The sequence below is a fragment of the Microcebus murinus genome, chromosome 16 (assembly GCF_040939455.1).
Source record: "Microcebus murinus isolate Inina chromosome 16, M.murinus_Inina_mat1.0, whole genome shotgun sequence".
Lineage (NCBI taxonomy): Eukaryota > Metazoa > Chordata > Mammalia > Primates > Cheirogaleidae > Microcebus > Microcebus murinus.
The window spans coordinates 17,792,145-17,926,464 of NC_134119.1; the positions used below are offsets into that span (position 1 = coordinate 17,792,145).

Genomic DNA, 134,320 nt, shown 5'->3' on the forward strand with positions numbered 1-134,320 from the left:
CGCCAGGTGACAGGGGAGCACGCCGGCGAACAGCTACCTCAGGGACCGAGGATGAGCAAGTGAAAGGAGACCGTGCGTCCACACGAATTGTCCGTACTCGCTCTAACTGCCCGTTTGGGCGTATTTTACCTGATAATCTGAAGCTTTCTTCTTGATGGGCAGATAAATTAGACCAAAAGAAGTGAAAGTATTGAGAAGTTGTTCCAGACCATATGCAAGCGACTTCTCAACCTTATAAAAAATACAAATTTCATTGGCATTCCGTGCTGCTCAAGAGATTTTAGAACCAGGAAGTTGTGGGCAACCAAAATGTTATATTGGAAACAGAAGTCTTACATCAAAGCAAATCCAAATAGATGCTAAATTTATTGCATTTCTAAATATCAGCCCATCTACAAGGCTGACTTAGTGGATATGGTAAATCCACATTTATTTAGCAATTCAGGTGCTGTATTATATATATTGGGCAAATAATTATATGGAACACATTTTTTATGTATGTATGTATTTTTTGAGGCAAGGTCTCACTCTGTTGCCCTGGCTAGAGTGCAGTGGCATCATCATAGCCCACTGCAACCTCCAACTCATGGGCTCAGTGATCCTCCTGCCTCAGCCTCTGGAGTAAGTGTAACTGAAGGTGCCCACCACCACCTGGCTAATTTTTCTATTTCTGTAGAGAGGAGGTCGCAAGGTCTTGCTATAATTGCTCAGGCTGGTGTGGAACTCCTGGAAGTCCTGGCCTCAAGTGACCCTGCCTAGCCAAAGTGCTAGGGTTACAAGTGTGAGCCACTGTGCCTGGCCTAGAACACATTTCTTTAGAATAATAAAAGGGAAAAGGAAGAAGAGGGGGAGGCCCACTAAGGATTGTAAAGAATGGAATGTTTTGAGTAATAGGACACTTTCATAAGGATGATCCATAACATAGTAAGATAATTTTCATTATTATCTCTGCTTTCTTTCCTTTAGTTCTGTGAGATATGTAAAAGTTTATTTAGCTGGGAGAAAGAGACAAGGCTTCAAGAAGTGTCATTTGAGCTAGTAATAAAAATATGCACTCATTTATTGGCAATGGAAATAGAAGGAGGGCTTTGATTCAAGAGACATTATCAAGATAAAATCAATAAAAATTGGTAATGGAATAGATTTTGGGAGAAAAGTGAGGAAGAAATGAGGGTTTTGTGGGATGGTTAAGGAGGAGAATAGCAATATTAATAATATTAGACAATACAGGAGCAGTTGCAGATTATGTGGGAAAGATACTGAGTTCTGATTTAGAAATACTAAATGCAGGGTGTCTGCAGGAAAGTGCAGCATACTGGGCACCTTCCTTCAACAGGGAAGCTGTTTACACTCAAGTCTAGCACCAGTCCTTTCACCTGTGCTTTCTTTGGAACATTACAGTATTGATTATACCTTTTATCATGTCAACTCAAAGAACTGGAACTATTGTTGTGTTAAGGCACTGGTACTTAGATGACATTTGTTTCAGCATTTAGTATTAATCACTGATGAAATACAATAATCATTCAAAAGTGTTAAACATTTAATGTCTCAAAGGTACCTGAAATGTACCATCTACCAAACTGAGCTCATGATCCTACCCCCACACTTGGTATCTTCTAGTTTCCCTATTTCTTTGAATGGCTCCATCACTCATTCAGTTGGTGTCAATCTAGACACCTAAGCACCGTCCCTAGTATCACTTATAACTTCACTCTCATATCAAATGAATTACTATCCGGTTTAGTTTTATCTCCTGTATAAGTCTGGAATTGCTTTACATCCCAAGAGCACCGCAGTGAACTCAGTCTGAATTTAACTGAACTACTGCAAAAACTTCTTAACTGTCCTTCATGCCCACTTTTGTATCTCTTCTGTCCATTCTCTAGAGTTATCTTGAGTTATCTTGTCAAATGTGATCATGTCATCTCACTGCTGTAAATCATTTCATGACTTTTCAGGTGATCTTTTAATGGACTGAATTGTGTCCCCCCCCAAAAAAAAATAAAAATTCATATGTTGAAGGCTTAACCTCCAACATGACTAAATCTGGAAATAAGTTCTTTAGAAGGTAATTAAGGTTAAATGAGATCATAAGGGTGGGACTAGTAGGACTGTGACTTCATTAGAAGAGGGCAATCCCTCTCTCCCCCCACCTTTCCCTGCCAAGTTAGGACATGGAGAGAAAGCAGCCCTGTGCAACACAGAAAGAAAGCCCTCACCAGAATCTGACTATGCTGGCACCCTCATCTCAGATCCAGCCTCCAGAACTGTGAGAAATTTTCTGTTGTTTAAGCCATCCAGTATATAGTATTCTGTTATTAGTGAGCCTAAGCTCACTAATACTGTCTTCTTACAACAATTAAGTCATTAAGAATGGAGTTTTGTCTTATACCATGCTCTACCCCACCATCACCCCCCAATCTCTGGTTCCAGCTTTATCAAACCATAGAGCTTTGCATTTCCTTAAGCACACCCTATTCTCACCATTTGGCCTTTTAACATGTTTGTTGCTATACCTGGGAATTTTCTCATTCTTCAGATTTCAGTTTAAACATCAATCCCTGGAAAACCCTTCCTTGACTCTGACCCCCCTGACCTTTACCCTCAGTTTCACCTTATGTCCCTCAGTGTTCATTTTTATATAAAGTACTTTTACCGTTTATAATTATACATTTCTTTTTGTGATTATTAATATCTACTTTCACTCTGACTTATAAACTCCCCAAGGACAGGAAATATACTTTTTTGTTCACCATCCCCAGCAAATGATATAACACCTAGCACATAGTAGGCTCTCCATAAATATTTATTGACTGAATAAAAAAATATAAATTAATGTTAAGCAGCCATATAAAAATGTTGCCAAATTAAGGAGAAACACATGTGAACAGAAGGAATTACCTTGTGGAAGCCCTAATTTTAATGTGAAGACTAAAAAAGGAACTAACAAATGAAATTAGTGACTGTTTCACAGAGAGTTATGATTCATCTTTAGCATATAGTAGCTATTCAATATGTGAACGAATAGAGAGTGATAGAAGAATAAGAAGTTTAAGAGGGCAAAAATGATCATAATTCAATTTTCAGAAAAACCAGTGATATATTTTCAAGAAAGCGATTGTAGTGCAAAATGACAGATGTCTCACAGAAATCAATTAAGATGAAAACTGATAAAAGGTAATTGGATTTACAGTCTATATAAATTAGTGAAAATAAAAACAAGCAGTTGACGAATCAGTTGGAGACAACAAGCCAGAAGCAACAATTGTGGACTATTCTTTTGAGCTGTTTAGGGGCTAAAGGAAGAATAGAGGGAATAATAGTTGAAAGGATGCCAGAGTCAAGGGAAGGTTTTTCTAGGAGAGGTGAATTGAGTGTTTAAATTATGGAGAAGAATAGTGACCAAAAAGATTGACACCAAAATAAAAATTAAAAATCAGGGGAAAAGAAAGGTATGTTAGATAGGCTGAAATACTAGAGAAAGCACTAGTGGATAGCATCAAAAGTGAGAGAAGACTTGGGCTTAGAATACAGGAAGAGCATTTCATCTTTTGGGATAAATTAGAAAAAGAATGAACAGGTGGAGATTCAAAGAAATTTTTAAATAAAAAGGAAGAAAGTCAAAGGGCCTCAACTTCAGTGAAAGCAGAAGGCAAGAATATGTGCTGAAAACTGCTGATAATTCTGGATCCAAGTGGGGACTGAGAAAAAGATTATTAGGGGAATGTTTAATGCATGATATTTGAAACAGTTTAAATAAATTCTATTTAGGCAATTTTAAGAAGCACAGAAGTTAGGAACGTTCCATTTTGAAATGCCTTGGTGAAAGTAAAAGACATTAGAGACTGTGGTAGACTGAATAATGGTCCTCAAAATACCCAGATCCTAATCCCTGGAGCCTGTGAATGTTACTTTATATGGCAAAGGGGACTTTGCAGATGAGATTAGGAATTTTGAGAAGGGGAAATTATCCTGGATTACGTTGGTGGGCCCTAAATGTAATCATAAGTGTCCTTGTAAGAGGGAGACAGAAGAAGATTAAACTACAGAGGAGGAGATGGGAAGTGATGACTGAGCAGAGATTTGAATAATGGGATCACAAGTCAAGGGATGTTGGCAACTACTAGAAGCTAGAAAATTTCAGGCAAAGGATAGATTCCTACCCAGAGCCTCCAGAAGGAATTAACCCCGTCCTTGATTTTAGCCTTGTAAGGATCACTTTGGATTTCTGATCTCCAGAACGGTAAAAAAAATAAATTTCTGTTGTTTTAACCCTAAATTCATGGTAATTTGTTACCATAGCAATGGGAAGCTAATAAAGAGACTAAACCTATAAATTCAGGACCATAAAATTCTATTTCTGAAGTAATTACCTGGACGTACTATAAAAGTTGGATATATTTTAGGCATGATTTCTCAGCTAGCTTTATTCTTTGGATATTCTTAATATTTCCAGGCTTTTTCCTAAATACTCATTTTGATTTCTGGAAGCTATGAGGGTACTCACTTGTGAAATGCTCATATTGTTTGAAGTGGTAAAGAAGGTGTTTCAAACAATCTTTTTTGCCTTTGTCCTAGTAAATCCTCAGCAGTTCCTAAATAGAACAGAGGATAAAGAATTTCATCCAGATTGGGAACAAAGTAGCCTTGGACCATATGTTTTTTGTCCTTCATAGCTTAGAGATGTTAGATTAAGGGATGATGTCAGGTCAGCTAATGTACCTAATTGTCTTTTTATGTAAGTATAGCTTGTACCTCTAGAGGTAACATAAAATTAAGAACTTCCAGCAACTATGAACACAGTTACACATTAGTGTGGACATATACAAGTTGAAGTTCTAGTCTCTTCCTTTTGAATCAGAGAGCAACCCCTGCCTATTTCAAGCCCACTTCTTATCTCTAGCCGGAGGAACAGCAGACTAGATACAGTTCCTTCCCACAGCCTGCTCTCTCCTACTGCTGCCTTCATTCCAGCTTGAAAGGAACTTCCTGGCAGCTCATTGGCCCAAGAATAAGGAAATGGTTGCTTAGCAACTGACTCTTGACCCCCCACAGACCTGAGAAGAGGAAGCTCTTGGGCCAGCCACCTAGTTCTGCCTGTGTTACAGTAAAGAGGAGCTGCTTAGAAGATGAAGCCCTTGTCCCTGTTGATAGAGATACTGATAATTCTTGGGGTCACAATTAAAAGTAAGTTTTTCTGTCCTTATGGTTCTTTATAAGGGTCTTTTCTCTTTGCTCTAACAACATTAAGGGCAGAGACTAATTAGAAAATCAGAAGTAACTTCACTATATTTCCAATTAGCACCATTTTTATACAAGTATATATCCAATAAGGATAGATAGTAATGATACTCTCACTTGGAACAATGCTTGGGAAGGATGTGTAGGTGTGTGTGTGTGTGTGTGTGTGTGTGTGTGTGTGTGTGTGTGTGTGTCAGAGAGAGAGAACAAATCTATGAGGAAAGCACTACAGTAATTTTTTATAAAATAGGGATATTCGGGACAGGTTGTTAAGTGTTGTTAAATCTAGAATATTATGAAGGTCTAGTTCCAGGACTTTAAAGGAAAAGTATAAGATTCAAAGAGTGGGAAAGTGCTATAAACTTATATTCTTTTAAAATCTTTACATAATAACAATTCTACTTTCAAAGTTTCAATGTTTCTTTAGTAGTTGGTATCTAAAAGTGGAAATTATTTTTCAATTTTGCTTCTTTTGCCTTTTCTTGAGTTAATCTTTATCCAATCCTCATATAATTTGCTAAAAATTCAATTCAAGAAATATTCATTTGGATTTAACCCAGGAATGTAAGGTTGCTTTATCATCTAAAAATTAATCAATGTAATACATCACATCAATAGAATAAAAGACAAAGACCGCATGATCTTCCCAATCAATGCAGAAAAAGGCATTTGACAAAATTCAACATCCTTTGTGATAAAAAAAAAAATGCAGTGAACTAGGAATAGAAGGAAACTTCCTTAACTAATAAAAAGTATTCTCAAAAAACCCACAGCTACTGTATTTAATGATAAGAAGACTGAATGTTGTCACCATAACATCAAGAATAAGACAAGGATGTCCATTGTTGTCATATCAATTTAACATTATGCTAGAAGGTCTAGTCATGGCAATTAGACAAGAAAAAGAAATAGAAGAAATCAAGATTGGAAAGGAAGAAGTAAAACTATTTCTGTTCACAGATGATATGATCTTGTATACAGAAAATCCTAAGGAATCCACTACAAAACTATTAGAACTAATAAAAGAACTCAACAAGGCTGTAAGATAAAATATTAATATACAAAAATCAATTCTATCTCTATACAGTAGCAATGAGCAAACTAAAAATGAAATGAAGAAAGCAATTTTATTTATAATTAGATCAGAAAATAAAGTACATAGGAATGCATTTTACAAAAGAAGTACAAAACTCATGCTCTGAAAACTATAAAAATTATTGAAAGAAGCTAAAGAAGATTTCAATAAATGAAAATATTTCCCATTTTCATGGTTTGGAAAACTTAATATTGGTAAGATGGCAATATTCTCCAAATTGATCTACAGATTCAACACAATCTCTCTCAAAACCCCAGCTGACTTCTTTTTAGAAATTGGCAAACTGATACTAAAATTTACACAGAAATAAATGTTCTTCTTGGGAAAAAAAAAACAAAACCAAATTGTAGGACTCACATTTCACAATTTCAAAACTTATTCAAAAGCTACAGTAATCAAGACAGTGTGGTATTGGTTTGAGGATAGACATATAGATCAATGAAATACAACTGAGAATTTACAAATAAATGCTCACACTTATGGTTGATTGATCTTTGGCAAGGGTGTCATGACAACTCAATGGGAGGGGGAATAATCTTTTAAACAAATCGTGCTGGGACAACTGGATAGCCATATGCAAAAGAATGAATTTGGACCCCTACCTCATGCAATATACACAAATTAATTGAAAATCAAAATTCTAAATATAGTAGCTAAAACTTAAAAACTCGTATAAGAAAATATAGGCATAAATCTTCCTGACCTTGGATTAGGCAATGATTTCTTAGATATGCCACCAAAAGCACTAGCAAAAAAAAAAGATAAAATGGATATCAAAATTAAAAACTCCTGTGCTTCAAAGGACATCATCAAAAAATGGAAAAGACAACCTAAAGAATGGGAGAAAATTTTTGCAACTCATATATCCAATGAGAATTTAGTATTCAGAAAATATGAAGAACTCTTACAAGTCATCAACAGAGTGACAAACAACTCTATTTAAAAAATGGGCAAAGGAACTGAATAGACATTTCTCCAAAGAAAATGAACAAATGGCCAAGCACGTGAAAATTTTCAACATCATTGGTCATTAAGGAAATGCAAACAAAAACATCGATGAGATATCACATCACACCCATTAGGATGGTTATAATAAAAACATGGAAAATTATCAAATTTTAGCAAGGATGTAGAGAAATAGAAATTGTCATACACTGCTGGTGAGAATATATTATAAAATGATATAGTCACTGTGGAAAATAGTATGGCAGTTCCTCAAAAAACTAAATATAGTCTTACAATATAACCCATTAATCCCACTACTAGGTATATACCCAAGAGAAATGAAAACATACATTTACACAAAAATGTGCATGCAAATGTTTATAGAAACATTATTCATTATAGATTAAAGGTGGAAACAACCCAAATGTCAATCAACAAATGAGTATATAAATACAGTGGAATATTACTTAGCCATAAAGAAAGAATGAAGTACTGATACATGCTAAAACTTGAACAAACCTCAAAAACATTATGCAATGTGAAAGAACCAGACAAAAGACTGTATGTGGCATGATTTCTATTGTATGAAATATCCAAAACAACAAATCCATAGAGACAAAAAGCAGATTAGCAGTTGCCAGGGGGTGGTGAAGGAAAGAATGGGGAGTTACTATTTAATGGGTGTGGAGTGTACTTCTAGAGTGATGGAGAAGTTATGAAACTAGAGAGAGGTGGTGATTGCACAACATTGTGAATGTACTAAATGTTACTTAATTATACATTTTAAAATGGGAAATTTTATGAATTTCACCTTGATGTTTTAAAAATTATGCAACATTTTGAAAAAAAGTCTGGTGATTCCTCACAAAGTTAAACACAGAGTTACTATATGATCCAACAGTTCCACTCCTAGTATATACCCAAGAGAATTGAAAACATATTTCCATATAAAAACTTATACACAAGTGGCAGCATTATTCATATTAACCAAAAAGTGGAAATAACCCAAATGTCCATCAACTGATCTACAGATAAATAAAATGTAGTATATCCATACAATGGAATATTATTTGGCCAAAAAAGAAAAAAAAGAAAGAAACAAAGTACAATATGGATGGACCTTGAAAATGCTATGCTAAGCAAAAGCAGGTAGACACAAAAGGACACATATTATGTGATTCCATATACATGTAATGTCCAAAATACACAAATACATAGAGACAGAAAGTACATTACTGGTTGCCTAAAGCTGGGTAGTATGAGGAAATCAGAGAGATGATAGCTAAGGAGTAAAGGATTTCTTTCAGGGTAATGAAATGTTCTAAAATTAATTGCAGTGATGCTTTCACAAATTTTTGAATATCCTAAAGGCCACTGCATAGTAGGGATAAAAAGAAAATTTTATGAAAGCTATGTGCTAGGAGTGTTGGGATACAAGAATATCTAAGACACATTCCTAGGCCGGGTATGGTGGCTCACCCCTGTAATTCTAGCACTTTGGGAGGCCGAAGCGGGCGGATCGCTCAAGGTCAGGAGTTCGAAACCAGCCTGAGCGAGACCCCGTCTCTACCAAAAATAGAAATAAATTAATTGACCAACTAAAAATATATATACAAAAAATTAGCCGGGCATGGTGGTGCATGCCTGTAGTCCCAGCTACTCAGGAGGCTGAGGCAGTAGGATCGCTGAGCCCCGGAGATTGAGGTTGCTGTGAGCCAGGCTGACGCCACGGCACTCACTCTAGCCTGGGCAACAAAGTGAGACTCTGTCTCAAAAAAAAAAAAAAAAAAAAAAAGACACACTCCTTATCCCTGAGCAGCTTAGAGTCTCTAAGAGAAAAGCAAAAGTGAATAAATGGTAAAGTGTCATAGACATTACAATAGAAGTATTTTCAGGGTACTATAGTACACAAATGAGGGACAGGCCAATTCTACCAGTGTGTGGAGTGGTCAGAGAGGCTTCATAAAGGAAATGGCATAAATTGAATCTTGAAAGATTAGCGAGTGTTCACCAAGCAGGCAAGGGAGGACAAGAACATTTCAGACCAGATAAAGGGAACAAAGACCCAGAGGAATATAAGAGCATGATCTATAAATAAACATATCAGTTTGCTGTGGTGTCAGATATAAGAAAGAATACAGCAACTGATGAGACTGGAGTGATAGGCAGAGACTTTGTGTGACAGTCTATGAAGTTTGAGCTCTATCCCGCAAGCAGTGGGGAGTCATTTAAGGGTTTACTCATTGAAGAACATGAATAGAATTATGCCTTAGAAAAATGACTTTGAGAATATAATAGTGGTTACTAGAGGTGGAGAAGGGTCAGGGGTTAGGGGAATTGCCAAAGGTTGGTTAACAAATACAAGTACAGCTAAATAGGAGGAATAAGTTCTTGTGTTCTATAGCACTATAGGATGACTATAATGAAAAATTTACTATATATTTTCAAATAGCTAGAAAAGCAGATTTTGAATGTTCCCAACAAAAAGAAATGATGAGTATTTGAGGTGATGGTTATGCTAATTACCCTGATTTGATCATTACACATTGTTTATACCTATCAAAATATCACATCCTGTCCCATAAATGCATATATTATTGTGTCAATTAAAAATAATAAAGCAATAAAAGATTTAATAGCAAAAAAAAAAATAGGTTCAAGAGGTCCCATGTCCTGTAGCCAAAAAAAACTAACAACAAAGAAAGAAAAATTATTTTGGCAGTAGAGTGGTGGATGGATTTTAGCTATATAACTCTGGTGACAATGTAACCGGTAGAAGTCTATTAAATTGGTTAAACCAGAAACAATGAGGACTTAAACTATAGCAGTGGGTACTGAGAGGAATAGATGGGTAACAAAGCTAGAGAGAATAGTGTCACCAAAGTCCAGTGTGAGAGAGTTCTGAGAAGATGAGAAAAGCCAGTAGTGCAAAATGCCAGAGAGAATGGGAAAGAAAGGAAAGGGTCAACAAGTGACCACTGAATTTAATAGCTGAGAAGTCTTTGTGTTTCCAAGATAGTTTTACTAGAGAATCAAGACAGAAAACTGATTTCAATTGGTGAAAGTGAACAAAAAGAGAGAAAGTAGGGACAGTGATGATGATTACAGAGCTCTTCCTGGATTATGGCACTTTACAGAGTCAGACTTGAGTTTTCAATGGATCATTTATTGATCGCATGTGTACAGAGACCCAGAAAAGTAATAAGTGGGGGAGAAGACATCACTTTACAATCTAAAGCTTATAAAGTACAAGCTAAAGTACTAAAAGACCTAAGATTCATACTTAAAATCAGCTCTTAAACTCACTTTTTTATTTCTCTCCCTGTTCCTCTACTCTAGTTCTCACAGCAAAACGACAGGTCTACCCTTTTTCACCCATGTACACCTTGCAAGCTTGCATATTGCCTTTTTATGCATTTTTTCACCTGACGTGTATTGTACTTTGATTTTACCTATATAAAAATATTGAGGGGAGCCATAACTATCTGACTGTTCCTCACTTTATATTTACCTAAGTAAAATTCTAAAAGAAGTTACTAAGATTATTTTTCCCTTTTGGTAAGTCCTCAGAATAGAATAGTTGAAGATGGTGGAAAGAATGACCAGCCTACCCAAAGTGTATGGCTTAGAAAAATGAGAGGAAAACTAATAACATGTTTTTTTCTCTAACCACCATACCAATCCAGCTGCTGATTTAAGGTAGTATAAGACATACAAGGGCTATCTAGAAAGTATCCAGACATTGTTAGTATTTAATATAATGAGGACAGTTTGTGCAACATCATTGTAACTTAGCAGCCAATGAGAGTGGACTGGGATGTGCGTGCCTGAACAACGACAATTTCACGGTACTAATCAGTGGGGCACTAGACGCCATTGAGTGAGCGTGTGTACTGTGTGGCCATTGCATTCAAAATGACCGACTGAGCAAGTAGAGCAACAAATCTGCATCAAATTTTGCATTAAGCTTGAACATTCTTCTGCGGAAACCATTCAGATGATTCAGAAGGCTTTCGGGGGTGATGCAGTGAGTGCAGCACAAACAAAAGTGTGGCACAAATGCTTCAAAGATGGTCGAGAATCTGTTGAAAGGGATCCACATTCTGGAAGGCCTGCAACAAGTAAAACACCTGAGAATGTTGAACATGTAGGAGTTAGGTTAAGAGATGCTGGGAGAACTGTGTGAGGTCCCAAGGTGCCTACTTTGAAGGGGACTGAGGTGTCATTGTCCTATGTACAACATTTCCTGTATATTGTATCTTCTCCAATAAACATCTCTATTTTTCATATTACATAGCTGGATACTTTCCGGACAGACCTCATACAGCTGAGGCAGAGAAAAGGCATTACCAAGAGTTCTGGCTCTAGATCACCCAGGATCCGAGGATTCCTCTATCCTGTCTATCTCTTTCTAGTAGTAACTACTCACTATCACATACTTCTACAATTAGAAAGACAAAATAACAGAAAGTTCATAGCAACTATTTCTTCTGACACTCACCCATCCAGCAACTCTCTATCCCAGTGGAAAAGGGCAAGTATCTCATCAATCTCACACTTATCAGAGGCCAGAAAGCAGCTGTGTGGCAATCACACCTAAGTCCCTTTCTGGTCCAAAAAGGGAGTACACAAAGCCCAAGTCCTGGACATGTTGCAGAGGAGGCTGAACCTAAGCAGTATAAGCAGGCAATATCCTACTGCTTGGGAAATGTTCTTGCTATTACCCATGCTGTTTTGAATAACTGATGGAATTGAGGAGTTCTAAATTACCTTTGCTTTCATTAAGTTCTTTTACATTACATCCCTAACGAGGGAAAGTATCTGGAGCACCTTTAAGAAAAGCAGAAGAGAACAGATGTTTTGATAGGACCTGTGAATGCTAGAGAAAAGTTTGACTGCTGTATTATGTTAGGGATCAGTAAAACAACACATTTCTGTTTTGTGAATTTCCTGAATGATATAAGACTTTTTATTGTGTTCATATCTTAAATTCATCTGAATGGTTTCTAATTTTTTATTTTATTTTTAATTGATAAATAATAATTATATATTTATGGGGTACAATGTGATGTTTTGATATCTTTATATATTGTGGAATGATTAAATCAGACTCGTTAACATATCCATAACCTCATATACTTACCATTTTTTTCTGGTGAGAACATATTTAAATCTACTATGTTAGCAATTTTGAAATATATGATACATTATTAACTATAAGCACCATGCTGTGTAATAGATATCTAAAACTTATTCCTTCTGTCTTACTGAAACTTTGTATCCTTTGACCAACATATCTCCATTTTCCATCCTACCTCCCCAGCCTGTGGTAACCATCTTCCTACTCCCTACTTCTATGAGTTTGACATTTTAGAGTCCACTTATGAGATCATGAAGTATTTATCTTTCTGTGCCTGGCTTATTGCACTTAGCATAATGTCCTCCAAGTTCATCGATGTTGTCACAAATAACAGAATTTTCTTTTTTTGTTAAGGCTCAATGGTATTCCATTGTGGATCTAAACCACATTTTCTTTACTCATTCATCCATTGATGGGCACTTAGGTTACTTCCTTATCTTGGCTCTTGGTAATAATATGGCAATGAACATGGAGTTTAGAAATCTCTTCCACCTACCAATTTCAATTCCTCAGGATATACACCTGGAAGGACTATTGCTGGATCATGTGGTAATTCTATTTTTAGCTTTTTTTTTTTTTGAGACAGAGTCTCACTCTGTTGCCTAGGGTAGAGTGTCGTGGCGTCAGCCTAGCTCACAACAACTTCAAACTCCTGAGCTCAAATCATCCACCTGCCTTGGCCTCCCAGAGTGCTAGGATTATGGGCATGAGCCACTAGGCCCAGCCTATTTTTAGCTTTTTGACTAATCTCCCTACTGTTTTCCATAATGGCTATACTAACTTACATTTCCACCCACAGCATACAGGGTTTCCCTTTTCTCCACATCCTTGCCAACATTTGTTATCTTTTATCTTTTTGGTAATAGGCATTCTAACAGGTGTAAGGTGATATTTCATTGTTTTAATTTTCATTTTCCTGATAATTAGTAATACTGAATATTCTCTCATATATCCATTGGCCATTTGTATGTCTTCTTTTGAGAAATGTCTTCAGGTCTTTTGCCCATTTTAAAATCAGATTATTAGTTTTCTTGCTATTTATTGAGTTTCTTATATATTTTGGATATTAGCCCTTTATCAGATGTACGGTTTGCAAATATGTTCTACAAATTCATGGGTTGATGGGTTGTCTATTCACTCTGTTAATTGTTTCCTTTTCAGTTTGATGTAATCTCATTTGTCTATTTCACTTTTGTTTCCCATGCTTTTGGGGTCATAGTCAAGAAATTGTTACCCAGATCAATATTGTGAAGCTTTTCCTGTTTTCTTCTAGTAGTTTTTACAGTTTTTTGGAAAGGACCAAATTTGTAAATAACTAGATTAAATTTTCTTCCATTGTGCCAAAATGTGGCCCAACATAGTAATTAAGTACCAATTTCAGAAAAGTAAGATTATATTTTTGTTCATAGCCTTGAATATATGTCCTCTGGATAATTTTTTTTCCTTTTTTAAGCTGACACATAATAATTGTACATATTTATGAGATGCAGAGTGATATTTTGACACATATATACAATGTGTAATGATCAAATCAGGGTAATTAGCATATCCATCATCTCAAACATTTATCATTTCTTTGTGTTGTAAACATTCAAAATCCCATCTTCTAGTTTTTTGAAAATATGCTATAAATAATTGTTAACCATATTTATCCTACAATGCTATAGAATACTAAAACATATTTCTCCTATATAGCTGTAATTTTGTATCCATTAACCAACCTCTCCCTATTCTCCCGTCCCATTACCCTTCCCAGCTTCTAATAAACACAATTCTACTCTCTCCTTCTATGAGCTCAATTCTTTTAGCTCCCGCATATGGGTAAAAATATGCAGTATTTGTCTTTCTATGCCTGACTTATTTTACTTAACCTAATGTCCTCCAGGTTCATCCATGATGCCACAAATGACAGAATTTCACTTTTTACTTTTTTTATGGCTGAACAGTATACTGTGCTACTGTTTTTCTTTATCCATTTATCTGTTAACAGACATTTAAATTGATCTTATATCTTGGCTATTGTGAATAGTGCTGCAATAAACATGGGAGTGCGGGTATCTCTTCAATATACTGATTTCCTATTCTCTGGATAATACCCAACAGTGGGATTGCTGAATCATATGACCATTCTTTTCTTAGTTTTTTAAGAAACTTCCATACTGTTTTCCATAATTGCTATACTAACTTGCATTCCTACAACAGTCTATAAAAGTTTCCTTTCCTCTGCATCCTTGCCAGCGATTGTTATTTTTTGTCTTTTAATAATTTTGTGTTTGTCTTGAATGCATTTTGAATTTATTTTTGTATGTGTTGTGAAATAGTGGTTCCATTTCATTCTTTTGCATGGGGGTACTCAGTTTTCCCAACACCATTTATTGAAGATACTGTCCTTTCCCCTGTGTATGTTATTGGCATCTTTGTCAAAAATCAATTGACCATAAATGTATAGGTTTATTTCTGGGCTCTCTATCCTGTTCCATTGGTCAATGTGTCTGATTTTAGGTCATTACCATGCTGTTTTGATTAATACAGGTTTGTAATATGTTTTCAAATCAGGTAGTGTGATGTCTCCAACTTTGTTCTTTTTGCTCTAGATTGTTTTGTCTATACAGGGTCTTTTGTGGTTCCATACAAAATTTAGGACTGTTTTTTTCTATTTCTGTGAAAAATGACATTGGAATTTTGATAGAGATTACATTGAATTTGTAGATTGCTTTGGGTAGCATGGACATTTTGATAATATTTAATTTTTACAATACATGAACACAGGATATCTTTCCATTTATTTGTGTCATCTTCAATTTCTTTCAGCAATGTTTTATGGTTTTTAATATACAGGTCTGAAAGGTTTCTATATTAAGCAATTACTTCTACCCTTTGGGTCTATCCAGTAATATGGCACTCAGTGGAGACAGAACAGCCCTCAGCCTGGGGAGAGCTGGGGGAACAGATCCCCCTTCTGAACCCATAAATACCCATGCATCAGCTTCATCTGAGCTGCACTGAGGAACTGCCTTTCCAGACATGTCCTTTTTATCTGCCAGGAATCACTCTTCTCAATTCTTGTGTCTGCACAAAAGGACTGCTATGTCTCTTTCATCATATATATACCCCAAGAATTTTCTCTGCCAGTGATTGCCTGCTGCCTGCTCCTGGTGGATCCTAAGACTTACTGTCTGTCAGTAGAAACTGTTTTCTCAAAGAATGCCAATAGCTAATTGATTACCAACCCAGTGGCCTCTCACTGTTCTTTCTACTTGACTTCTGTGTGCCATTTGACACTATTCACCATCTCCTTTTTCCCTCTTCCTCTGTAGAATATTCTTAGGTTCTTTCACTCGCTTTCACAGTTCTCTCTTTAAATGCTGGGCCCAAAGTTCAGTGCTTAGCTCTCTTGCTCTTCATATTCTATGTCTCTGGTGCTTTGTCCCAAGCCCCACAGCTTCATTTACATGGTTGTCTAGATCTCAGACCTTCCTCCTCATCTCTACACCTGCATGTCCAGCTACATGATAATCATGAACAGTGTATGCAAGTGTCTTAAATTCGACGTATCTTCTCAAAGTTATATCCCCTCTTGTGTTCTTTCTCTTTTTAATGACATCAATTATCTTTCCCTGCTCCTCTACTTCTCAAGTACAAACCCTCAAAATTGTGTGACCATGCAGTTCTAATTCCTTAAGTATCATCTAATTCAATGTTTTTACAGATAATAAGACTAAGGCCAAGCACAGTAAAATTGCTTCTCAAGTGTCATTCTGCAAAGCCACATCTGGACACAGAGTTTCCTAATCTTTTACATTTATTCATTCCTTTATTCCTTCACCAAATCCTGTCAATTCTACATCCTCAGTGCTTCTCCTATCCATGCATTTTTACTGTCAATTTAAAATCTCATTTTAGTATCTTTAACTATACTATTATACTTCCAACTCTCTCTTATCTATAATACACTACTGACAGAAATAATATTCCTATACTCCAGATATAATTATGGTTTTCACCTGTTCAAACAACCACTTTAGACAGAATAAACTTCTTTTTTTTCTTTTTACAATATACTATAATTCAATATGATTTTCCAATGGGATTTTTTTTGTTCTTCAGACACAGTCTTACTCTATTGCCCAGGCTAGAGTAGCACAATTATAACTCACTGCAACCTCAAAGCCCTGGGCTCAAGCGATTCTCCCACCTCAGTCTCCTGAGTATCTGGGACTACAGTCATATACCACCATGCCCTGCTAATTTTTCTTTCATGATTTTTTTTTTTTTAGTAGAGATGAGGTCTCACTATGTTGCCCAGGCTGGTCTCCAACTCCTGGGCTCAACCTGTCCTCCAGCCTCAGCCTCCAAAAATGCTGGGATTACAGGTGTGAGCCACCACTCCTGGCCTCAGAATAAAGTTCGAATATCCTATCCAATATTCAACATCCTATGGAATTAGATCCCAGCTTCCTTTCTGTTTTGTCTTAGCTACACACATACTTTATTTCAACCCATTCAAACTGTTAGCACTCAGCATACCTAGCTAATTCTCCCCTCCATATCTTTCTCAATCTGTTCTACAGATGGTCTGTCTGCAGGGATGCACTATTATCCCCTCTTCTACTCCATCACCACTGTAAATCTCTACATAACATTCTGTTCATCTTTTAAGGTCCTTCTCAAGATCTACTTCATCAAAAAATGATAAAAACAATCAAAGTTTCCCAACCTCTTCCTTAGAGCCATTATGCCTTTCTCATCCTATGCATCACAATCTCATAATTGAGTTAGTTTTCAACTCCCTCACCAGATTGTCAACTACCTGAATACAGAGATTGTGCCTTACTTGCCTCTTATATTAATACCTCCTATAGCTCATTGCAGAACTTGACACTTAGGAGATGCTCAAAACACTTGTAAAATTCAATAATAATTAATATTCATGTAACACTAAAATTTGTAAAATAGAATCATGTAAACATTTTTATTATTATAAATTTATAGGTTTTTAAAAACCATGAAGTAGACAGTATGTTAAGACTTGAATCCTCTAATGGGAATCTAGTGTCTTCCCTCCATATTATCTCTTTGTTCTCCTTGGTCTGTATTCTCCAAAGGACTGCTCTGGGTATTTGCTTCATATTTCTTTACCTCAGGCAGTTTCTACATACTACCAAAAAGCCAGAGGAAAGCTAGAAAATTCAATCAACCATCTAAATATTTTTAAATGTAGTATACATATGTTTTCCTTCATATAGAACAAAGAGCAGGTGATTGATTAAATTGTTTGCTTTTCAACCAGTTGTTTTTGCAGTATGATGATTATATAAACTCCAACAGTAGAATTTTATCAGTTTTTTGTTGATTTTATAATTTTGCTAGATTATTCCCTTTATTAACTGTCATCACCTAGACTTATTTATATAGTTTATCAGCCAATGAGATAAGAAGGCAAGAAAAAGGTAGGCAAGAAAAATAGGTTCTTAAGACTTATTTAAGCCTGTCTCCATGGACTTGGAACCACAGTGCTGGTATTGAAGAGAATATTCCAAGATGGATAAAGTGATGTATACCCTGCAGCTTCCCTGATTGAGAAATTAAAAAAACAAAATGCAAAAACCTCATCCATTCTGGAAACAAGTAAGATTTGTTGTAATGAAAAGTAAATCATTAGGAATAACTAAAAGACAGAATAAGAGATGGAAATGAATTGAAAGAAGAAACTTATGCCCAAAATGTACAAAAGAGAATACTGCTATAAAAGAGATGTACTAGTGGGTTCAGGAACAAAGAGAAGGTGCACTGGGGCAAAAGGGAAGGGTGATTGATTAGAATCCACAGTAGGACCAGGCTAGCCTAGCAGCCCTAACCACCCCCCCATTCCCCTCACCACCACCACTGCCACCACCAGGTGCAAAGGAAAAGAGAGGACTTTTATTTGTAGTACTGAAAGGTTAGATTACTAGACTATTGGGCCAACTTTCCCACTGAAATTAAATGATATGTAAAATATGCAAGTTTCTTAAATGCATCAAAGAGTTGTGAAGACAGTAGAGATCTACCAGATAAAAATCTAAGGAAAAACTAGAAGCCACAGAAGTAAGCACAGAGAACCTGAGCAAGGCTAGAACTTGCCTCACTCTCATCCCAGCCCAGCACGTGAACATCAAAGCAGCTTTTGCCCTGGGCCAGACAAGCATAGGCTTTGTTTTAATGGCCTCACAGGCAAGGAGGATAGACTCCAATGCTCAAGATCTGTCCAAGTTGAGGAGTTGAATATGAAATCTTTTCAACATTAACCTAGAACCATAAAGTGCTATAATCTCAGAATAAGGGCAAAGCAGGAGTAAACCCACTCCTTTCCAAGTCCAAGGATCTGTAGACTTGATATTTCACACAGTAGAGAGAAAAGGAAAAAGAAACACCTATCTCTGAGAAGCTGTGGTCATTGGCCAGCCCTTCTGGAGACTTTTAGTCTGGGTTTACATCGCCTGGGTATTCCTAGGCACCCCAAGCCTAGAACTATTAATACTTCTAAGGTTAGATCTAGGCAGCTAGGTTAGGCCTCAGGTACCTGGGAAAAGTAAATTCATGTTTTCTCCATGGGAAGACAACTTCATCATAAGTCTCAAAGAATCTACTCAGATAAAGTTTGCAGTACACAGTTAAAAATAAGTAAGTACACAAGGAGACGAAGAGTCATTAAGTGGAAGCATTTGGGCTAGAGATGTAGGCTATTGCCGCAAATGTCTAGTCATAATCATGGAGTCTCTATTCTAGAAGAATAGCTCCTGTTACACCCTGATAGCACATCATGCAATACCCACAGTCACTGGTAGAAAGCTGAGGTAGTTAGTTATAGCATTCACAGACAGGTTAACAAGGGAAATCCAAGTCCAACATGAATACATTAAGATGCAGCAAATCTCTGAGGAAAACTTCACACCATAAAAAAAAAGCATCAGCCCACACACGCACACACACACACACACACACACACACACACACACACACACACATCAGTAACACTTGATGAAACAGAGGAGAGCAAATGGTTGAAGACTTTAAAACATAAACTGATTACCATAATAAGTATTTAAAGAAGTTATTGTATCCATGAAACAAGAGCAGACTTTAATGAAAGAAAAAAAGATATTCTAGAAATGAAATATCTGATAGCAAAAATTAAAACTTCAAGGCTGAATAATAGTAAAATTGACATAGCTGATGAGCAACCTGGAGGCCCAAAGATCAAACCGAGCAATTCTCTCAGATTATAATGCAAATGCACAGGGAGATAAGCAGAATGAAATAAAGGTTGAGAGATTTGGAGGACCCCTCCAAAAGTTACAATACACATAATACATAATAAGTTTTCCAGGGAGAGAAAATAGAACTCAGAGGACAAGTAAAGAAATCAAATAAAATTCCCCAGGTATGAAAATAGTCAAGATTTTACATTAAGTTCCACTGAGTGCCAAGCAAGAAGACTGAGAAAAGATCCACTCTAGAAAATAGTGGTAAAATGTTAGTACTTCATGGATAATGGGAAAATCCTAAAAGCTTCTAAGGAGAGAAGATGTTATTAAAAACAAAAAATACCATCTTGCCTTCAAATTCATTAACAACATTGAGTATAAGAAGACACTGGAGAGGCCGGGTGTGGTGGCTCACGCCTGTAATCCTAGCACTCTGGGAGGCTGAGGCTGGTGGATTGCTCGAGGTCAGGAGTTCGAAACCAGCCTGAGCAAGAGTGAGACCCCCGTCTCTACTATAAATAGAAAGAAATTAATTGGCCAACTAATATATATAGAAAAAAAATTAGTCAGGCATGGTGGTGCACGCCTGCAGTCTCAGCTACTCGGGAGGCTGAGGCAGCAGGATTGCTTGAGCCCAGGAGTTTGAGGGTACTGTGAGCTAGACTGACGCCATGGCACTCACTCTAGCCTGGGCACAAAGTGAGACTCTGCCTCAAAAAAAAAGAAGACGACACTGGAGAAATAGTTTCTAAAATGCTAAGGTGAAGGTGATTTTAAACTGAGAATTCTATAATCTGACAAACTATCAGAAAAGTGTAATGACATTTTCAGACATGAAATATTTTCAGACATGAATGGATTTGAAAATTCATCACCCACAACCCCCAGCTGAAATAATAACTAGGAGACATGCTCCAGCAAAATGAAAAATGAATCCAAGAGGAAGACCAAAAGTCAATGGTAAGCAAAGTAACCTTTAAGACTTCTGATAAATGTAAATAAATGTTCATTTTAATTTTTAAAAATAAAACAATCACAAAAATTCATTTTTAAAAAATCCCTTTTAAAGTAGCAACAGATATTATAAAATAGGAATAAATTTAATGAAGGTAAAATAAAACATATGAGGAATAAAAAATGAAATTTTTCTAAAGAAACATGAATATAAACATAAAACATGAATAAATGAAAACTATTCACCTGAATGAATTTCAATGTTATAAATATGCCAGGTTTTTATAATTAACATGTAAATCCAATGCAATCCCAAGTCAAAATATCAACAGACTTCTAAGTGAATCTGACAAGCTTATTCCAAAATTTATTTAGAAAAGAAATTATGCTAGAATTCCCAAGGTAAGTTTTAAAAAGAGGAACACTGAGGGGGTGCATGTGTGTGTCCCTGCACAGAGAAGTTCTTGCTCAGCCAGATAGTAAAATATGCAATTCCAAATCTACAGTAATTGGGGCAGAATAGACAAATAGATCAAGAAAGTAGAACAGAGAAGTAAAAAAATGGACCAAAGTATACATTCAAGAATTTAGTACATGAAAGGAGATTTTTCAATTCAAAAGGAAAGAGGTGGAATATAGTGAATACTATTGACAAATTGTCTATTCATTTAGGCAAAAAATGTTAGATCCTACTTCATATCAATCACCAAAAAAAAAAATGATTCCAGATGGATTAAAAATGCCAATTGTAAAAGCGAAAACCATAAAAATAGTTTAAGAAAATATAAAAGAACATAGATTCAAATGCTTGGTAAGAAAGCCTTCTTGAACAAAACACACACAAAAATGTTGTGAGGAAAAGATTCATAATTTTTTACTGCATCAGAATTTAAGACCTCTACTGAAAAGGACACTGTAACAGTTAAATAGCTGAAAACAGACTGAAGAATACATTTACAACATATGAACCAATCAAATAATATTCAGAATATATAATGAGCTCCTAAAGATAATTTTTATAAAAGAACCTACCAGAAAGATGGGAAAATGATCTAACATTTGGTACTTTGGAGAGGAAATACAAATGTCCCCAAATGTAAAAAGATGGTTAACTATACCAATAATCATGCAAGTGAAAATTAACAATGAGACACCAGTGTTGTCACAATACATTGGCAAAAATTGTTGATTAAGGTGAGGAAAAATTAATATTCTAATATGTGTAATATATACTATGTGTGAAAGTATTACATATATTATAAAATGTATATAAAATATACTGTGTGTGGAAGTATAAATCAGAGTAGTTTTCTGGAAATGTCAATTTACATTATCTATTAATATTTAAAATGAGCATACTACCTCTCAAATGAGCTAATTCATTTCTCATTGTCTACTCTAGAAAATCCTCATATTTCACAGGAAACATTTTCAAAGTTATCCATTGCCATATTGTTTGTAATAACAAAATAATTGAAAACACCGTAAATGTCTGTCCATGTCTAGCAATTAAATGGCAACACAACTGTAAAGACAACTCTCTTCCAACCCTGAGATTCTGGATTTTATTTTACAGTGTGTCAGAAGTCCTCAAGAACAAGATGATTTACAAAGAATTTCTATACATAAATATTAACACAAACTAATTTCTTATCTGCATGTTGAATGTATGTTGAACATTACCTAAAGTGCTTATATCAATAGTATTAATATCAAGGTTACTATATATTTCCAAAATCATGTATGTAAGTTTATATTTTATATATCTTTATTACAATATATCAAAATATTAAAAAACACAAACGTGGCTGGGTACAGTGGCTCACACCTGTAACACTAGCACTCTGGGAGGCCAAGGCAAGAGGATTGCTTGAGGCCAGGAGTTCAAGACCAGCCTAAGCAAAAGTGAGATCTGTCTCTATAAAACATAGAAAAATTAGTCAGCCATGGTGGTGCATGCTTGTGGTCCCAGCTACTCCGGAGGGTGAGGCAGGAGGATTGCGTGAGCCCAGAAGTTCGAGATTGCAGTGTGTTATGAGGATGCCACTGCACTCTAGCCTGGGTGACAGAGCAAGACTCTGTCTCAAAAAAAAAAAAAAAAAAAAGCAAAACTTTAGGAGTTTTCCTTTTACTCTTTTGCCTTAAAGGCATTTATCCAAAGAAAATAATTACAAGATGCCCATCCCATGGCTCCCTTCTCTTCCTGCTCCTGCTGCTCCTCAGGCCCCCAAGATTGAGCCCTGGCTGGGGCTGGATAGCAGGACAGTCCCTCTCAGATAAAGTTAGCAACACTGAGGGACATGTCCTCAATGGAAGTGTTGTAGAAGGTCTCTACGAGTCCACTTGTGTTCTGTTACCATGTTAACAGCCACAACCTTACAGCCAAACCATCCACCATGACCAGTTCTGTGGATACAGATTTCCCTGTTGGTAGGAAGGTCATAGTTGATGACTAAAAAAACCCACTGCACATCAGTGCCTCTAGCCAACAGGTCAGTGGTAATCAACACTCTGATAGAGCCAGAATGGAATTCTCTCATGATCACATCTCATTCCTTTTGGTTTATATCTCCATGCATGGCAGAGACCATGAAGTCCTGAGCATGCACATCTTCTCAGTCTGCCAATCAACCTTCTTTCAGGTATTTATGAAGATGACTACCTGGGTGATGGTCAGGGTTTCATACAAGTTACACAGTATGTATAGTTTCCACTCCTCTTATTCCATGTTGATGTAGAATTGACGGATACCCTCCAGGGTCAACAGTTCCTTCTTGACAAGAATTTGAATGGGGTCCCACATGAACTTCTTGGTCACCTCAAGCACATCAGAAGGCATAGTAGCTGACAGAAAAACTGCCTGGAAGTTGCTGTTGATCTTGTTCTTGAATCCACAGCTTAACATTTCATCAGCTTCATGTACTATGAACATCTTGATGTATCTGGAAGATAGCTATCTCCAGTTAAGCCTGTCAAACACTTGCCCAGGGGTACCAACAATGATATGGGGAGATTTCATATGCAACTTCTGCACCTTAGCATGCATGTTGGTGTCCCCAATGCAGGCATGACATGAGGTACCCATGTAGTCTCCTAATGCCATGACCACTTGCTGTATCTGCTGAGCCAATTCTTGAGTGGGTGCTAGAACCAAAGCCTGGGTGGCTTTTAGAGCCAGTTCAATCTGCTGCAGAATCGATATGACAGCTGTGACCATTTTCCCAATCCCAGATTGGGCTTGAGAGATCACATAACTCTTGAAAGAAGGAAGAATGGCTTGCTGCTGGATGGTAAAGGGCTTCTCAAAATTAGCAGCATAAATGTCACAAAGTAGGGACTCCAAGAAGTTTATGCCATCAGAGCTGTCAACAACCTCATTCCAGTTACTCTCAATGACACCTTTGGGCTCCATCTCATGGGAGCCATTGTCTTTGGATCTATTGGTCCAAAGCACAAGTTTTGACCCTATCAGACTGAAGCATTCAAAATCCTGACAACTGGGCTCTTTCTGTCAGCAACTGGCCCTGCATGATGCCATCAACCTTCACTCCCAGGTACAACCCCTGCCAGTTCCCAGAAGATACTCAGAGGAGTTATTAATACTTTAAAACTGAGCCAGGCCTTTGCCCCATTGTGGGAGCAGCTCAGGCCAGGCCCCCCTGGGCACAGTGAGGTAACCCTCCCTGAAGACCCAGAAGCTGGAAGGCCCACCACCATGCTCACAGTGCCTGGATGCGGTGCTTGCTGCCACGCTGATGTGTGCTGGGCCTAACCTAGCTCAAAGCCAAAGAATATGCATCTGGAATTTTCTACTTAGTTATTCCCTGTGTTGGCTAATGTAGTAGTACCAAGTAAAACATCTATCTTTAAACCTCTGTCAGTTTTAATTCTCATTGTGTGAATTATTTAAAGAACACTTTTAATTATTCCAAACTATACTGTAATGTCAGGTGATACTATGTCATTCCTGCAGTATTTAGATCGCTGGAGAAAACAAGACATGGCAAGCATTAGTGCCCTGCCCAAGATCATTTAGAACATCCATTTACAGAGGAAACTTTCATTCTAAGACTAGAATTAAAGACTTCTGAATCTCATTACCTGCTCTACTGATAATCTACATTTCTTTATCCCTAAAGAGACACACATTGATAATGAAAGCACAGAACACCTAAGAGCTCCAAGAGTTCTAAACCTGCTTTGAAACTGGTTCTTATAATACCCAGAGCAAATCATCTACATCAAGTTGCCTAAAGTACCGGTCAATTACTTCTCTTGGTTCAATCCATCAATCACACATACATAAATACATATAAACTTAAAAGCCCTCTAAACCAAGTCAGCCTGTGCTCAAATTTATAATGTTCTAATCATGTGAAGCAGTGTGGCTAAAAAGTCCATTAGATCAACAAGGGGAAAAAAAGAATAATAATGTTGCACTCATGTGTCATCTTTGTTTTTGAAAAATAGCATATTATATAAAGAGTAAAACCTAATATAACTACTTAACTCAAGATTGTTGCAGTGATGAAGCATAACAACATTAAAAATATTCTTTTGAAGAGGAAAACCATTATCATTATGTAAAAAAATTATCTTTGTTTCTATGGAATTTAATTTGACAGTTCCAAATCTGAGATTCTTTGATTCTAAGTTTTTCACAGTAACTTGAAAAGTGGTTTGGTGGAATTTTAGATTCAGGAATAAAATTATACACTGTGTTATAATATAACCAATTTTAATTAAGACATTTAATTACTTACCCATAGGGTGCTATGGGTAAACCTAAAACAAAAGAAAGAGAGAGAGAGATGGAAGCTGTCCTCAGAGATCTTATAATCCATAGAATAAAATTCAATATATGATTGGGTACAAAACATAAGTGACACAGAACATAAGTCCTGAAGAAGTACCAAATATGGAAGATCATCAAAGGCTGTAATATACAGGGAGACCTATGGGTAGGAGGGTAAATGTATTTAGTCATTTAACAAATATGTATGAAGACTCTATTATAGGACAGGAACTTTGGTAAGTACCTGGACCCAATGTTAAAACAGGACAGACATATCCTGGAAGTATGAGTAAAATTTGGATATTAGGAAAAGAAAGTAAAGGATTCCAAATTAGAAGATATACATAAATAAAGTAAAGGGCATGATGAAAGAATGGATGGAGTGTATATATGGGATAGGAGATACCATTACTTCAATAAGACCAGAGTATAGTGGGAAATAAATTGGTTAAGAAAAATAAGGTTAGATTATTAAAAAGCTTAAATTGCTAGACAGAAGAAATGAAAAGAAACATTACTGAGTGCCTAGCACATTTCAAGTGCTTTCATGTCCATGATCTCATTTAGTTTTCAGAACAATTCCTCCTACTCCCCACCCACAATTGTACAATTTCAAAGAAAAACAAAACACAACAAAATCTTGCCTGGTCATGGGGATGCTGGCATGGAAGGAGCAAAACATGATGCAAGATTTTGAACTTGGGAGAATGATGGTCCCCTTGACAGGGACAGAACGTTAGAGAAGGGAAACCGACTTCGAGAGGGGGCACGTGAAAAATAATGATTTAGTTTGGGGACATTGGGACTTAGACATAATAAGACATAATAAGAATATATCCAGGCCAGATCACCTTAATGCCTATGTAATCATATTTTAGCCATTTCAGTTGGTGACACAAAACAAGTAATCTAAGTGTTTCCACTCTTCATTAAAACCCTAACAGGAAACTTTCTATCAATTGCAAATTTTCAGTCTTTCAACTAAAGCTGCTCCATGTGTCTCTAAGCTTAAAATCTTTACTGCCCTATTTCTAGAGGACAGATCACACTTCCACTCACCATTATCAAACACTTCACACTTTGTATGCATATAATTAACTAAATAGTTAATTATAAATTTTAGTTCATAAACTTGAGTGTACAAGTAATATAACTTAATTTTTCAATAATGGAATTAATTGCTGTTTAATTTCTATTTCAAGCTATTATAGTATAAACTTCTCTTTGCTGCCCCTCCAGCTCTCTCCCTACTCCCAGTCCAGGGAATGTTTTCTCATTTTGGGAAGAGAGCACAGAAAGCCCTGCAATTGCCTTGATGTTATATGCCACATATTCTACATCTATTCTACTGTCCAGGTTGTAAGTCCTATCTTTTCCCCTTAACAGCCAAGAAAAGACTTCTTCCTTCCTACCACATCATTCTTTTTTCTGAAGAAATGAGCAACTCACTGACTTAACTGGGACAAGGCCACAGGTACAAGGAAACACCCAGAAAAACCATCAGTTAACACTACTAAATATGTGCCACCATATTTTCCCACTTGTAATTTGCATTCCTCCCAAATTATTTCTCATCAAAAATTAATAATAAAAATAACATTAAGCACTTTCTATGTGCTAGGCACTATGCCGGGCACATTGCATACATAAATTATTCAACTATCCTTCAAGGTTGCTGTTAAGCCCTTTACCTGCACCTACAGGAGATAATTAGGCTTCTGGAAGGAACACGCTCAGAGTGCTGAGAGTTATTCAGCCTTCTCTGTCCACTTAAAACACATAAAAATAAATAAAAAACTATTCAAGAAAAGAATGAATAAAAGCCTGGTGCCCCAGGCTTTTGCTATCTTTGCACTTAAAGAAGAAAGTTGATGAGGAGGAGAGAACAGAAGGTTATAAGATACTGACCTTTTTAAGACACTGACACTAAATTATAGACTGTTTTAAGTATCTACTATAATACTATATTAATTTATATAACTAAGTGACTAGTCTATTACCAAACATATAGTAATACATCAAAATGTACTTATTACTAAAATATATTAACATCTTCATCATTTACTATAGTCCTTCAGTGTAATCTTACTATCTTTTGTATCTCTATTTAGAGACTTTGATAATATCCAACTCTGGTCTAATTATATGGAAATAATGATTACAAATTATTTCTGTTGAGAAAAGAATGGAATAGCTCCCTTCTATATGTGCAGCTCTTGCTGTATGGATTTTATAATTATTGTATGGCTGAGATGGGTCTCCAGGGGACTGAACTGCACTCAGTACATAGAGGATTTTGGAGTCCATACAGAATAGATGATAATCCTGTCAGGGACTTGGGGAAAAAGAGAACCATGTCCGTCAGAATGGGAAGAACTTAGGTGAGTGGCCAAGTTAGAATTTGTATTCTTGCCCTTAGTACCAAAGAGAACCAGGTGTTAAGGAGAAGCACCCCCATGTGGTAGAAAGGAAGATGACACTTACTCCCACCAGAGAGGTGGAAAGGTTCTTGTGAAATCTACCAGGAAAAGGGATGAACTGGGATGAGAGAGAAGGCAGTTGAAATATTGTAACAAGAGATCTATTGTTGTATGCTGGACTGTGTCTATGCCTTTTATATACTTTTGTTCTTCCTTGGATTATTAAATTTATTTTGAAAATGCCAGTTGGTTTTAGATGTGGTAAGAGTAACCAAGGAAAGGGATTTCAAGGGAAAGTTGGTAATGGCAGGGATGCAGGGGTCCTCAAACTTTTTAAACAGGAGGCCAGTTCACTGTCCCTCCAACCGTTGGAGGGCCTGCCTATAGTTAAAAAAAAAAAAAAAAAAAAAAAAAAAAAACTATGAACAAATTCCTATGCACACCGCACATATCTTATTTTGAAGTAAAAAAACAAACGGGCAAAAACACCCGCATGTGGCCCGCAGGCCGTAGTTTGAGGACACTTGAATTAGAATGAGAAAAACCCAAAAAGAAAGTAAAATTCAGCAGGGCTTCTTCTTCCAGTATTGACATAATGTAGCTTCTCCATTTTATTTCAAGTAGGGAAGTGCTTTTCTCACAAGTGCTAATGCTACTTGTCTTTTTTTTTTTTTTTTTTGAGACAGAGTCTCACTTTGTTGTCTAGGCTAGAGTGAGTGCCGTGGTGTCAGCCTAGCTCACAGCAACCTCAAACTTCTGAGCTCAAGCAATCCTCCTGCCTCAGCCTCCTGAGTAGCTGGGACTACAGGCACGCGCCACCATGCCTGGCTAATTTTTTTCTATATATATTAGTTGGCCAATTAATTTCTTTCTATTTATAGTAGAGACGGGGTCTCGCTCTTGCTCAGGCTGGTTTTGAACTCCTGAGCTCAAGCAATCCTCCCACCTCAGCCTCCCAGAGTGCTAGGATTACAGGCGTGAGTCACCGCACCTGCCTGCTACTTGTCTTTAAAAGATAGGTCTTTGTGGCTCATGCCTGTAATCCTAGCTCTTGGGAGGCCGAGGCGGGCGGATTGCTCAAGGTCAGGAGTTCAAAACCAGCCTGAGCAAGAGCGAGACCCCGTCTCTACTATAAATAGAAAGAAATTAATTGGCCAACTGATATATATATAAAAAATTAGCCGGGCATGGTGGCGCATGCCTGTAGTCCCAGCTACTCGGGAGGCTGAGGCAGAAGGATCACTCAAGCCCAGGAGTTTGAGGTTGCTGTGAGCTAGGCTGACGCCACGGCACTCACTCTAGCCTGGACAACAAAGTGAGACTCTGTCGCAAAAAAAAAAAAAAAGATAGGTCTTTGAGAAGGAGGAAGGGGGGAACTGACATTTCTTATTTAGCCACCATGTATTTAACAAAACACCGAACAGTTTACACTTTAATTCTATCTTACTTTCACATGTACTCTAAAAGGTGGGTATAGTATTGCTATTCCCATTTTATAGAAAACCTAGGCTCAGAGAGGCTAAATAACATACCAAAGTTCACATGAGTAAATAAGGAAATATAGAATGTTATTTCTAAATATAATTTTTGGTTATGTCCAAAGCTAAACATCTCACAAATCAAACTAATTAAGGACTTGGAATTATATAGACACACCTTATTTTTTTGCCCTTCACTTTACTGTGCTTCATAGATATTACATTTTTTATAAAATGAAGGTTTGTGACAATCCTGTGTCAAGCAAGTATATTGGCACCATTTTTTTCAATAGCCTGTGCTCACTTTATGTCTCCATGTCACATTTTGGTGATTCTTGCAATAGTTCAAACTTATTCATTATTATTATACCTCTTATTGTGATCCGTGGTCAGTGATCTTTGATATTACTATTGTAATTGTTTTGGGGTACCATGAATTACACCCATGTAAGAACGTGAAGTTAATCAATAAAAAACATGTGTGTTCTGACTCTTCCACTGACCTGGCTGTTTCCCTCTCTTCCTCTCCTTGGGCCTCCCTATTCCCTGAGACACACCAATATTGAAATCAGACCAGTTAATGACATCACAATGGCCTCTAAAGTGTTCAAGTGAAAGAAAGACTCGCACATGTCTCACTTTAAATTAAAAGCTAGAAATGAGTAAGCTTACTGAGGAAAGCATGTCAAAATCCAAGATAGGTCAAAAGCTAGGCCTCCTGCACCAAACCATTAGCCAAGTTGTGAATGCAAAGAAAAAGTTCTTAAAGGAAATTAAAAGTGCTATTCCAGTGAACACACAAATGATAAGAAAGTGAAATAGCCTTATTGCTGATATGGAGGTAATTTGAGTGGTCTGGATAGATCAAATCAGCCATAACATTCCCTTAAGCCAAAGCCTAATCCAGAACAAGGCCCTAACTCTCTTCAATTCTATGACAGCTAAGAGAGGTGAGGACGCATAGAAAAAAGTTGGAAGCTAACAGAAGTTTGTTCATGAGGTTTAAGGAAAGAAGCCATCTCTATAACGTAAAAGTAGAAAGTGAAACAGCAAGTGCTGATGTAGAAGCTGCAGTAAGCTATCCAGAAGATCTAGCTAAGATCATTGACGGTGGCTACAATAAGAGACTTTCAATGCAGACAAAATAGCCTTCTATTGGAAGAAGATAATATCTAGGATTTTCATTGCTAGAGAGAAGTCAACGCCTAGCTTCAAAGTACAGGCTGACTCTCTTGTAGAGGCTAATGCAGCTGGTGACTTTAAGTTGAAGTCATAATTCTGTGGGTTGAGTGCGTGGTTTTTCTGCAGGTCTCAGCTAGACTCACTCATGCAGCTTCATTCAACTGGTGGTCAGCAGATGCAACTGGGATGCCTAGGCCTCTCTCTCCACATGGTTTATTATCCCTGGGTTCTTCAGGGCACGGTGGTCTCTGAGCATTTCTCCAAGGGGGTAAAAGAGGCACAAAGCTTAAGGACTAGCCTTGGAAGTTGAACAGTGTCATCTGCCACATTTCTGTTGGTCAAAATAAGTTATAAAGGCAACCCAGATTCAAGGAGTGGGGAAAATAATCTCTATCCCTTGATGCAAAGATTAGGCAAAGTCGTCTTGCAGAGGGATGTGAAACCAGGCGTTGTGACTCCTTGGGGGCCATTATACCAATCTACAATAGTCCACCCTTAGGCCTCAATGATTCATGTGTCTCTCACATGATTCTCACCCTCCCAAGATTGCCAAGTTCTCATCCTGTCATAGCATCAGGCTCGAAATCCATGATCTCATGATGTGCATCAGGTCAAGATGTTGATGCAGTTTCCTTAGACACAGTTCTTCGATTCGGACAACTGTGAACTAAAAAGACAAGTTATTCCCCTGTTCCTTCACAAACCCAACATATACTGGAGAGATAGAAAAACCACATTAGACACTGCTGTCCAAAAAGAAGGAAGGAGAGACATATTAGTCACTGATTCATAACAATTTGGAAATCCAGCCAGGAGTATGTTGGTAGATTCCTGTACTCCAAGGGTAGGCAATGCTTATTGATGAGGGCCCAGTTCTACCCTTTGGGGGTGGTTCCACAATCTACTGTTCTCCTTGACTCTTGGCAATACACTCTGGGTTAGGCTCTGTCCTCTTACTTGTCCTTCCTTTTACATAAGAAATGTCCATGTTTGTAGCTGAATTGCTTTCTCATCCTGTTTCCTACTTATAGAAAGACCAGGACACAGAGGCCTCTTTTCATTTTGAATTGTCTCCATCTTTTTCAGTCTAAGCTAGTGGTGTTTTTTTCAACAAAACACAGTTTTAAAAACGTTATAGGTTTTTTTTTTTCTTTTATGAATCTGATGGATTCACTCCATGCCCCAAAAGCCACATGGATAATTCTTTCAGAGCCAATGGGTTGTAGTGCTAGCTTCTTCTTTACTACTTCAAAATTCTTCTATCTCAGTGGGGGTGCATAGGAAATCGAAGCTCTACTGTACATAAAATGGTGTGTTTCATATAATGCAAATACATAAAATGTTGTGCATAAGTCAAATTTTTGTAAAGAAAATAGCTTATGTCATTACAGAAGCTTGCCACTTAAAATCAACCTATTGTGAATCCTTTGGTAAAGTCTGGAGTGACAGGGGTGTAGAAAGGAGAGCTCTAGAGTCAGACCTGCCTTTGAATCCCACTCTGCCCTGTGACCTTGAACAAGTTATTTATTCTTATTTGGCATCAATTTTCTCATCAGTACAATAGGAACACAAATATTCTGTGCTTGGTATCTTGCTGGGTTGTTATGGAGATTGGAAATAAAGTATGTGAAGAGTCTAGCATATAATAAAATGTTGCCAGAGCTACAATTTCTAAAGCTGAATGAAACTTTAGTCCCCTTCCAAAGTTAACTCTATGTCAAGCTTTTTGGATGATACACTCTATTATTACAATGATTTACTACTGATCTACTATATTATGTACATTATAAAACATAGCCCCAAAATAGGAATAATAAAGGAGATTTTTTTTACACCTCATGTAAGAAGAAGGTCTAATTTTTTCTTCCTACACCAAATAGATTGTGGTTTTTTATAGGAGTACTAGAATTTGTGGCAATTTCAGCATTCATGTAGAAGGAAGTGATAAGACAGTGGTATAGGTCCCCAGCAATCACCAATGTTTCTCAACTGATATGAAACCACCTACAAGAAAGTGTTGTGGGATGTATTATTTGCAACAGAATGTGTTCCCCAATAGCCAATCAAAACTTCATTTTCTTTAGTGAAAATCTAAAGGCCAGAAATTTAGAAAAGAAAGACATTTTTAATAAGTTTCAAATTTGTTTTGGATTACATATCTTCTGCTGGAAATAATAGCCAATTGCCTTTACATTCTTATTATGTTTTAAGCTACTGAATAGTTAATTCCTTCAGTTATACTCTTACACCTCCTCCCATTGTACTAATTCTTGTATCTGCACTTATCGTACCTTTGATTACTGCTTGTAGCCCTGTAATTTTCATGTTACTCTCTGACCACTGACAGTTTTATTTTCTGGCCCACTGTATAATATAAACTTTATTCCATTTAATATCCATAATTTTCTCCTCTCGTTCAAATACACATGATACTTTGTATTTCTTATTCTGTATCTGTACATTCTGTATATACTAACTCTAATTATAGTCTGTGTACTTTGGGAAATGTAATGATGGGAATCTATCAAATCACATTGCTTTTTCTAGTTAACTTTTTCTAGTTGTGATAATAGAGTTTAAAAATTACTAGACTTTACTGTGACTATCATATCAGTCACAGTGTCTGATTTCTAATACACAAATATAATTAGGCCAAGTAATTTGCTTTGATGAAAAAGTCATAATTGAGAGAGGTCATGTTATAGGTAAAGCATTAATAAATTCTAATAGCATATGGAGTATTTAATTATGCTTTGTTTGCTGTAGTTCTTTTAAAATACTAATTCACATGTTAATAATGTCTTGAAGGCATCTTATATCTGTTAAAGAAGTAGGTCTCGAGTAATAATTATTGTATATAGCTAATATTTATTATATTAAGTACTGTGCTAAATAAATGGACTGTCTTTTTTTTATTACCATAACAAATTAATGAAATAGGTACAAAATCAGGACTAGAACATAGGCCTGTTTGAATTAAAGGTCACATGGTGGACCATGATGCTACCTTGCCTCTAATAATTCATAGCCCCAAAATCACTTGACAAACTTGAGATAAAGTTTCATTTGTAACAACATTCTTGCTCTAGAATAATGTATTTCATAACCTGAACCTAAGGAGCAATCCTAATGTATATGATAGTATCAAATATGTATAATCTTTAAAAGAATTTGATATGCTTTATCAATGTATTGGCTACCATGCAGTTATTGAATTTTATTTAGAATTTGCCAGTTATTTCTCTAATTTAACAGAGAATTAAATATCAAACAACCTGGAACCAATTTCTATAAGGTTTGGCTTACAAAGGAAATAGAACAGATATAGAATTATGAGGCTCATGCCAAGTACTAAGGTTCATCAGTGAGGGAAAGAATAAAACATATCAAATTAATAAATACAATGTCAGAGATAACATTAGAAAATTCATAACCTGCTCTTAAAGTACAAGATTGTGACTTTTTGGAAATACAAAATTTTGACTATCCCATATCGGTCCTGAGTCAAATTCTTTAGTTTGCAAAATGCATGCATGTTTTACTTCACATACATGCATGTTTTACTTCATGAAACATATATGTCGTTTTTACAATGCAACAAATCAGTTTATAGTAATTAAAAATTATCAATCCTATAGTAAAGTTGACACCTTGTGATGTATTATTCTGTCATCTCAGGTTTTCAAAGACTTGTGTTTTTCTAAGTATGGAAGCTAAGAAATTTCAAGTACTATGTAAAAATTAAATATATCAATGATTATGTATGTATTCTACATGACATATTTTCTTATAAAAAGATTCATTAAAATTGCTTCATTAAAAATTTATTGAAAATTATTTCAAAGCCTGATATAATTATACTAGCCTACATTTCTCAGATGTTTGTATTATTCAATTAATTTTTACTATCTCTCTGACATATGGACAAGTCTAGAAAAATGTAAAAAATTGTATTTCCTCCTCTATATTTTAATACCTTCTATTAATAGATGGCATTTATTTACATAAATACATTTTAATTAAATTCTAGCTCAGAAAGTTTTCCACTATTGTAATTAGCTCTATTATTTGTAGAATCCTTTCATGTTATTAACTCAATTTCAGAATGCTTGATTAAAGTATTCAGATTATCTCTGGTGTCAAGTTATGTCTTTACAAATTATCAATGAAGGAATTATTTTTAACACATTAGTAACTCTAAATTGGAAATTATTTTCAATTATTTTCACTATTATTCTTACAGTTCCAAAAGTTTTCTAGAAAATTTTTAAACAAGATATTGTACTTAGTAAAATTTTAAAAAGAAAATGTTTTCACATTTTGCAAAAATGTTTTATATATTACAGCTCTCGAAGCAGAAAAACGTACCGAAAGACAAAAAGAAAGAAATGTCACCACACAGGTAAATATTTTGCTAAAACGTTATTTTTTTCAACAGAAAATTTAGACTATAGGCACTATTATTTATTCAGCATGCTCAGAATTTCTTAAACAAGTAATCATTAACCATCATTCCTGTTATTTTTTTAAAACTCTCAATCAATATTACTCCTTCAGTCATTCTACAAACATGTACTTAGTCTACTGTGAGAGGTAAGACTGTCATCCCACCTGAGCCTTCTAAGTGTGGCCTCCCTAAGGTCCTAAATATTAAGACACGAGGGCAGAGGCCAGTCTGGCTTCTAGAGCCATAAATACTTACTAAGCTTTTTTAACCTCATGATGTCTTCTGACATGTTGGAAGGAGGGGATTCAAATGTTCAGTCTGTTCTCAACCCAGCAACCATTGTACTCCTATACATGTTAAGTCATTTCATGTCACTCCTCTATTCAAAAACTTTTAGTGGCCTCCCATCTCACACAGAGTAAAACCAAGTCATTAGAATGGCTTGTTTATTGGGCTCTGTGGTCTGGCCCCACTATTTTCTCTGATATCATCTCCTACCACTGTGCCCCCTTATACCCTTCTAGCAACACTGGGTGTCATGCTGTTCCTTGGAAACCCCAGGCATGTGAACACCTTTCTGTTCTCTCTGCTTGGAATGCCTCTGCACCCAGATATCCATGTGACTCCCTTCCCTCACCTCCTTCAGGTCTTTGTTCAAATGTCATCTTTTCACAGGATCCTTCCCTGGAGACTCTCTAAATTTGCAAGCACTCTATCTAAAATTGCAAACCCTGTCACAACACCTTCTTCTGTCTCCCTTTCCTGCTGTATTCCTCTCTGAATTATTACCATGTAATGTGCAATATTTTATGTTTGTTGTCACTCTTCCCCTACTAGAATAGAAACTCCACGAGGGCAGGGATTTTTGTCTGTGTTGTTCACTGCTGCTGTCCTCAGCAACTAGAACAGTGCCTGACACATAGCAGGCACTCAATAAATGTTTATTGAATTAATGAATAAATCTTAAATCCAGATGGAAGAAGTAAACTGTGAAAAATGTTTAGATAAATTAAAAACTCCTCTCTGCATTTCAACATTTTCTAAACTCCTCCAAATAGGGGTTTGCTCTTCCTCCATCACTATGACTACCATATCCCATAATTAGCAGTGGGATTGCTATCAGCAGATATAGAAGTGAGTTTCACCTAAATCTCACAGTTTGTCCTTGGGCAGGTAGAGATTGAAAGGACATCAGTTTCATCAGGTCATCTTGCTTTCTTTTGTGAGCTCTTGGTATCTTGTGGTATGTGGTACCTGCTCAATAACATTTGAAACGCCTTTGGGAATTAATCCTCTTATTGCTTAAGAATGCAGTCTAAACTCAAGTGTCCACCCAATGCCGAGTATTAGTAGATGAAGTCTATAGAATAAATATGGGAAAGGACCCGCCTCTACCCACGTGAAACCTAGGTAACAAGAGGAAACTAAAAACTATTCTAAGAGATCTTAGAATATTGGAAAGTAGCAAAAGCACTGCCTTTGTGCCAAAAATGAGGATAAATGTGCCAGGGTAGCCCATTTGTAGACTGTAAATCTTACCCAATTCCAGTGGAGTATCTGCTTTTTAAAACTTCCTTAGCATTGACCTCACAGAGCACAGACTGAAGAAGGGAAAGGATTGAAGACCACAAAGGGCTCTACTGCAATGTTTCTCCCACCCAAGCTTCAGCCACGTATAAATTACAATTAAACACACAGTGAGGTAAATTCAAATTTTCTCCCTCCAAAGCCCACTGATCTTTAGTTTCTCTTGTGAATGGGGATGTTTCCTGCCTTCCTTGTGCTTTAAGGGAACAAGGGATTTCCCTGCAATAAACAAATCCACACATTCCGTAGGCTGCCCTCTACTCAAGGCGCTCTACTTTAAATAAGAAATACACCAAAAAGTTAATAGAGTGTTTATAATTGAGTAGATAAACAGGCTGGGAATAGTGGTTCACACCTCATAATCCTGGCACTCTGGGAGGCCAAGGCAGGAGGATCACTTGAGGTCAGGTTGTTCAAGACCAGCCTTAACAAGAGTGAGACCCCATCTCCACTAAAAATAGAAACAAATTAGCCAGGTGTGGTGGTACACACCTGTAGTCCCAGCTACTTGGGAGGCTGAGGCAGGAGGATCACTTGAGCCCAGGAGTTTGAAGTTGCTGTGAGCCAGGCTGATGCCACGGCACTTTAGCCCAGGGGACAGAGAGAGCAAGACCCTCTGTCTCGAAAAATAAATAAATAAAGTAGATAAAGTATAAAATAAATGATGTAACATGATGCCAGCTTTAGAGACTGAGAGCACTGAGCTACTGCTAACCAAGGAAAGAAAGGACTGGTGCAGAGGAAGGGCCATCACTGTGTGTCACAGTGACATGGGAGGACCTTGGGGAGAAGGAAGTTGAGTTGGGCCTTGCAGCAGCAGTAACATTATGGATAACAGGAAAGAAGGGACAATGCAAACTGTTTAAACAAGGGCAAGGAAGTAGAAAAGAACCTATTCTATTTGGGGAGTGGTGAATAGAAGATTTTGGCTGTCAGTAGGTGTGAGAATACTAAGAAATTAAGGTCACTGTGACATTTTTAGGCCAGACTGTGAAGAGTCTTAGCTTTTGTGCAAAGGGGTTTGATTTTATCCTGTTGTCACTGAGGACTGAGGACTTCTGAGTTGTGCAGTGATATCTCCAAAGAGATGCTTGAGAAAAACTCATGCCACAGGAATCATCAATATTAGGAAGAGGCAGGAGGGCAAGTGAAGAGGTAAGAGACTATGGAAACACAGCTTCTGTCTCCGATTAAGAGCTATAGCTAGTCTACAGAGGGGCCTTGGGAGTTTAAAAACATACTTACAAAAACATACTTCCACTGGGTTTGCTGTTCAAAAACTAAAATATGCATAAGTTCTTCAACAGAAAATCCTGCCAGCCATCCTTCTGAAATATATGCAGAAACTAATCACTACCACCACTTCCCCCTTTACCATCTTCTTATGTCACGGTCACCATCAACTCTCACCTATTTTTATTGACCTCCTCTTTTCCCCACTCTTTCTCCGACATGTGATATTCTCCCCAAGCAGCCAGAACGATACTCTTGGAATTTAAGTAAGTCCATACCACTCCACTGTTCAGAACCACCCAAGGGTCTTCCATTCACATAGCACATGACTCACAATCCTGAGCCTGACCTCAGAGCTGCCTCTCTACCTCATGACTCACTACCCTCCACACCTCACTCGCTCCAGCTGCATAATCTTCTGGGCACACCTGTGTGCTCCTGCGGGGCCTTTGCATTTGCTGTTCCCTCTTCCTGAACTCTTTTTCCTGAGATATTTGCAGGACTAACTCCCTCCCTTCCCACAGGGGCCCACTCAAATGTTTTCAGAGAACTTGTCCCTAACCATCCTATATCAAATAATACCAAATTTTATCACTTCCATCCCCTTTCCCTTTAAACAAATTCCTCATTTTATCAGTTTACTGTTTTCTTCCCTGCCAGAAAATCAGCTGCATGGGAGCAGAGACATTTTTTTGTTCATGGCTGTATCCTCAGTTCTTAGAATAGGGCCAGAGATAGATGCTTAATAGATCCTTGTTATTAAATTATATTAATATGATCTGTTGGTGCCTTTGAGAGTCAGAGAAAGCCTCTCTGTTTTCTGGGGCTCCCTAGGACTTGTGCCAGCTGGCTGTTACTCTGCCCATTCCCACTGGGTGAGAAAAGAACCTAAAGTCAGGAAACCCTGAACTCTGAAGAAGGAGGAGGCAGAAACACCAAACAATCACAGGCATTTTCCAGGCTGTATTGTGTCCTCAACTTAGATGCTAGTTATTTTTTAATTGAAAGATTAAATGCCATTCTTTCAATGGCAATAATATCTGATAATTCCGCTATACCACAGAATGCAGAAGGCTTGTCAAAGTCCATGCTCTCTTCTTCCAGACACCTAACAGATTATGTTTCTCAGCCCCCTTGCAGTTAGGTGGGGCCATTGGACTGAGTTTCATCTAATGGTAAGTGGTTGAAAGTACTATGTGCCACATCCAGGTCTGGCCTATTAAAGAAAAGGAAACAAAGCAAACCAAATGAAACAAAGCACAGTAAAACAAAACAAAAACCTTTTCTGGATGAGCTCTTCCATGCTGTTTCTCTTTCTGTCTGTAAGATACTGATGTTCAGGGAGACCTTGGAATCCACATGTGGAAGCTGGCACATCATCCAGCTGCCTGGGTCCCTGAATGACAGCATGGAGCAGAGCTACCACTGCCTTGAACAACTGCCTATTGATTTGAACCATTATATATTGTGGTTTTATTTGTTAACATACAATATTTGGGACATATTTACAGTAAAAAAATTCATTGCTTATCTGAAATTCAAATTTAACTGGGCATCTTATATATTTATTTGCTAAATCTGTCCACCCTATAGTAAGAAGAATCACATTCAAAATCCTTACATGTCCACACAGAAACTTGTACACAGATATTTATTACTCATTTATTACAGCATTACTCATAATAGTGGAAAGGTGGAAACAACCCAAATGTCTATCAATAGATGAATGGATAAATAAAGGTGGTATGTCCAGATAAGGAATATTGTTTGGCCATGAAAAGGAATGAAGTGCTGACACATGCTACAATGTGCAATCAGCCTTGAAAACATTATACTAAGTAAAAGAAGCCAGTCACAAAAAACCCACATAGTATTATATGTAATTCCACTTATATGAAGGTCCAGAATAGGGAAATCTATAGAGAAAAAATATCAATTAGTGGTTGGTTAGGGCTGGGGGTAGGGAGTATAGGATGTAGAAAGAGAGATAGCTAACGGATTTGCGATTTCTTCTTGAATTGATAAAAATGTTCTAAAATTGCCTGTGGTGATGATTGCACATATCCATGAATATTCTAAAAACCATTGAATTGTACACTTTAAGTGGGTTAATTTGTTGTATGTGAATTATATAAGAGTTCTTACATGGCTCCATGGCTCTGCATACTCTGGCCCCTGGGTCAGTCACTGGGTCACTGCTCTGATGTCTTTGCTACCTACCTCAGAGAAAGGATTTAAGTATTCCAGAAAGTGATTTTGGAAAGAGGGAATTCAAATTGTGATACTGGAAAAAAACAAAAACAAAAACAAAAAACCTTGAGTCTTCTTAGTAGTAATAATTGACAAATAAACAAACATTTTTAATTTTCCAATATAATTTACCCTGAAATAGTATACATGTAAATCATGAATATTTACCCTTCATAAAACTTTTTAATGTTCTCTAGTCTCTGCATTATTTTCTACTACTCAAAAAGAAAAAATCATGCAAACCCATCACCCTAATTAAAATAGATTAATTACATAACTTCTGAAAAGTACTTTGGGCAAACATTGTTTTATATTTTCTTTATAGCTAGTCAAAAGATTCTCTATACTTATGAATTTGTTGTAATGTGTAAGACAATATCAATATCTTCATTGTTTTTTAGCTCACAATTGATATTACCATAACAACTTACTAGTGGAAGAGTAAATTGGTTAAATTCTCCTACTATTTTATTAATAACATTTAGCTTTTAATGCTCAGCTCTGCAGTTCAGATGACAATGTAATAGATTTAAAAGGTTTCTATTTGTAAAATATGTGGATTCCTAAAGTGAAGTAAACCATCTGTCATTTTGATTTGAAAAAAGAATTAGAGTAATTGCATTAAGCTTATATTTTTGCCATGAATAGATGGATTTTTTACTTTCCCATTGTTTCACTTAAAAAGTTACACATGAACAAAATAAGCAAAAATATTTTTCTTTTTAGGTATCAGTGAACCAAACCCAACAATTATTATCACATATATTGGAACGAAGAAAATTGAGTAAAGTAATCAGTAAAAGAGAAAATCTCTTAGACAAAAAGAAGAATCTTCATAAAATAAGAATAAAAGGAATTCAAAATAAAGATCTTTTGAAGAGAAGTAAAAATCATTGTAAGTAGTATATCTTTTGGGATGTAAATTACACTTATAACCCTGACTCCAGCATTACAAAAGTAATCTGTATAACCAAAAACATTTGTACTCCTGTAATATTTTGAAATAAAGAAATTTTTAAAACCATAACAAACAAAAAAATAAAATGTCTTCATGCAATCTAAAATCAAATTTTAAAGCTGCTTCCTGAGAAGTCTTAGGATATAGTCATAAATATTTATACACACAAAAAGTTTTGTCAGCTTCTGCCTCCTGTCTTAGATTCAGGATTTGTACTGATGATAATAAACAAGGTTGATAATTGGGTCCTATGAAAAAAATCTCCAAAATTATGTGGATAAAATAGTTATTGGCTGTTCTGCTAACTGAAGCCCTCATACTTTAAAGGAAACCAAAATTAATACAGTGCCCCCCTTTTTTTCTACTTTAGAAATCTAAAAGTCTCCCTAATAAAAACATACCTGATTAATTGATAGATTCTCTGGATGCAAGAAGTTCTAAAAAATATGTCTCTACAAAGTCTGTGTATAGAAGTTTATTGGTGCTCAATTATAAAATTTTTTTCTTTTTAAAATTTTTATAGATTTTCTTTTTAAAATTTTAATAGATTTAGGGGGTACAAGTTGAGTTCTGCTACATGTATATATTGCATAGTGGTGAAGTCTGGGCTTTGGGTGTACCCATCCCCCAAATAGTGTACATTGTACCCCATAGGTAATATTTCATCCCTCACCCCCTTCCATCCTGCACCTGTAAGTCTCCAATGTCCATTATGCCACTCTGCATGCCTTTGTGTAACTATAGGTTAGCTCCCACTTATAAGTGAGAACAAGTGGCATTTAGTTTTCTGTTCCTAAGATACTTCATTTAGGTTAATGGCCTCTAGTTCCATCCAAGTTCCCACAAAAGACATTATTTCATTCTTTCTCCTTGGTGAATAGTACTCCATGGTGTGTGTGTGTGCATGTATATATATATATATATATATATATATATATATATATATATATATATATATATATATATATAGAGAGAGAGAGAGAGAGAGAGAGAGAGCACATTTTCTTTAATCCACTCATCAGTTGATGGACACTTACTGTCCATATCCAAAATCCATATCTTTGCAATTGTGGATTGTAATGCAAGAAACACATGAATACAAATATCTTTTTGATATAATGATTTATTTTCCTATAGATCTATTCTTAGTTCTTTGAGAAATCTCCATACTGATCTCCACAGATGTTGTACTAATTTACATTCATTCCCTTTTTACCACATCCATGCCAACATCTATTGTTTTTTGACTATTTAGTAATAGTCATTCTAATTGGAGTAAGAAGGTATCTCATTGTGGTTTTAATTTGCATTTCCCTGATGATTAGTGATATGGAACATTTTTTTCATGTTTGTTAGCCATATGTATATCTTCTTTTGAAAAATACTTGTTCGTGTTATTTCCCCACTTTTTAATGGCATTTTTTTCTGAGTTGAGTTCCTTGTAGATTCTGGATATTTGCCCCATTTTGGACAAATAGTTTATGAATATTTTCTCCTTTTCTGGAGGTTATCCACTGACTCTTTTGATTATTATGGTTTAATTAAGTCCCATTTATCTATTTTTGTTTTTATTGCATTTGTTTTTGGGGCCTAAATCATAAATCTTTGCCTAGGCCAATGTCCAGAAGAGTTTTTCCTAGATTTCCTTCTAGATTTTTATTGTTCCAGGTCTTACATTTAAGTCTTTAATCAATCTTGAATTAATTTTTTAATATGGTGAGAGATAGAGATCCAGTTTTGTTCTTCTGTATATGGCTATCCAATTTTCCCAGCACTATTTATTGAATAGTGTGTCCTTTCCCCAGTGTTAGTTTTTGTCTGCTTTGTCAAAGATCAGTTGGTTATAGGTATATGATTTTATTTCTGCATTCTCTATCATGTTTCATTGATCTAAGTGTCTACTTTTATACCAGTAACACACTATTTTAGTTACTATAGCCGTGTAGTATAATTTAAAATCAGATAATGTGATGCCTCAAGTTTTGTTGTATTTGTTTAGAATTGCTTTGATTTTTGTACATTAATTTTACAAAGTGGTTACAAACCCACAGCCAACATCATACTAGATGGGGAAAAGTTGAAAGCATTCCCCCTAAGAACTGGAACAAGAAAAGGATGCCCACTTTCACCACTTGTATTCAACAAAGTACTGAAAGTCCTAGCCAGAGCAATCAGGCAAGAAAAAGAAATAAAGGGCATCCAAATTGGAAAAAAGAAAGTCAAAGTATCTCTGTTTGCTGATGATATTATCTTATATCTAGAAAACTCTAAGGACTCTTCCAAAAGACTCCTAGATTTGATAAATGAATTCAGCAAAGTCTCATGTTATAAAATTAATGTATAAAAATCAACAGCATATCTATGCACCAACAACTACCAAGCTGAGAACCAAATCAAGAATTCAATCCCATTTACAATAGCTCTACAAAAGCTATTTTTTAAATTCATTCTGCCAATCTATATCTTTTGAGTAGAGTATTTAATCCATTTAAACTCAAGGTTAATATTGATATGTAAGGGTTTGTTGTTATCATATTGTTAATTTCTAGCTGTTTTATGAATTCTTTCTTTTTCTCTTTTTATCTTTGTGGTTTGCTGAACTTGTCATGTTGCCATTTAATTCCTTTCTCTTCCTCCTTTGTGTTATTATTTTATAAGTCCTGCAAGATTTATATTTTCATGTGTTTTTGCGATGATGAATGTTGACCTTTTATTTCCATGTTTAAGATGTCTTTGAGCATTTCCTGTAGGGCTGGTCTAGTGGTAATGAATCCCCTCGGTATTCACTTGTCTGGGAAATACTATTTTGCCTTCATTAATCAAGCTTATTCTGACAAGATATAAAATTCTTAGCTGGCAGTATTTTTCTTTCAGCACTTTGAAAACGCCATCCCATTATCTTCTGGCCTGTAAGGCTTCTGCTGAGAGGTTCACTGTTAGTCTGATGGGGTTTCCTTTATAGATGATTAAATGCTTTTCTCTTGTGAATTTTAAAGTTCTTTCTTCATTTTGACTTTAGTCATTCTGATCACAATCTGCCATGGTGAAGTTCTTTTTGCAATGTATTTGCCTGAGGATCATTGGGCCTCCTTTATCTAGATGTTTAAAACTCTCTTGTTAGTCCTGAGAAGCTTTCATCAATTATTTTCTTAAGTAGGTTTTTAAACTTTTTGATCTCTCTTCCCCCTTGGGAATACTAATAATTCATAAGTTTGGTGGCTTTATGTATTCCCAGATGTCTCTAAGGCTTTATTTATTCTTTCTCATTCTTTTGTCTTTAATTTTGTCTGGCTGAATTATTTCAAAAGACCTGTCTTCAACTTCTGAGATTCTTTCCTCTGCTTGGTCTAGTCTGCTTTTCAACCTTTCAAATGTGTTTCGTATTTCCTTCTATGAACTTTTCAGCTCCAGAATTTGTTTCGTTTTTAAAGATATCTACATCCTTGGTACATTTCTCATTCATATCCTGAATTGGTTTTCTGATTTCTCTGTATTATGTTTCAGGTTTCTCTTGCATCTCACTGAGACTCTTTAGAATCAATGTTTGGAATTCTTTATCTAGCATTACAAGGAATTCTTTTTGATTGGGATCTGCTGCTGGATGATTGCTGTGGTCCTTTGTTAGTGTCACATTTCCTTGCTTTTTCATGTTTCCTGTGTCCTTCTGTTGATATCTACACCTCTGATGTAGCAGCTGCTTGTTCTGATTTTTTTGAAATTGCTTTTAAAGGGGATAATTTTTTTTCTGAAGACATATATATATGTTGTTGATTAAGTAGGACATTTTGGCTTTGATTTTGGGTGCCTGAAATAGTGTGATATTTGTATGATTTCATAAGTAGTGCACAGTGTCAGTAATAACTATGATTTCCTTGGTGGCTTTGGAAACAGTTATTACATGAGACCCATGGTGAAGTTTTGCTGGGGACTTGAATGCCAGCTGAGCCAGTCTTTGGGCCCCAGTGGTACAACCAGTGGGCTGAGTATGCCTGATTTTAGGCCTTGGAGCAGCTTACACTAGCAGCAGTGTTAGAGTGACCTGGGGGCCAATTCTTGGGCCTTCAGGTGGTTTGCTCAAAAGCTAGTAGTTGGAGCAGAGGGCTAGGTGTGTCAGCAGGTTCTCAGGCCCTTGAGCAGCTGGTATGATATAAGAGGTGGCAGTAGCAGTGGTGGAATCACCCACTGGGACCCAAGTGGCCTGTTACTAGTGTTACTGGTAGCTGCAATGGATTAGGCAGGATGGTACCCAGTCCCATAGCTGCCTATCAGGGTAGTGAGTATTGTTCTAATACTTAGAAAAGCTTGGTCTCCCTGTCTGATCCTGGCTGAGTGGCTATTGCAGCCATGTCACCTTGACCTTGGCCCAAGGGAGGGGCATGGCTCAACATTAAACTTTCAACATGGCTGAGTGCAGTGGCTTACGCCTGTAATCCCAGAACTTTGGGAGGCCAAGGCAAGAGGATCACTTGGGGCCAGGAGTTTAAGACAACCTGGGCAACATAGCAAGACTCCGTCTCTACAAAAAATAAATAAATAAAATTAGCAGGGCATGTTGGCATGCACCTATATTCCTAGCTACTTGGGAGGCTAAGGCAAAAGGATCACTTGAGCCCAGAAATTAGAGGTTACAGGGAGCTATGATCACACTCACTATACTCCAACCTAGGTGACAGAGCAAGACCTTGTCTCTAAGAAAAACAAAAAACTCTCAAATAGCATCAGCTGTGGGCCTGCAATCAAGGAAAGCAGGCCCCCTTTCAGGCAAGCAGCATGGTCAAGAAACTGTGGGGAGTGCAGTCTGTTCACATTCAGACTTCCAGGAGCCCACAGCAGGGTGGTAGGAGTTGTCCTAGGTGTGTGTAGGAGTTTGGGCTCCCTATCCCCCTCAGCTGGGCCAGACTTGAGGGAAGGGCGCTGCTTGCCTTTAAACTCCCCAGATGGCATCTTGGGCCTGTGACCAGAGACAGCGGGGCCCTTCTCAGGCAGGCTACCCTGGCAGGAAACTGTGAGGAGTACAGTTCACTTGAGACTTGGTTCCATAGCAGCTGGCTGCAGCAAGGTGGACATTGTCCCCAATGTATGCTGAAAGCCTAGTTTCCCTGACTCTCCCCAGCCAGGTGGGGGCTGCACCTGCATCAGCCTAAACCTAGCCAGAGAGTGGGGTACAGCCCAATGTCAAACTCTCAAAACAATGTCTTGGACTTACAATCAGAAAGTCTGGGGCCCCACCCAGGCAAGGAATGTGGATGAGAAAATGTGGGAAATGCTGTCCACTCATGTCTCCAGTCTCAACAGCAGCCCACAACAGGGTGGTGAGGACCTTCTCAGGGGTACATGGAAGTATTTGGGCTCCTCTATCTCTCCTCAGAGCTGTACAGTGGCTGCAGGTGTACCTGCAGTTCCCTGGTATCTAGGCTTTCAATATGGCACCTGGCTCAAACTGCTCTAGGCTTAGATGCCTGTGGGATTCCACCCGGGTTCTCTTTCTGGAGCAATATCTCTGTGCAGTCTCCAAGCAGCTTCCTATGTTAGGCCTGAGACTTGCATGGGTTGGGGAGGTCTCTTGTAGCCAAGATGAAAAAAGCTCATCTTGGACTATGGAGCCCTGGGGACTTCTTTTTTGCTGCTTCTCCACATCCAGGAGCTCCTCCTGGCTGTTAGCCAGCCCCCAGCTGGGCAAGTTGCCCTGAACCCTCTCCTTACGCACTTTTGGTGTTTTCTGTCACTTCCCTGGTGAATCCTAGTCCTAGATGATCTATTCAAAATGTGAGAATCCTGGTCCTAGATAATCTATTCAAAATGCGAGAATCTGCTTACTATTCTGCTTCTTCTCCATGTCGGAGGCACTTACTACCTGTGTCTAGTCAGCCATCTTCAATTATGAAATTTAAGAATGATTTTCAACATCTGACTTAAGTCTGATGCATGAAAACTTTTTCTTTTCTAACAGATATGTACAAATTTCTATCTAAGAGAGGGAAACTTCTTTGACAAAGAAAGATGAATACCAGTTTTTTAATGACATTATAAAATTATGTACATATCTAAATTTATTATAAATCTAAATAATATACATTGAAACATTTATTTGATAATTTTTGACATATCATAGAAACATAAAATAAAAGAAAGAAACATGGCCTGCCACTTATTTAGCATAAGTCTACAGATTGGACTTTCTAGTATAAATCACACCCAAACTACATTGTCTATGATTTCCTTTCTCAGGTTTCTAATGTAATGATGAACTAAAGACATTTAGAGCAATCTTGGGGAGAATCCTCAAATCCTCGGATATTTGCAGATTTTTCCCCAGTTGTTTATAGATGCCTCATCTATAATTAAATTTTATCAAATGTTTTCCATAATATTTCAAGTGCTCTTCATAAGAAAATTCACATTTTCTTTTTGTACTTATATTTAATGAGTTTACATAGTGTTCAGAGAAAGCAGATATGAGTAGCTAAAAAGATGGTGATTGGCTGTGCTTAATTGAGAAGTTAGTAAAACTTCAAATTTGGGAGAATCACAATTGATATTTTTAAATCAACAGTGCCTAAGATGACCATTAAAATTGGTTTTGCTCCTGGGATAAATCATCTTCTCGTTCTGCTCTATGAAATCTTAGGTAAAATCTACATTCCTCATAAAGGCTCTGTAAGAGTGAATATCCTTTTGAGGTAGCTCAAAGAGATATTGAATTTCCCCATAGGTCAATGAGGGACAGCCCAGAAATGGTACCTGTGGAATGAGGACTTAAGAAAGGAGAGGAAGCCCTGAAAAAGTCACCTTCCCTAGAGGAGAGTTTGAACTTCAAAAACTGTGCAATGAAACAGAATATGGGTTACACATGATTATCAAGCTAAGAACCTTATTGAACTCTATTTTCATTAAGATCCCATTTCAACATTTTGTGCACAACATATGAGGGAGATACACTTGTTCTATAAATGCAATTCCCCAGACCTACCAGGCCTTCACAAAAGACAAATGAGATTTAACCTAGCATTCTCAAAAACTCTTCCTAATTCTTAGTGATTACATCTCCTTAATTGAAGACTCAAAAACCATATATAATAATCTGTTCTAGAAGTTAAAGAGATTAACATATAGCTATAGTTTTAGAATATGAATACATTCCTCTACATTTTAAAAACAGAAGAACTAGTTACCCATTTTCAGAACTTGTCCCTTTAACCAGAATTTCTCAAATATAACAAATAGCATTTGTACCCCTGTTACTTAAAGGCAAGATCTGTGCCTGGCATTGTATCTGTGGTATAATTAGAATGAATAAATATTTGCTGAATTAAATTTAATTCATTCAGCTGGGCGTGGTGGCTCACGCCTGTAATCCTAGCACTCTGGGAGGCCGAGGCGGGCGGATTGCTCGAGGTCAGGAGTTCGAAACCACCCTGAGCAAGAGCGAGACCCCGTCTCTACTATAAAGAGAAAGAAATTAATTGGCCAACTAATATATATAGAAAAAATTAGCCGGGCATGGTGGTGCATGCCTGTAGTCCCAGCTACTCGGGAGGCTGAGGCAGCAGGATTGCTTGAGCCCAGGAGTTTGAGGTTGCTGTGAGCTAGGCTGATGGCACGGCACTCACTCTAGCCTGGGCAACAAAGTGAGACTCTGTCTCAAAAAAAAAAAAAAAAAAAATTTAATTCATTCTTTCTGTATAGAGCTAGACCTAGATCTTCTAACTCCAAATTCAGCATTCTTTCTACAATATATTACAATATAGGTGCCACACAAAAATAATAAAGCCTTACATTATTAGAGTACATGTGGATAGTGTTTTATAGTTGAATATAATGATTTCACATCCATTACCTTTTTAAAAATGACATGTTCATTTTCCCTCAGTGTATTTTTACACTATTACTTCAACAACTAATTCTTCCTTCCAAGTCAGCATTAAGTCTAAAAGGATATTTTTTCTTATTAAATTGTTAGGAAGACAAATCAATAATTAATCATGCAGTAGGAACACTGGAGCCTATTACAGCAGGCCTTGGGGCACTACCTTCTATGTCCTTCCTGACTAGGTCCTTTCTGGCACCCCTTAGAATTAACCATCACTAATTTTGATGATCAGATCCAATCACTACTGTGTTCTTGGTTGGAGGGAGGTATCTTAGAACCTTGTCTTAAGCCTGTCTTGGCATTCTTTTTTCCTGCTTCTGGGGTCTATGACCAGCTAGGCTAAATTTAACATCTGCATTCCACTTTACTGATTGTTTTGCGTATATTTGCAGTGGACACTGTAAAGTGCTGTTCACACGCCCCTTCATTGAGGGACTTGTTGCCCAATTGCCAGGAGTGCAGTCTTCTGACAGCCTTTGGCAGCCAGTCTCTGGAGGGACTGTCTTCAGGTGCAGAGAGCTGCACACAAAAGATCTTGCCTCCTCCCTGGGCCAGCCCATTTCCAATGGTTGATCAATGTGGAGTATAAAGGCCTGATCATCTCACCTTAACTTGGAACAACTCCGAAGGGAAATTTTAGCTCCAGGGCACCCCGTGGTGTCACCACTGAGCTTGCATCACAATTTTTCCCTCTGCTCAGTCTAACTTCTTCCCCAAATGTGGTTCCTAAGGGCACTTCTTAATAAACACCCTGATTCCTAAGGTATGTTTGTTGGGGAACCCAACCTGCTCACCATTTTATACCTTTCCTATTTACTGAAAGTTTTTCTTTAAACCAACACACAGTTTTATGTAAGTGAATTGATTTTAAAAGAAAACTACTGTAGCTCTCTCATTCTAACAAAATGATGGGCTAATCCCATAAGAAAATCCTCTGCTACAAATACCTTAAAATGATGTCTAAAATACACCAAAACTTTCATTTTTTTCTAATGCAGAACTGGGCTCACAAGAAACTGAAATCCTCAAGTGTTAGAAATAGTGAAAAATAAGCACGTGAGTTGATGTTTTGGCAAGTTGTGATGAGAGCTGGTAATGGCTGAGATTTGTATTTTAAATCCCAGATTGGGAAAGGAAAAAAGACATTAGGACTCTTGAGAAAAGAAAAGAGGAGCTATGGAGCTCTCTTTTGGAGGAGCTTTCTTTTGGAAAGAGGAGCTATGAATAAAGCTATACGTAGAGATGCACATGCAGTAAACAGAGAGATTAAGAAAAACCAACAGAGCAACCACCACCTGCCATTATAGCCAAATATCAAGAACCTTACCCTCTAATGAAGCTCTCACAGGGAAAATTTTCTCCCTAGACAAACCTCCACCACAGCCCTGAGCCTCATTCAGATTTGGACTTGAATTTATGCCACTTGATTTTTTTGGTGAACACTTCCAAGCCAATACCTTAACACATAAGAATTTCCTTCAATCAATAATATAGAACTCTGGAAACCTGACAGAAACAACACAAACCTGTTCTGGCGAAACAATTCCACAATTCCCCTATAAGGTACCTTGTTAGGTATGAGCTCACAAGACAATTTTAGTAAATGTACAAGTAAAAAAAAAAAATCAGTAGAGTCAATGTGCATGTACACATACCTACTCCCCCCACACACAACTCTTCCCAAATTATTTTGAGTATATAATCATAATATGCTAACTGGATATAACCAGGAAAATTGTAGGTGAATTTCATATATAAATACAGATACAAAAATGTATAAATAAAACATTACAATATCAGGATTTAGCAATGAATATGAAATTAATATGTTATCACCAACAAGGCTTTATATCATGGATACAAATTTGGAGTGAAATTTTAAATTTGCTAATGTAATTCATCATTTTAATAGATCTTTCCCCTCCTGCTCCCCTCATTACTGAGGAGCTTCTGATTGTCAGGGCCTCCCACAGGCACCTTCTTCTCACATAATCACTTCCAAACCAACTAGACTGGGTATTGCCAGGTGTGCCCAACGATGCTCTGAATCATAAGACCAGGTTAAGTCATGCTCATTAATTTCTGTTGAGGAAGTTGAAGGAATATGTAGTATACTTTTTAGACAGAGTTCCATTTGAAATGGTCAAATAAAAAGGCATAAGATTCACCTATTGAGAAAAATGATTTATATGTCATATTTCTCAATAATGTCAGATAAATGAGGTATTACTTTACATAAACATAATTTACTTGATTAAAATACTTATAATGAATTACAATAAATTTACTTAAAACAACAAAAAAGTATTTATGGACCTATTTTTCAAATTTCCCAGCAGTTGATATTAACTTTGTGTTTATCTCTCATGATTTTGCACGTTTGTAGCTCTGAGAAGCAGTATAAGCACAGACTCAAGTCAGAATACCTAGATTTGAATTGCCATCTAGTAGGTACCAACTACATGGCATTGGGCAAATTAAACTGTCTGTGCATATATCACCTCATCTGTAAAATGGGAACTATAATAGCACCTTCCTCTTACAGTCAGTGAGAAAATTAAGTGCAAGCACTAGAAACTGCCTTCTATTATAACATGATATATTGCTTTTGATTCTCCAATTGTTTCATAAACCATATTTATTTCTGCTCAATTAAAAGCTTTAGACAGTGCGTTAAATCTCTGTAACAAATTTACAGTAACTCATTTGATTTACATAAATAATGTATTAAATTACATAAATAATGAATAAATAATAAGAGAATCCCTGTTATTTCAAGTTTTGTTTAATAGATATTTAAAGAGAAAAATTGTTTTCTAGTTATAATACAGTTTGTCTACCATTTCCTAGCAATATCACTGGCGGAAGAATTTATGTTTGACAACAATGATGTGGAGACAATGCGAATAAACTCGATGATTATAAATATCCATGCTCTTATTCACGTGTATTATATTTGAGTTGATTGCATCTTTATCTGACTAAACTCTTTGCTGAGTTACTCTTTCTTGGATGGAATGTTATTTTTAGTAATGGATCGTTATTCTCCCTCCTTACTTAGGATTATATCTTCCTGGCACAAATACAGGCAAATGTGAAAAACTCTTCTAATGCATTATTCAGGAAATCAGACCCTTAAGTTGGTTTATATTAAGTACAATTGAAATTAGATTAAAAGGATGCAGTGTCTGTGTAGGGCAAGATTTTCTGCAGGGGGAAAGAATTTCTCTTTATCTCTTTGCACCATTTTAATGGTGCAAGCACTAGCATTTTAATGGTGACAGCACCTGATTTTTAGTCAGACCAGAAGACATTCGTCTAGCTCAATTATTAATTCCTTTAGCTTTCACTGATCCTTTATGTGGTTCATCATGTAAATATTAACCTGAGATTCAAAATAGTGAATTTTTCCCCTTTTATCTTTTTCTAGATGATTTAGATGGTATTCGTTTATTTTTAAATCTGTAGATTAAGGTTTTAGATTTTTTGGTGAAGCATGAAAGAGGATGAGGAATGCAGGATAAGACAATGGAAAGAACTAAGCAAAGATAGAGTTTCAGGAGGACTTTAGAGCTTTGAGGAGTGGACTGTGCTAGAAGATTGCTCCTTTCCCATAGGCAAGGGCCTGGGCTGCTATACCCCCTCATCAGTCAATCAGTGGCTACAGGCCTCCACCAGCCACCCCATGGATGAGGTAACCATGCAGAAGACCTCATCTTATTTCCTAGACCTTCTCAGCTCTAATCATCTTTGTCTTCACTTCCCTCCTCTCCACTTAGCAGCCATGCAGAGCTCTCAGCAATATGATTTCAAACTCTAAAATAATTGTCCCTGCCCAGAGCTACTTTCCTGCCACTCTGTTCGCTTTCTTTCCCCTACTCAATTTTCCTTCACCTTCACAAAGACCTCTCGTCCCTTCTCTCACTATCACTTCCACAGCAGGGCCTGGACTTCATGCCCAATCACGTCATCCAAGCTCTCACTCTGCATTCAAGCCACACTGCCCCCATCATTTCATTCCTGTGACTCATTTGCATAGACTGTCACCTTAAGTGGAATGCCAGTTTTACCTTCTTGGCCTGACAAACTCCTATCTACCTTTGAAGAGCTATCTAAAAATGTCACTTCATCTAGAATGTCTTCATTTCTCTTAGTCATGGCAGGGTGGTTGCAGTATGCATTTGTTTTGGGGCCTTCTCATCACCCCCATTATCTTTTGCACCACCCAAATTTCCTTTCGAGGAATGAGATCTTCCCCAGTTTACATATTCTTACAGGAATATAATGAAAAGCCCTGTCATCCCCAACCAGGTCTATCAGACTCATTCTCCATGGAGCCTGGACTACAAAAAGGTCTAAAAGGATTGAGTTCCAGTCCATCCCAGTAGCATCTCTGCATCTCTGCCTCTCACAGGGTCTTGGTTCCTATTTTCCTCACTGATTTCATAAGCATTTGACAATCCCCCAATGAGTTCCTTTTGCTTAAGTCAATCAGATCAAGTTTCTAGCATTTGAAAACAGAGAATCCTTTTGTGCTCCTACAGTGCCTTATTATATAGTGCCTGCCACATGGCATTGTAACTTTATGTAAACAAGTCTGTCTCCACTGCCAGGCTGACACAGTGTCTCAATCACCTCGTTAATCACCATATCTAGTACTGTGTCTGACACATGGTAGGTATTCAATACTGGTTGAATGAACAAGTGAAAGAATGAATGACAGAGAACAAGTTGTCCCTAGCTCTCCTCTTTCTCTTTAATGTCTGAAACAGGCAGATAGGTCCTTTTTTTTGTTCCAAAGATTTGCTTCTAGTTATTATATAAAAATATTCTTCATGAACTCCATTATGACAAGTGGCATGGATTAAGGGCTAGACTTGATTAGGAAAATTTACAACCGAAGGGTCAGCAAGAAAAAGCATCAATCCCTACTTCTCTTATCATCCCACAGAGAGCTGAGCTGGGTCCAGGGATTGCTGGACACCTGGAAAGTCTCTCTGCTACACTGTCTACACAGAGTGTAAGCGTGAGAAAGAGGCCTTGTCAAAGGTGGGCTACTTGGGCCCATGGGAAATTACAATCCGTCTTGCATTTAGGGGGTAGCCCTTGATTGGATGGGAAGCTAAGTTTGGGTACATCCTTTCTCACAGGGAGAAGAGGCAATTTGTTTTCCATGCAATCCAGAGACAGCATCTCTATTAGTTTCCTGAAGCTGTCATAATATAATATCACAGACCAAGTGGCTTAAACAACAGAAATTATTTTCTCACAGTTCTGAAACCCAGAAGTCCAAGATCAAGGTGTTGGCAGGGTTGGTTTCATTCTAAGACCTCTTGCCTTGACTTGTACGTGGCCACCTTCTCCCTATGTCCCCATGTGGTCTTTTCTCTGTGCGCAGGCATCCCTGTTGTCTCTTCCTCTTCTTACAAGGATACCAGTCATATCGGATTAGGGGCCCACTCTAATGGCCTCATTGTAACTTAATTACATCTGTAAAGACCTTATCTCCAAATAAGGTTACATTCTGAGATATCATGGGTTAGGACTTCAACATGCGATCATGATTCAGCCCATAACAACATCCAAGTTAGATATGGAATAATGCTATAATAATAACAATGAGAATGTCAGAAAATGTCAAGAGCTCTCTATAGATTATGTCTCTGACAAACACTGAAATATAAATTCATCTATTTGGAGCATTTTCCTGACTTGCTGCCACCTTAAATAGTGCTCTGGCACATCTACTCCACCCTCTTATTGCTGAGGCTCATCTGCGACACTTTTCTCAAATAAGCCTAGAACTCCTAACAGAGCAGAACCACAGGCAGCGACTGCTGGGACATTCAGGGATTCCAGACCCAGGAAGACCCTTTGCATCAAGTCCAGGATGGTCATCTCAAACCATCCTAACTATGCTTTCCCCAAATTTGGAAATTGTTAAGACACAAAAAAGAAATTAAACAATGTCAAGATAAATTTATCTGATAATTAAGCCCTCTTATAGTAAAGAAAAATTGTATTTTAATATATTTGGGAAGCCAAAAAAGAATTACAAATAAAAGTAAAAGCCATGGGTAGAAATTTGTAGTGGTAAATCCTTTCTCATAAGTATAGACATGCAGAGTCAACCTTTCAAATTTTATTGTCACTCTTTGAAAGCATGTTAATACAACCAATTACTATTCCACACACAAATTCATAGGTTTTTTCCATCATATTTCCACCATTAATTGTGATTATAGATAACATATAACTGAAAGCAGAAATTAGATGCTAAAGGTGTCTGGTATCACTATATTGGTTGGCTAACTTACAGCACTCAAAATTATTTTAAATTGGCTAAGTTAAAAAATTTTTTAATTTTTTAGTTTTTGTTTTAAAAGTTTTTAATCTTTAATTTTTTAAATAAAGGAAAGTGGGGAACTCTGATTGCTTATCCGGAAGAAGAAAAATAAGAGCCACTCATTATTTGTGGTCTTGTTAAGAAAGCATTAAATCCACAGTGCCTTTCCTTTGAAATGGCTTCAGGTGTGGTTTTCCTGATGTGAGATTTCATTAACTGATATAATGGACTTCAAGAGGCACTGTGAGGTTGTGCAAGACTGTGTATGTGTGTGTGTGCGTGTGCGTGTGTGTGTGTGTGTGTGTGTGTGTGTGTGTGTGTGTGTGTGTTGGGTGAGTGGGGATCTACAGGTCTGACTCTTCCTCCAAATGGTTTTCCCCATCTATAAACTGATGATAATGTTTTGAAAACTGTGAAGTATTATATAAATGTTTGGGAAATATCATTGTAGCAGGTAAAATTTGAATTTTTTAATTTCCTTAAATCCTAAAAAAAAATGATTCTGAGCTCCTATCCTATAAGGCAAGTCCTTATTGGTATTCTCTGTCTGTGCCTTCCCCAAGGTTTTAGAAAAGTACTGGGGAAAGGGGAGAAGCCTCAGGAAAAGAAAAATTTTTCAGAAGATTCCCTCCTCTTCTCCTAGGTACACAGGTCATCTGAGAGATGCCTGTTGCCCATGTCTTCATGTTCTCTTGCGATCTTACGCGGTTCTGATGTTTAGACTCAGAACCTAAGGCTCTATGCTCAGACAAGGGAATTATTACCAGCCAGGGCCGAGCGCCTGGTGCTGAGATCCTGCCCCTAGGGTATACCAGGCAACCTTGCCTTCCGCTGGCAGAGTCTTGCATCCCTTTCCTAGACTGGGAACATTCTCTCTCTCTCTCTCTCTCTCTCTCTGCTACCATTAGAACTATCTCTCTTTCTTTTCTACCCTCCAGATCCTTTCACAAAAACCTGGAAAAGGGTACCTTTTTATGCAGCTTCTCCCTTCTAACCTATCAATGTTCCTGAGCTAAGGAATAATACCAAGTGAGCTCCCTGAAATACAAAGGTTAAAAAAATAAATAGACTCAAACTAACATGCCAGCATGCTATGTCAGCACGTTATGTCAGCACATTATTTTTAACATATATAACATAGAAGTAATATTGTTTTTATTTTTTCTTGTTTATCCATATGTAGTAAAAACTCATGAAAAGAAAAATTTCACAGATGAAGGAGATCAGCTATTTAACATGGGCACCAAGATTCTCCAGCAGTCTAAAAGCCAAAAACAAAAAGCAGAGTAAGTCTTTATTCAGTTACCTTAGCCAAGTTAAATTGCCAGGTTAAGAAAAATGAACAATCCAAAATCTACTTTATCATTAAAAGCTTATTGGTATGACAAATAAGCTTAATTTGCCCATAAGCTTTTGTTTTTAAAAGGATCAAATTGTATTTAAAGAATCCCACAAATTATCACCCTAAACAAACACGAGAAATGTGTACGTGATTGGGGTCCTTACATACTAAATGAAATGCAGAATTAAGGCCCTGATCTAAGCATTCAAGAAAAAAAAAAAAAAATATATATATATATATACACACACACACACACACACACACACACACACACACATCCTGTTTTGGCTTTAATTCATTAGATATTTTAAATGAAAAAATGTGTTATTTGAATTAGAGCAGTTGCTGTTTTAGAATGCTTTATTCTGCCTAACTGAGCATAAGGTTTTATGGTTGTAAAACCATAAAACCTTATGGTTTTCAAGGCATTTTCATGTATGTGATTCAATTCTCCCCACAACAGTTTTATGAGCTTTATTTTTCCCCTTTAAAATGTTGGAAACTGATTCAAATATCTTAAAATAAGTTGACCACAGACACACAACTGGGAAGTAACCAAGTTGGGCCACATAATCTTACTCTGTGTCCACTGTTTTCTTTTCACTCATTTACTTTGTCTAAAGGGGAGGGAGAAATATCTTCTCCCTGGGCCCCCCCAGTGGAGGGGTACAACTTGAGGTCACCCCTCAAGGCTCTAGTTGAAACCCTGGGATCAAATCCTAGCTCTATCATTTATGGCTGTGTCATCTTGAGTAAGTGACTAATGCTCTTTGCAGCCTGGATAATACAACTAAGCTCTTAGAACAGTGCCTGATATCTAGTAACCAAGAGACGAGAGCTTGCTATTTTTATCTCTAGCCTTCTAATTGGTAAGTGGAAGGTATGGGGCTGAAGCAAGCAAGGTTTTTTTTAACCAATAATAGGAATGGGCCCTAATCTCCCAAGAAGGATACATCTCTTGTTTTCACACAGACTAGGCACTCCAGGCCTGGGGAGGCATCCCACAGCTGTAGTAGCCAGCCCAGACAGAGCACCTGCAGTGTCTGTGAGTTCTTTAAACCTGAAGCTTCAGAGAAGAGTGTAAAAATACTGAGGATAAGAAGCACTCAACTATGATCCTGGTCATAATGGCATTAACAACTTTCATTTCTCAAGCTCCTATTTTGTGCTAGTTATTATTCTAGGTACTTTACATGTGTAATACTATTCACCGTTTACAATAATACTGTGAGACATAGATTATCATCCCCAAAATAGAGGAGGAAAGCAAGAGTCAAAATGATTCTGTAATTTTCCCCAAGAGACAAGAAGAAGGAAGCGAGGGAGTTGTTCCTCTCTCTAGGGAAAGTTGAATTAGAAGCTCTTCCTAAGAACCAAGGAAACCACCCCCAGCAAAACCTGGGCCTCATGCTGAACACCCCTAGAAGCTGTCATGATGACGATGGGATGAAATCAGACGCCAAAAAGACACTCTGGCCTAATAGGGCAGTCATCTCACGGAGATGCCCACTGAGTGGTTAAGTAGGAATAAAGAATTCTCCACCCAGTCTAGATGAAAGAACAATGGAGCTCTGAGCAGGGGTGGGTCCTGAGATTTCAGCTGAGCTCTGCCAATACCAAGGAAGCCCAAGGAGATAAGGGGCCCACTAGATATGTTCCATCAAGTCTAGGGAAACTCTGGATTCAGCCTGATGCAACAAAATGACTCTTAGAAAGTCCCAAGTAACTATCCACTTAACCTTGAAGGGAGCCTTCCTCTTTGGTCTAAAGAACAGGGAGAAAACCCGCTTCTAACAGCAGAGCATCTATCTTTGGGATCTATACCTGCTACCCAGCTCCTCCCACCTTTTACTTGTCGAAGATTGTAGCCCAGATCTTAATCTTACCTTACCTACCCCAGCAACGTTCTCCAGCCCTGGATCCTGATTCTAGTATCCCTTGTATCACCTTGGAGTTTCCTGGCAGGCAACGCATGTGCCCACCCTGACCCTGGGATCACAGACAAGGAAGATTTGTTTCGCAGCCTGCTGCTGCTGGGACCATTTATGCCTACGTGGGTGTCATTCAATCCCAGGCTATTTCTGACCAGACTGTCCTCCCCAAGTCCCTGCCCAAGGGTGACAGAAGGGCACCTTGTTTGCCATTTCCAGGAGGTGGGAGCATACGATCGAAATACTAGTTATTTTGGCTCATACACATCCACGTCCCGGACCAATTCATTGTTTCATTCACTACTTCTTAGGTATGAGTGGGAAAAAAAAATCATTCAACAAGTCAGTGCTGTTAGAAGTACAGATGTTATACAAGCACATCTCAGAGAGAGTGAATTTTTCTGAGTGAGTCAGGAAGCCTCAGTGACAGCCAGGGTAGGTCCTTCATTAAGTATCACTCCCCATCAGCAGAGAAGTTTTGCAGATAAGCCACTGTTGCACACCAAGTTTCTGACGTGTCCTGGAGAAGCATTCAGCCCTCCTCCCCCAGCACCCACCCTAGCATCCAATGCCAGATCTTGCAGAGATGATCCAGTACCTACTTTAATTGTCTTTGGGATCTGTCCCTGCTGCCCAGCTCCTCCCACCTTTTTCCTGTTGAAGATTGTAGCCCAGATCTTAATCTTACCTTTCCTCCCAGCAACGTTCTCCAGCCCTGGATCCTGATTCTAGTATCCCTTGTATCACCTTGGAGTTTCCTGACAGGCAACGCATGTGCCCCCCCTGACCCTGGGATCACAGACAAGGAAGATTTTCTTCGTGGCCTGCTGCTGCTGCTGGGACCAGAGACTGCATATACCGTGTTTCCCTGAAAATAAGACAGGGTATCATATTTATTTTTCCTCAAGAAGACACCCTAGGGCTTATTTTTAGGGGATGTGTTATTTTCCCCTCAAAGCCTCAGATTGCAGCACACACAAGATGACCGGGACCTGACAGCGGCAGCTGACCTTGTTGGTGGGGCTGCCTGCACCTTTCCGGTCACCTCTGGGATAGTAGCTGTCATGATGGGGCAGATGAGAAGGGCTGCTCATCGTCTTTACCGCTCTGTGACGAAATGCATGGGTTTTGCAGATACGCTGTGCAGATACACCACACCCATCACTAGGTCTTATTTTCAGGGTAGGGCTTATACTGTGCAAATGCTTAGAAATCCTGCTAGGGCTTATTTTATGGGTAGGTCTTATTTTGGGGCAAACACAGTATTACTGCTGAATATAGCAGATACACTATGGAATGCCCCTGCAGCCCATCTTGGTGCCCTGCTTGTCCTAGTAGGCTATGTAGCTACTGAGCAGGAAGCATGTGATGGAAGGGCCCAAGGGAGTCTGTATCCCAATGTCAGGCTCTCTTTCTGATGCCTATCCCTAGGTGCCAGACATTTGCCTTTATTGACCTTTGAGACCTTCTACCTTGTTTGCCTTCTAGCCTCCAGAATCTCTGCTTGTTTTGACCATGATTAATTTCTTTCCCGACCTCCTGGTTTCCAGTTTTCAATTTCTTTTTGTTCCACTGGAGTGTTCATCCTCTAATTTGACATCCAGGACTCTAATGCCTACCTGGATGTTTCTCTGTCTGAGGTCCCTCTTGCTCAGGCCATTCCTCTCCAGCCTTTGCCCAATAGCATCTTATTTTAGCATCAATATGGATAGGCTGTACATAAAGTTGAGTCTCCTAATCCCAGTTGGAAGCAATGGTAGATTTGTGTGGTTTTTTTCCCCCCTGCATTTGAGTCAATGTCACAGGTAGAGGTTAATGCCTTCTGGTCTTGCTACTACCAAAAAGGAAGTTATAAAAGGAAAAATAAATCCCAAAATACCATCCATCTGTCTCTGACACATGTTTTGACCTTGCAGGACTCTCCATCACTACTTGTTATACAGATCAGGTCCAAGTTCTGACTGGGACTCAGAAAATGCAGTGTGAAATAATCCTGTGGTACCTATAATCTTAATCATTAAATTTTCACACCATTTACCACCTGATTACAGGCAAACAATTACCATGAAATAAAGCTTTAGAATCCATGCAACAGTCCCGGTAGTAATAGCTAAATTTATTGAGTGCTTACTCTGTACCAGGCACTAGGCCAAGCAATTCATATGGATTATCTCATTTAATCTTCCCGCAACCCTGTGAAGTAGGTGCTATTATTATCCCCCTTTCATAGATGAGAGGCACAGAGAAGTTATGTGACTTGGCTGAATTTCTCCAACTAGTAAGTGGTGGAGCCAGAATTTGAACCAGGCAGTCAGACTCTAGAGCCACTAAAGTTTGCTTTGGTAACAGTTTTTCCAAAGACTTTGCTGTGTTGAAGAATATATTCTGGTTTAGTATATTATTTTGGAATATGAAGGGATTGTTATTCTCCTGATAGTAACTTCCTAGATATGACATTCCAATTTTGATTATTCTTATGTTGTTTGAATTCATTTTATAGAACAAATATTCATAAATAATGGGGGTGGCCATAGAAGAGTTTAAAAATTTTAGCACAAGTGCCTCAATTTTTTACTTCACTTGGTGTATAAGTTTGAAGCATGGTGTATCTTATATATTTCTCCTTTTTAATAGCTTCATTTATTTGTCAGATATATTTGAAATTATGAAAACATCTATTGGTATAGAGATGCAATGGACTTCAGCTAAACTGTATTATTAGTAGCAATAACAATTGGGTCCCCCTTGTTAGAGAGAAGTAGTCTGAATAATATAAAGAAGGGAGCAGAAAATTTCAGTTTCGAAAAATCAAACTTTTGGCTTCATATTCTTGAAACAGAGCCTACCTGCTCTTTGCCAAAGCAGCTGACATGGGAAACTTGAAAGCTATGGAGAAAATGGCTGACGCTTTGCTATTTGGAAATTTTGGCACGCAAAACATAACAGCAGCTATCCAATTATACGAGTCCTTGGCTAAAGAAGGATCATATAAAGCCCAAAACGTGAGTTTTGAAAAAAAAAAAATGAAACCTTAAATAGCTGCATCCTGAAATAACCATAGACAATACCATGTGAAAGGAGTTGAGCAATAGTACTCCCACTCTACTGCATGAACCAAGGTATAAGGAGGTTGCCTTAACACACGGGACTAGTCGTGTCAGGGCTAGAGCGCAGCAGGAGCCCTGGGCAAATTGTTCTAGCTCCATGGGTGACTTTTAGAAAGGGAACAGAACTGCGCTCTAATCCGCCTTCCCATTTTCCACATCCCTGTGTGTGTGTGGAGATAATTTAGGACCTCCATACCCCTAACATAGTTAAATTTTAGGTAAAATGTATTCACTTATATGAAGAAATATGAAACAAAATCTATTATCTTCGGGTGATATGTTTGCTTGATTTTTACATTTCAAATATTTTATAAGCTAAATGTAATTCTTTTTCTATTGAATAAATGTATTCCATTATATTCTAAGAATAACATAACCATTTCATAGAAAAAATCTAAAGGGGAAAAAAGCCCCTTACAAGCCAACCATCCTGACTCAACTACTGTTGGGACTGCTTTGTATTTTTTGCTTAGCTTCTTTCTTTGTGCATCTCTCTTTTTACATCATCCTAATCACAATGCAAGTGCATATATCATTTTGTTTCTGGCTACTTCCACTTAATGCTACAGCAAAAGCATGCTTTCATGTTGCTCTAGTCTTTTGGATGAAAACTTTTCTGATTACAATAGGAATTCATGCCCATTAACCAAAAAAATCTGGGAATTCAAAAAGTATAAAAAAGAAAGTAATCTAAAAGCTCCCCCCCCAAAAAAAAAAATCATTTCTGTTACTATCTAGTAATGTTCAGAAGCTAGACTCTAGAGTGGAACAGACCTAAGTTTAAATCTACTCGGCCACTGCTTACTGAATAAGCTACTTAACAAGACCTTTTCCCCTTCTTCTGTGTGAGAATTTGACCTTTGTTTTACTCTCCAGTTCTATTTCTCTGGTAATCTGCTACAAGTAAAATACTAACTTTTTAGCTAAGATTGCTTATGATGGAAATGACCTCTGCTTAGCAAACTGCCTTGGAACTGGGAGAAACTATAATGATCTATAAATACCTGATGGTGGCAGTACTTATTATGGGTGCCCTGGATGCTGTTCCTGTGGGTTGTTCCATGGGGAATGACGCTATTAAGTCAGGGTGGCTCCTGCATCCACCCAGTGTGGGTCTCATCTCCTTGCATCTGAGCTGTCTTCTGAGGAACCTGGAGGACTGTGTGAATGGCTATAAGGATTCTCCCAGAAAGAAAGGCCCAATGCTGCACCGCTGACACATGGTGGTTCCTGTGTCACATCCACCTGAGTAGACTCAGGGCGGATGTAGCTTACAGGAATGTGAGTCTGTATGTTTAGCTGAACCAGAAGTTGGACCAGAAGACCCCTCATGGGTGGAGCAACCCCTCTAATTTTCATCTGTAAAGTTAGGATAATGAGAAAACATTGGGTACTGTGTCTGTCTGGCTCAATGCTCTAACATTTAGCACAGTGCCTGGGATAAGAAATGTAAGTTGAAAGAGGAATTAATTAATTAGCGATGAATGAATTTATGGAGTTATTGTAAAGATTAAAAAATAATGTGTGAAGGCACTTAGTTTTGTACCTGGAACATTGTGATAATTCATTATAAAGAAAGGATATGTGAAAGGGTCAAGGATTGGGGAGATATTGGTCAAAGGATACAAATGTTCAGTTAGACAAGGGGAGGATATATATAATATTATTACTCCCATTATTATTCTTCTAGAATTTTTTCTATGACTACATAGAATTTTTTTCACATAGATGAGGTAATACTTTAGTTGATACTTCCTAACCTGCTCCTTATTCACTTAGAAATATATCATAGATGTCTTTCCATGTTAATATATACAGATCAATATCATCACTTTAAAGATCCATATAATTTTAACTAATTTAAGTTGTTCAGGACTGCTTTTACCTCAGGGGATTTTTCTTGAAATTACATATTTCTAGAAATAATGCAAGAAACAGGTTTTTAAATGTTACAATAAAACATGAGAGTTGCTAAACCTTCATTTCCCTTGTTTGGTTAATAAAAAATGTAAAGTTCCAGCCGCACGTGGTGGCTCACGCCTGTAATCTTAGCAGTCTGGGAGGCGGAGGCAGGCAGATTGCTCCAGGTCAGGAGTTCAAAACCAGCCTCAGCGAGACCCCGTCTCTACTAAAAATAGAAAGAAATTAATTGACCAACTAAAAATATAAATACAAAAAATAATCTGGGCATGGTAGCGCATGCCTGTAGTCCCAGCTACTCGGGAGGCTGAGGCAGTAGGATTGCTTGAGCCCAGGAGATTGAGGTTGCTGTGAGCTAGGCTGATGTCTAGCCTGGGCAACAAAGTGAGACTCTGTCTCAAAAAAAAAAAAATGTAAAGTTCCAAAACAGACCAAATTTTACTATCACTTCATAACTAAGAATGGTTATTGCTAAAGAGCAAATATTATCATCACTCCCACCGCTAAAAAATAATATCACCTAATTCCTTTCCAAATTAGTGAACATGAATTTTATTTTTAGTGGGTATATAAATTAATTAAGTCAACAATTGTTTCTTGGATACCTACTATATGCCAAACATAATCTAACTGATGGGGAGGAAAAGATTAATAGGTCAAAGTCCTTCTGGGTTAATCTGAATTATAAACAAATAATTGCAGTACAATTTAGGTAGACTACAGTTAAGGTATGTATAAAATGCTTTAAGCATGATGAAGGCCTGACTAGTTCTGCCTAGGGCAGGTAAAGAATGCTTTAAGGATGAAGTGACATTTGTACTGAGCCTAGAATATTGTATAAAGACAATAACAAAGATTTTACCTGTCTATATTTAAATAAAGCATTTGATACAAGATCAAAATATTACTCCCAGAAAAGAAATTCCAAACTAACATGAATAGTACCAAAAACACATGGATTTTAGAGGTAAAATTGGAGTTTCACTCTGGTTAATGTGGTTATTGCATCTAGTTTGTGTTACTTTAGTCACTATGGTTATATCTAGTCAGTTATATCTAGTTAGTGTTACTCTACTTAGTATGGTTGTTGCATGGCTACACACACCCTTTAATCCCAGTTAACTATCCATTTCTTGCCCTTGAGTTTAAGGAAAATAATGGAGGAGAATGTAATTGTCTGAGTGCTAACCCAATGCCAAGGAGGAACAACTCAACACATGGTCACTGGCCAAGTATTATCATGCCATCTTTGTAGATAAAAGCAGGCATTGTTAGAACAGTGTTATAGGAAATGTCTAGTTATAGGCTTTAAGGGTAGCATGGTGCGGCTAGCAGAGCAGGGGTTCCCAAATCAGAAATTTTGACCATATGTGAGTTCAGATACTACAACATTATAGCTCCTCCATCTTTTGTTCTTCCTTTTTTTTTTTTTAATATACCTGTAGAATACTAAAGATTCTCTATACCTTCGGTTTCCCAGATCTGAAAAAGGGATCGATACTAAAGTCCACACTACTTCACAAGGTTGCTGTAGAAACTAAATAATATCAGCAATAACCCTTAGTGAATGTTAAACAACATGAATAAATACTGTTGTGTAAAAATTTAGTCCCAACAACTTTGTCTTTGGGATTAGTCAGTCCTGGCTTTACATCTCAGACCCAAAAGGTTGACATTGACCTGATAATGCAAAATTCAGCCATCCTATTTACTGAAGTACTGAAATGCTACAATACTGGGTGGCAGAAAGTCTCTGCCCAAGCCCCTCTTATGCCCTCCCTGACATCCTGGACACTTGTATTCCTCACTTAGACTCCCTTCCTCCTGAACCCCAATGATCTAATAACCACAGTGTTAATTTATAGATGGGCAGGGAGCCTCGAGGACCCTGCTCCAGCACTACAGCTGGATTAGATTCCAATGCTTTGCTGGATTCAAGTCTATATTTTGACTATCATTTCTCTCATCACTACAGGAAAAACTGTTTCCAATTGCAAGTCCTCTTGCCGTTGATTTATTTTCTTGTACAAAGAAGAACTATTAAAGAGATTTTATGCCACAAACAATGTCTAGTTCAATGGCTGGTTGCTGGGACCGGGCTGGCCACAGGCCATATTGATCACAGGTCTCTAAATAGAGCTGGCCAGGTGACCACTTTTCTTTTCAAGCTGTTTGTGCCAGCCCGATATAGGAGTCCTGCCTGTACTGCAGGAAATATTTCTGGGAACTTGAAGACAGTGTAATAACAGAAATGTGGCTGCAGAAGCTGGAAATGTGGACTGATAATGATAATGAAAGAGATTAGAGAAAGAGAGAGAGAAAATGAGGACACCCACCATCTCTGGGGAGGGGGGAGAACAATCAGAGATACTAAAATATAATAGATGGGAGGAGCCTGGAGTGCCAGACATCTAAGTACAGACATCTATTAACAAAGAAAAACAAAAAAGATAAAAATTCATATTATAAAGAGGTATAGGGGGTAAAGAAATGCAATTTGGGGCTACGGAAGTTCCTCTCGAAGCTGGATGGAGGAAAGGAGGCATGATCATTTCTTTTCATCCACCTTGAATGGTTTACCTAGCAAGAACCCAAATAAACTGAAGGAAATACCAATAAGGGCAACAAAAGCAACTAAAGTTATGAACAAAGTTGATTGAATGGATTTTCAAAGAATCTGTACCTTCTGTAATGAGAACTATTAATTAATGGAGTTATCTCCATGAAAATGGTGGAAATTGAGGAAATTTCAAACAATTATGCCCTAGGAGATGTACTGTAAGATTGTGTACTTTCCCAGGCTGGAGGTAGATATGTTATGTATTTTTTTATTTCTCTGATTTTCATTCAGGAGGTAGAAATTTAGAATTAGAAAGATTCACTCTTTTCTTGATATCGATGAGCCATTCTTAATAGGAAATTTGTCTGTTAATTTGCCAAACAAGAAGATAGGATTAAACCTCATTTGCTTTAAGACTCAAGAAATGGATCATTTGCATTGTATTACCCTAAAAACTTAATTTAATGGTAGTGATTTCTAAGTGCTGGTACTATTTGTGTCTATTATTTTCTTTTTAAAAATACTTTTCCGGGTTTTTTTTTTTCCTCTAAATTTTCTATTCACGGCTATGTATTACCTTTGATATCAGAAAAAAATTATTGAATTTAGATGCATGCACCTCCTTGGTTACATGGTTTAAATTAGTTTTGCTATGAATTATAAGGAAATCCATTCTATAATATTAATATTATGTAAAAATAACCATAACTGGTATGTAAAGGAGATAGACATAAGTGACTGCCTATTTTACTATGCTTTGTGATTCTAGAATAATTCTATCTCGACAATCCACATTTTCTTCATTTATTTCAGATTTGGATTATAGAAGTGTTTCATTAAGGGACTATAGTTATTCACACTGTGCTACTACTTAAGAAAAATCATTTTTAGTGTCAACCTAATGATCAGTTTGATAATTCTAGAATTACCTGGGTAGAGCATTTCTTCTTGATGTTAATTTTCTTTTTGTATTAAGAGTACAGACAGTATCTGAGTTGTTCATTATGGTTGATTCATACTTTTGTTTGGTATGCAATTTGAGCTAAAAGTAATGATCATAGGTGCTTTCGAGCCTTATAGTAATTAAATGGAAATTACTTAATCTTTTTTCTCCTTTAATAACAGTTTCTTATATAAAAAGTAAAAGAAGGAATATTTAATTTTTAAATTATTATTATGGAATTTGAGTAATTTACTTCAAAGAACAATAAATATCATTTACACTTAACTTTTTTCATTTAAATTGCAGCTTCTATAGCATATCTAGCATATCCTTAAAAAATAGCACCATGGTTGAGTTCAGAATCAAGTCTTATAAGCAATCTAATTTGCAGAGCTTGACCTTTGAAAAACCACTGGAAGTGTCATGGATGTCATCCTATTATGTAGTTTCTCTCAACCCACAACATTTCTCTTTCCTGGATTAAGATTTAATCATTATGTAATCCATCTCATTTCATCTCACCCTTATTTCAGAAAAAGACCAAATACAAAAAGCTGATGATTGTAAAGTTTTTGGGTGACAATGTTTAAGTGTAAAGGAATAGGACAGTGCCAACTAAATCAGCATATTTACTAAGTGACAGCCCTTAACATCTTTTGGCTTCTTCTAGTGTCCTGGCATGCTTTAAGTAGTGGGGAGGGGAGGGGAGGGGAGGGGAGGGGAGGGGAGGGGAGGGGAGGGGAGGGGAGGGGAGGGGAGGGGAGGGGAGGGGAAGTTAGAAAGTTGGGCACTCCAGAGAATTAATTCAAAATCACCCATTGTTATTTTTCTGCTAAAGAGAGAGGAAGCGTAACCTTGTATCAGTTATTTGTAGCTGGTAAAATCATGGTTTTAGTCTTTACTTTTTAGAGTGAGCTTTATATAGAGGAACACTCCTCTCCCCATAGAATGAAAATTAACTCCCACACGACCCACTTCACAACTTCATGAGCTCACAGATTTCTCCAGGAGGATCAGGGCAAAAAATGTGCTAGGCTCTGCACAAAATGATATACTGTTGGTGAAAGCATCTTAAAATACAGCCTCAACTGAAAAGAAAGTATCTTCATTTTCTTATATAAAGATCAGTATATTTGTTTACTGTCAAGTTTCTGCATAACTAAACGATATTCTAAATTGAGCAGAATCAAAACTTGCCAAGAATTGTAAGAAAAATAAAAATATTGGCTAATGATATCTTTTAAAAGAGCTAATTTAGACATTTTAAATATATATTATAAGTGTTAGAGGAGTACCAGGATTTCAGATCCCTTCCATTTGTAGTAATATCCATTATGGTCAACTTTTCTTAAAAGGGAAACTTTGAGACTAGAGAAATTGGCAGAATCATAGAAGATATTTTTTAAAATTTTCAGTGTATATATTAGGTAAATGACAGAAATTATACTTATAAGCCACATGTTAGAGCCATTATGCTTTGGGGAAATGAACTCTGTAGTTAATATCCTAGTTTAAAAAGTAACACAGTTCTTTGCACTTGAAATTATAATTAAAAAGTTTAAGAGGCCAGGCGCGGTGGCTCACGCCTGTAATCCTAGCACTCTGGGAGGCTGAGGCGGGCGGATTGCTCGAGGTCAGGAGTTCAAAACCAGCCTGAGCAAGAGCGAGACCCCGTCTCTACTATAAATAGAAATTAATTGGCCAACTAATATATATATATATATATAAAATTAGCCGGGCATGGTGGCGCATGCCTGTAGTCCCAGCTACTCGGGAGGCTGAGGCAGAAGGATTACTTGAGCCCAGGAGTTTGAGGTTGCTGTGAGCTAGGCTGATGCCACGGCACTCACTATAGCCTGGGCAACAAGTGAGACTCTGTCTCAAAAAAAAAAAAAAGTTTAAGAAATTATTCTTTTTCTGTTTTGATGGATTGTCAGACCTTGGTGTATTTCAATTTTAGGGAGGCATTTTACAAAATCTTAAGTGTTGTCCTCATGAACTAGATGAAAAAAATGCAAATATGGGCTTGATAGTGGTAGACAGAGAGTGGTGATGGCAATGGACTGGTGTCTAGGGGAAAGCAGGTCTCTGGCAGTGCTCTACAGTGCTTACGACCCTGTGCTCCTCAAATAACTTCATCAAACGGTGAGTTGAATAGCTAAGGCCAGATTGTTGTTCATGTGAAGGATAGAAAGGCAGGCCTATGACCAATGGCATACACAAGAGTGTGGAATGAACTTCTAAGAATCATGGCAGAAATGATTAGGCTCCAAATGAATAGAATCTTGAAAATGTTAGAAACACCAAAGCAGACTTTTACAATTATGTCCTGACAAAAAATACTGTTATAACTCTAGTATAGGGGGAGTGGGAGGAGGAAAGACAATAAAGTACTGTAGATGACCCAGATCATCATCTATTATAGCAAATTTACAGATAATGCGTGAAATGTATAAATTAAGTAACAGCAAGTAGTATCAATGACTTATCTAGGGTCATGCTGATGGTAATTATCAGAAGAAAACACTAAGATAATTAAAAGTGGTTGTCTATGAAGAATAGAATAAGGAGTGACCGGGAGAGGAGCAGGGCATCAATTCTTATATTAGAAGCTCTTCATACCCACTCAAATTTTAATTTTTTTTTTTTTTTTTTGAGACAGAGTCTCGCTTTGTTGTCCAGGCTAGAGTGAGTGCCGTGGCGTCAGCCTAGCTCACAGCAACCTCAAACTCCTGGGCTCGAGTGATCCTTCTGCCTCAGCCTCCCGAGTAGCTGGGACTACAGGCATGCGCCACTATGCCCGGCTAATTTTTTTTTTTATATATATATATCAGTTGGCCAATTAATTTCTTTTCTATTTTATAGTAGAGACGGGGTCTCGCTCTTGCTCAGGCTGGTTTTGAACTCCTGACCTTGAGCAATCCGCCCGCCTCGGCCTCCCAAGAGCTAGGATTACAGGCGTGAGCCACAGCGCCCGGCCTCAAATTTTAATTTTTAATACATGTGCATCCATTACTTGAACAGAAATATTTTAAAAGTTAAATTTAGATATTAGCCCTCTCTCATCAAAAGAATTATGTTTCAAGTGAAAAACTGAAGTCTTTTCCACTAAAAAGGAACCAGTGTCTTTGGAAAATGTCAAATTCCAGGTGTAAGGCATAAGGGTACAGATGATCTTGAAACATATTATTATACCTGGATAGGAAGGAAGCTTTCAGAAAATGCTAGAGTCATGACCAAGGGACTGAAGAGCCCACTCCAATAGGCTCCCACTGGCCAAAGATGGAAGAATCAAGCACCAAAATGAATAATGATCACGATAGACTGAAACACCTAAAATGTATTTAAATTGTTCATGATGATACTTGAAAACAACACTCATTAATCACCTTGGGGGCTATTAGAGAACCAACTCCTATTATTCTGAAAACCAATAAAGGAAAAGAATCCAGTATTTATCTTACCTATTCTATACAAAGTATACCTCAGAGTACAGGTGATGAAGGAAATTTTTCTGTATAGGATTATTTCAGCTATTAAATGAAGAAGGAATGACAGATTTCGAATGTCATCAATTTTCCACCCCTAATGAATCAATGGACATAAGCAATGATCATCAGTGGCTGCTAACATCACAAAGCAGAGGTGAGAAATTACACACCTCTTGATAAAAAACCTAACACTTTCTATGAGGTAATTTTGTTAAGTAAATTACACTAAGTCTACCTTCCAGTTTACAGAAAAGACAATGTTGCAATTGGCAAAATCCAGACTAACAGTAACTCCACATGAAAAATGACCCGATCTTTTCTTTTCTTTTTTTTTTTTTTTTTTTTTTTTGAGACAGAGTCTCACTCTGTTGCTAGGGCTAGAGTGTCATGGCATCAGCTTGGCTCACTGCAATCTCTAATCCCTGGGCTCAAGCAATCCTCCTGCCTCAGCCTCCCGAGTAGCTGGGACTACAAGCATGCACCACCATGCCTGGCTAATTTTTTCTATATATTTTTAGTTGTCCGACTAATTTCTTTCTATTTTTAGTAGAGACAGGGTCTTACTCTTGCTCAGGCTGGTCTCGAACTCCTGACGTCGAGCCATTTCCCGCCTCGGCCTCCCAGAGTGCTAGGATTACAGGCATGAGCCACTGCGCCCAACCCTGATTTTTTCAACAACAAAATAACAGAGAAAGAAAACAAAGGAAGGAAGGAAAGGAAAGAAAGGAAAAGAAAGAAAAGATATGGATAAAAAATTTATTGATTAAGAAAGACTTAAGAAACATGCCACCCAGTTGCAATGTATTGATCATATTTGGATACCAATTCAAACAAAAAAAACTGTTGAAAAAAGAAGGAAAAAGAAAAAGAAAATCTATAAGGCAATTGAGCAAATATAGTTACCAACTGATTATATTAAGGAATTACTATTAATGTTTTTAGGTGAATAATGGTATTATGGTTATGTTTCCAAAAGACCATTTGTTTTAGAGGTACATATTGAAATATAGCTGAAATATGTATTATCTAATATATACTTTAAAATAAACTGGATAGCAGGGAGAAATGGATGTGAGTATAAATGAACTTTGCTATAAGTTGATAATAAACAATGAAACTGGATGATGGATACCATCGGGTTCATTATATTACTCCCTTTGCTTTTATATGTTTGAAATATTCTGTTATAAAAAGAAAAAATAGATGGAATAAGGGCTAGACCTTAATAGATGAGAGGAATTGGGATATTTCCATACTCTTCTGGCTTTTGTTTGACAATTATGGAAATTTTATATTTATAGTATCACATGCTATTTCAGAACATTAACCCATATCATGACAAACTGGAGTCCATTTTCCCTCCCTTATACTTGAGTAGGCTTGTGACTACTTCAACCAATAAAGATTAGTGGAAGTAATGCTACACTACTTCCACGGGTAAGTCATAAAAAGAATACAACTCCCAGTCAATACTTGTGTGTCAGCTCCACCTTACTTGGCACCTTTTAGCATCTGAGCCACAGCCACCAATAGGGCCTCCAAGGGCTCTGCCATGTCAGTATTACATCTGCATTAGCTCTTTCATCCTCCCTAGGTGTGAGATGACTTATAGCACACAACACCATGGGGGGGTGGCACTTAAAATGGCACATTCCTACCAGGGAACACTTTTGCTAACATATATCTACAGATTTGGGAAACCTAATTCTAGGTCTTTGTATTAGCCAAGGAAGAGGTCCTCAAACTTTTTGGTCTCAGGACCCCTTTACAGTCTTTTTTTTTTTTTTTTTTTTTCTTTTTTTTTGCCCTTTACAGTCTTAAAAGTTATCGAGGACTCCAAAGATTTTTAATTTGTGTGATATCTATCAGCATTTTCCATATTAAAATTAAAGCAAAAGCTTTAAATATATGTATTTATTTCATTAAAAATAATAAGAACATTGCATGTTAATATATGTAAGGGAAGCTAAATTTTGTCTCTGCTCTCTGAGGATTTTTTGGCTCGTAGGAACACAAATTCGAGTAACATTTTAGGTGGGCAATTTGGCAGTACCCATTAAAATTTTAAGTGCATATGTATTTTGATTCAGCAATTCTATTTCAAGTTAATTACTCTAAAAATATATATACCTGTGCATGTACAAGAATTGTAAATTTTTTCATAAGAGCTGAAAATTTAAAATGTACTAAATGTCTAACAAGGGAATGGCTATGCTATTACATTATGGCATGCCCATATTATAAGTATTGGCAGGGGAAAATATCTAAAATATATCAACAAGTAAAAAAAGTCTTTATTTTATGAAATGTTTGTGATACTTGGAAAACAGATCCTAAAATTTATCTAGAATCGTTAAATAATAAGAATAGTAAATAAATTTGGAGGGTAAGAATAATAATGAGAGATTTGCTCTGCTAGATGTCAAACAGACCACAAACTACAATAATCAACATAATTCAGCTTTGGCTCAGAAAATTTCAAATAGAACTAGACCCTTGCCACTTACAGTGTGCTCCAAGGACCAGCAGTATCCACACCCCCCTAGGGGCCTATTAAAAATGCAGAATTCTGGGCCACACTCTAGACCTACTGAGTCCAAATCTGTATTTTTCACAAGATCCCAGGGTGATTCATGTTGTATATCAAAGCTTGAGAAGCAATAACCTAGATCTGCAGTTCATTAGAATCACTGTGAAACTTTTTTGCAAATCTAGAGGCTCTGGCCCTGTTCTGAGACTCAAGGTATAAGAATTCCCAAGGTGGGTCCCAGTTTGTTTTCTAAAAGCTCCTCAGAAGAGTCCATTAAAGAGCCAGGAGAGAAAACCAATGAACTGAAAAGTCTGAAAGTAGGTTCATGGACATAAACTAATTTCGTAGATTATAACAATAGAATTGCAAATCAGTAGGGGAGTAGGCTTTAAAAAAACCTATATATATATAAATATATATAGTCTTTTTTTTTTTTTTTTGCTTATAAAATGGTTTGAAAAGACATGCACTGAACTATTATCAGGTGTGCGGATTGGGCGATGAAGGGAGCTGTCAGTTGGGCTTTTTCTCCTAATAGCACCAAGCTGTGCTGGCTTGAGGGAGGGGTGATCATGGATGAAATGAAATGAAATGGTTTTTCTTACCTGTTTCAATGAATTGTTCTTAGTTTTGAGCTTGCCTGGTATACTATGACTTCTTAACTGGTTTCTGGAGTTCTCATAAGGGCTTTTTGGACCATATATTGTTAAGTCAGCGTCCCTGTGGGAAACAGAGTCTGAGACTTCCTATTCTATCATCTTGCTCTGTGATCAGACTTTCATTTTTCATTCAATATATCTCTTACTGTTTGAATATTTTACATCCAATTATATTTTAAAAATACTAAGGAAAATATCCAAATTCAAATTTTAAAATTTGAAGGAAGAAAGTTTCATTTCTAAGAAAGGAAAAGTACGTAAAGGCCATTTGTTTTATTATATAATTTATATTAATACTAAAGTAAGAATTAGCCTATGTTCATATGTTTTATACAAACCTCCCACTATTTTGATCTTTCCCAAATTCTTACAGCCTTAACAAAAGTGTTAAAAAAGATACTTGGTCATGGTATAAAAATAAATGATACAAATTATAAATATTATAGGACAGACATTTAAAATATTCCTTATCCATATCAATAAAAGTAATTGTGAAATAAATTCATCTATTGAGTTTTGCTTTTTCTTCTCTGTTTTAGGCATTAGGATTTTTATCTTCTTATGGAATAGGAATGGAATATGATCAAGCCAAGGTAAGGTCACTTTCTTTTTTCTGGAACAAAACTGATTTCTTTAAAAGCAACATTAAATAGAGAGTGTACTCTTCAAGTGAAGGTGCCTACTCCAGCATGGTGGTTGAAAGCACCACCTCAATAGTCAGAGACATTTAGCATTCTTATACCACAAGTCTCTTAAAGTCCCATATTTCAGGTTCTTTATTGAAGGTAGATAATATCTGTTTCATAGGGATTTAATGAAATATCATATACAATGTCCTTATCATAGACTCTACAGCTTGGTAAACCCCCAATAAGTGGCAGCCATCTTTACAGAGGAACAGAGTGAAATTTGAAATTTATTTGGAGTAGCTCAAGGGTCATTACTGGGCTAGGAATTAAAAAAGCAATTGATGGTATGAGTTTCAAATTTAGATGACCATTTTTTTTTTCTTTTTTTAACTTTAGGCACTGATATATTACACCTTTGGAAGTGCTGGAGGAAGCATGATGTCCCAGATGATTTTGGTTTGTGAATTAAATGTTCTTGGGACCAAATTACTATAAATAGAGTCATCTGAATATTAAGAATATATATGCCTGTGTTTTAGGGGTACAGATATTTGTCAGGAATCAATGTTCTACAGAATTGTGAAGTTGCCCTAAATCACTACAAGAAGGTGGCAGATTATAGTGAGTAATCCTCATAATTTATTTTAACATAAACAGACTTGCCAAGCAATTAAAAAAAAATTAATCAATGCCAGTTGACATACATTTATGCAAATATTCCAAGTCTATGCTTTTAACATGTTATAATACAATTCTTTTAATGCAATGGAGAATTTCTATTTCCTTAATAGCTACTTTTCCAATAGTTTTAAATGATTGTACTCATCTTTTAATATTGTTAGTATATATCCTCAAATAATTATGTTTTACTTGTTCTTGTAATGTTTTTTCATTTCCTTTCTTTTCCTTAACTGAGAATTTGAATGTAGTACCAATAAATATTAAGCAGTTCCCTTAAATTTGACAGTTAGAATATGGGATGACTTGCTAAAAGTTCCTAAAGAAATGAATGTAAGGCACATACATTGGAGATACCTATCACTGCATTAGAGAACAATTCAAGCAGTCATTACTCTATTACCCTATCCTTTGCTACAAAAATAGAGTGTGAGGCTAATATATGTTTCTAGAATCATTTTCAAAGTTACATGTAACATTTCATCTTGGAATATCACTGAACCAGACTACATAATAGAGTCATTTTGTTTTTGTTTTTACCAATTGCAAATCAAAGAACATAATAGAGTTTTAAATAAAAAGTCTTCCAAAAAGTAAATAAGGTTAAGTCCATTTGATTAATTTTTGTAGTCAGAATAACATCTAAACATACATCTTTGGCACTATTATGACCTAAAAAGAAAAACAAGGAGAAAAAACTACTTTTAAATTTAAGATGCTATTTATATAACAAGATCATTTCATACACTTAATGAAACTGGAATTACTCTGTACATATTTTAAACTGCATACTTTGTTAGGCATATACAAACATATTTATCCTTCTAGTTATTTTCAGAATATCCATAGGAAATCATTAATCAGTAGTTATTACTCTTAAATTGTAGTTTCAGTACCAGAAAAAGTCAATGGTAGAGGGGGTTTCTAAAATATCTCCTCTTTCCTTGAGCTTGATTGGACAAGATCTTTAGTAGAGTCTGATATATGTTGATAAAGTATTTGTATGTGTTGCAAAGAGTAACTAGGTTTCTTGCACTTTTCTTAGAAGCCAGTAAATTAAAAAATCAGCAAATAAATTTCTATTTCCCATGGATCTTCCTTCTGTGGTTGTAGACCAGATTTCTGCCCAGTTTAAGAAAATAAGCCTGGCCGGGCGCTGTGGCTCACGCCTGTAATCCTAGCTCTTGGGAGGCCGAGGCGGGCGGATTGCTCAAGGTCAGGAGTTCAAAACCAGCCTGAGCAAGAGCGAGACCCCGTCTCTACTATAAATAGAAAGAAATTAATTGGCCAACTGATATATATATATAAAAAAAATTAGCCGGGCATAGTGGTGCATGCCTGTAGTCCCAGCTACTCGGGAGGCTGAGGCAGAAGGATCACTCTAGCCCAGGAGTTTGAGGTTGCTGTGAGCTAGGCTGACGCCACGGCACTCACTCTAGCCTGGACAACAAAGCGAGACTCTGTCTCAAAAAAAAAAAAAAAAAAAAAAAAAAGAAAATAAGCCTGGCTTGTTTTTTATTCACAGTTGCTGACAAACTGGAAAAAAGTGAAGGTATTCCAGTGGAAAAAGTGAGACTAACTGAGAGACCTGAAAATCTGAGTTCTAACAGTGAGATTTTGGATTGGGACATATACCAATACTATAAATTTTTGGCAGAAAGAGGAGATGTTCAGATACAAGTAATGTATACAGATGAGATTGAATTTTTAGAATGTGAAAATTACAAGGGTCTTCCTTCTCTCTGAGTCCTAGAGGGATTAACAGTGCCCCATCCTGAATGGGAAAGGGAAGAAATACCTGGCCCTACTCCTGTTTTGTTCCCTGCTGCTTACAGTTCCTGTGTCCTACTAAAGAGCTAGTTGCCATAGTAATAGCAATATTTTTACATTTCTTCCTGAAAAATTCATTTTTTTAAAAAAACCTAGATTTTAATTATAGGAAAAAAGCACCATCCAATGTGAATTTTAATATGAATGAACTCTTACAAGGACAGCATTTGTGTGACTTTTGATAGCCAAGAGTTAAGGCCCCTAGGTTTATGTGCCTGGGTGCTGCTGTACACCAGCAGGCCAGCTTCCTGCCATTGAGGAAGCCATATGCCCAGCAGCAACCAATTACCCAATAAAAAAATACAGTCTGGAATGTTTCCCTGATTCTTTCAAGACATGTCAACAGCATCAAACTGAATCTACATACTAAAGTAAAATCACCAAGTAAATGTTTTCTTTATTTAAAGTAATACTGCTGCTAAAACCAATTTCAAAATCATTGCTCCTAGGTATCTCTTGGACAATTACATCTAATTGGGAGGAAAGGTCTAGATCAAGATTACTACGTAAGTCGATCTCAGACTCAGTCATACGGGATGGGGAAGACAGTGAGGAGGGAGGCAGGAGGAGTACTGAAGGGGGAGAGAAGGAGAAGTGGGAAAATGGTTAAGGAGAGCCCACTGCTGCTTCTTCAGTCAAACCTGCTTCCCAGCTTCTTAGGAGGAACAAAATTCACCAAAGGGAGAACTTTCCTACCTACCTTCAGGTACAAAGGGTCTACCCTACGACTTCTGAGGAGCAGCTGGGGCAGGCAAGTAGCCATATTCCCACCCAAACTGCTGGGCTGGGATTAGGCAAAGAGAATACCTCCACCTGCCGGTCTTGAATATTCCCCTTCCCCAAAGGCCAGCTGCACAAACTTCACCTTTGAGTTTCCTGCTACAGATTCTAAAGACCAACTTAATTCCCATTTAGCTAGATCAGAGGACAGACTGCATTTAACATAATTAAAAATACATTAAATATCTTTATAAATTTTCAAAGCTCTTTTTAATCATTTTTCTTAACCTGACCTTACCCCTGTGAGGTTAAAAGGTTAATTAACCATTCAAATTTATAGTGGAGAAATACTTGCCCTACACGGGATTCTTCTAAGATGCCAGGGCCATGGGATGAGTTCTTGCCTAGATTCTGATAGTGATTCCAAGGCCCCAGATCAGTACAAACCTGGGAAGTAACTGAGATTCCTTTTAAAAGATGATTTTGCAGCTCCTGTCATTTATAGGAGCCACATGTTCATTGTCTCAATAGAACATATGCCATTTCAACATAGTCCCCCTAAGTGATAAAAACAACTATTTTATCAGGCTGTTACATAAAAAAGTGATCTGTTATTACTTTCCATTTCACTTTATATTGTTATTTTATGAATGTGTCTTTGCTACTATAATTTGCATTTTATATGAGATATAGTAAACATCAGGTAAATGTCAAAGTTAATTTTATAAAATGTGATAAAATAGGTAGCAATTTAAATAAGCTAGACAGCTCCACTGAAGATCTTCAGATTTTTTTTATCCTAATCATAATCAAGGTGTTAGCTTCTTAGGTGGGAAGTTTTAGATTCATAATATTACTCCAGTGTCAGATTTCAGCCTGCACCGAGTTTATCATGTTAATTACAGGATGCATAACTAGGAAAAGAGTTCCTTGTTTTCCATAAACATGAAATTTGATTGGGTGTGAAGGAACCCAAACCTCAGCCGTAGGAAAGACACACCAATCTTTGCATAGTACAGTAAAAGCCCACAAAGTACCTCCCGTCAGCTCCAGCCACTGTGATCTCCAGATAAGAGCTGCAGCTGCCTCCAGGTGAAGATAAAGTACAACCGGGGCTGATACTGTAGAATTCCAGGGCTGCAGTGCAACAGCCAGGCAGCCTCTCCAGTGGGCCCATACATAGAGGTTTTATTATATCCGTCTTGCAGATGAGGAGCTGAGGCTGGCCAGAGAAAGAAAATTGCTTCAAGACTCACAGCTGGGGTTGCTTAAGAAGCAGAATTTGAACTCAGGCCTGCAGAATTCAAATACTGTGCTCTTGCCATTAAAGTTTCCTTTTGACCCAGGCAAAAAAAGAAAAAAGAAAAAGCCTCTAAAATCTGTTTCCGCATTTATAAAGAGGAAGGAATGACACGATCTCTCAAGTTCCTTCAGCTATAACTTTTTGATAGTGGGTTGGGCCTCCTGCTTCCCATCCAGATCTCCCAAAGAGGCAAGTTTAATTCCAGAACTATCCCAGTGGTTCAGGCACAAGCACAGGTTGGTCCTTTCTGCTTCCCTCAGCCTAATGACTTTGAACTTACATGGAGGGCTCCAATCAAAATCTCAAAATGTAAGACTGATTGGCTTTATGTATCAGCTTAGTGTGTATAACAAAGCACTCCCAACACTAGGTGGCTTAAAACAACAACCATTTATTTAACTCATGATTTTGGTAGGGCAACAGTTTTGGCCAGGTTCAGCTGAGCGATTCTGGTCTGGACCAGGCTCAGCTAATCTTAGCTGGGCTTGCTCATGCATCTGCATTTAGCTGGAGCATTGGCCAGAGCTGGCTGGTTTATGATGGCTTCATCTGTGACAAGTGGAATGACTGGGGCCTCTCTCCATGCAGTCTCATCCTCCAGCCAACTGGCCCAAGCCTTCCACATGGCAGTCTAAAGTTCTAAGAACACAAGCAGAAGTCCCTTGAGGTCTGATACAGAGCTGACAAATCACTTCTGCCACATTCTGTTGGCCAAAGCAAGACACAGACCAGCAAGGTTAAAGGGGTAGGGGAGAGGCAGGAGGATCGCTTGAGGCCAGGAGTTCCAGACCAGCCTGAGCAAGAGCGAGACCCCATCTCTACTAAAAATAGAAAGATATTAGCTGGACAACTAAAAATATATAGAAAAAATTAGCCATGCGTGGTGGCACATGCCTGTAGTCCCAGCTACTCAGAAGGCTGAGGCAGAAGGATTGCTTGAGCCCAGGAGATTGAGGTTGTTGTAGTACAGGCAACAGAGAGAGATTCTGTCTCCAAAACAAAAAAAAAGACTAAAGAGGTAGGGAAATGGGCTTCTCCTTATTATGGGAAGAGCCGCAAAGTGTTGTGGTTACTTACCACTTACTTGCAAGAATTAACTTGGAATGCACCGATAGATTAAATAGTTGATTCTTACTTGCACAGAGTCAACTTGGAATGGCAGGGGAGATACATAGAGGAGAGGGAAGATAAGGGGTAAACCTGATTTCTGAAAGGCTGTTGCTGGCTTCTTATCCTTTCAAGTCTCACCTCCTCAGTGAGAATTTTCTTTTTTTTAAGTTTTATTTTATCTTTTTAAAGTTTTATTTTATTTTTAATTAACACATAATAATTGCACATATGTATGGGGTACAATATCATGTTTCAATACATATATACATTGTGTAATGATCAAATCAGGGTAATTAGCAAATTCATCACCTTGAACATTTAGCATTTCTTTGTGGTGAGAACATTCAAAATCTTATCATCTAGCTATTTTGAAATATACATTATTGTTAATTATAGTCACCCTATTGTGCAATAGAACACCAGAACTGTTTTTCCTATCTAATTGTAACTTTGTACCCATTGACTATCCTCTCCCTATACCCCCACCTCCTCTCCCCAGCCTCTGCTTCTATGAGATCAACTATTTTATTTGTTATTTCTTTTTTATTTATTTTATTTTAGCATATTATGGGGGTACAAGTGTTACAGTTACATATATTGCCCATGCCCTCCTCCTCCCTCAAGTAAGAGCTTTAAGCGTGTCCATCCCCCAAACGTTGCACATCTTACTCACTGTTTGTATATACCCATCCCCTCCTCCCCCCTCCCACCTGCCTGACACCTGATAAATGTTATTCCTATATGTCCACTTACGTGTTTGATTAACTATTTTAGATTCCACACAGGAGTGAGATTACGCAGTCAGTATTTGTTTTTCTGTGTCTGGTTTATTTGATGTAACATAATGTTCTCTGGGTTTATCCATGTTGTCTCAAATGACAGAGTTTTATTTTTATGGCTGAATAATATTCCATTGTGTTTATATACCACATTTTCTTTATCCATTCTTCTGTTGATCGACACCTAAGTTGGTTCCACATCTTGGCTATTGCGAATAGAGCTGCGATAAACATGGGAGTGCAGGTATCTCTTCCACATAGTGATTTCATTTCCTTTGGATATATACTCAGTAGTGGGATGGCTGGATCATATAGTAGTTCTATTCAGAGATGATTTTCTTAACTCTGCTCTTCCATCACTTATCCTTTCACACTGTGTTCATCTTTCTTATATCCCACATAACACCCTACATCATATTGATCTGTATTTCTTTACTGTCTGTCTCTGCATAATGAAATAACAGCTGTTTGTCTTGCTTATTACTATGTATCCTGTACTCAGAATAGTACCTGGTATATACATGAATTACTCAGTAAATACTTTTTAAATGAGAGAATGCTATAATAGCATCCTAAACATTCCATGTTGCTCCTCAGCCTGAAAACTGCCATCTGAGCCAGTATGCTAATGTTTCAGTTCACCAAAGAAAATTATTAGGATAAACCTCTTTTTAAATGTGATGTCCCACTTTACTGCTCAGCAAATTAAATTTCAAAATACCTAGAAATAGCTAGCTTGTCTTTTTTCCCCTCCTCATTGTTTGGTTGAACTAATGTCTCTCATGAGTTGAATCACAGATAACAGTTAAACCCTCCCACTGACCAAACTCTTAATTATTGAAAAATACTGTATATGCAATTCTTGATTACATTATCTTAAATTTTTCATGCACAGATTTTAACGTCATTTGCACTTCTAAATATATACGGGCTCAGAATGATTGGATTAGGAAAGGGAGGTATTTGGATGCATATTATTAAAGTGGATAAGGCATAATTAAATTAGACTTGGCAGAGGAATAATATCAAATTTGTAAGGGCAACTGCTTTGTCTATCTTGCCATCCATTAGAAAGAAAAGAGCTAATATCATCTTTTCTCAGGATGATCTACAGAGCCTGGGATAATAAAAGTGTTCATAAACGTTTTTAGAATAATACATTTTCTTGGCATTTCATTTTAGGGGAAATGTTACAAACTGATTAAACTAATGATTTTCTTAGAGCTAGTGAAAAATCATGCTCACTTTTTTTAAAAAAAAAAAAAGAGAGAGATGGGCTCAAATAATAAAACTTCACCTAGCATAGTGCCTGGGACATACTATATTTCATCCCGAGACACCATCAATTATAAGATATAGCATTATTTTATGTTCTACTGAGAAAGAAAAAACTGCCAATATAAATTATAATATGCCATTGATGTTAAGAAATGTCCTGATTAAAATAGGGTAGGGGGAGATGTACATCTTAGAATCAGTGAAATACTTGAAAGATGGATGGATGGATGGATGGATGGATGGATGGATGGATGGATGGATGGATGGATGGACAGATGGATACTTGATCTTAACTCTGAGAGCAAGAACTCAGATTAGCTCATATATATCCATCAAGGTATTTAACATGGTGCTTTTACATGGTGCCTAATGTTTACACCATGGAAGCAATAGCATTAAGGGAAAGTAAATTTAAAAAGAAAAAAAAGAGAATTGAAATGTCAAGTAAGCCATGACAGGGGAGTGGTGTGTGACAGTCTCAGTTCTTTTTGGCCTTTATGGGATCATCATATTGGAGGATGGGTAAAACTCTACGATTTTATTTGCTTCTGGGGAATAGGTGATTTTTCTTTTAAAAGTTCAATCTATTTTCCCAGAATGAAACTTTTTTCAGAACTCTCTATTGTGAGATATTTAAGAGCCAAATTACTAAACTGGACATTGAAAATGATTTCATAAAATCATAATTTTACAGCCAGAAGGGTCCATAAAGATTAAAGTCCAGCCCCCTTGTTTTAGAGGTTGATTCATTCATTCATTCCTGAAATGTTTCCTGAGTGCCTAACATGTGGCAGACACTACGCTAAGTTCAGAGGATTCACTATTGGAGGAGACAAAATAAGCAGATAATGAAATCAAGGGATGAATGTCACAGAAAGCAGGGGACAGGCTGCCCTGAGAACACAGAGGAGGAGAATCTGAATGAGGAAACCAAAGCCAGGAAATGATGTGATTTGCATAAATTACAGTTACCTAGGGACATATTTGGATCTTGGCTCAGTAGAGATATACTTTTTCTCAGTAGAGAAATACTTTTATTTTTGATATTAATGTTTTCTCATTTAGTAAATCACACATTGCTATAACTTTCTCCTACCCAACTGACACTTAGATTATTCACGACATTTTATCTTCAGGATTCCCTAAGGCTCATAAATCTCCAATGGCTCCTATTTCTACCAAGGAAAATAAAAGTCTTCAGCCTGGTATTCAAGACTGTTTATAATAATGAGCCCATCTCATTTTTGCAAGTCTTAACTTCTGGATATTCGGTTTCATCCATACTAAAGGAATTACTATTTTCTGAACACACCTTGGACATTCCCATCCCCAACCCCTTGCTCATGTTATTCCCCTCCCCTCTGTACTGGTGAGTCATCTCCACCTTTCATGAGGCCTCTATCTTCCTATCCTCTTTACCCCATGGAGGCAGAGTGCCAAGTGCATGGAAACTGGCTTCAGGCTGCTTATAGAAAGACTCCAGTCCTGGCTGCATGACTCTGAGTACCACTAAATAGGGCCAGATATTAATAATACCTTATGGTGCTATTGTGAAGATTAGGTAAGAAAAAGTTTGTAAGACCCTTATTAGAGAACTGGGTACAATGTCTTTTTATTCTATACCCTTCTAATTCTTTTTGGTGTTCCTTTTATCCTACCTGTCACCTAGTATCTTATTGCTCTTTAGATATATTCCTTCTCAAAAACATTTTGGGGGAGCAAATGTAGGGACTGTGTTTTTGTTCATTTTTTAATCACCTGTAATACCTTAAATATATAGCAGGCTTCAACTGAGTTATTGAAAGAATAAGTGAAGATTCGAAGAAACTGGTGGATGGCTGGATGCATGATGCAATAATGGCCAGCAATGGTGGCATTTGTACTTATGTCCACAAAGCAGACCAGCTTCAGTAATGAGGGTGGGGTTCTCAAATAAGTTGGCAATATTCGTAGAGCGAATTTCCATATAAAATAACTACCCGTATTTCTTCCCTAAACATTCTCTTCTCTTTGGGAATGAGCAGATCCTTGAATATCAACCTAGTCAAGACTTTTTAAAGAGCAGAAGTGTTGTATCCTAATGAGACACTTTGAAGATTGCCTTCATGTCTCGCTCCTGGGGCTGATTTCTTTTATGACTCCATGTGGTTTCTGAGAAGACTTTTTAAAAGGTCAGGATGAGGCCTAGGGAATGTGGCAGCAAGGGACAAAGTCAGTCCTTATGTGTTCTAGACAGAGTGCTTCATTTAATGTTATAACCCAGACGAGATCAGAGGCTTTGCTGGACTCCTTAGATTTGATTTAGAAGGAATTGCCTTGAAGCTCACCTCTGCATGAAGACATGGTCTCAGCAGGCAGCCAGGTGTGTCTGGTCTTACTCTGCCTATAAACATTAGGATGCTGCGTATCCGATTCTGCCAACCGTAGTACAAACTGTCTTTTAAAATAAGCACACAGTGTCAACATAGAAGCCTACTTTTTCAAAATAATGGACTATTTAGCTCTATAGCTGGTATTCGTCTCTTCCCACAAGGCCACATGCCCATGTCTTTCCAAATGTGAGAATCAAGTCCTCACATTCTAAAATTATGTTTTATGTCTCTCTCTCTCTATATATATATACATATATATATATATAGAGAGAGAGATATCCTCCCACTCTTCAGGTTTATGTTTAAAATAGCACTTGGAATAGTGCCTTGAACAAAATGGGCATTTTGTAGATATTTTTTGATGCATATTGAATGAAAGTTTAGTTCAAAAAGCCATTTTGTAGGATTTATTTGTGACTGGCAATAATACTGTTCTCTTTTCTCTCCAGAAAGCATTATACTACTTCTTAAAGGCAGCAAAGGCTGGTAGTGCAAATGCCATGGCATTGATAGGAAAGGTACATGCTTCATCTCCATCAATATTTTTCAGTTCTTAAAAACTTGATAAATTGGTGGTACCAGCTAATTGAACCCAGTGTAGGGTGACAGGACTGCAGGCCTCTTTTTTGGAAGTAGCTGAGGAGGGCATTCAGCTACAACCTGAGGGTTGCCTTCTCAAGGTGACATTTGGGAAGAAGCCCCATTCAATAGCAGCCTTTATCTGGGATACTAGAAGCAGCCTCAGAAGTATACCTGGGGCCAGGTGTGGTGGCTCACGCCTGTAATCCTAGCACTCTGGGAGACTGTTGGGCAGATTGCTCGAAGTCAGGAGTTCGAAACCAGCCTGAGCAAGAGGGAGACCCCCGTCTCTACTAAAAATAGAAAGAAATTAATTGACCAACTAAAAATATAAATACAAAAAGTTATCTGGGCATGGTAGTGCATGCCTGTAGTCCCAGCTACTCGGGAGGCTGAGGCAGTAGGATTGCTTGAGCCCAGGAGTTTGAGGTTGATGTGAGCTAGGCTGACGCCACAGCACTCACTCTAGCCTGGGCAACAAAGCAAGACTCTGTCTCAAAAAAATAAATAAATAAAATTTTAAAAATTCAAAAAATATATAATAAAACCAGCCTGAGCAAGAATGAGGCCCTGTCTCTACAAAAAAATGGAAAAATTAGCCAGGCGTGGTGGCATGTGCCTATAGTCCCAGGTACTCAGGGGGTTGAGGCAGGAGAATTGCTTGAGCCCAGGATTTCGAAGTTGCTGTGAGCTATGATGCGTCCACGGCACTCTAGCCAGGGCTACAGAGTGAAACTCAGTCTAAAAAAAAAAGTACACCTGGCCCAGAGGTCCTCCCCTGAGTGTAGCTATGAGCCTATGTGCACCGCCCCCAACATGGAACAGGAGATCCGGGCTGGTTGGGCATCTGAGACTGGTACCAGCCTCGGCTCAATCAGGTGCTTCTCTCTTCCATCCCTGGAATGAGAATCAGTTCCAAGCTGACCAGAGTCCTGCTTATGCCACCTCTGCCAGGAGCTTTCCAAAGGCTGCTGAGCAGCCTTGTGAGGGTTCCCCCAGGGAGACATGTCCTTCTCTCTCCTTCAAAGACCACTCACTCCCCTGAGTGCTGCCCTAGGCTCCTTGTAGCCAGTTTGCATTAGTAACCATGGGGACAAGTGCCCTGCTTCCAGAAGTGCTACACACAGCAAATACAAGAGACAGGAGGAAACACAAGTAGGGTCCATTCCTTTGCCAGGACCTTTGCAGGGTCGCTCCAGAATGTATGTAGTAGATTGTATTCTTGGTTTTTCCTTTCATTTTAAATCGAGGTAAAATTCAAATAACATAAAATTAACCATTTTGGAGTATACATTTCAGTGGCATTTACTACATTCACAATGATTACCACTACCTCTATTTAGACCACCACCTCTATTTAGTTTTAAAACATTTGCATCACCTTCAAATGCCTTTGTTTTTTTACATCCTCTTTTTATGTTTTTTCCCTAGATGTATTTAGAGGGGAATGCTGCTGCACCACAAAATAACGCCACTGCCTTCAAATACTTTTCCATGGCTGCCAATAAGGTATGTCCTCAACTCATTGCTGTAAACACATAAAAACAATCTGCATGTAGACTGGCACTGGAGTCTCGAGCCCAGACAAGAAGCCTGCAAGGACTTCTGTGTCCTGAAAATGTACAATATGGTTCAAAATAAAATATGGGGTGGGACTGGGGAAGACACAGCTCATCTTCTTGGTAAATGAAAATGGCAGCCATGTGTGCTACCCTAGCAGGGGCCACCAGGAGGCCAGACCAAAGTTCAGCTTTCCCTGCTTCTGTGCAGTAGATGAGGCTATCTAGCTTAAGGAACAGGAAATAAAAGAGATAAGGACAGAGGAAGGAAAAACTCAATCAATAACGGCAGCAAGTTTAAGACAAAGACATCCAAGAAATGTCCAGTTTTCTCCAGTAAGATCTTACCCGAAAGCCGGTACTCTCCCTGACCCAGGTGGGAGGTGTCAGCAAGGCAGCCAGGACAAAGTGACTGAGAACATGGTTCTAGAGACAGAATCCCTGGCTTAAATGCCAGCCCTGCAACTTGCTATCTGTGTGACCATGGGCAATTTACTTAAACTCTCTGAGCCTCAATTTCTCCATCTATAAAATGGGAATATAAGAATATTTGCCTGATATTGTTGTTGTCAAGATTTGAGGAGTTAATACATTTGTGCCCCATATTGTAAAGTACTTAAAGCAGGGCCTGGCACATAGTGAGTGTATTATGTAGAGTGAACTCCAAAGCCTACACCAGACATAATGGATTGCATCTATGCAGGAACATAGATATGGTTTATTTTTTATTTATTTTTTTTTCCTTTTTTTTTTTTTTTTTTTTTTTGAGATAGAGTCTCACTTTGTTGCTCAGGCTAGAGTGAGTGCCCTGGCATTAGCCTAGCTCACAGCAACCTTAAACTCCTGGGCTCAAGCCATCCTCCTGCCTTAGCCTCCCTAGTAGCTGGGACTACAGGCTTGTGCCACCACGCCCGGCTAATTTTTTGTATATATATTTTTAGTTGGTCAATTAATTTCTTTCTATTTTTGGTAGAGACAGGGTCTCGCTCAGGCTGGTTTTGAACTCCTGACCTTGAGCGATCCTCCCGCCTCGGCCTCCCAGAGTGCTAGGATTGTAGGCGTGAGCCACCACACCCAGCCTAGATATGATTTAATATGCTTCCTGCTGTCGAAGTCTTTGCCTTGGTTCCTTGGCTTAGGGAGGCTGATATCCATCAGATAAGATTTAGTAGATTCCTCAGAATCCTTTTAATGCATGAAGAACGTCCTCATCCCAACACCCATAGGCCCAATGTTGGCAAATGGCCTTGATAAACTTGCTCTGCCTGCACAATAAGAAGCATTTTGTTGTCTTACAATTTCATACTGCAACACTGGCAGTAAGGATGTGCTCAAATCAGGGAATATTTTCAACTGTTCTCAGTTTTTAAAAGCCCACATGCTGCTTTAGGAGCCTATTTATAAATGACTAGCACCTCGAGCTGTTGCTATTATGGTGTAAATTACTGAGAAGGCTAGTACTCCTCTGCCTTGTAATTTGTATGAAATTGTTGCTCAGCAAGGCAGTTATCTGGAGTACCATTAGATTAGGATGACAAAGAAGAGCAGGCTGAAAAAGAGGTAACAAGGGAGATCTCTTATAATCTGGCAAATAATGCTGATTTGTCAGCCCAAAGGAATAATGCCAAGAAGATGGGTGTATAAATTAACTCAGCTCCCAAGCTATTCAGGGCTGTGGAACCAGCAGTGATCTGGGCCTCTTGTGTTCTAAATCTGAGGTAGCTTCCTTAACAGAGGAAATCTGAAATTGTATTTAAGGAAATTATTCTACATGGCATAAAGTGGACACGGCCACATACTTCTTGATCATTGCCTGAACAATTTGTTAGATTTCTCAGTCATACTCTTACTACTTTGTTGTAAAGACTGCTTTTTAAATTTGTTTTTAAGTTATATCAATAGCAGGACACAGAGCCACAGCTTTTACAATCTCTTTTGTCTTATTTACTTAGAAATAAGGACAGTTACCCTGTGTGACATTGAGCTCATACTGGGCCACGTTCCTCTGGTTCTCTCACACCTCTGAGGACATCGGGCCCACCCCCATCCCTATACTTTTGTCATATGCACCCCCCATGCCAGAACCCCCCATTCTAAGTCCCACTCATCCCCTAGAGCAGAGTCCAAGCCTCTCTCCCTCCACAAGCCGCCCACACCCCTGGGCTCATGTAATCTCCTCTCTCTTCTGACCTTGCCCGGCATCCCACTGCTGATATTTTACTGCCTTCTACCTTGTGGCTTCTCCCTACTGTCTGAAGGCCACATCCTCAACTAGAGGAAGGCAGGTGTTCTCGTCCATATCACAGGTTTATTAAATATTTGTCAAATGAATGGCCATCTGTTCCCTAGGTTTAGAGCAATAAGCCCTAAAGTAGAAGTTGTATACTCTGGAGTATTGGCTACACATATGTTTTGGGGAGCCCAGAAAGTGTTTTAAATATCAGTAAACTTCACATCAAAATCTGGACATCCAGCTTTTCCTGGAAAAATGGCACAAGCTGACCACATGGAACTTCCACTCCACAGGACAATAGCTGGCTGGAGTAGCTGAGGAGCTACGGCTGCCTTCAGACAGGGCAGGACCTCTTTGTTGGTCTCCATCCCCCCAGCTCTCTCCATCACTTGCGTAGCTCCTGGAAGTATCTGAGTTGGCCACTCCTGTCCTGAAAGTTCTAAATAGGCACTCTGGGCCTTAAACAGTTGGTGGGACTCAGAGGAAGAGAGTCATTTCTCCCCACTATTCTAACTTTTCTCCTTCCTATCTTCCTTCTTCCTTCCCTCCTTTCATTTTCATTCCCTTCCACGTTTCTCAACATGTAAACAAGGCTCATTAGAAGACGCTTACTAGACTTTGCCACATCCCTCACACTGAGCCTTACTACTGCTCCCAGAGAGCAGAGTAACCCAAGGATCATAAAACCAAAGGTAGATGTGGTCAGAAGAGAAGATGGATGAAGAAAGCAGAGTCATGCCACTGGCTTTAAATACGGGTGGACTGTCCTTAAGAACTCCTATGATAGCAGGTCCTTTGATAGGCATAGGCTCAAAATTTGGAGTCTTGAAACAGTTTTTGAAGTATACCTTCTCTATTTATGAGCTATGATGATTCCATGTGGTGAGCACTCTGGACTCTGAGCTACTCTTGTGTCACAGCTGGGCTCTCCAGCTGCATCCCCAATAATTAAATCCAGGTGGTAAGAAGAAATCTAGAGATCTATCAGAACTTAAGTTCCTGAGGAAATACTATAAAACCTATAAAGCAAACCTACAGATCTGCTGAACACAAGCCAAATGGTCAACCGTGGTGCCTTAGTCACTAGAGGGTGAAATGCATGATGGGAGATGGAAAGAAAAAACAGTTTTCTAGCTGGGGGAGGCACTGTTAAGATTCACCTTTCATCCAGGCTTGATATGCTAAATATCAATATATTTGAACATGGGCTGAATACTAAATGTGCTAAATACTCCCTTCTTAAAGTATTCAGAATATTAATCAGAAAAATAAATGGTAATTAATTTATCATCCAGTAGAATTGAACTAAAGAAACATATACCAACAATACTTTACTGTCTGTAGTGGCTGGATTGAAATCCACAGAGTCTCAAAACTGTTATTTGGCCATTTATGTCAACCTCCTTTGACCAAAGTAGGTAACAAGTGTCTGGGTAGACTTCCCTCTTCTGGAAAACTCCTACACATCCTTCAAAACCTAGCTCAAATGTCACCAGCCCTGACAACTCAATCCCCTTCAGTTCCTAGCCTCAACCAGGCAGTAGAGTGTCCCTCTTCTAGGTGTCCACAACACTCTGAATCTATTTCTACTTTAGGACTTAGGACATTTGACAGGACTTGAAGAGGTTGACCTGGCCCTTCGATAGGGCTCATAGCCCACTCCCTATGAACTCTCCAAGGCAGGGGTCATGGTTTATTCACCTTTTACCTCTTACCTTCTGCCTCTGCCCAGTACCACTTACGGAATCACACACAAAGCAAGTCTTAAATAAGTGCTGAATAAAAGAATGGAAGAGAGATTTAACTTCATTTCCCTCTTCTCTTTTGTAGTCAAAGGGGATTAAGGTCTGAAAGAAGAGAATAGAGAGGGTCAAAATAACCTGCCAACTGCCTGGTTAACCTGCTTCTATTAATCTCTTACTGGGTGCATTTCAAATATCTTGAATGATTTTGCAGTAATTTTCCTTATCATGAATTCTTCTGGGACTTTACTTGGATTCTTAAAATTCTTTTAGGGCAATGCAATTGGTCTTCATGGGCTTGGTCTTCTTTACTTTTATGGAAAAGGAGTTGCTGTGGTAAGTTAAATAATTTCATTATCTTTCCACATGTTTCCAGCAATTTATAGGGTAAAATTCATGGTCATTCATTAATTGAAAGAAATCGTCTCTATTATCTGGTTTGCCAAACTATTATGTCAGATAATAGAGAATAAAATAATCTAGTGAAACCTTTGCCAAAGAGACACAGAAGAACAAGCTTGTGACAAGAATAGCATTCCTAATTATATCTCAGAATTGTAGATTCTAAATAACCTTGGAAATCATCTATCCTCTGAGGATTTTATTGATAGAGAAATTTATCTTCTAATTTTAACCTCTGTCTTTTGAGTGGCCTTCCCCCCGATATCTAACAAAACCTATTGTCAATGTAGAAAAAGACATAATTATGATGAAAGTGAGATCATTATTTCCTGACAGAATCTAATAATGAAGTAAAAATATATAACATTTCTGATACTATTTTAATTAGCTTAAATCACTTAGGGCACTGTCTATACTCTTTTTAAAAAGCGCAAGGCAATTGTTACCATGGAGTTATACATATACCTTTGAGTAATAGAGTGTAATTATCTTGCAGAATTATTCTGAAGCACTTAAATACTTTCAAAAAGCTGCAGAGAAAGGGTGGCCCAATGCACAGTTCCAGTTAGGCTTCATGTACTACTGTAAGTGCTATGAATATGGCTGCTTTATTTAGAATGACATGCATATTATTAAGTCTACTCATTTTGTAACAAAAGTCAAAAGGTGGATGTGAGTGGTTTAGATAGAACAGTCAGGCAGCAATTTGAAGAGTTTGAAAAAGACCTAAAAAGGACACTGTGTGGGGGAGGGGAGAGGGAGGTGCAGAGTCAGGAAGCTCACCTTTGACAAGGTTAAGCTTTAGGTGCTTGTGATGTCCAATGCACATACCCAGAAGCAAGTATGAAACTCACAAGAAAGGTCAAACCTGGAGAGAAAGATTTAAGAGGCATCAACATACAGGTGTTCAGAGTAGTTGAGGTTACAAAGGGAAATGAGAGAGTGTAAGAGGAAGTAGCAGTGGGCCATGATCAGAAATCTGGTGATTCTCCATGTTGTATTCAAAGAATAGGCAGAGGAATACTGGTCACCAAGAAGAATGAAAAGCCATGGTCAGAGAAATAGGGAAAAAAAAAAAAAAAAAAAAAAGATCTTAAGGGAGCCAATACACTAGAACACTCAAGAAAGAGTAAATGAATGAACCCTTGGGAAATGCAGTGAGAAGCCTGGTTAAAAAAAAAAAGTGAGAAAGAACCAAGTACCTGTGAGACTTAGCAATATGGAGAATGTTGGGGAGGTCACTGGACTGGTTGAGCTGGAAGCCAGGTAACAACGGGTTAGGGCATGAATAGAAGGTGAGAAAGTAGATAAATAAAACTATTCTCACAAACAGTGTGCTCTTCAAAGATGGCATTGCAGTAGGAAAGGGACCAAGAACCAAGAGGGAGTCAATTTTAACATGGTGAAAGACATGAGCATAGTTATAATTGATGTAAAGAGATTGTGGGCCGGGCGTGGTGGCTCATGCCTGTAACCCTAGCACTCTGGGAGGCTGAGGCGGGTGGATCGTTTGAGCTCAGGAGTTCGAGACCAGCCTGAGCAAGAGTGAGACCCCATCTATACTATAAATACAAAGAAATTAATTGGCCAACTAAAATATATATATAAAAAATTAGCCAGGCATGGTGGCACATGCCTGTAGTCCCAGCTAATCGGGAGGCTGAGGCAGAAGGATCGCTTGAACTCAGGAGTTTGAGGTTGCTGTGAGCCAGGCCGATGCCAGAGTACTCTAGCCCAGGCAATAGAGTGAGACTCTGTCTCAAAAAAGAAAGAAAGAAAGAAAGAAAGAAAGAAAGAAAGAAAGAAAGAAAGAAAGAAAGAAAGAAAGAAAGAAAGAAAGAAAGAAAGAAAGAAAGAAAGAAAGAAAGAAAGAAAGAAAGAAAGAAAGAGAAAAGAAAAGAAAAGAGATTCTGGAAAAAATTGGTGGTATTAGGATGTGGTTGAGCCCAGGGAGATGGAGGCATTGTTAACCTTAATAGACAGGGAAGATTTCTTCCTCTCAAAGACTGAAGGGAGGGAGGAAAGGATGGTAAAGATGTAAGTATGGGGGGATGAGGAGAGAGGCTAGTGAGGAAAGACAACATGAAGTTTTCCTCCATGATCTAGTAGGTACAAAGTTGCCTTATGAGAGCAAAGGTAGAGTGGCTGGGGCAGGAGGTCTCAGAAAGCCAAAAAAGTTTATAGCTTTGGGATTGAGAGAGGGAGTGGCCAAGAATAACACCGGGAGATCTGAACATAGTCAGTGGAGCTGGAATTCAAATTCAATTGATCTGGCTCCAGAGCTTTTGCTCTTAATTGCTAGCTACATGGCACTGCCTCTAAAGGCCGTGCAATGTTAGAGCTGGAAGGGAAAGTAAGGACCATCTAGGGAAAGCCTTCTCCTTTTGCAAATGAAGCGCCTAGATGTGTCCAACTCACAAAAGAAGTAATGGGAGAGCCAGGACAAGAATCCCAGCCGTGGGAGTCTGCTGGTTCTCTGCCCTAGTGCCAAGTGCCTCTCCTTGCTCCAAGCATGAGTTGGATGAGAGCTGGGCTTCCTGGAGCTGGGATTTGCCAGAGCCATACTCCATAGTTGCATCTGGGAGAAGCTGTACCTGTATTCTGGTGCGGAAGGATGACAAAGATGGCAAGATGCACCATGGTGGAGCTTCTTGTCTTCAGAGATCACCACTTGATCTCCTTTTCATTAACTCTAGTTGTGCCATATTGAGGAGATATTTTCCTGAGACTGAACAGCCCTTCTTCCTCGGTTATTTCTGAATTGGTAAAGAACACAAATTTCTATATTCATTCTTGTAAGCAAACTGAACATTCTCCCTGCCCCCAAATAGAGCAGCTTGACTTTTGGTTGGCTTTCCCCATCCTTTTTAAAATAAGAGGCATCGCCATTATATCCATAGATTTTAATGTAAAAAATAAATAAATAAGGGGTGGCTCAAAACAATTTTAATTTTCAGCTGGCTCTGGAGTATGGAAGGATTATAAAATTGCCTTCAAATATTTTTACTTGGCATCTCAGAGCGGGCAGCCCCTCGCCATTTATTATCTGGCCGAGATGTATGCGACAGGAACAGGAGTGTTACGATCGTGCAGAACTGCCGTGGAGGTAAGGACTGGGCTGTTTTTAAAGTACTTTTCATTTATCACACAGAACAGATGACACTGTCCTTAAATTGTTGGTGCCTTTGATTTCATAGCTCTTACCTCTTTTCTTTCAGTTGACAATGTGAACACTGACATTTGTCAGAGAGGAAAAGCAGTGATGTAACTCAGGTTGGGAAAGAGAGAAAGAGAAATGATCCCTCCTCTCTCTTACATTTGGCTTTTTATCAAGTTCAGAGCTCACCTCTAAATTCAGTTAAGAAGCTCTGTTGCAGCCTTCAATCAAATCACCAGGGCAATTTGGCACTTCTAGTGGGGTTGGGAGTTGCTGCTTGGGAAATGAAAGGCTTGATTTAGCCTAGAAAATGTGGCCCACTTCTTCCCAGAAAGCAGAGTCCTTAGGTTTTTGATGATTTGGATGACAATTGAGAAAGTGGATTCTTTCAGCCTGAGCCAGTGATATACTTTTCAAAAGAATGCTTTTAGGACCTTAATGCCCTTCATTGATTTATTAAACACATCCGCTGCACCAGTATAAATACCTCCATGTTGCAATCTGGTCCCTCTGAAACTCATTTCAAAAGCTGCCAGCTAATAATCTATCTTTAGAGTTGCTCCTTTGCCAACTTCCTAATGAATTATGTATGGCTAACCTCTTTTGGTTACATAAGGGCTATTCAGCTAAGTTGACACTTGTCCTCCTAGAGCTCTGCACAACTCCCTCGTGGTTATGTCACCTACACCCTCAGGCACTGTCTTCCCTTCATTCTCTCCTTTCCACATCAGTGGTGGCCTTACAACTTACCCCATCAAGCAGCAGTGCCCAGGAAGGCCCTTTAAAAAACAACCACCACCACCAAACAAACAAACAAAAACAACCAGAAGTTGATATATTCTTGGTCTGCCAAATAGTCTCCAAGTTAGGAAAGTTTATTATACGAATTTAAGATAAGCCTGAGGAAGTTTTGCTAAAGACTATATGTATATGTAAATTTTGTGCCTATAAAAGGTATTAACCCTTTCATTTTCACTGTAGTTAGCAAGGTAAAAAAAAAAGGAAAAAAGGAAAAAAGGTATTAACCCTTCACCTTAACTAATTTGTAAAAAACAGTCTTTAGACCTAAAATCCTTGCCAGGAGTAATTTCAATTATCATTTGCTTGGGATGAAGTATATTGGCTAACTAGTCTGCTTGATTTCTCTTCCATATACAGCTATATAAAGGTGTCTGTGAACTAGGCCACTGGGCTGAGAAATTCCTGACAGCTTACTTTGCCTATAAGGATGGTGATATAGATTCTTCTCTTATTCAGTATGCACTGCTTGCAGAAATGGGGTATGAAGTAGCTCAAAGCAATTCAGCATTCATTTTGGAATCTAGTAAGATAAGTTAAAATTGCAATTCCCCAATCATACATATGCATATAAGACTTTACTACAGAGACATTTTAAGCCTTCCTAATGGAATGTCTCCTTTTTTTTTTTTTTTAGAAAAGGCTAAAATTCTTGAAAAAGAGAAGATGTATCCAATGGCACTTCTCCTATGGAATCGAGCTGCCATTCAAGGTATAGAACCTAGATTAAAAATAAGCACATACCTGGTCCCTGTCTGCTATTATTCATCTGATTTGCTTCAGTTGTGTTCTTGGGTACGTAGGCAGAAAGGTGCAGAATATCAAGTAGGTGGCATTTCGAACTATACTGATGTGTCAGTCTACAGTTAGAGGTCATTTCTAGGAACTTATTTTCTTCATTATTATCAAGGTCCCTATAGTTCAACAAACCACAAAAATTTTTTCATAGCTCTGTCTCCATGGCATCAGAACAGTTCTTTGAAACATGACCATTTTACTCAAGGAACTGGTTTTCTTCAGTCACTTGTTTGCTGAGTTATTGACTGAACTAATAAGAGATGTGACTTATGTCTCAATGAGTTTATAGGCAAAATTATGTGTCTCGGACTCATTTGATTTCTTTTTTAAGATATTACATTAGTGACTACCACAAACTTCAGATCTTTACTATAACCATTAGCATGTAAGAATCACAACAAAACAAAAACCAGAGATAAATGGCAGGGTCCTCTCCCCTTTCCTGAAGTTCCTATGTCCTGCTTGTCAGGATCACATGGACAAAGGACATCAGATATCAGTGGTGGGAAAAGCATCGGCAAGTGGCATTTTCATTGCTATGTCTCTTCCTACTTTTTCCACTAAAATGACATTATTAAAAGCAAAGAGATACTGCAAAGCTGTCACAATTGGCATTTGGATGTGTGAGGAACTCTCTTGCAAGAGCAATTTTGCTTCTAATAAGGTTTCTTAAAATCATCTTATGCTAAAGCCAAATCATCCCTTTTCACAGGAAGTGAACAGGATAGTAAATGATTCTCAGCTGACACTAAAACGAGGCAGAGGAAAAAGTCACAGTGGTGCCTGCTCGGATCCAGCTGAGCTGGTAACACAGCAGCAAGCCATCAATGCTGCTTTAGTGAGAAATTCCCTTTAAAAGTCTGTGTTTTCTAAAATGCAACAAAGCAATGAAGACCATATTTAGAGCAGGAAACAACACCAGCAATCTCTCAGCCACAGCAAATCAGCTTAATTGTAACAAATACAAGTTTATTCCAAGCCAGGCAATGGTGTGGAAGTTGCACCAAGGAGAGGAAACACTGAAAACAAGGATACATTAATATTAAACTGAATTCCCCAAGTTAAAAAAAAAAAAAAGTCAGGTGGCTAAAAATAATTATGTGTCACAAGAGAGGTCAGGCGTAAGTGTCCCTGAAGATAAGGCTGCTGAGTGGCTCACTTGGGGTGAGGAAATCTAATAATGAAATTTTCCAATTAGTCACTGGCCATGCTTCTTTTAGCAGTCACTGCATGTGAGGAACCATGCAGTGCTGGGCCATCAGGACTCAGTCACCACCCTGTGACTGTGAAATTGATGTGGAAATCCCCCCACTGTCAGGCGATCCCCACAGGAGGCCGTCAGGATTGCCACATGTCCCAGTCAATCCCCTCATTAGAGTGGAGCTGCATCCTCCCTGGAACCAGCTCGTTCACTGCCTTCCACTCCCAGAGACCTCAGGGACCCTGCTTACAGCTTGTAAAGCTTGAAAGTGCAAGAATTGTCCTATCCCTCTGGGTTATGGCCCAGAAGGAACCTCAGGGGTCAAAGGAGGGCAGCTTTGGGCAAAACTAGAGATGAAGTAAATTTTTCTTCGGGGTTCTCTTCTGGGCACCATTCTCATAAGGCTTTTCTCCCAGTTACCTGTCCATTTTGAGGCATCTGGGAAACAAACCTTGATAACTAATGTCTTTTGTCAGCTTGAGAATTTTAGAATGTTAGTTCTACTCAGCTAACGATGGCTGATGGTATTATATCTCTTAGAGGTGTCTATATTTTAATAGAACATTCTAGAAGACTAAAAGAACTTCAGTACTCAAAGGAATAAATGCCAAAGGATCTTAGGCACTGCTCTAGGCCAAATGGGGAGGAAATTTTAGAAGGAGTTCTGTATCACTTAATGATATACCTCAGATCATACCACATGGGGTATTTCCAAGTAAGCCAAGACTATGCTAAAAGGGCTGGCCTCAGCTGCAATGGATGTCCTAGATGAGTGTTCCCTCATCTTTTCAATCAACATTCTCCTAATGAATGGAAACAAGAACCCCAAGGAGATCCTTGCAGGTCAACCCTATCTGGCCTTTAAAATACTCATATCTTAAAAAGTCACATGACTTTTTTCTACTTGACATATCCATTTTTGTTAGAAAGCAATAATTGAAATTACTTAATAGCTGGGGAAAGCATTTTCTAAAATTTTTTCTATTATATCTATCCATTCATTTCCTAAACATTTATCAAGCACCATTCTAGGTTCTGGGACTGTATCAGTAATTAAGAGCTTCAAAATAGTGAGGTATCACAAGAACGGAAGAATAGGCTTCACATGTACTCGCCATCAAATTGGCACTAACTGATCAACACTATGGTGCTCACGCAGTAGTAATAAATTCCAGGGATTGGGGGGGGAGGTAAACTCACAACTAATGGATGCGGTGAGCATTGTAGAGGGGAAGGGCATGCCTCTAATACTCGCTTGGGTGAGGGAAAGTCATAAAATGTAACCAAAATGTTTGTACCCTCATAATATCTTGAAATAAAAATAAATAAATAAATAAATAAATAAAACCACTTCAAAGTATTAATACTTGTCCCTGCCCTTATGAGGAAGAGAGGAAATAAACTAGTGAGGAAATAAACTTGTAAGCAAATAAGATAACAGTGATATATGTTGTAAGGAAATAAAACATGGAGATGAGACAGTTAACTGCTGGGTTAGGGGTTGCGGGGGTACTTTAGACAAGGGACTCAGAGAAAGGCCTCTCGGAGGGAAGGGGCATTTGTGCTCAGACCCAAATGATGAAAAACCAGCCATGTGAAGAGTTGGAGGGATTCTGAACCCTCCAGGCAAAGGGACGTGAGGATCCTAATTCATGGACCTTGTGCAGGGATCCTGAGGCAGGAATGAGCTTGGTATGTGGAAGGAATAATAAGTTGAAGTGAGAAAGTGACATGTGATAGGGCTAGTCAGGGAGGCAGAAGGCAGGTTAGGCATGACTTGTAGGTCTGGCAAGGAGTCTGGATGTTACTCCAAATGCAAAGTGAAGCCATGGGGGAGTTTGAGACAGGGGAATACCGTGGTTTGATTTCACGTTTTAAAAAGACCACCCTGGCTGTTATGCAGAGAATGGATTGAAAAGTGAGGATAAAAGAACAGTTTGAAGGCTATTGCAGTATTCTTGGCTTGAATAGGTAGTCGAGGAGATGTCAAGAGATAGATATGTTTAAAAGGTATTATAAAATCAACAGGATTTGCTGATGAACTTGATAATGGAGGTGAGGGGGAAAAAAGACCTAGGAATACTTCCCCTAGCTTTAAGGCCTGGACAATGGTGGCTCTAGTACTGAAACAGGGAAGAAACTGATTATTTTGTTTGGAGGAAAAGATGTAAGGTGTTAGGAAACCTCTATTGGATGTTTTAAGTTTGAAATCCAAGTAGAGAAATAAAGAAGGCAATCATGAGGATCTGGGCCTCAGGGAGAGACAGGACTGAAGATATAAATTCAGATGTAGTTAACACAAAGATAACCGTGGAACTAGACGAGGTCACCTGGAGAAAGAGTTGAGATCGAGCAGAGTGGTGGAGAGAGGTGGGGAGGACAGGAGAGAAAAGAAGAGAAAGAAGAAAGAGAGAAAAGTAGTTAGAAATAAGCCCTTAACATTCCAACATTTAGAAAGTGGGTAGATGAGAGGTCAGGCAAGAGTTTGAAAACAAGAGCCTATGAGGTAGGAGGGAAATCAAGAGAATGCAGTGCCATCAATGCCAAGAGAGGAAAGTGCTTGGGCAAGTGGGTCCCATGACTCCAGTGCTGCTCAGAGGCCGAGGAAGATGAGGGCAGAGATATGGCCAATGGATCTGGAGGTCACCCACCACCTTCAAAGTAGCAGTTCCGAGGAGGAGGGGCAGAATCCAGGTTGGAGTAGGTCGAAGAGTCTGTGGGAGGTGAAGCTTTGGAGACAGTGTACAATTTTGAAAAGGTTGAGTGTAAAGAAGAACAGAGAAATGGGGCATGAGCTAGAAGGAGACACCACAGGATAAAGAGAGGGTTTATTTTTGTTCATAGACAATACCAGAGCGTGTTTGGCCAATGGGATTGATCTGGGAAACAGGGCAAAACTGGTGATGCAGGAGAGTAGAGCTTTAAGAGTGAAGTCTGAGGACAGGAGGGATGGGTTCCCGTTTTCCAAGAGTTGACCTACTTTCAAAAAATTGAATTTAAAGGGGAAAATTTGTAATTTTTTGTTCTTTAAGAACACTTGGACAATACCCGGGGTGTTAGCCTATAATGAAGACAGCTAGCATTGAGTGTTATATTTTGTATTTCATAAAGTATACCTAATGATGATTCGAGTGTCTTTTTTCTTTTTGATATTTAGATATTCAAGTATATATATATATATATATATATATATTTTTTTTTTTTTTTTTTTAAAGGACTGAAACAAGATCATTAGAGTGACTTCCTGGGAGGTACACATGAATCGTTTGAGTTATGATTCTTCTTTTTCTAATGTTTCTATCAGGCAATGCATTTGCTAGAGTAAAAATTGGAGATTACCACTACTATGGCTACGGGACTAAGAAAGACTATCAAACAGCAGCCACACATTACGGCATCGCAGCCGACAAATACCACAGTGCACAAGCCATGTTCAATCTGGCCTACATGTATGAACACGGCTTGGGTATTGCCAAGGTAATCGCATTGATATTAATTCAAACTTAATAATGACAGCTGTGTGGGAAGAGAAAATTTATAAATGTTTTGAATTTCATTGATGTTATCGATGTAGAGGAAGAAAGGAAAATACTTAGCATTTACTGAGGCTCTCCCCTGTGCCAACACACATTACTTACCCTGTGAGATAGATATTATTTTCTCCATTTATGCCAAGGACATAACTGATTAGTAGAAGAGATCTAGTCTAGGCCAGTTTGATTCATAAGTTCCTGCTTTTTCCAGCACATACTTTCTCTTGGGGGCCCTACCTCCCCTCCCCTCTACGTTTAGGACCTTTTCCATTGAAATTTCCACTGGCTCTCAAGCTCTCAGCAGAGAAAGAAGGAGAACGTGGAGTGAGACAACAGCTGGATACGAAAGTGGCATTAATACAGAAATGTCTTATGGAGCACCCTGTGTACATGACACAGTGCTGGGCACTTTAGTAACGCCCAAGATTTTGTATCTTCAACCTCCCGAGACTGCACTTGATTTGAGGAATGAGGCATATTCACTTGAAAAGAGAGCTAGCACCACAAGGTAGTATCGAGTAAATCTCTTAGACAGTGGTGTAATTAAGACAGAAGATGGCATCGGGGTCTGACAGAGTGATACAGTGCATTCAATATCAATAATGATAGGCCGGGCATGGTGGCTCACGCCTGTAATCCTAGCACTCTGGGAGGCCGAGGAGGGCAGATTGCTCGAGGTCAGGAGTTCGAAACCAGCCTGAGCGAGACCCCGTCTCTACTAAAAATAGAAACAAATTAATTGACCAACTAAAAATATATATACAAAAAATTAGCCAGGCATGGTGGCGCATGCCTGTAGTCCCAGCTACTCAGGAGGCTGAGGCAGGAGGATCGCTTGAGCCCAGGAGATTGAGGTTGCTGTGAGCTAGGCTGATGCCACGGCACTCACTCTAGCCTGGGTAACAAAGTGAGACTCTGTCTCAAAAAATAAATAAATAAATAAATAATGATAGTAACAGACAGGCTGGGTGTGTTATGTGTACTCTGTCACTGAAATCACACAACTGCTCAATGAGATAGTCCCTATAATTGTCCTCAATATAGGCATCAGGGAGCTACAGTGCAGAGATGTTAAGTCATTTGGCCAAGCTTGCAAAGCTCATCAGTAGTGGAGCCAGAATTTGAATCCAGGCCTGTCTGCCCCCCTGTTTTGGGGTGCAAGAGTATGCCCTACAAGAAGTCATTCTTAGTGCTCAAGCATGTGTTTCTCCTCAGTATTTATATGCTTATATTCCTGGCTGCATTTCTAAAGCCAAGTAATGTGGAAATTATTGGCTTTTATGCTCTCTTCTTTCTTCCAGTTGTGCTAGTAACTGAGAATTATTGGTAGGGAATTTCCTATTTGAGAACTGCTAATGGTGCACACTGCAGCTAAGGTCTCCTTATTCAACGTGCAGATCCCTGCTATCCTGTCCTCTCCTGCAGCTTGCCTTTTGGCTGATCATTTTTCATTAGCCCAGGCAGCCTACGCAGTGGAAAGAATGGCAAATCCAAATCTAGTCCGTTTTCCCCATTGTTACCAAGTGCAAGCTTCCCATGTTTGTAAAATCTGGGGGAGAATGGAGCTGGATTGAATAGCTAAATTAGATAATTCTTGGGATGTTATTTGGCCACCCCCAGCTCCCCACCCATCATTCATGTCAGTAAAACAGAACTAATGATACCTGCCTTGCTCCAGGCTTTGAGGATAAAATGAATTCGCCTTTGTGAAAGGGCTTTGTAGTCAAACAGTGTGTGGAATGACTTATTTAGATCAGAAGGGAATTTGAGCCACTGCTAAGTAAGGCTTCAATAAGATTAAAGCTTTTATTCATCAATCCCCGTGCAAAACATAACAACATGAGGAGAGCATTGTCTACGGAAAGGATAAAAGTGACCCCACTCCATGTGTTAAATTCAAGTTAGCTCTCCCACTCCTGATTCTAGAAGGACTTGTTCCCTCTGACAGTGTATCCTTAGCACAATGAGGCCATTTTGCCTTGAGTCCCTGAGGGCGAGAAGGAGCATCCTCTCAGGACACGCAGGCTGTCAGTGCCCAGCTGGCCCTGGATTTCCTCTTTAGAGTCACCCCTGCAGGCACTTTCTTTATAAAGTCAAATAATAATTGTCCAGACATATGTTTCGTACGTTCAGAAAAACACTCTGAAGTTTCTCTTTGCCCACTTTTCTGTTCTTTTCTGCTAGGGTTTCTGTTATATCATGGAGAGTTCATTTGATCAGTCTCTCTCAGTCATAAGCGTATTTTTTCCTACAGAAATTCTCTACGTTTAAAAAGAAACAGGGGCTGCTCTTAACCTCAGACCTGGATATGAGAATTTTAGATTTAGATAATGAGGGATCATTGCTCTTTGTTTTTATTGGTTTCTTTTGTTTAGCAATTAGGAAAATAATAACCTAGGACTCAGGGGCAAAGTTTACTAATCTTGCCATCTCATAATCAAATTAACAAGGAGATAATCACTTTTCTAATTCTTAAAATGAATATCCTGATAATTAAAAGCTCAAAGCTTGTTCCAATAAAAGCAGAGCAGTTAGGAGAGTAGGCCTCACCAGTGCTTAAAATATCAAGCAATTAAGCATTTCTTCAGCAAGTCACTTCACAATCCTCTTTATTAGTTAATTTTCATGGAAACTGTTGAGAAGGATGAGTTATAATACCATTATCAGGGTTTCTCTGGGAATCAAAGAAGGTAGGGTGGAAATCATGTTTCATAAACTCTGCATTTAAGATTTCTGAGGAAGAAAGTGAGTTATAAATCAATTCTTGGTAAATCAATGTAAAAATATGGGTGATTGTTGTTATCATCTGTTTTTAAGAAAGGCAGTTGGGGCTAGGATGATGTAGGTGAGTTATCCTAATAGCTTCTCTGGGAAGTGTGTTAGCCAATGAGCTACTTGAATTAAACTGTGGGGCCAGGACTGACTGCAGTATTGTCCTGGGACACCAAATAAAACCTGGGGAAGAATTGGGAGAGGACCTAAACTAGTTTAGAAATATAAGCACTCAGCCCACAAGTTGTTATGAAACTCTTTTTCAATTTACACTTGATTTGTAAATACTTCAGAAATTTAACCATGAACAAAGCCTGTTGCCCATCCCCTCCTGGCTATTCCTTCTGTCCATACCTGGTTCAGGTCTGAATTTCTGCTCACCTCAGCATGTTGTAAAGGCATCTTCCATTCTAGTGTTCTTCCTTCAAATCTGTGGCAGAGGTGGCTCCATCCACCAAAGATTTGTCATCTTCAGTCCACAGTGAGGAGATTATGGGGGTGTGCCCACCTAGTCAGAAACTACATTTCCCAGCTCCCTTTGCATCCAAGTGATAGTTCTTGGCTTGGCGGGAAAAGTAAAGTGCTTCATCTCTGGGCTGAGGCAGCTAAGAAGTAGATGGAGCTTCTCCCTAGTCTCTTTCCCTTCCAATGACTGAATGCAGCAGAGGCTGGCGGAGACTGTAAAAATCACAGGATGAAAGGAGCTTTGGTCCAGCAATTACCACACGAAGAAAATTCATCACAAACCAGTAACACCCACATTGGAATGTTGAATGAGGAGAAATAAACTTTATTATGGTAAGCCATTAAAATTTGGGGGTTACAGATGTTAGCATTATCTTAATACATAATCTATTTAACAAGGCACTACCAGTTTATTCTTGATAAAATATAACTCTGTTGTTGTTACCCCCTCCATCCTACTCTCCCCTCTAAGAAAACCACCAAAAACACAAACAAGCAAACAAGTATCAAGAATCTTATTTACTTTTTATTGCCTGATGAATTCCAGACTTCTACTTTGCATTGAAAACCCTACTTGACCTAAGCTACCTTGATAATAATGGTTTTATATACCACTTTCCCCTCACATACAGTGTAGGTTACATATTCCTTCCCCTCAAAGACCTTGAACTGAACCTTCCTGACCTTTTGCTGAAATGATCTTCCCCAACATTTTTGCCCATTAAAGACCAGTCCATTTCTCAAAGAACAGCTTCAATGCCATCTCCTCTTTGAATCTTTTAAGGAACATCCAGATGTAAAAGATATCTATTTCTCAACTACCGTGGTACTGTACTCTGCTTTTCATTCATTCACTTATTCATTTGAATATTTATCAATTGCCTGTTCTGTGTCAGGAAGCACTGTACTTGGCTCTGAGGATACAAAAACAAGACAGCCTTCAAAGAGTTCACAGTCCACCACGAAAGAGACATGTGCATAGCTGTAATTAAAGCCCAAAATGGTGTGCACATACATGCAAACACACCCTTAAAAAGAATCAAAGATAAAGTACTATAAACATGTTAAAGAAGGAATAATTAGTTCAGGTGGGGGAATCAGGGCTTTCAGATTCTGTTCAAAATTTTTGTAGAGTGGAGTATGAGAAACGTAATGATAATCTTTTCAAATGGAAGAAAAAGAAAGCTATCCTAAAGTAAGGTAAACAGTGGAGGGAAATTATCCTTTGGAGAAGAGTTTCAAATGTATATATTTAGACCTATGAGATAACACATATTTTTGGATCCTGCAGAGAAAACAAAACCACATCCACCAAATAAATTATAAATAGACCTGTCAAAAGTAAAAGTAATTATGGTGCAATGATGTTTCTTTTCTAATTTGTCTGGTCTGACCACCTATAGAGTGTTACAGCTGAAGCTTTAAACACCAGAATAGAATTGTTTTCTAGAAAGGATAAGTTAAAGTTATATATTTAATATTTAAAATGGCCCTCTTAGAAATATGGCATGACAGAACACACACTACTTAGAAATGGTCATAACCTTTCAGGAAATAAACATCTATCACCTAGAGAAATAATCAGAAATATATAAAACAATATTTTGTGTGTGTATAGCTTTACTTGTTACTGAAAAAACAAAAAGCAACTCTACAACCAGCCAAAATGCTCCAAAATAGAAGACATGTTATCTATATTATTGTGTAGTGGTATAGTATTAAACCATGTATTTTATGGCCTGGTAGTTACATGAGCATACTAAAAACAGACAATTTGGATTTGAATCCCATTTCTGTCACTTATAAGTTCATATAAATTTGGGTAAGTGACAGTCTATGTCTCAGTATTTTCCTTTTCAAAATGGAGTTAATAACATTACCTGTCCTATAGAATTGTCCTGATGATTAAATGACAGAGGTGACTGGTACATAGTAAGTATTTAATAAGTATTAGCCATTATTATAATATACTACACAACCATTACAAAACATTGTAGACTAGAGGAATACATTAGGACATGACATATTGTTTGAAATATATTGTTAGGTTAAGAAAGTAGAAGACAAAATATTATTCAGAGTAAAAAATTCCTAAATTAAAAGTACCTATATATGAATATATATATATAAATACTGGAAAATGTGTATAAAATATTATCAGTAACTATCCCCATTCAGTGAGATTGTGGGTGGCTTTTTAAAAATTTATTCAGTTCTGTATTTCCAAAGTTTCCTCTAATTAATATATGGTATAGTTATAATAAGAAAACAAGGACAAATTATTCAAAAACTACCTTCCCATTCACATGCTCCGTCTCAGGATAAGAAATTTTTGATGACACCCAAAGATTTGGAGCTGGAAAACTCCTGTGTAGGGAAATGGAACAATTTTCACAAACCAGCTACTTTATTGCAGGAGAGTTTTATACCTTTGAATTAAAAGAAGCTATTTTGAACATCTGAATACTAGGTAGTATTCACGTGACATTTAGTTAGAAACATATTATTTAACAGGAGTCTGCAGATAGGTTTATATAACCTCCTAAGTCACTAAATTTAAAACAAAATAAACTCAAATGTACCGCAGAGAAGTTAAATCTCAGTGGATGAGGTATGCAATGGACTTCTCATTTAATGAATCCTGGCCTTCATCAAAACACTATTGGGATGAATTTTTTGTTCGCATGATTTGGATTTTTTACTAAATAGTGTCAAAGAATGAGGAGTCTTTTTTCATCCAGTAGTTGCTTTTATATGAATTGCCCTAATAGCCAGACACATTCAGTGATTTCTTTCTCTGGGAATTTTAAAGAAAGACTTTCATGTCCCATTCTCCGGACCCACTGCAAACTGTGAGGTATCCTGGGCCAGGGGTGAACTCATCCCACTTCTTGCTACTTTTTTATTATAAACTAAGTGACTGAATTGTAATGCTTGTACTTCAAGAGATAAACTAATAACTATTGCCTGCCTCAAATAAGAACGGATGCCTGAGATATTGACGAAGTCTGCCTTTCCCTGCATCTCGGGTTCAAGTCAATATGCCTTTCACGTGTTTGGCTGACACAGCCGTTATAATCCGCAGGGTGCTTTCCAATGAACACCCACCGAATTTGTTGGAATTAGAGACAAAAATAGAGTTTTTACAACATCTATTTTCTCTGTTGCCAGGAAGACTCGTTCCATACAATCTCCTGAATTTTAAGTATTTTAAGCAACAGCATTACTCTTTCTCCAACAAATTAATTTATCAGGCCACAAAGCTTTAAAATTTAAGGAATGATAAGCAGGAGACAGCTGAGAGGAGACACCACCCAAAAAACAGGTTTAGCAAAGGCCTCAAACAAAGACCTTTCATAACTATCAAAGCCTGGGTGATGGAGCAGGAAAGACAAAGAGATATTTGGATAACCACAGTTTGTAAAAAATCTCTTCTTCCCTTTCTTTTGAAAATGGTCCATGGGCACCCAAGCAAAATACAGTACTGGAATCAAACCAGAACACTTTAACCTTTAAAAGCAATGCCACTTAACCTTTTCTTACTGTTTGGGCACACAAAGAAAAAAAGCAAACAAATAAAACAAGACATAAGTAGGTGAAATACAAAGAAACAAATTTTTATCTGCCATGGCATAATTTAACAATAAAAAAATTTCCTGAAAATACAGAATGTCATTTGAGGAACTGAATTCCAACATGAGAGCCAACATAGCTTATTCATTCCTCCTATAAGCAATATCAAAGGCCTACTATGCAGTAGGCACTTTATTAAGCACTGGGAATTCAAGGGTTTTTTGTTTTCAAGGACCTATAGACAGAAAATTGCATAAACAAATTCTATAGCTTCAGATATGATACGTACTATGATGATAATTAGAAATTTTAAATGATTATTACTTACTGTTTTTTAATTTATGTTAGGGAACTGTTTTATTAGTGTCTAGTATTCTCTGCCCCTTTTGTTGAAATCACAACTAGGAACTGGTCCAGGGGTATCCAAGAAAGCTTTTTAGAGATTGTGTTAGTTTTCTATGGCTGCCATAACAAATTACCACAAATTGAGGGGTTTACATCAACACAGATTTATCTCTCACAGTTTCTATAGGTCAAAAGCCCAGGTGGCTTGACCACATCCTCTGTGTAGGGTCTCACAAAGCTAAAATCAAGGCTGTGTTCCTTCCTGGAGGCTCTGGGGAAGAGTCCACTTCCAAACTCCTTCAGGTCGTTGGCTGAATTCCGTTTCTTGAGGTTGTAGAACCCAGATCCCCATTTCCTTGCTGGTTGTTGGAATTCCTTCTCATTCTTTCCTTGTGATCCTCTCCAACAACGGCAATTTGAGTCCCTCTCGTGCTTAGAATCTCTCCAACTTCTCCTGCCACATCTCTCTCTTCTGCCCTCAGCCCTGAGATAACTCTGTTCATATGATTATACGGGGTCCATCTGGATAATACAGGGTAATCCCCCCATATTAAGGTCTGTAACCTTAATTTCATTTTCAAAGTCCCTTTTGCCATATAACCATATTCAAGGTCCTAGAGATAAGAGGGCATGAATACCTTTTGGGGTGGGGGGGACTTTGCCTACAAAATATAAACTATGATATTTCAAACAATGGTTTCTCTTTACTTACCCCTAAAGAATCTGCACCTAATGAGTATGGGCTATTCTATTTCCAGGACATTCACTTGGCCAGGAGGTTATATGACATGGCTGCTCAAACAAGTCCAGATGCTCACATACCTGTGTTCTTTGCCCTCATGAAACTGGAAACTGTGCATATGCTCCGAGATATTCTGCTTTTTAATGTAAGTTTGTCTCAAATAGGTCTGGAATCTATTTGATCTGAAAACTCCAATGAGTTAACTCTTAGGGACCAAGTGACAAGACCCTCCAGAGGAGTCTTTTGGGGATTGGTTTTCCTTTGAGAAGCAGAATTCAAAGTCTTACACTTACCATGCAGAGCAATTCTGCTTGTTATATTGAATGTGTGTTGTATTTTGTAATACAACCAGTGAATTCATTTGGCAGATATTCTTTTCAGCACGTACTATGTTCAACGCCTTAAGCAAAGTGACATGTGCTATATATACTTGTTCACAACATAGTTCTTGCCATCAAGATCTGAGACTGGTAGGCAGATGGCAGGTGGCAAGCAGTATCACAGAGCGGTAGTTTGAAAAAGTGGAAGTTAAATTTTTTAAATCTTTGAGGTTATTCTAAAGGTGCTAGTTAAGCCTCCTGTGAGAGCTGTAAGCAAGCAAAGATCGTGTCTTCCGAGACAGAAAGGGAATGAATGGGGGAGGATCGGTGGTGGTGCGTTTGGGAGATCATGGTTCTGAGTGGAGTGAGAGGCTTGGACTTTTTTTTGAGAGGATGTCTCTTGCCAACAGTTTACAATGAGATGGAAATGGATGAAACTGGACAACATCCTTGGACCATACTGGGATTTATTTATGATTGGCCTAATTGTTGCCGTGCTGATTTTCCTGCTTAGAAATCGCCGCTAGTAGATCTGGATCATAGGAAAACCTGCTCGTGGGAACCAGTTCATTTCAAGGTATCCTCAGGAAATAAAGAATTCCCTCATCCAAATCAAGAGTCTGCTGCAGATTTCCTACTCAGACCTGTGTTGGAAAAATGGACAAAACTTGGGGCCTGTCCTAGAGAAACAACTGTCAGACTTCCTGCTTAGTTGAGGGGACCATCTGGGGGACACTGGGGACTGGTCGCCTAAGACTTCGTTGCAAACTTGTCATTTTGGTGATCTAGCCCTGCATTAGGAATAAAGACCACCCAGTTTGTGTTGTAATAACAACCTCCCCCTTTCAAGAGGGCAAGCTGGGTTTCTTGGCTCCCACAGCCATACTGAGGTGAAAAGGGGGAGTCTGGGGAATGCAGGAATACAGACCCCTCAGAACAGGATAAAGACAAAAATTTACAAATAGACCTCGTACAAACAGATCTTGTAGGAATGACCCTGTGAGTGACTCTAGCCCTAATAAGCAACAGCCCCCCGTGGTATGCTGAGCCTGGAAGTGGGGAGTGGGGGCTAACCCGAACTCCTCACCAAGGGGCCTTCTAGCAAAGCTCCCTTAGCAGTTGTGTAGTGAACAAAGAAATCTGAGGCCGATGCAGCATCATGCCCCTCTCCTCCAATCCTCATCAGAACCCTGTTCTTCCTGGGTGATACAGTGTGGATATTTGTCTCCTCCAAATCACATGTTGAAATTTGATCTCCTGTTGGAGGTGGGGCCTGGTGGGAGGAGATTTGGTCATGGGGCAGATCCCTGATGAATAGCTTGGTGCCATCTGTGCAGTAATAAGTGAGTTCTCTATTAGTCCCTGTGAGAACTCAGTGTTAAAAAGAGCCTGGCACTTGCCTCCTCTCCCTCTCCCTCTCCCTTCCTTCTTCTCACCATGTGACATGCCGGCTTCCCTTCACCTTCCACCATGAGTGGAAGCTTCCTGAAGCATGTTGGCACCATGCTTCTTGTATATCCTGCAGAACCGTGAGCCAAATAAACCTCTTTCTTTATGAATTACCCAGCCTCAGGTGTTCCTTTATAGCAATGCAAAACTTAAAAGACACTGGAAATCCCCCTTAGGGCACCTCATAAAAAGGAGATGATACCAGCCTCCCAGGACACAAGCTGAAAGGTCTAGATTTTCTGGCTTCCAACAGGTAAATCAGGGGCCCAGCACTGGTGGCAGGGTGGGCAAGGAGAGTGCAAAGCTATGACTTATGTCAAGGGCCAGGCTTGCATCCCAGCTCCACAACTCTCTAGCTGTTTGACCTCTCAAGCCTCAGTTTCTTCATCTGCAAAATGGGAAGAATAATACCTTAGAGAGCTGATACGAAGATTAAATAGGATAATGTATGTAAAGGGAGTAGTAGCACAGGGCCTGGCACCCAGAACAAACTCCATAAGTTGTACCTTTTAATATCCTTTAAAAACACATGTCAAATCAGTTGGAATGGGATAACAGCTGAGTTGACATCAATCTGTGTCTTCAATGCTTTGCAGATAGTTCTCCAGCTAAAATGCTGGTGCATAGGTAGAAAAAGATCCTGCTTCCCTACGTAAAAATTCAACTTAGGGAAAAGAAGAGTTAATTAATATCAATCATAATCAGAAAGTGGAATGAAAGGGTGGGTATGCACGGAGTTTGGAATCAAACCACTTGGATTTGAAGTCCAGCTCTGTCCCTCAGTAGCTCTGTGACTTTGGGCATAATTTTTCCAAACCTCATTTTTTCCTCCATAAAATGGGAGTATTTCCTACCTTGCTGGAGAATTGTAAGTCTTAAATACAACTAATGTCAAAAGTGCTTTATAAACACAGCACATACACATACTAACCACACCCATTTATTTGGCCATGAACTAACTAATACAGGCCTGTCTAATGTCCAAGTGTTTAGACTTTTCTGGACATGGTCCCTGCTTTATTAGGGAGTTCCAGTTCCAAAGGGCCCAGCATATTTTATACAAACATACAGGAAGGGGCAGGCATCCAAGTCTCAGATGAGGCCTAATGAACAGGACAGCCATGCAATTATATCTCACAGGTGTCTAGAAATTGAGCATAGTAATGAGAATATTGGCAAAGAGGGGAGTGTGGAAGGCAGCGTCAGTGAGTCCTGGCTCAAAGTCTGGATGAAAGATGAGCTCCTTCGAGGTAAAGCTTGTGAAAATCACTGCAGGCAGGGTTGCAGGGGAGACTGGTTTTGTGACTTGCTGTGTAGAGTAGAGCACTGCCTAAAATAGAGGTGGGAGGGCAGCCCAAGTTCATAAATTTCCCATTTAAGCTGATTGTTCCATGTAAATGTGAGAAATGGAGCAAGCTTTGTAAACAGGAATGATTTAGGGGGTTCAAATCATTATAATCTCCATTTCTGGGCCTCTTCCCAGAGCCGTCACTGGGGCAGTTCCCACCACCACGGTGCATGGTTGGGTACCTGCCAGCACCTGTGCAGCTTTGAGGTGACAGATCTAGGGACAAAGAGCCTGTGAGCCACAGATACTCCCCTGTCATGGCAAATCCCACCCACTCCATGGTCCCACAGAGAGCCCTTGTTCATTTTCCTGCTTCTGATGCTTTTAAATAAAAACTGATAGGCTGTGGACTACAAGGCAGCTGTTTGTGTTGTTTTTTTTTAAATCTAATTCTCTTTTGTAACTCGCTTTCCTCCCTGACTCTTCATTCAATTGGAGTAGCTATTCGAGTCGATACATTTTTTAAAAGTCAAGTCAGATAATTTTTTTTCTAGAGCAGAGGTCCAGAGTCATTTTCTGAGGAGCATGCTTTTGGAATTCTCTGCTTTTCCCCAAAGTCTTGAATGGTAGAGATGCTGCTTCTTCCTGCACTCCCCTCTCTGGGAACCCCACAGAGCCATTGAGAAGACAATGTGGTGAGGCCCAGAGGAGGAGAAAGGAACATCACTGAGCACCTGCTATGAGGCAGGCTCTGTTTACACCTTGTTTTCTCAACCCATCTTCATGATGAGACCAGGAGGTAGATATAACTACCTCTATTTTGCACAGGAGGAAAATGAGACAAGGAAAGGCTAGAAAAGATCACATAACTAATAAATAATGGGGCTAGAATTTGAGTCCAGCTCTGATGTCAAAATATGTTTTTGCCTCTATGTTACTGTTCCAGTTATTGCTTGCTTCTTAGCAAACTACTCCAAAAGTGAGTGGCTTGAAATAATAGTCATTTCATTTTATCTCATGTTTTTGGGGCAGTTGATTCTTCTATTCCATGTGGCATTCACAGAGGCCACTTGGTGGATGGGTTGTTCTAGAGAGTCCAAGACAGCTTTACTCACATCCTTGGCTCCTTGATGGCTGGAAGGCTGGTCTCAGCTGTGACTGTTGACCAGAATGCTCACATGTCACATGTGACCTCTTAGCATGGCAGGAAGAGTAGTTGGACTTTTTACACAGAAGCTTAGGACTCCACAGAGAGTGTTCACAGAGACCCAGGCAGAAGCCACAGGTTTCCTAAGACCAAGCCTCAGAAGTTCTAGAACATCACTTCTACCATACTTTACTGGTCAAGCATTAGACTTCGTCTCTCAATGGGAGGAGTAACAAAGAATTCACAGCCATATTTAACCTACTACAAATAAACTGCTTAAAAATCTACAAAGTGTAGGCCGGGCGCTGTGGCTCACGCCTGTAACCCTAGCTCTTGGGAGGCCGAGGCGGGCGGATTGCTCAAGGTCAGGAGTTCAAAACCAGCCTGAGCAAGAGCGAGACCCCGTCTCTACTATAAATAGAAATAAATTAATTGGCCAACTGATATATATATAAAAAAATTAGCCGGGCATGGTGGCGCATGCCTGTAGTCCCAGCTACTCGGGAGGCTGAGGCAGGAGGATCGCTTGAGCCCAGGAGTTTGAGGTTGCTGTGAGCTAGGCTGACGCCACGGCACTCACTCTAGCCTGGACAACAAAGTGAGACTCTGTCTCAAAAAAAAAAAAAAAAAAAAAAAAAATCTACAAAGTGTTACATAAATTCCAGTACAAAAACTGGCAGAAGAAAAATGCAGCCCAGGCACTGAGCTGCTGATCTTGGAAGATGAGGATTTGAACAGACTAGTCAGATCCATGTCTGGCTCTCCTTGTATTCCCACCTCACCTCTCAGACTGAAAAAATCCAGGTGTGTGATGGTAACCAGAGAAAGGAAAAGATGTCCTCCTGTCTTCCTCAGTCAGACACACACATACCCCCACACCCACCCCTCCACACACACTACTGAATGATGCTCAATTCTTTCTCTGCTTTGGCTCCAGTGGCATGAGCCCAGAGATGCAGGGTCCCGGGAAGTTCAGGACTCTCCTCTAGAGCACCCCAGGTCCAGGCTCCACTCCTGTGTCTCAGGACACATACTGACATTCAGTGGGTGGGAGACATACCCCACATCCCTTCCCCTCCTCATTCATCTTCCCTTCCCAAACCTACAGTCCCCATGAGCCCACCTCCTCTGCTTCATCCCCTGGCTAAGGTCCTCCTGCTGGGATGTGGCCCTTAGCATGGGTTGTTACCAGCCTTCTGCCCTACAATTCTGCTACCAGTTGAGGATGGGGGTAAGCAGGAAACTCTGCATCTTTGGATTGGAAAGGGAGGAAAGCAGTCCTTCCTGTGGACCAGTCTCTAGACTGAAAGATATAAAATAAGTAAATCAGACTTCTCTTGCACTGTGATGGTCAATCTTATGCTAAGGTAGCTCCTAAACCTTATTACACAAAAAGAACATCTGGGCCAGGCACAGTGGCTCACGCCTGTAATCCTAGCACTCTGGGAGGCCGAGGCGTGCGGATCGCTCAAGGTCAGGAGTTCGAAACCAGCCTGAGCAAGAGCGAGACCCCTGTCTCTACTAAAAATAGAAAGAGATTAATTGGCCAACTAAAAATACATAGAAAAAATTAGCCGGGCATGGTGGCACATGCCTGTAGTCCCAGCTACTCGGGAGGCTGAGGCAGAAGGATTGCTTGAGCCCAGGAGTTTGAGGTTGCTGTGAGCTAGGCTGATGCCATTGCACTCTAGCTGGGGCAACACAGTGAGACTCTGCCTCAAAAATAAAAGAACATCTGACCCTTCCTCCTTCCCAGTTTTGTTTTTAGCTAGGACTACAGCTGTAAGCCACCTTGCCTGGTTCTCAGCTTTGAGTTTTAATGGCAAAGTTGCCCTCCTATTACTTTAGTATTAGGAAGTGCCAGGTTCAGTATTGAAGTGTGGGGAAAACCCTTTCAAACCACCCTACTATTCAGGTAAGTCTCCAAAAGTTACTGATTGGAGACTCATGGTCTAGAAAATTAAAGGTAGGTTTTTAATTTTTAAAATTTAATTTTGCATTATATTTTATCCTATTTAAAAATATATGATTAGGAAACCCAGAACTCCCATTTTTCCATAAACCTTCACAAGTTATCTGGTCATGAATATTACCTTGACTTTGTTCAATTCTCAACAACCTCAATGAGCTTTACCTGAAAATTCCTCTGAGGTCTTCCAGGTTCTCCCACCATATTGTACTGTTCCCCATATAACTTAGCAACAAAAACAACATAACCCACAGCTAGTGCTCTAAGAGTCTCCAAAAAGATTCACTCCTAATAAAACCAAAGAGAAAGACAATAATATTCAGCCGCTGTCTTCACAATAGCAGGTAAATCAAAGCAGGACAATGACTCCAAGGCTGTCTTCATGTCAAGAAAACAAAGACTTGTGTTCTTACCATTACTCTGAGGCCACTATGGGGCCCGGCTCCAGCAAACTGGCCAACTAACGTAGATACCTGTCCCAGCCAGCACAGAGGTAGCTGTGAATTGGCAAGAGTACAGGCCTGGAACCAATTTGAGGTAAGCCAAGTAATTTACACAGAAGGAAACCAAAATATTTCTCCCTGATATATTAAGGATCGTTGAGCTAAAAACAGCTGAAACGTAGGGGGACTTTCTGCCTTTCCTCTGTTTGCCTAAAGGCAGGACATAAATCCTCCCTTACTGGAGACAGCCACTTATCAGCTTAGAGATGGCACTAGCAGACGCCAGAGAAATCTGCAAGCAGACCTTACTTCATTCGTTTCTTCCCACATTTTTCCCACCTTTGAGAGACTAGAACTGCTCTCTTCTTAGTCTTGTCACTGCTCTAAAATTTATTGCTCTCTGTTAAAATACTATTTAAGCAAGCATCAAGCTTCAAGCCTCCTGCCAATGTTTTGAGAGAGTTATTTTCCTCCCCCCCTCCCCCTTGATGAACATGGCCTGCCTTATTAAACTTGCTTGGTTTTCTCTTGCTAATCTGTCTTTTGTTTCAGGAGAGTGTCTCAACTATGAATTTATGAGGGTTGAGAAAAGATAATATATTTTCCCCCCTTCAGCACATTACACAAAAATCTGAAACCAACAAGGAAGAGGGATCGATGCTATGGGAAGAAAAGGGCCACCCTTAAGAAAGCTCCATAGACATTTCAAATTTAAGTGCTGTGATGGTCTTAGTTTAGGTTCCCCCAGAAGCTGACCGTGAGACAAGGATGTGCATTGTAGGTAGGTTTTTTTGGGTAGGGATCTCAAGAAATAGAAATATGGAAGGAAGCCAGTTCCGGAGTAGTATCAAGAAAGTTACCACAATGGGTCACCAGAGAACTCTGGTAGCCCATGTAAAGCACGTACCTTGTAGTTATCCCACCCACTGGACAAAGGAGCAGGACATTTTTTCGCAACTGCCAGCAGTCAATGGTTGAGGGGTACCTTAACTGGAACATGAATTTTCCATACTTCTAACCCCCCATGTAGGCAGGTGGAGCCCACAGAGAAAGCCCTCGCGCAAAGAGACGCAGGTGCTTGCAGTTAGCAGCTTTGCCCAACAACATGAAGGCCTGATGGGATGGGGCAGGAATTGACAGCGTGTGGAGTGGTGATTAAGAGCTGCCTTCTGGGCCCTTCCACCCATTCTTTCCTTCAATAAACGATGCACAGTGCACTAACAGTGTTCCAAGCACTCTGCCAAGAGCCTGGGAAATAAAACTGCCCTCAGGAACCTTGCAATGTGTGGGGTAGAAGAGAGAAGACCTCATTATTAGGACAACCACTGTGGGCCAGGCATTTTCCTGGAGTTAGCTCAGTTCATTCTCCCAGACATTCTTCTTCCAGTTTTACAGACATGCCGTGCAGTGATCTGTCTACTTCTCCACCAGAAGATATTTAAAAGCAGAATCATAGTATTATGATGCTGGCTGGTGAACAGTTTCTGCCTCCAGAAGAAATGCAGACGCTAGTAGAGGAAACGGATTGGCAAATGTAAGCAGTGTGTTTGCAGAGCTGAACCCAGTAAATGGGCTGCGCCGGCCTGCTTCAGCCTGGAACCCAAGTGAGGGGGACAGGAGTGTGGGAAATGGCCAATTCTGCTCTGTTTCTTTCCCTCTTCCCACCCTGCCTGCCTTTGGCTCCTCCAAGGATGAAGAGAGTTGTGGTGGCAAGAAGACGGTTTAAGAAATAGGAAAGATTTTACTAAACTGGCACAGAAGTAATCCAACAAAGTGCCTGCTGAGCATGGAAGTTCATATCAACTCCTATGGAGCACTTTCTTGGGATTCCCTGCTGGGATCCTTCTGTCTTTGTTTGGGATTTTCCCAAGCAGAGCCTAAGACATGGATTAGGGTATAGGTAGCTCATTTTAGAGATAATCCCAAGACTCAGAATTGAGGGTGTGGGAAGGATAAAAAGCCATGAAAAAAGGGATATGTTATTGAGGTCACTGCTGTAGGCAATGAGGGGTCTATTCTACCAGAATCTGGAATGTTTACAGAATACCTCCCAGAACTGTCTGCCTGAAAGACAGGAGCTGGGCCATTTACCCACCAGCTCCCTTCTCCATGATTTGGTGATTGCTCCTGGGGTGCATTAAATCCCTGTTTACCCCTTCTGGGCTGCTTCTCAGAGGCTATGGCAAAATCTCTGGGCCAGAAAAAAGACCTGTGCCTTCCCTTAGCATCAGGCATAGAGAGTAAGAGTCTGAGCTTGCAGAGATGGGTCCTCTGCAGCTACAGGCTGAAATCAGTAGGCAGAAAAGCTCCTGCCTCATGAATGAGTCCCCTAAGGCCCCAGGCCCCAGTCACCTATCGGTCCATCAGACAGACTCTCTTGGCCGGGACTCTCTCCCTGTGATAGGCTGAATAACAGCCTTGAAAAGCCATCCATGGGTTAATCACTGGAACATGTGAATGTTATATGTCAAAAAAAGGGCTTAGCAAAAGTGATTAAGTTAAGAATGTTATGATGGGGAGACTGTCCTGGATTATACAGGCAGGCCTTAAGTGCAATCACAGGTGTTCTTATACGAGAGAGGCAGAGAGAGATTTGACATAGACAAGGAGGAGGCCTTGTGACCACCAAGGTAGAAAGAGAAGGGATGTGGACACAGCCAAGGAATGCTAGCAGCCACCACAAGCTGGAAGACGCAAGGGATGGATTCTCTAGAACTCTGGAAGGAGCCAGACATCTCGATTTTAGACTTCTGGTCTCTAAAACTATGAGGGAATAAAGACCTGTGGTTTTAAGCCACCAATTTTGGGGTGATTCTTTTATAGCAGCAACAGGAAACCAATACATTCTTTCCTCTCTAGGTGGCACTAGGCTGGTTCCTTTCCTTATGCCCTTTATCTGGGCCCTTTATTCTTGCCACTGCTGGTGGTAGCAGGGCAGTTAGTTCCAAGGGCAACCCAGTTTCTCTTGCTCCCTCTAACTCCCATTCTCACTCTCTCCTTAGATAGGTGGTCTCAGGCTCTCCCCATAAAGCATGTGTCACACTCCAGTCCACCATGTCCTCAAAACTCCAAGTACCACAGATGAAGTTCTCCAAGTGGCTCCCTTATAGCCCCTCTCATTTGGCTGAAGCTGGGGAAAGAGCTCTGTCTTCCCCTCCCCCATGGGAAATGCAGCAGCCATCAGAAAACTCCAGGAACATTTTGCCTCTGGCCTCCTTCTTCAACATTTAAGTACCATACCCTGAACACCCACCCACTCGCAAGTCCCAGCCCCTCAGTTTATAAAATTGGGGCCACCTGGCTCCTTTTGTTAATGCTCAGCCTTTGGGCCTCAACCCAAACCAAGGAGTCCTGTTTTATCACCTAGAAATTCCTAACAATTTCATTATTGAGATGTGTGCTCTGGGCTGGGAAGCAGCAAATGGATCCATCCCTGAGTGTACCAGAAATAATGCTGTGGCCTCAGTCACTTCCTCTCTGCAGCTTCCCCAGTGTCCTTCTCATGAAAGTGAGAAGGTTGGGTGGGTCTACAATCTCAAAGCCACAAAACTGCAAAACTATCAATGATGTGCACATGTGCAACTTCTGTACTGAGACTCCCAACCTGTGGTAGGTAGGTTAGAGAGAAAAGTTTCCTGAAACCAAGAACTGATATTTGTGCCTTGGCTAAACGCCTGTAATGGGTTTATAAAAATAGCATTTGCTCACTCTATGCCAAACTCACAAAAAAAAACAACACCTGAGGCATCAGAAAGAGAATTTAATTTCAATTTTTAAAAAAAATTTAGAAGTAACTATTTCCAAAAAAAAGAAAGAAAGAAAGAATGATGGAGGTGGGGGTGGTGAAGACACATGCCTAGGATTTCACATTAAATTCTGCACCATGTGGGGCTGTAGGTTTTCCCACCACTTCTGTCTTCCCTTCATTCCTTACTCTGCCAGAATGAATCCTTTCTCCCACAGACTATTTTGCTTGTATGTGATTAGTATATAAAAATGATTCACCTCCTCTAAGACACATTCTTTTTATAAGAAAAGGTGCCAACCCATAGCAAAAATAAATGTGCCATTCTAACAGTAGCTTGTTATTAACAAGAAAAATCATAAAACTAAAAATAGTGGCTCCACTAGAGGTAACTTGAGGGAAAATAGTCATATGCTGAATATGCATTTCCAGAGACACGATATACTCAGAGGTTTAAAGTTTCCAAGCTCCTGAGCCCAAACAGCTTCTCTTCCCAGGGTCTGCTCCCGAGGAAAGCAGAACTAAAGTGACCTGATGCAGAGCACACTTACACATTTTCCAGAAAAGGATATCCTGGCTCAGAGAGCAGATCAGCAACTTGCCTACAGTCACACTGCCGGTTAGTGGAGAGGCTTAGGATTTAAACTCAGGACCAACAACAAAGCCAGTGTTCTTTCTTCCATTCCATTCTCCCCCCATTATCTTACTGTCTTATTGTCAAATATATATTTTACTATAATATCTATTATTTTTTTCAATTTTCCCATTAAAAAATAGTGAAGTGGACAAAAATTACAATTTTCATTTGAACAATCTTTTCTTAATCATGATTCAAAGCACCATAGAGAAAACCTGATCAGCATACAAAAGGCCAAAAGGCATTATTAATTTGGACATGTGATTCACTGACAACTCAGAATGGAATGTGAAATCTTGACAGCGATCAATCGATACTATTGATCATTTTTATTGGGATTGTTTTGTGAGCTATACCAACTTTACACACTCTGATTTCCTCTCCCATTGTTTTTTCCCTCCCGCCCCTGTGTAAATGTGCTTTCCAAAGATAGCTCCCTTTTCCAGATGGACAGTGTCCGTAGCAGATACTTCAGTGCCTTATCCATGTGACCGCGGCCCAGTTCTGAGACCACTGACATCTTCCATGGGCAGACCCCCTGCCATCTCTAGCTTCCCACCTCAAATACCTGCATTCCTCTGCCTAAGAGGGTTCTTTGGCTACAGGAGCATTGTTGGCCACAAGAAAGGCAGACCAGATGTGCCAAGGAGTTAATGTTCCCAGGAGCAAGCCTCCACCAAAAATTCCTGTAAGGACAGAAATCCTTCAGTTTCTTTGCCCCTCCGTGGACTGTTTCACAACATGTTTTCTGTAGAGTTTCTCAGAAGGTGCCCAGCAGGACTGAACCCAGTTGTCCACTGCAGAAATCTACTCACTAACACATTGCAATTGGGTTCCTTCCCTTCCTCTTTTCCACTCCCTCACCTTCCCACTCCTCTCCAAATAAACTACCTACACTCAAATTCTTGTCTCAGAGTGTGGTTTTCTTACTGAGCAATCAATGGGCTTGCTTCCTGATGCACATAAAAACCAATATCATGGCTCCAGCATTGGAGAAAAGAAAAGCTTTATTGCAAATCGACTGCCAAGGAGACAGGAGGAAATGCTCAAATCTGTCTTCCTCAATTGGGTGCTGGGTTGGGTTTTTATAAGCATATAGTAATGAGGTAGGGTCTAATTGGATCTTGCAATGAGGTGATGTCAGGAGGCATGATCTAACTGGATCCTACCATGAGGTGTCTACTTCTTTATTCAGTCCCTACTCTTTGGTCTGAGGTCTTAGGTTCCACCCATGGTTGTATACGTGGCTCATCTGGGCATGCTCAGGTTACATGATTTTCAAGCTGGGGGTCCATGGCCACTAAAAAACAATTCACAGATTTGTCACATAAAAGTTTAGCCACATTGCTCTGGTGCAATTACAGTTTTGGGGAAACCCATGCCAAGAAAAGTCTAAGGAAAGATTATGTAACACATACCAGAGATAACAACCGATTTGGGAATAAAATCAATATTTGTTTATAGACCGACTACATTGTCAATATCTGTTTATAGACCAACTACATTGTAAACTCTGTGGGAAGGCCATTTTTAATTTATTCATCATTGTGTCTTCAGCACCCAGCTGAGCCTGCATATAATTGGTCTCAAATACTTTTTATTATTTTGTTTTTATTTTTATCTTTAAAGACAGGGTCTTACTTTGTTGCCTAGGCTGGAGTGCAGTGGCCCAATAACAGCTCGCTGTATTCTCAAATTCCTGGGCTCAAGCAATCTTCCTGTCTCAGCTTCCCAAGTAGCTGGAATTACAGACAAGCACCAGCACACCAGGCTAATTTCTTTTTTTTTGTAGAGACAGGGTCTTGCTATATTTCCTAGGCTGGTCTTGAACTTCTGGCCTCAAGCAATCTTCCTGCTTCAGCCTCCCAAAGTGCTGGGATTACAGGCCTGAACTACCATGCCTGGCCACAAATACTTATTAAATGTGGGTGAATGAATGAATAAATTAATGAATAAATAGATTGGGATTCCTAGCTTTCTCCTAAGGTTTTTCAAACATTAAGGTGACAAGTTATCCTAATTAATGCCAAAGAAAGGACTAGAATTATAAAAGAGAAATAGGAAATACAATAAAGAAAACAATCTGTTTTCTTCTACTTTCATAGAACACTTCTGACATCAAATGTGTGGGAGGTTTTTCCACAACTAATTCTCCAACTCTTCAGATACCAACTGAGTGTCCTATATTTCAATTCAATTTCTGATATTATCCACCTGGAATTAGCTGTGGATCTCACAAGTTAAAGGGCTCAGTCTCACACGACTGTCTGCCACTTCACATGCCAATCAAAAGTTGTTGAATCCCAGGTTATCCACACTTCTGTCTGTTCTGGCTACAAATTAGGGGTTCCCATGAGCCTCTTGTCAGGTTTAATCATTTGCTATAATGGCTCACAAAACTCAGGGAAACATTTGTTTACATTCACTGGTTTAGTAAAGGATATTATAAAGGAGACAAATGACTAGCCAGATGGAAATGTAGAGGGTGAGGTCTGAAAACGTCCTGGGTTCGGCAGTTTCTGTCCCTGTAGAGTTGGGGTCCACCACCCTCCCAGCATGTAGATATGTTCACCAACCCAGAAGATCTCTGAACCCCATCTTTTAGGGATTTTTATAGAGGCTTCACCACATAGGTGTGATGGATTATGACCTCAATCTCCAGCCCCTCTCTCTTTCCTGGAAGATGGGGGGGTGGAGCAAAAAGTTCCAAGCTGCTAATCATGGCTCGATCTTCCTGGTGACCAGCCCTCATCTTGAAACTGTCCAGGAGCCCAACAAGAGTTGCCTAGTTAGAACAAAAGACATTCCTATCAAATCATTATTGAACATTACAGCATTTAAAAAAAGAAAAAAAGAAAAAAAAGATACTCCTATCACCAGGAAATTCCAAGGGATTTAAGAGCTCCATATCAGGAAGCAGAACTACAGTCAAAGGCCAAATATTAGAACAAAACACACCCTAACTCCCCTATCACTTACGAGCTCTATGCCAGGAAACAGGGACAAAGAGCAAATAAAATTTCTTATCACATAATAATATCATATGAACTGCTATAAAAATTTAAACAATCATCTATAAAATTTGAATAAGTAGAAACATATCTGTGTTTGAATAAGTAGATGGCAAAATGCAGATATGTTAATTTTCCTCAAATTAATTTTAAATATAATATATTCTTAATAAAAATACCAACAGAGGACTTTTTAAACTAGGCCAGTTGCTTCCAAAGTTCATAAGGAAAAATAAACATAGATGAATAACAAGGACAATTCTGGAAAAGGAGAGTAAGGAGGGAGAAATAACTAAACTAGCCAACAAAATATAAAGCTATAATAATCAAGCCATTTGAATAAGACAGAATAGAGCATCCATAAATGACCCAAATACATAAAGTGGCACTTCAAATCAATGGAGAAGTGGTAGGTTATTCAGAATTGTATTGCAATATAGTGCAGCCCACTGGAAAAAATAATTTCAAATCCCTACCTCACAAGTTATATTAAAATAAATCCCAAATATTTAAATGTAATAAATGAAACTATGAAAGTATAAAAGAAACATGCACTTTTAGCTTATTTGCTTATACAATCCAGGATGGTCATGCCTCTTTTTGACATGGTTGGACAAATACTCATAACCCCTCTAGACGCAGATTTTGTAGTTTTAGGAAAGAGCAGCCTGTGGCCAAGCCATCTTCTTGATATGCTGTGTATCAGAACACACAGAGGACACTGGCAGCATGCTGAAAATTTCAGCACTTGTTAGGAAGCTGAGACTTCAAAGAATGAAAGAAGCAAAAACAAAAGATTATCTGCACTTAGGCCTGTAATATGATAATTAGCCCGGGGCTGGTGTTTTCTAGGAGAATTATTAATATAAGATCTTCTAGAAGTTTCTCAAAAGAACAGTTATAACCTTCTAGTTCTGCTTCTAGCTTCTCCTTGTACTGGCCTATTCATGATTTTAGTCCATAACAGGATGCCATTAAATTGAAACTTCATTAATTTGACTAAGAAAGGAGGAGACTAAATTATTGAGCTACTAGGTACTAGCCCTCATGGCAAACATTCCCCCAGTCCAGGCTGCATTTTATTAGTACATGGGTGTTATTTTAAAATGATCTGACAAAAAAAGACCAATGTGTGGGAAAACTAGCACTCTGGACTGCTAAGGTTAGAGTGGGTGGTTTGGGAATTTATATTAATTCCACCTCTTAACACTTATATTAAATAATAACTAAATATATGCATAAAATTAGCTATAAGAATGCTGTTTCCACAGTGTTACTTATAATGACAAAAAATTGGAAACCACTTAAATAATGGAATAGTTAAATAAATTGTCATACATCTAGTCAAAGAAAAATCAATTCTGCCAATCTGGAGTGATTTAAAATGATGCCATAGACGAATATTTACTGACATGGAAATATGTTCTGTTGTGATGTGTAAAAAAGCATATTTCAAAACAGTTTGTAAAGTTTGATCACAAGTTATAAAAAATGAGTTGTATCTATGCATATACTACATTAGAAAATTCTGCAAAAGCACACATAAAAATGGATGTTTCATCACAGTGATTATCTCTGTGATGGGATTGGCAGAATTGATTTTTAAAAAGATATGATCCAACCATATGCTGTCTATAAAAAACACTCTTTAGATTCTAAGACCCAAATAGGCTTAAAGTAAAAGGCTGGAAAAAGATATGCCAGACAAACAGTAACCAAAAGAGCAGAAGTAGCTATGCTTGTATCAGATAAAATAAACTTTAAGACGAAAATTGTTATGAGAAAAAAAAAGACATTTTATAATTTAAAAAGGGGCAATTTGTCAGTAAGACATAACAATTATAAATAAATAATATATGCACATAACAACACAACACCAAAATACATGAAGCAAAAACTGACAGAATTGAAGGGAGAAATAGAAAATTCAACAATAATAGTTGTTCATACCCCACTTTTAATAGTGGATAGAATAACTAGGCAGAAGATCATAAGGAAATAGAGGACTTCAACACCACTGCAAACCAACTAGACCTAAGAGATATCTATAGAACACTCCATTCAACAAAAGCAGAATACACTATATGGAAAATAGTCTGGCAGTTTCTCAAAAATCTAAACATAGAATTACCATATGACCCAGCAATTTCACTGCTTAGTAGATTACCTAAGAGAATTGAAAACATGTCTAAACAAAAACATGTACACAAATGTTCACAAAGGCATTATCCATAGTACCAAAAAGCAGCAACAACCCAAATGTCTATCAACAGATGAATGGATACACAAAGTGTGGTATATTCATACAATGGAATATTATTCAGCAATAAAAAGAAACGAAAGTACTGATACTTATAACAACATGGATAAACCTTAAAAACATTATGCGGACAGAAAGGCGCCAGTCACAGATGGTACCATATTGAATGATTCCATTTATGTGAAATATTTTGAATAGGCAAATTCACAGAGTCAGTAGATTATTTGTTGCCAGAGCCTGGGAGTCAGTGGGGAGTGGAGAGTGATCACTAACGAGCATAATGTTTCTTTTGGAGGTGATGAAAATATTCTAACATTAAATACTGGTAATGGTTTCACAACTCTGTAAATATACTAAAAACCACTGCATTATTCACTTTAAAAGAGCATATTTTATGGTATATGAATTATATCTCAATAAAAATGTTATAAAATAATAAATGGAGACAAATATGACACTATCTTAACAGTTGTTAAGATTGGGGGATTTTTTTTTTTTTTAGAGATGGGGTCTGGCTCTGTTGCCTAGACTGGAATGCAGTGATGAGATCATAGCTTATTGCAGCCTCCAACTCCTGGGCTCAAGTGATCCTTCCAGTTTGGCCTCTTGAGTAGCTAGAACTACAGTTGTGTATCACCATGCCCAGCTATTTTTTTAATTTTTTGTAGAGACAGGATCTCACTCTGTTGCCCAGACTAGAGGGCCATGGTGTCAGCCTAGCACACAGCAACTTCAAACTCCTGGGCTCAAGCAATCCTTCTGCCTCAGCCTCCTTAGTAGTTGGGACTATTGGCATGCACCACCATGCCCGGCTAATTTTATATATATATATTTTTTAGTTGTCTGGCTAATTTCTTTCTATTTTTTAATAGAGACAGGGTCTCACTCTTGCTCATGCTGGTCTCGAACTTCTGACCTCAAGCAATCCTCCTGCCTCGGCCTCCCAGAGTGCTAGGATTACAGGGGTGAGCCACCGTGCTTGGCCTGAACTTGGTTCCTATCAAAAAATGCCAGAGTTAGCCATTACCCTTCCACAGGAAAACATATGAGCTCATACTTAATAATGAAAGCAATGATAAGGAAAACAATAATGATATATTGTTAAAGATCTTATAAATGATTATAACCAGCATAGTGAGGGTATGGTAAGACCTTCATTCACTTGTTCTTCATTCACTTGCTTTTCATTCATTCATAATTTTTGAACATTTGCTAGTTATTGAATATCTACCAGGATCCAGGAACTTTCTAGATGCTGAATAATTCATACCAAAATCCCTGCCATCCTGGAGCTGTCATTCCCAGCTGGTAGGAGGTGTACAGAGACACAATTCTTCTGGGGCAAAATTTGGCAATAATTATTAAAAGCCTGAAATACTTTCATATATTTTAATCTAGTAATTCCACTCCTAATAATTTATTTTATTTATCATATAGTTATCTACAATCAAAAAGAGTTGGTAAAGACATAAGCCTATAAACAGAAATCTGCAAATAATTTATGGTACATTCACATGATGAAATATTACGTTGTCATTAAAAATCACGCTTTTTTAAAAGAATTACCAAAAAATGTCCACAGCAGAGGAAAGACTTCTCTGGAGAGACTTCCAAGTCCAAAAAGATGGCATAAAGGCAAATTAGCTTCTCTCTCCCCTACAAAAAAACAAAACCAAATATGCAGTGCCAAGATCTTCACCAGCAATAACATAGAGCTCAAGTATAAAGATGAGTCAATTCCCAGGGCCACAGAGCAGTGGGAAAACTCTGAGCAGGTGATAGGAGAACTAACTTCCACATCTGCAATGCTCCTCTTCCTCATCCTGCCAGGCACCAATCATGTGGAAAATCTCCTCTCAACTCATGGTTTCTACATTGGAAAAAGTGAAATTGAGGTGGTAAACTGGTTTCCTCACCTCCTGGGGTTTCCTGGCAGGCAATCTATCCGTGCCTTAACCCCTGGGTGGCATGTGACTGCCTGAAGAGGGAGATATCCCTGGGGAGGAAGTGGAGACAGGTGGAGGTGGAGATATGTGGCGGAGGCAGGACTACTAGGTCCAACCCGGAAACTCTGCTCTGTAGCTAAGCCAAAGGAGACACCAAATAAGAGTGGCTGTAGGAGGTACATTCCCCAGGTCCCCCCGGGCATGAACTCTTAGCCAGTCTTCTCACACAGCTGGAATAATTCCTTTGGGACGCTCCACATCTGGGACAAGCAGCGCTCCAAACATTTACTAGAGCCGAGGCAAACCTATGCTTAAGGCACCACCTAGAGCTGAAAAGGAGGCAGTAACCTAGCTGTGAAGCTTTGCTAACAAATATATATTATTCGATAAAAATCCAAATAAGCTGGGCAGAGAACACTGTAATAAATGAGTAATCCTTCAATATAAAGACATAGATATATTTCCACAAAAAATAACAGCAGACAGGAACCATGACCTCCCCAAAAGGACAAAGCAAACATCCCATGACTGACCCTAATGAGATGGCTTGAGTTCTCAAACCAAGAATTCAAAACAGCAGTTTTAAGGAAGCTCAGCAAACTCCAAGATAATATAGAAAAGCAATTCAGAAAATTTGTCAGGGAAATTTAACAAAGAGATTGAAATAATTTTTTTAAAAGCAAATAAAAATTATGGGCTGGGCATGGTGGCTCATGCCTATAATCCTAGCACTTTGGGAGGCCAAAGTGGGAGGATTGCTTGAGAACAGTTATAATTGATAAATTTAGTAGTTGCAGGATTCCAAAATCAATATAAAAACATAAGTAGCATTTATATATACCAATAGTGAAACAATCTGAAAAAGAAATCCAGAAAGCAATTCCATTTATAATAGCTACAAAAATATAAAGTACTTAGAAATCAATCTAATCACAGAAGTGAAAGAATTATACAAGAAAAACTATAAAACTCTTATGAAGGAAACAGAAAAGGACACAAAAATACGCAAAAACTTTCCATGTTCATGGATTGGAAGAATTAATATTTTAAAATGACAATACTATCCCAAGCAATTTATAGATTCAATTCAATCCCTATCAAAATACTAACAACATTCTTCACATAAATAGAAAAAAAAAATCCTAAAATTTATATGGAACCACAAAAGAGCCCAAATAACCAAAGTAACCCTTTGCAAAAAGAACAAATCTGGAGGCATCACACCACCTGACTTCAAAATTTATTACAAGCTACAGTAACCAAAACAGCATGACATGGGCATAAAAACAGACAAATAGACCTATGAAACAGAGTAGAGAGTAGAGAACCCAGATACAAATCCATACATTTACAACTAACTCCTCTTTGACAAAATTGCCAAGAACTTACAATGGGGAAGGGACAATCTTTTCAATAAATGCTAGGAAAACTGGGTAACTATATGCAGAATAATGAAACTAGACCACTATGTCTCACCATACACAAAAATCCAATCAAAGCAGATTAAAGACTTGAATCCAAGACCTGAAACTATGAAACTACTAGAAGAAAACATTGAAGAAATGCTCTAAGACATTAGTCTGGGCAAAGATTTCTGTGTAAGATCTCAAAAGCACAGGCAACCAAAGTAAAAGTAGACAATTAGGATTACATCAAGCTAAAAAGTTTCTGTACAGTAACAACAGATTAATAACTAGAATATATAAGGAGCTCAAACAACTCAACAGCAAACAAAAATAATAATAATAATCTGATTTATAAATGAGCAAAAGATCTGAACAGACATTTCTCAAAAGAAGACATACAAATGGCCAATAGGTATATTTAAAAAATGTCACCATCACTAATCATCATAGAAATACAAGTCAAAATCACAATCAATATCATCTCACCCCAGTTTAAATGACTTATATAAAAAAGACAAGCAGGCCGGGCGCGGTGGCTCACGCCTGTAATCCTAGCTCTCTGGGAGGCCGAGACGGGCGGATTGCTCAAGGTCAGGAGTTCGAAACCAGCCTGAGCAAGAGCGAGAACCTCGTCTCTACTATAAATAGAAAGAAATTAATTGGCCAACTAATATATATAGAAAAAATTAGCCGGGCATGGTGGCACATGCCTGTAGTCCCAGCTACTCGGGAGGCTGAGGCAGGAGGATCCCTTGAGCCCAGGAGTTTGAGGTTGCTGTGAGCTAGGCTGACACCACGGCACTCACTCTAGCCTGGGCAACAAGTGAGACTCTGTCTCAAAAAAAAAAAAAGACAAGCAATGACAGATGCTAGGGAGAATGTGGAAAAAGGGGAACACTTGTACACTGTTGGTGGCAATGTAAATTAGTACAGCCACTATGGAAAACAGTATGGAGGTTCCTCAAAAAGCTAATGATAGAACTTCCATATGACCCAGCAATTCAACTATTGTGTATATGTACAAAAAAAGAGGAGCCTGGGCAACAGAGTGAGACTCTGTCTCAAAAAATAAGAAAGAAAAGAAAAAAAGAAAAGAAAAGAAAAAAAAGAAAAGAAAAATGCCCACAGCATAATATTATGTGAAGAAGGCAGGATGCCAAACAGTATACAATATGATTTGATTTTTATTATTTAGGTAGCTAGCTGTTAGTAAAATACTGGAGAGATATACACTGAGATTTTTAATGGTGATTGGTAGGATTATAGGGTTTTAAACATTATTTCCCAAAGTTTTCTAACTTTTATAATGATGGGGAAAGATAATCAGGAAAAATGTTTTCTATTGATAAAAAACTCTGCCATCTTTCAAGGGCCAGCTCAAATGGGAAGGAAGATCCCCCCTTGGGCACCAGTTTCTCTTCCCTCTATACATTCTCCCTAGGCAGTTTCATCCAGCGCTCCTGACCCCCTCCCCAACATCCAAGCCAATCAATCACAAAGCCCTGTTGATCAATTCTCAGCCATTGCCCTTATCCCCAGCAACACTGCCTCCACCTCTCCCCTGGGCTCTTGTTACTCTACACGTCCCATCTCCTCTATTCCATTCTTCACACTGTATCCACAATGACCTTTTAAAAAAAGAAATTACATATCACTCCTTTAATTAAAGCTCTTCAGTGACTGTACATTGCCTTCAGGATAAAGGTCAAACTCCCTGTATTTGTTTGTGTTTCCCCCAAAGCAGACCCTGAGACAAGAACCCGGGTGCAGGTGATTTACATGGGAAGTGATTCTAGCTAGGAAGCACAGTGCGAGGGAAGGGAGAAAGCCTAATTAAGCAGTTTGGGTCTGTTTCTGGCCCTCAAACCCCATTTAGGTATCCTATTTAGGTCTCCTCACTAGTGTGTGTAGCAAATATGCCTCTTTATTTTCAGAGACAAGGTCTAAGCAAGTGATTCTCAAAAGTCAGTGTACATAAGAATCATCCAGAGAGCTGTTTTTGAAAAAAGATGTTCTGGGTCCCACCACAAAAATTCCAATTATCTGCAGACCCAACAGCCAAACTCTAAATGCAATGAATGGATCCTTTTTTCCTAAGGCACTCACAATTTGCAATGCCACCCCACTTCCAAATGAAATTAGCATCTGGGTAATAATTTAAAAGGGTAATAGGTTTTTAGTTCTTTGTATCTCTTCTCTCCCCTACCCCCTGCCCCTTTAAATCCTGCTTCTTTGGACTCGTTAGAAATAAGAAATAGGATCATTACTGAGCTATCTATATCTCTCTCTTAGTGGTTTCCTTGACAACACTAAAGTTTTGAAATTACCATTTGTAAAGATCTATGTTCTTACCCAAGGAACTGTCTTCTCCAGATGGTCTAGGGTGGAGGACAAAGGGTATATCCTTCTAGTATTTATTCATTCATTTGCTCATTTATTCACCATGTTTCCCAAGAGCCCACTCAGTGTAAGCCCCTTGTCACTGAATGTAATGGCTTTTTATTAGATAAGCAGAAACTGATGTGTATAAGTACTTAGGACAGGGCCTGCTCCATAGTAAGCACTCTGGATTATTTACTGCCACTTTATTTCACTAATTCTAAAATACATCTTTTTCCAAATTTTAACATCTCCAAAATCGGGATACAACTTATAATCAAGGGCACCTAGAATTGGAGAAATGCTGTGTTCTTTATGATTGTTCTCCTCCACTGGACTGCAGGCCCCTTAATGGCTGGGCTTCCTTCCTCATTACCCCCCAGCACCTGGCATGGGGTAGACTGGGTAGAATGGATGAAATAAATAGATGAAGCTTTCCCTGATACCATCCCTCCACCACACAGACTGCATGCAATCCCTCTCCTCTGAACTCCTCAGGTGTTTGGTTGGTCGCACCTCTTTTTTTGGCATTTCTCATATTCCATCTTGAACTATAGTTGAGTGTTATATTACCATACACCACTGGAATGAAGGTAGGCACCCTGACTTATCATTTGAGAATCGACATGCACTATTTTGCACAGTGCCTTCCATAATAGGTGCCTTCATCAAAGTACTTTTGGTGACAGAAAATGCACGTCAGCTTCTCCATGGTTTCCAGTCAACTGGCTGTGAGCTCTGTGAAGGTGGCACTTAGGTCCTTCTCACAGTGTCCTCCAGTGCCTTGTATATAGTAGGTGCTCAATAAGTACCAAATGACAAACGTGTCCATGCCCACTTTGCTTCACTCCCAACACAGTCTGACACACTCTCCCTCTAACATAAGCCCATCACGAAGTGCACAATGACACATATGTGTTTTCATAACCAACACAGCGGCAGCAGTTCTTCAAAATTCCCGACTACAACAGAAGGGAGGATAAAATGGGTTCTATCTGTGACTCACATGGACGTTTTCTCTCTTCCCAAAGCTCTTGCTCTGGAGCAGAATCTATAGTTTTTAATACTTGTGGTGCCAAATTTAACCAGAATGTCTGGGAGTGAGGGCCAGGCAGCAGTTTCTTATTTTCAGTTCTTGACGTGCAGCCCCGGTTGAGGTCTATTATAACCTGCAACATAGAAGTTTGCTCTAAACAAATTCGGTGTGAGGGGCGACTCTGGATTTTGTGAAGGACCTAATACTGGAGGCCCTTGGAATAGAGAACTCCCCTATGGACCTCCATGACAATCACCCCTTTCTCACCTCTACCTCCTGAGGGGGCAGGTACCAGCTGGGCCCGTAGCCCTGCTGTGGCTGTGTGAATGGTATCAGGCCTGCCAGAGGTTGCTGGGCAAGACTCTGGAACGCCCACATTCCAGCCCTCTCCCCACCAGCTAGTAGCCTCAGGCAAATCGGTTCCTCTCTGTGGGATTCAAGCTTCCTCATTTGCAAAACAAGATTGCTCTAATGTCTTACAGCTCAAAGGTTTTATAGTTCCATCTAGCCTCTCAGGTGAGAAGTTAAGGTCTATGACAGAAACATGTTTTTAAATCTTCTCACGTGTGGCAACAATAGAATTAATTTTCAGGCTGTGAGATTTTTTAGAATTCTTAGCCCTTTCTTTTCCTCAACCAATTAATTTCCTCCAGCATTTGGATGCTTCCAGACGGAAACATTTACTTTCTATTTTTTTGAGGTGTGTGCTTTGTGAAATGAGTTATCCTAACTTGTATTTCATTAATCAGAAAATAATCCTAGGTAAAGTACCTCTAAAAAAATGTTCAATCCTCACTTAATACAAACATTTATTTGTATTAGGTGAAGACTGAACTCAAATCTTATATTTGAGTTCTATTTGGATTTTGCCATAGAAGCAAAATAGCTGTCACGTGATTTATTCTTTCTTAAAAAGGGACAGTGACTGGAAGTAGTACCTGCTTATTAATAAATCAAATCAATCATTTTGCGTGAGCAAGAGGCAATTTACCGTAGGACAAATGGTAAGCTAGCAGCACAACAGGAGTCAATAATTTATTCTTGAAAGCTTCCCTAATATTCATTCTGTCTGAAATAATAATAGCTAACATAATATGCTTATTATGTGCCAGCCATTGTTCTAACTGAATATATTATTAACTCATTTGATCTTCACAACCACCTTCCTGGGAGAATGCTGAATTATCATCCCTGTTTTACAGAAGGTGAAACTGATGGCAAGTAACTTGTCCAAGGTCACAGATCCAGGACTTAACCACTGCACTGACTGCCTTGAGAAAGTTCATAAACAATTTGACAGGTGAGTAGATTCTGATAACTGAATGTAGATTTTTCCAGAACTATTTAAATGATTTAACAAGTCTCTACAATGCTTGGCATTGTGCTAGGTTAACGTTTCCCAACACAGGTTCAAGGTCTTACAAGATGCTCCTTGATAAAAGGGTTATTAAGTCTGGAAGATGTCATAAAATTAGCCTTCTTTGGGAGATTTACAACTGTATCAAAGGTTCTGAGAAATCTTATAGGAAACATATCCATTTAGTTTTGTTTAACTTGGCTATCTCAATATTTACCTCTGGAAACTCACTCCCTCTCTCCACTCCACTCCCACCTTTTGAAACACCTATTAACGTTCTGTATGAGTTATCACGCCAGACATGCAAGGCATAATGAGCTTGGCTTTTTAAGCCTAAGAAATAGTAAGTCTGATGCTTGTTTTCTGCTAAGCATTGTATAATACTAATGCTTCTAAGAATGGCTTTCATTTCATAGCAGTTGAGTAGCTTTCCAAAGGTAAGCTAGTTCATGGCAGAAAGGGGATTCAATGGAAGGGTCTGATTTCAGAATTCATGCTAATCTTAACCACTACTCTACTGGACCACCTTGGCATCTAATGACTGCCTGCACTGGGACCTACCCTCTCCCATAGTGCAATGCCTAACCAATTCTGCTGAGGCCCTGCTTTGACCTCACAACATGGTTCTAGTCTTATTCTCTAAAGCCAGGCCCTTCTCTATTTCCCAGTCATAGCAATTATATTCCCCCCATTATTCATGTTCAACTCTTTTTCTTGGTCAGATTCCTCTGAGAGAAGAGTTTAGCTTTGAATCCCAATTGAGTAGCTGATTCTTGGGATTTGCAGCTGAATGTATCTGATGCTAACTGCCTTTCTGGTCTCCTGTTGTGTGCAGTGCTCACAGGGTTCATATCTGAGCTTTCCCCATGGCTGTTGGAACCCTGGTTATAGCAGAGCTGATACTCAAGGAGCTAAACATTTAGCTGAAGAGCCAGAATTCATGAACGGGAAACAACGTATAAAATGCTAAAGGAGATGGAACTACTAATAACAAAAGTTCAAGATGGCTTGGGACAAGAAAGCCAAATGAACCTGAGGTGGATTTGAAGGATGACAAAATTTAGAGTAGAAGGGATTCAGAAGAGTTGGAGGGCAGGCAGTTCTGCAGGGACAAAGATTCAAGGGCAGGGCTAAGCATGTGTTGGAGATAGTGGATGGAATCACCTGTCTGGTTCAGATATCCTGGTTGGAGTGCTGGCAGGAGGCAGGATATAAAAGGAAAGGTTTGTAGCTCATAGGTTTTGCCTTCTAAAAGAATGCAGCAAAAGGCTGGATGTGGTGGCTCCCACCTGTAATTCCAGCACTTTGGGATTTGGGTAGGTAGGAAGACTGCTTGAGGCCAGGTGTTTGAGATTAGCCTGAGTGACAGAGTAAGACACTGCTTATTTAAAAAAAAAAAAAGTGGTAGCATAATAACATGGTTAATTGCACTGTCACATACAAGACTAAAGTTAATCTTCACTCTGTCACTTATGTTAGAGGTCACAACTTCTCTGTTTCCTAATTACCACATCTGAAAAGTGGAGACAATAGGACTAATATCTACTTCACAGGGAACTGTGAGGATGAAATGAGAATTAAGAATGCGTATCAAAGGCTTAGCACACTGCCTGGCAAGAGTGTTTTACATAGATCGTTAAAAAGAGGGCTTCAT

The 134,320-nt window shown here is 38.6% G+C and overlaps 1 protein-coding gene and 1 pseudogene across 3 annotated transcripts; one reads left to right on the plus strand and one right to left on the minus strand.

Annotated features, from left to right (window-relative positions):
• Nucleotides 1–5,034: 5,034 nt before the first annotated feature.
• SEL1L2 (SEL1L2 adaptor subunit of SYVN1 ubiquitin ligase) lies at nt 5,035–109,362 on the plus strand. Of its 3 annotated transcripts, XM_020281881.2 has the most exons (20): nt 5,035–5,190; nt 34,848–34,903; nt 40,745–40,913; nt 56,376–56,478; nt 61,305–61,467; nt 74,215–74,268; nt 74,701–74,760; nt 74,844–74,925; nt 76,508–76,662; nt 77,262–77,318; nt 84,824–84,892; nt 86,385–86,462; nt 90,761–90,823; nt 91,386–91,473; nt 93,847–93,995; nt 95,205–95,370; nt 95,482–95,556; nt 100,148–100,320; nt 108,290–108,418; nt 109,004–109,362. In XM_020281881.2, exons 1-20 carry the CDS (start codon nt 5,133–5,135, stop codon nt 109,118–109,120), a joined length of 2,064 nt encoding a protein of 687 aa, XP_020137470.2. In that variant the 5' UTR covers nt 5,035–5,132; the 3' UTR covers nt 109,121–109,362. The 3 variants fall into 3 exon arrangements, with proteins under 3 accessions (XP_020137470.2, XP_020137471.2, XP_075867033.1); XM_020281882.2 differs by lacking the exon at nt 91,386–91,473 and having other exon boundaries at nt 93,909–93,995; nt 109,004–109,145; XM_076010918.1 differs by lacking the exon at nt 84,824–84,892 and having other exon boundaries at nt 109,004–109,145.
• Nucleotides 22,899–24,038, minus strand: LOC105880072 (eukaryotic initiation factor 4A-I pseudogene; annotated as a pseudogene).
• Nucleotides 109,363–134,320: the final 24,958 nt, after the last annotated feature.

Excerpts from the sequence above, each read along its gene's own strand:
- SEL1L2 (XM_020281881.2), top strand. The coding sequence starts at position 5,133 with ATGAAGCCCTTGTCCCTGTTGATAGAGATACTGATAATTCTTGGGGTC. Across the intron at positions 56,479-61,304 it reads AGCCAAAAACAAAAAGCAGA|AGCCTACCTGCTCTTTGCCA; the intron begins GTAAGTCTTTAT and ends TTCTTGAAACAG. Across the intron at positions 100,321-108,289 it reads ACGGCTTGGGTATTGCCAAG|GACATTCACTTGGCCAGGAG; the intron begins GTAATCGCATTG and ends TTCTATTTCCAG.